General features: G+C 42.5%; 3 protein-coding genes across 8 annotated transcripts in view; all 3 read left to right on the plus strand.

Annotated features, from left to right (window-relative positions):
* Positions 1 to 7,127, plus strand: part of pgghg (protein-glucosylgalactosylhydroxylysine glucosidase) — a 12,028-nt gene extending 4,901 nt beyond the window's left edge. For all 3 annotated transcript variants that reach the window (XM_084334417.1, XM_084334415.1, XM_084334416.1), the window contains 7 exons: positions 2,750 to 2,822; positions 2,923 to 3,059; positions 3,153 to 3,286; positions 4,418 to 4,513; positions 5,263 to 5,360; positions 5,849 to 6,072; positions 6,508 to 7,127. In XM_084334417.1, the coding sequence (XP_084190543.1) occupies positions 2,750 to 2,822; positions 2,923 to 3,059; positions 3,153 to 3,286; positions 4,418 to 4,513; positions 5,263 to 5,360; positions 5,849 to 6,072; positions 6,508 to 6,584 (839 nt within the window). In that variant the 3' untranslated portion in view covers positions 6,585 to 7,127. The remainder of the gene's footprint in view (positions 1 to 2,749; positions 2,823 to 2,922; positions 3,060 to 3,152; positions 3,287 to 4,417; positions 4,514 to 5,262; positions 5,361 to 5,848; positions 6,073 to 6,507) is intronic.
* Positions 7,128 to 14,649: 7,522 nt separating this feature from the next.
* On the plus strand, positions 14,650 to 81,814 carry incenp (inner centromere protein). Of its 4 annotated transcripts, none has more exons than XM_084334541.1 (20): positions 14,650 to 14,733; positions 17,713 to 17,861; positions 22,041 to 22,151; positions 25,204 to 25,757; positions 27,748 to 27,802; positions 33,158 to 33,230; positions 33,362 to 33,476; positions 33,658 to 33,685; positions 33,819 to 33,906; positions 34,449 to 34,586; positions 34,735 to 34,752; positions 57,505 to 57,614; positions 58,350 to 58,470; positions 58,990 to 59,112; positions 60,993 to 61,141; positions 61,312 to 61,402; positions 77,385 to 77,594; positions 77,788 to 77,850; positions 78,002 to 78,155; positions 81,123 to 81,814. In XM_084334541.1, exons 2-20 carry the CDS (start codon positions 17,722 to 17,724, stop codon positions 81,299 to 81,301), a joined length of 2,520 nt encoding a protein of 839 aa, XP_084190667.1. In that variant the 5' UTR covers positions 14,650 to 14,733; positions 17,713 to 17,721; the 3' UTR covers positions 81,302 to 81,814. The 4 variants fall into 4 exon arrangements, with proteins under 4 accessions (XP_084190667.1, XP_084190666.1, XP_084190668.1 ...); XM_084334540.1 differs by having other exon boundaries at positions 14,656 to 14,830; XM_084334542.1 differs by having other exon boundaries at positions 14,656 to 14,830; positions 78,005 to 78,155.
* A 16,184-nt stretch (positions 81,815 to 97,998) lies between these two features.
* gramd2ab (GRAM domain containing 2Ab) overlaps positions 97,999 to 144,179 on the plus strand; it is a 164,273-nt gene continuing 118,092 nt past the window's right edge. Inside the window, exons 1-2 of the mRNA XM_084334767.1 lie at positions 97,999 to 98,187; positions 133,243 to 133,353. Coding sequence (XP_084190893.1) covers positions 133,250 to 133,353 — 104 coding nt within the window. The 5' untranslated portion in view covers positions 97,999 to 98,187; positions 133,243 to 133,249. The remainder of the gene's footprint in view (positions 98,188 to 133,242; positions 133,354 to 144,179) is intronic.

The raw sequence follows: 144,179 nt of genomic DNA on the forward strand, positions 1-144,179 counted from the left end.
CCATTCAATGTCCTATATCCATTGTTCAGGGTGTAGCAACGATATACGTTTTCATTCACATATTCATACTAAAATATGGTCTAAAGTATAAGTATGTTTTTATCGTTTTCTGCAGCTTTCTCCAGAACGTGATTTATAGCTCCAAATGCATTATATTGATGATGAAATACAGTTTGATAGCAATCGGCACGAGATAAAAAATTTCAACTGGACGTGGTTCTAGAAGTTACTACGTATCATCTGATGTTGACCGGATGGGCGAGGGGGCGTTTATAATTCCGTGGGCAACGTTATACCATTCATCTAGTGTGGGTCATATGATCATCAGATCAGTTAGTATAGAAGACGTTAGAAAATAACGTTGAAACTCACCGTATCTTCCTCGCGCCGTTGGACGATCAGCGTGGAGTAGACAGTTTTCGATTATGGGATGTTGATCCTGATGAACCATTTCCAGGTTGTATAATACTATATACGTCCAAATAACGTTGTTTATTGAGTTAGGGCGAGCGATTGATTATCCAGTGTGTTGAGATAGAGTCCTACTAATGATCGCGAGTGCCCGGACGATTTATGGATGAGCACTTCCTGTTTGACGAGTCACTTCCTGTTGGCGATCTGCCGATCGGCCACCAGATGGCGCTCTTGAACCGCTAGAGAGTTGAGTGGAGATCAGCAGCATATCTCAGGACCCCGGAGGAGAAATATGATTTCGATCACAGATTTTTGAAATATTGACATCAAAGACGAGTTACGGCGTCTTCGGCAGAATGAGCATGGCTAGGAATGACGTCTAAACACGTCATCGGCGATTAAAGTGTTAATACAATTTTCAATCAATCAATCAAACCAATAACACATGCTCACTTCACTGTTAGGGGCATGCTTTGAAGCAACCTATTCAAAATATAAATCGAGGGAGATTTAGAGATTATGTCAGTCACTGGCCATAGATGTGAGTCTTCCCTGCAATTCTATTGGACCCCAAATTTTGAAGACAGGCGAAATTATAGCCATGTTCTTGCAGGCTCATCTGCGCAAAAGCACATTGCAGAAGGTGCCGCCCCTGTGCCTCAAATAGATTCGCTATAAGCTCTATCTTCAATCTTTCAAAATGTTCAGTTGCTATCGCTATCAGCTCTATCTTTAATCTTTCAAAAATTTCAGTTGCTATTGCATGCACTCATCTGTGTTTCACTACGCACTTGAGTGCATGCTTACCAACTGTTAGTCTGCAACACTACTATCACAGACATCTAAGAAGGGAGATGCCCCCTTGAATGGCCCTTCTAAGGTTTCTCTCCTCCACACTGCCTGTGGAGCATTTTTCCCTATTGTTAGGTTTTAGTGAGTTTTTCCTTATATTACCTTTGCGTGGGGTATGTCTGGGAGTGCTTGCATTCTTTCATTTATTTGCATTTATTTTAAATTCGTTGGACCTTATGGTGTTCTTGTTCTGTTCTTGACTTATTGTTATGTTTTCTTCTTGACTTGTTTAAAGAAGACATGTACGGCCCATGGGGACATTAACGTGTGTTGTCGGGCCTTATAAATAAATTTGATTTGATTTGATTTGATTTCTGAGAATTCTGTTCCAGCTAAGAGGCAAAATAACGACACTGTTTTGTATTGTACCCATTCTGCAATCTGGTAATACAATTTTCAATCAATCAATCAATCAATCATTCCAATAACAACCGCTAACTTCACTGTTAGATGCCATGCTTTGAAAGTTTGAAGCAACCTATGTATAGATGTAGCACTGTCTCTGTAATAAAATTTCAATCAATCAATCATTCCAATAACAACCGCTAACTTCACTGTTAGATGCCATGCTTTGAAGCAACCCTATAGCCACTTATACTATTCTGAGAAGATAATTCATCTGTATCGCAACCGAATCACGGATTTCGTAGAGGCAGGTAGCATTATTAAATTGTTTGAAAAGCCTATAGCCAATGACGTATTTTAACGCGACTGGCCGAGGACTGCGAGGAGGGGGAATTGAATTGCAACCGTGTACAAGCAAAACTTTGACTGTAAACGGCGTCTAACCTGACTGCATAAAATAAATCTCCATTATGCTTCAATTAATGTGTGTTTATTGTATAGCAATAAGGTTGGATGAATTCGGCAATTGTATAAAGATGTAAGCACTGTCTATCTGTAATACAATTTTCAATCAATCAATCAATCAATCCCATAACACACGCCTTGAAACAGCGCTGCTTCTACACACGGAGGCAACGTCTCTTCTTTTTTTTTAACTACTTTTTCTCGGATGGTTTTGTCAATAAATCTTCAATTAATGTGTGTTTATTGTATAGCAATAAGGTTGGATGAATGCGCCAATTGTATAAAAGCCATTACACCACGCGCAGTCGTGCGTTATGAGAATTAGAGCATGCCTACTCTAATTCTCATAACGCATGATGTAATGCTTAATCGCTTGACACAACTTGATGCACTAACAAAACAAACGTTTCAAACAGCATCAGTGTTTTTCCAACAGTTTTTATACAGGCCAAATACAATAGTGATCGACAGAAACGGTGTCTGTGTGTTTCCCCCAATATATCTGCGGTACTTTGTGAAAAAAGCTGTCTGATGTATATTTATACTGTCTTGTCACCGTAACCTCTTGGTGAACCCTGTATAATTTCTGCATCATTGTACTGTACCGTAGTCTATGGAAATGTTCATGAGCTATTATCATCCTTCTAAAGCATGTCCCTTCTGTACCATTCAGGAGTCATGCCACCTGATGAGTACTATTACAATATCAACAACTCTGTGTATACAAACACTGTGGCAAAACTCAGGTACTAGTATGGGCATTTTACAGGTCATCCTACACATTTCCTAGATATGAATATATATATATAACTAGTACAAGAAAGCACATCTCCTTCTATCCGTCAGTCTCCAGTTTGCCGTGGAGCTTGCTCACCGCCTCCAATACCCGGCACCTAAGGAGTGGCAAGAAGTGGCTGAAAAAATCAAGATACCCTTTGACCCAGAGCTGAAGTACCACCCTGAGTTTGACGGCTACGTAAAGGGTGAATATGTGCATAATTTCAACATTGTACATACAAATAAATAAATATGTATATATATATATCTCTAATGTCTGTCACCTTGACACCTTGTAGGTAATCCGGTGAAACAGGCAGACACGGTGATGTTGGGTTATCCTCTTGGTTTACCAATGTCCCCAGAGGTCAGGAGGAATGACCTGGAAGCATATGAGCCAATTACAGACCCAGATGGTCCAGCCATGACATGGGTAAACTATAATACCAGGGCCCAGTACGATGCCTTGCTTGCAAATGACTGAATTCCGTTGGAATCTATGTTTGTACATATTACAAATAACATAGTTGTTGGGAAGACTCTCTGCCAATCAGACTGCTTGATCAGAACCAACTGAAAGAGGGTTGTTGAAGCTGTCTTTCTATTGGTCCTCGATTATGGAGGTGGTTCATAGAGGTGCTGCTCCTTCCACTCTTGGATTTGGATCATTCTGCTCTTGGATTTATCACTGGTGACAGATATGATACACACCACTGCAACATCATTACTGGATTGTAACTATGGACCCTATTTGATGCTCAAATGACTGGCTTACACTAGAGCAGGGGTTCCCAATAGGCGGCCCACGGGCCTCATCAGTGATCCCATGGTTTCTGCTTGATCCGAATATTATTATTTTCTTTTTAAAAGAGCATTTTGGTTGTTAGACTTGTTTCGATGTTTTCAAGGGTGTTTGAAATGTATGCAAATTGTTACGTTCGAAGCGGTCCTGCGTATCTAGTTTCCATTCGGTTAATAGCCTGTTGCACTCCTCTACAGAAGCCGAGAATGGACAATTAAATGTTTTATTTCATGAAAGTCTAGGCCTGTGTTAAAGTGTTTCCAGCAGTAGGCTATAATTGCGTAAATATTATGCTCCTTCATATAACAAAAAAACTAAAATGGTTATTGAATGTTACATTTGGACTTGCATTTCATGCAACTGAAATGACACTCTGTTCTTCTCACATAGCCTATTTCTGCATTTTGAATGAGGGAGGGGTGAGGGGGTTGGGGTTGGCCCGCCAAGTCATTTGAATCCTAGAAAGTGGACAGGGCAGAAAATGAATTGGGAACCCCTGCACTAGAGGTTCTCTTATACTAGAGGTTCTCTTACACTAGAGGTTCTTACACTAGATTGCCTTTATATTTGATTGTCTTATGTTTACTGTGTAAACTGATTATTTGATTATATCACTGTTTATTATTGACTTGTTCAATAATATGCATGTCTCGACAACATTGGAAAGGAGGGTGACCTCAATTGTCCTTTTCGAGAATAAATAAAGGTTTGAATTTAATTGAACTGTTATATATCAAATCTGTTTTTTTTTTCTACTGTAAGGGTATGTTTGCAGTCGGCTGGCTGGAGCTAGGAGAGGCAGAAAAAGCTCAACACTTACTTCAGAAGTCCTTCAAAAACATCCAGGGTCCATTCCAGGTCAGAGAGATCAGTGTTTGTGTGTTGTCCACACACACACACACACACACACACACACACACACACACACACACACACACACACACACACACACACACACACACACACACACACACACACACACACACACACACACACACACACACACACACACACACACACACACACACACACACACACACACACACACACACACACACACACACACACACACACACACACACACACACACACACGACGAGAGAGAGAGAGAGAGAGAGAAGGAATCATACCTATCTTGTTTGTGTATAATGCATATATAATAACTAGATTAATCAAGTTTCAATTTTGGCTTCCCACGATTATTGTGCCGCGTTGCTCTCATATTATCTTGTGTCGTAGATGCAGCACACCCTTCCTTCACAGCGGTGCACTCTGCCCCTCCTGCCTCAAGCCCAAACAGTAGTTTCAGCTTGTGTTGCGGAGGAGGGAGCCACAGGGCGTTTCTCCAGTTATTTTGAAACATCTTTAGTACAGTAACTTGTAGAAGATGACAGAAAGGCAGCCTTTGTTTGAGGAGTATATTTTTTCTTATTGATTTATTTTCATTTATTTCTTGTTTTTCAGTTAAATTATATTTAAAGATCAGTTTGCATATGATGTTCTCAAATCAATGAGTAATCGTGTTTAATAATCGGGATTTCAATATCAATCAAAATAATAGATTTTTGGTATAATTGAGCAGCCCTGATAATAACCACCCCTCACAGGTATGGAGTGAAGGATCAGATGGTTCTGGTGCAGTCAACTTTCTCACCGGTATGGGGGGATTTCTGCAAGCTGTGCTGTTTGGTTACACTGGCCTCAGGTCAGTCGTCTATGCCACACCTCCCACTGTAAATAATGGAATAAACCTCCTGAAGGGGCACTGCACCCAAAAACAACGCTGATTTAATTGGCACATAATCTCACACACATCCAAAAACTCTAAACTGTTTTGCACACATTAATTTAGTTTGACAAGTTATTGAGAGTAAATGAGTTTGAATATGGCCACCAATGATGTCATTGGGGACATTGAATCCGTGTGTTGTGTTAATTACAGCTCAATGAAACGATAAGGTAAGACAAGGTGTTCATCTCTACACCATTTCATGGAACGCAATCCCATTTCATGGGATCACTGGTGGCCATATTCAAACTCACTTAATCTCAACAACTGTCAAACTAAATGAATGTGTGCAAAACTGTTAAGAGTTGTTGTATGTGTGTGAGATTATGTGCAACATATCAGAATTCATTGAATCTTTTAATGTATTATTGTCACGGACAGTATATTTTTCCCGTTCCCCTCAGGGTCCAGAAGGAATGCCTTGCCTTTTCCCCACTTCTTCCCAACAACATTCCTAAACTTTGTGTTCGTGGAGTGAGCTACCTGGGTAATAAGATGGACTGGATGCTGAGGGGAGATGAAGTCTGCATCATACTGAGGGAACAAGCAAGTGATGCTGCGACTGCCAAGCCTTGTGATCTGCAGGTTGTCCTAAAAACATCAGGAACTAAAATCCCTCTCATACCAGGTATAACACAATTATATCTCTGATCAGAATAAAATGCTCAACCACTCGCGTGGTAGACACACCCTCATCGCTAAGTTCTTTAGATTGTTCTGTAGATCACCTGTGTGGCATGTTTAAACAAAGTCAGAGTCAGACAAGAAGATAGATACCAATTTACTCTCTGTGCATTCATTAGAAAGCTATCAGGCTGTAAACTAGCCTAGCTTAGCACAAATTAATCCAATACAGGTCCATATCCGCTTCCATTAATTTGTGCTAAGCTAGGCTAGCTTGCAGCCGGATAGCTTTCTACTGAAAGCTAGCTTTCTACTTACACAGAGAGGAAATTGGTATCTATCTTCTTGTCTGACAGGCAGTAAGCATGTTTACTATAATGTTGGTGTGTTCCTTTACTACATTATAGCTCTCATTTCTATTTATTTATCTATTTTTCAGGGCGACCTGTAACTTTTCAACGAGAAGCTGGGCATATCGCTCAACGGGATTCAACAGTTTCCTGTTGGCCTCTCTGATAAGAACTATCACCCTCATATGTGATCCATGTTATTAGTTAAACATTAGTCAATTCTGATTGAGCAATCTGGTTGGCTTAGAGACATTGCATGAGTGCAGTGGGCTATAAAAGCACTTGAACTTTTAGCTGTAAATGGATTATTCTGAATGATTCTGCTTTTGACATTGGATCTGTATGTAGCTATTAGCTGTTTAAAAAAAAATTAACTACTGCTTAGCAAGAGGAGTTTCAAGAACTATATCTGTTGCAGACTGCAGAGCAGAATTTAAAACATCTCAATTTGATTTGCTTGATTAAAAACATAGTAAAACTATTACAGCAATATCACACCCAAGCTTGTGCTTTATACTGTATCAGCAAGTTGTGATGATCCTCAGCCTCATCTACCATCTGTCATCGATATACAGTATAAACTACTGTATTGTATTATTAGAATGTCCTACAGTAGACTGATATGATTACAAAAAAGGTAACTGTATTTTGTTAAGGTATATATGTGATTACAGAAACATTTGAAATAAATGAATAGGTGATACAGACATTGTTTGTAGATATTATTTTGTGAATTGGAGTGAATTGTTTCTTTTTTCTTTTATCTGAATATTCATTTCCAATATATTTCAGAAGTAGACCAGAAATTAACTGAAAGTAATCACATTCACTTTTCCACATAAAACATGTAATTTGTGTGTTGTTGGTTTAACATGGACTCAAAACATGTTGCAAAAACCTTTGGTTGCAGTATTATTAATCTACTTTTGACATGTCTTTTATTATTTACTTGGACAGCCATGATTTACTGGCCAAATCGGGTTCAGAATCAAACCTCTAGCACAGTGTAGTAGTCTCTCCCTCCTCCCCCCTCCAATACACTGTCCCCTTTGTCTACATCCTGTCTACCTAACACCTACCCTTTCCTATCCACCACAGCCGTAAAATAATGTGAATCCCTACCCACCTTCAAAACCGCTCTCAAAGAGGACCTACAGGAGGCTGCAATTCTAAACTGGCCCCAGTAAATGTCCAAACCCCCCCACCCAACCCCCTCCAATGTACAGTTTATTCCCCCTTGAATGTATATATTCTCTTTTAGAAACTGTCTGTAAAGAAACAGTACTGTATATTTGTATATCTTGTATGTCATAAATGTCTGGATGTAACAGTACTGTATCTATGTTGTGTATGTCATAAATGTTATGATGAATTGAAAATGGGGGACCCTGACAAATATTCAACAAGACGAAAGTCTTAAGGCGGTTAGGTGGCCGAGCGGAGATTGCGTTCGTCACCAGCCCCGGAGCTGAGCTGGATTTGCCTGTTCGAATCCAGCTCACAGCTCCGGGGTTGTCACCAGCTTGGCTGGCCGTCTGCACTGATACAATTGGCTGTATCAGAGGGTGGGAGAAGCTGGCGGGGTGGGTCCGGGTCGTTGTAAACAGCGACTCCTACAGTTCGGTCGGGGCGCCTGCTAAGCGCGGATTGGACGTGAGGGGGATAGTGTGGTCCTCCCACACGCTACGCCCTCTCAATGAGAATCCGCGCTGCCAGGTGAAAAGAAGCGGTGATTGGCTGGACGTGTGTCGGAGGAAGCACGTGGTAGCCTCCACTCTCCCAGATGATCTGACTGTGGGGGGTAAGTGCGCAGCGACCAGGAAGGGACTGGGAATTGGCATACGACTAACATTGGGATGGGAGAAAATCGGCGGAAAATGGAGGGGGAAAAAGACAAAAAAAAAAAAAAAAAAACAAGACGAAAGTCTTTCTCTGGTCTGCATCCCCTTAACAATTGTGTGTATTATTGAGCCGTGCTTTATTGTACCCATTCTGCAATCTGTTAATATAAATTTCAATCAATCAATCAATCAATTGTTAAGGGGATGCAGACCAGAGAAAGACTTTCGTCTTTGACAGTGGTTGTAGCTACGGCTGTGGGGGTGCGTCCCGGGAGACATGATCCAATAGACTTGAACACAGAGAGACCAATCCCGATTCCCAAATCGATCGGCACTTTCTCTGCACCTACTCCCGAACTCCGCATGCGCAGCTTGATGAACCTAGATATCTGGACAATCCAGAGACTCCGTGGGCAATCTGCGCATGTGGAGTTCGGGAGTAGGTGCAATAGCATAAAACTGCAGTGCCGCAGCCCCATACATAGGAGGGGCCTGTACTGTGCGTTGGGGGCCTGTACTGTGCGGTGCACTACTACGCATGCGAGAAACAAAGTATAGTAATTCTAATCTAGTCTAAGGGTTCAATTTAGGCCCTCATCCAGAAGAGGTTAAGTTTAGAGTAACAGTCAGGGCTGGTAATCCAATTGATATTCAGTTTAAGATAAAAATTCTAGTCTATAGACAATTGGTTGCATTGAATGCTTTATTTGGTTACTCCTAATCCAATTGATATTCAGTTTAAGACAAAAATATGTTGGACATTAGGTCCTATTTTCTCTATGTTACTTTATGTTCCGTATGTTACTTTATGTTTCTAGTGTCCTATATTATATGTTACTTTGTTTCTCGCATGCGCAGTAGTGCACCACACAGTACAGGCCGCGTCTATTCGAATCCCAACCGGTTCATGCTTCCGCGTTCGCGTTTTGCGCTCTGATTGGCCACTGATGTTTCTGGTCGCACCAATCGTGTGACGGCAAGTTCTTTCGCCGGTTAAGCTTAGGCTGTGAGGATTCGCCTGTCCCTGGACCTTTTTTCCCTGTCTACTCTCCTCAACAGCCCCCACCCTTGCGAGGACTTTTCCCTGTCTCCTACTCTTCACCAGCCCCCACCCTTGCGAGGACTTTTCCCTGTCTCCTACTCTTCACCAGCCCCCACCTTTGGACATTCTTGTTCCTCTACCTTCACGCACCTGTTGGGAGTTTGCGATCAGCTCGGGAGAGTACTTAGGTTGCAGACTCCCCTCCAGTCCTGGCGGGTCGTTCTGTGTTCTGTACGCTGGTTCTGTACGCTGGTTCTGTACGTTACCATCTACTGCCGTTTCCTGGAGTGGGACATCGTCTTCGCTCTCTATACTTCCACGGGAGGATCCCTTTGTTCTCACTCCAGACGTCGTGCCATCTTGTTGCTACCATCACCGCCGCGTCTCCGGTGTGAGACGACGTGCCAGCCATCACCACCTGTCGCCGTGTGCCTGGAGTGGGACATTGCCTTCGCTCTCTAATTCTCTATGGGAGGACTCCAGTGTTCCCACTCCAGACGTCAACCCGGCTCGCCATCGCTCCCTATTCCACGGGGGGGATGGCGTGTTCTCCCTCGGACCCCGGCTCGCCATCGCTCCCTATTCCACGGGGGGATGGCGTGTTCTCCCTCGGACCCCGGCTCGCCATCGCTCCCTATTCCACGGGGGGATGGCGTGTTCTCCCTCGGACCCCGGCTCGCCATCGCTCCCTATTCCACGGGAGGATGGCGTGTTCTCGCCCCGGTCCCCTGGGACCCCCTGCGTTCTGCGCTGCCCGTCTGCAGCATCCGAGGAGGAGGAGGAGGATTCCTTTCAGAGCAGCAGAGCCCTATTCGGGGTAGGGACGAAGAGGTTCCCTGTGCCCGGCCTCCGCCGTTGGATTCCTGTCCCTGTCTCCAGCCTGGCTCTCCGGGCCTCTGTCCCTGTCTCCAGCCCGCCTCTCCGGGCCTCTGTCCCTGTCCCCCTCTCCAGTGCCCCTAGTCCCTTAGTCTGTTCGCCTGTTAAAGGCACAGTGCCGCAGTTTTCAGATTCCATGGACTCTAGTGTTTTTGTGTTCTCCCTTAAAGGGACTGTGCCGCTTTTTGTTATATAATAAATATTGCCCTGTTTTGGGCTACTCTCATACCTGTCTTGTGTTGTGCTATTGGGGTCGGTTTCAAACCATAACAGAGGCACTCTTTCGAAGTTGGTTAAGGTTAGAGTTTGTCTTAGAGCAGGGCGATAGAACGCCAGCCCTGATTCCAAACTCTAACCTTAACCAACTTCGAAAGAGTCGCCTAAGCTTAACCAGTGATAAACTAGGCGTTAGGTAGTTTGCTGCTGGTCGAGGCGGAAATGGGCGCATCACGCAATTGGGCGCACGTGTCACATGACCAGAAACGTCAGTGGCCAATCAGATCGCACCAGAAACGGCAGTGGCCAATCAGATTGGCAAAATGCGAACGCGGAACGCGGAAGCATGAACCGGTTGGGATTTGAATAGACGCGTACAGGCCGAGTAGGGTATATCTGCAGAGCCGCAAGCCCAACGTCTGGGCGGGGCTTCGTGGCTTGTACTCGGTTTGAGGCAGGCCTTCGGGGCTTGTACTGATTGATTGATTGAAAACTTTATTAACAGATTGCAGAATGGGTACAGTACAGTACAGCTCAATACATACAATTGTTAAGGGGATGCAGACCAGAGAAAGACTTTCGTCTTGTTTACATCAGGGTCCCCCATTTTCAATTCATCATAACGTATATGACACACGACATACAGATAGACAGTACTGCTACATCTATACATTTATGACATACCAGATTTGCAAATACAGTACTGTTTGTGATACAAAAAGAGTCCAGAAAAGAGTATATACATTTGACGTAGAAACTGTACATTGGAGGAGGTTGGGTAGGTGGGGTGGGGTTGGGTGGGGGGGGACTGTACCTTGGGGGGGGGGGGGGGGACTGTACACTGTATATTGGAATATTGTCAAAGCCATACTTGGTCATTTACTGTACATTGGAGGGGGTTGGGTTGGGTTAGGACATTTGCAGGGGCGAGTTTCGAATTGCAGTCTCCCGTAGGTGTTCTTTGAGAGTGTTTTACAGCTTTGGGTAGGGTGTTCCACATTGATGTGGCATAATTGCGAAACGTGTTTAGTCCCTTGTTTGAGCCGAATCTGGGTTTAACATGATTTGTGGAGCTCCCTCTGGTGTTGTGATCGTGGTATTCACTGACCTTTGGGAAGTATTTTGACATGTACATGGGTACCTTGGTCGTGTAGTGTATCTTGTAGACCAGGCCCATTGCAAGTTGCTGTACTCTGTCGTCTACTCTAAGCCATCCTAGGTTGTCAAAGTGGGCAGGGGTGAGGTGGGTTCTAGGAGTCAGGTCAAGCAGTAGTCTGACCAGTTTGTTTTGAGATGTTTGTCATTTTGTTTTTAGTGCCTTTGAGGTGCTTTGGTACCATGAGGTGCAAGCATAGTCGTAGTACCCTTGAATGAGTGGTTACTGTGCATGGGCGGGGCGTCTGGGCTTGTACCTTGTCTTGTTTCCTGTAAAACCCGGAAGTAGTCAGTTTGTGCTGTTTATTTGTAACCCTAACCTAACCTGCAACACGGAACACAGAAATGCAAATGCGTCGAGTCCTCACTGCTTGTAAAAATAAACAGCACAAACTGACTACTGCACAGTCAAACCGAGTACAAGCCCGAATGCACAGTCAAACCGAGTACAAGCCCCGAAGTCCCGCCTCAAACCGAGTACAAGCCACGAAGCCACGCCCAGACGTAGGGTATATCTGCAGAGCCACAGAGCCCAATGTCTGGGCGGGGCTTCGTGGCGTGGACGGGTTTGAGGCGGGGCTTCGTGGCGTGTACAAGTATTGTGGCCTGGACAAGTCTTTGCACTACTGCGCATGCGGATGAGGGGGGGGGCTCTCTCGCTCGCGCAACTTTCGTCTTGTTTACATCAGGGTCCCCCATTTTCAATTCATCATAACATGACATACAGATAGACACACAGTAATGTTACATCTAGACATTTATGACATACCAGATCTACAAATATACAAATATACAGCACTGTTTGTGATACAAAAATAGTAGAGTAAATATAGAGTATATACATTTGAGGGGGAATAAACTGTACATTGGAAGAGGTTGGGTAGGTGGGGAAAACTGTACATTGGAGGGGGTTGTCAATACTTTTATTTCATTTCTAGCACATGTTCATTCCACGACAAACAAATGGAATTGACTGTGGGATTTTTATGCTTATGGTAAGATTGTTTCATATTGGTATACATTGGTTTTACCCTTGATATATATATATATTAAGTCTTCTATTGAAGACGCAGAACATTACATATAACTGCTGCTGGATGCACCACGTTTTAGTGGAGTTAGGAAATTAAAAGCTCTCTTCCCCCACCCCTTTTTTCAGTACACCCTTTGCATTGTAAACGAGAGAGAGAGCGAGCGAGAGAGCCCCCCCCCCTCATCCGCATGCGCAGTAGTGCAAAGACTTGTCCATGCCACAATACTTGTCCACGCCACGAAGCCCCGCCTCAAACCCGTCCACGCCACGAAGCCCCGCCCAGACGTTGGGCTCTGTGGCTCTGCAGATATACCCTATTGTGCGGCTCTGCAGATATCCCCTATTGTACAGGCCCCTCCTCGTCTAGTTTTTTACCAACAAACTTGCATTTTTCCGCGATCTGATTGGCCACTGACGTTTCTGGTCATGTGACATCTGCGCCAATCGCGGGACGCCTGTTTCTGCGCCTATTTCCGCCCTCTAACAGCCTGCAAACTACCTAACGCCTAGTTCTATCACTGGTTAAGCTTAGGCGACTCTTTCGAAGTTGGTTAAGGTTAGAGTTTGGAATCAGGGCTGGTGTTATATCGCCCTGCTCTAAGACAAACTCCAACCTTAACCAACTTCGAAAGTGTGCCGCGATTGGCGCAGATGTCACATGACCAGAAACATCAGTGGCCAATCAGATCGCGGAAGAATGCAAGTTTGTTGGTAAAAGACTACACAAGCCCTGCTGGTCTCTGACAAGAACAAGTTACAGGTTGAAAAAAACCTCAGCTCGGAACTAGGCAAAATCTGCACATGGCTCGCTGATAACAAACTATCATTACACATGGTCAAAACAGAGTCCATTCTCTTCGGTTCAAATAACAAACTCAGCAAGACCGACGGCTTCTCAGTTACAGTGGGTGACAATATTGTCACAAGGAAAGATGAAATTACCTACCTGGGCTCCATCCTAGAGGCTAATCTTTCCTGTGACAAAATGGCATCCAATGTAATAAAAAAAAGTCAACAGCAACTTGCAATGGGCCTGGTCTACAAGATACACTATACACGACCAAGGTACCCATGTACATGTCAAAATACTTCCCAAAGGTCAGTGAATACCACGATCACAACACCAGAGGGAGCTCCACAAATCATGTTAAACCCAGATTCGGCTCAAACAAGGGACTAAACACGTTTCGCAATTATGCCACATCAATGTGGAATGCCCTACCCAAAGCTGTAAAGGAATGTGAATCACTACCCACTTTCAAAAACACTCTCAAAGAACACCTACGGCCACGGGAGACTGCAATTCGAAACTGGCCCATCTAAATGTCCTAACCCAACCCCCTCCTATGTACAGTAAATGATCAAGTATGGTTGTCAATATTCCAATGTACAGTTTTGCTTGTACAGTTGTACAGTGTTCCCCCCCACCCCTCCTGCCTAACGCCCCCCCCCCCCACCCCACCCACCGAACCACCTCCAATGTACAGCCCCCACCCACCCCACCTACCCAACCTCCCCCAATGTACAGTTTTTACGTCAAATGTATACTCTTTTTGTATCACAAACAGTACTGTATTTGCAAATCTGGTATGTCATAAATGTATAGATGTAGCAGTACTGTATATCTGTATGTCATGTATGTCATATATGTCCTGATTAATTGAAAATGGGGGACCCTGATGTAAACAAGACGAAAGTCTTTCTCTGGTCTGCATCCCCTTAACAATTATGTGTATTGAGCTGTACTGTATTGTACCCATTCTGCAATCTGTTAATAAAGTTTTCAATCAATCAATCAATCAATCAATCAATCAATCAATCAATCAATCAATCCTATGTATGGGACTGCGGCACTGCAGATATACCCTACTCAGTAGGTGCGGAAAAGTAACCGGCCGAGAAAGTGCCCATCAGTTAGGCCAGCTCCCGATTGGTTTGTTTAAATGTATGACTAGCTGTAATCCCGCCTACTCGCCTTTCTCTTCAATAGTATTGGTCCAAATAGAAAAGCCAACCCCCATCCCGAGTCAACGCTTCGCAATTGGCAGAGTAACATTTAAACGGTTGAGCGGGTCGTTGCTGTGTGACAGGATAGTTTCAGGCAGACTTCATAGATGAGCAGTAAAGGAAACACGATAATTTCTTTATTTTAGTAAGTGTATTGTCTAGTGAATATGCAATAGCATTGGTTCCTAGGTCGGGGACTTACATTGGATTCCTTTTCGTTAATTTGGATATCAACTTTGAAGGTAACTGTTAAAATCAATAGCGAACGTTAAAGCTAACATTAATTAACTCTTGTAGCTAAATCGTGTCAACTAGCTAACGTTATACAGTAAACGTTAACCGTCTTTAGCTTGCTGTGTTAGCGTAATGTCTAATATTAGTGTTGTGCATCGTTAGCGGACGTTAGCCATTTCAGCTTTAGGTTAGCCAACTAACGTTCGTTTGTCAACATTGGCTTGAGAGTTTACGTTAGGTTCGATTTTTGAAAGTGGGGGAAATATATTTTCTTCGCACACAAACGTATGTTCAGTCCAGGCAAGACACGTAACAATACCTACAAAGTAGACTAGCGTTGTTTGTAGCTTAAAGTAAATCAAACTAGCGGGGAGGAAGGTCATCGCAACAGCGCATGTACTACTGGGAGAAACTCTGCAAACGCCAAGTAGTAAACATTAACTTTTACACTCAACACGTGCTTTGTCTACAACATTTAGTCATTGGGACCCGTATTGAATGTATCATGTTTGAGAACCCATCCTAGTGACTTTCATCGTAGTCAATATACGCGTGCCGTGTGGCGCCATGAGCATAGTAAATAAAACCTGGGAGAAAACTAGTTTGTCTGATCGTTACAAAACTCGCAGCAACAGCGTTGAACTACAATGTAAAACCATAGAAGCTAAAATGGCAGCGACACGGCCGAGAGTGAGCGGAGTGTAACTCTTGAAGTGTAAGTAAGTTAGGTAACAAGGCCCACTTGAGTCCATGTACTGTGGCGATGCAACAAACATTAGTCTAAATAAGATGCTATAGTATATACACTATACACCCTTATACGGTTGAGCCATTCTTATTTTGACAATTAAGCCTACTTATATATTATAGGCGATGATGGCTTTCCCGTCAGTATTTTAAACGTCTTCTTGCAGTTGTAAGCTCTGCGTTTCACTCCCAACAGCAGCAAAAGCCATAACGTTTGCAGACACGGGGATCCTTTTGCCACATGTTCTAATCGTAGGCGCCTACTTTTTAAATGAATACAGAAACCCAGCCTATAGTGTTTTCACGGCGCGTCATCAAACCGCAAGTCGGGCATTTGGGATTTATTGATTGATTGATTGAAAAGTTTATTAACAGATTGCAGAATGGGTACAGTACAGCTCAATACATACAATTGTTAAGGGGATGCAGACCAGAGAAAGACTTTCGTCTTGTTTACATCAGGGTCCCCCATTTTCAATTCATCATAACATATATGACATACATGACATACAGATAGACAGTACTGCTACATCTATACATTTATGACATATCAGATTTGCAAATACAGTACTGTTTGTGATACAAAAGTGTCCAGAAAAGGAGTGTATATACATTTGGCGTAGAAACTGTACATTGGAGGAGGTTGGTTGGGTGGGGTTGGGTGGGTTGGGTGAGGGCTGTACATTGGAGGTTGGGGGGGGGGGGGGGGAAACTGAACGTATCCACCGTTTGATTGAAAAGATTGCAGAATGGGTACAATACAGTATGTATGGCTCAATACACACAATTGTTAAGGGGATGCAGACCAGAGAAAGACTTTCGTCTTGTTTACATCAGGGTCCCCCATTTTCAATTCATAATGGAATTTATGACATAGACATACACAAATGCATACATTTACGACATGCATGACATACAGATATACAGTACTGTTACGTTTATGACATACAAGATATACAGTACTGTTTACCAGAGATCCTAACAGAAACTATATACATTCGAGGGGGGGGTTGACATTTACGGGGGCCAGTTTCGAATTGCAGCTTTATGTCACAAATGCATCAGTACTAAATACCTATATGTCCCTATGCCATAAATGTCATGTATGTTGTGTATGTCATAAATGTCTATGAATTGAAAATGGGGGACCCTGATGGAAACAAGACAAACGTCTTTCTCAGGTCTGCATCCCCTTAACAATTGTATGTATTGAGCCGTACTGTATTGTACCCATTCTGCAATCTGTTAAATAAAGTTTTCATTCATTCATTCAGCCTCCTGAAGGTGGGTAGGGCTAGGGATTCACATTCTTTTACGGCTGTGGGTACGGGTAGGGTGTTCCACATTGTTGTGGGATAATTGCTAACCGTGTTTAGTCCCTTGTTTGCGCTGAATCTGGGTTGAACATGATTTGTGGAACTCCCTCTGCTGTTGTGGAATTCACTGACCTTTGGGAAGTAGACATGTACACTTGGGTATCTTTACTTAGTGGTTTAGTGTATCTTGTAGACGAGGCCCATTGTGAGCTGCTCTGTCATCTACTCGGATGTCAAAATGGGCAGGGGTGAGGTGGGTTTTAGCCTAGGAGTATTGGTCAAGCAGGAGTCTGACGGTCTGACCAGTTTATTTTGTGATGTTTGTAGTCTTGTTTTTAGTGCCTTTGAGGTGAAGTACCGATCAGCATTTCGATCCAATAATGTGTATTGAAATCACCTTGAAATCACCACGAATCCCAATGAACAACTTGCAAGTTGTTTGTTAATGTTGCAGTTAAAAAGGAAAATTCACACTAGGTGTAGAGAAATGTCTGTTTCTTTCTATGTGTTGCACAAAACATTCAGCGTTATGTGTGAAGAATATCAGATGTTCTCGGCTAGCACTGTAATTTTGCAACACAATTCTCACATAGAAAGTCATATTCATTCCATGTGTTTCATCAAATCTGTAGGACATCGTCCTCCGCTTTTACTGATTATTTAAGTAGAGTTCTCATTCTCGTGTTTATTTCCTGTTGCAGTCTTATCAATAGCTGACGGGAAATAAACCTGGGTCCAAGCTGCTCCCTAGCAATGCAATTCCACTGATGTGTGCACTGCAGTAAAGTTATTAATTCTGATTCATTCTAACAACCTCTCTCTTGTAGGCTGTCACCATGACGTCTGTATTTGCGACAATACATCAAATGATGCAACTGTTCGAATGCAAAATACAAGAATTCAACAATGACATTGATAATGTCCACATGGTTTGGCTTGAGGAGATCCAACTGGAGGCCAACCGTATGTTCTCAAGGTAGGATAGAGTCGACGATACTTATATATAAAAAAGAATCCCCTTTCTCCTAAGCAGGTCTGGAAAAGTATGGATGATGTTTTTGGAAGATTTCCTGATGTTTTTGGAAGATTTCCTGATCTTAGGAACTTGGTAATTTCTTAAGTGCAGAAAGTATGTAGCAATATTATCTGTACTTTTCAAACATGTATCAAATAACATGTCTGCATGATTCGGGAGATCTCATGATTTGATTTAGATTCTTGGGGTCATGGTTGGGTTATTGGTTCAATACATGCATAGATTTGAATCTAGATGCTGTTTTGAGTTACTTTTACCATTTGAGCGGTAGACACTTTAATGGGTCTCCCAAAGAGCAAAATCGCATTGAATCAAATGTAAACCTTTACTCTTATTAAAACCTTGTACGATTTATTTTCCAGTTTAGTCACTATATGAAACTTAAGTTAAATGCAATCAAACAGAAACATGTTACTGGCAATATAATTTTTTTAATACATATTTGCACCTGACAATTGATCTGTCATGCCATATTTGTTGACCTCAGACATGAGAATACTAGAAATGGTTTAGGGCTGCAACGATTAGTCGACGACGTCGGATCATTAAAAACTCGTCGATGCAGAATTTTTTTCGCCGATTAGTCATTAAAAAAAAACGTTTTAAAACTTTTTTTTGCACTACCTATCTTTGTGAAAGTGGCTTCTCAGCTCTGGTCCAACTGAAGACGAAGCAGAGGAACAGATTGGACATTGAGCATGACCTCAGAGTTGCTTTGTCTACCATCACCCCAGACTTTGAGACTCTTGTCAGGAGCAAACAACATCCCCAGTTATCCAATTAGTTCCCTGGGATGTTAAGCTAAGAAGTCTGCTATATATTTTTTGTTTGTTATTTAAACACTTCCACTTTAATTTGTATTTAATTTATTTATCTTGTTATGAGTGCTTGTTGTATTGTTCAAATACATTTTGATTTAAAGTTGCTTAAGATCCAAATTCAAATGTTTCATGAGTCATTATTTTAATTTGCTATGGGATCATCATGTTATGTTAAGTTAACTGTTAAGGCAGAGGGACTGGACAACAGGGTGACATTCACAGGTGTGCAGACTTGAGCATGTGAGGTAAAACATGCATTGGAGAAGGAGCCATGCCCACAGGAAGCAGAGATTGAGGGTGTGACAAAAATAATCGTTAGATTAGTCGACTAATCGAATGACAAAAATAATCGTTAGATTAGTCGACTAATCGAAAAAATAATCGTTAGTTGCGGCCTTTGAGTCATATTACTCAGCCGCTAAACATAAATCATTTTGAACTAACTAAAATCATCAAAACCAGTAATGATTTGGGTACGGTCGGACCAGGCTGGCACGAAAAAGTGCGCCCATAGTTGAAAGGTCGCCAGTAGAAGACTGGTTGTACTGGGCAGCACCAAGCATAGCTGAAAAAGACATAGATGGCTTTCTTGACTAGACTCCTTTGGGACAAAGGACAAACTTTGCTGAACAGTGTGTAGCAAAGTTATATCTAGTAATTTTCCTTGATTTTCTTCAAGGGCATGTCATGGTTTCTCCAGAGCCCTGTTGTACTTGTTAGCAGCTTAGACCAGCCTGAGGAATGCCTCCTCTCCTGGGTAAATATTAGGGCTGACCCCAACTAGTTGACTAATCGATCGAAAGGAGCCCTAGTCGACTGCCAACCTCTTAGTCGAATGCAAAAAAAAACTAAATTATAATAATGTATACTATATATATATATATATTTTTTTAATCATTCGTTCCAAAAGCAAAGGCCTAGAAGCGTGGCTAACACTGATGGCGTGCACACCAGCGAACCTAACTGCCTAAGAAAACGGGCACAGAGGCACTGAAAGAGGATTTCCCCGGTCTAATAAACGCATGTCCATCAGTGGACCAATTGCATGCTTTCGCAGCTGACAAGAAGCCTTCAGTCGACTCCTTCAGACATTAAAGGAAAACTCCAACATTTTGGGAAATTAGCTTATTTAACATCTTCCCTGGAGTTAGACAAGAAGATACATACCTTTTTTGTCTCTCTGCATGCATTAGGCCAGGGGTGCACAACTTTTTTTGAACCAAGATCTACTTTTTAATTTACCACCTAGCCGAGAGCTACCAGCCAAAATTGTATATTGTAAGCAGTCATTTGAGGCTTTATAAAAGCAGCATAATGAACGCAAATCTGTCAGTGCCGAGTCCGACCTCATCTTAAATACCAAACAGCATTGCTTGTTGTAGTTAACAAGGAGAGGCAGAGTTGATTTTTTTTTAATCAAATTTTATTAATCGAGATCTACCTGTGGGCACCACTGCATTAGGCTTAGGGAACGCCCACACCGTTAGCTTAGCTTCATCACTGGAAGTGGGTCAGACCTTTACCCTGAAGTTCCCTACAGTCACGAAATACACTCCCTAAGCCTAATGCATGCAGAGACAAAAAAGGTATGTATCTTCTTGTCTAACTCCAGGGAAGATGTTAAATAAGCTAATTTCCCAAAATGTTGGGAGTTTTCCTTTTTAATAAACACCCCCACAGCCCAAATGGAATGATTTATAAATATATTTTTTGCATTGGTGGGGTAGTCGACTATCGGCATATTTTGGCCAATCAAAGTCGACTATACAAATCCTTAGTCGGGGACAGGCCTAGTAAATATAGATTACAATGGAATACTGAAGCTTTGGAAGTTGGGAACATGGTCAGGTTTTTATGTTCAAGGTTGAGTGTCTGTTAACATTGTGACAACACTCGCTTCATAAACTGCCACAAGGGATACTGGGTCTCATTCCCGAATGGATTTATGACAAAAAATGTCCTCTCAGACAGGTTTCTGCCAATTTAAGACATATTCGTGCTAGTAGCGCAATTCCCCAAATTTTCCTGAGATCGGATTTGGCCGTGGCTGTGAGCAGAATTTAAGAGTGCTGAGTGATTGAAAATTGTATTAACTTGACGGACTGTGTTCTTCGTTCGTAATGGCTTTATTTGGGAGGAATCATAGTGATTCCTTCATGTCAACGCTACAGGCCTCCTTGGAATTAATGACTTAATCATAATTAAAATAAATATGACAATATTTGTACGATAAGAAATTACGCATTTGATGTCGGAAAGATAAATAATGGATTCATCTGATCACAGGGCAGCTCGATTAACCATATCTGAACCAGCTATTTTGGACAAATGTATAATTACTCAGATATTCAAACACAATCGTGCAATTATTGAAAATAATAATAATTTAATGCCTTCTGTGTGGAATTTGTATTTGTTACATATCTGTTTAATTGGTTAATTATACATTTGAAAGAATGCAGGTTATAGCCAACAACCAACATGATTGGTACAATGGGACAGACATTTGTTAGCTATGTATCTAATCAATAAAACAGATATTGATATACACTATGTAGCCTAGTACACCAACACTGCAAATGACAGTGGATAAATAAATAAGAACTAAAGCTAATCGTGTGGAAGTGGACTGCATTAATATTCCATAATGGGTCTTGTGTGCGCCAGTATGGCCTGTGTCTAATGAATGAACAGTAGGCTTACCGTATATTATTCTAGTTACTTGTTTCATTAGGATTTAGTAGATACTATATATATGCTCTGCCCTACAAACAGTATAAGTAGACTACGTAGGGGAGAGCATATATAGTATCTACTAAATCCTAATGAAACAAGTAACTAGAATAATATAAGCCTACCTTTCATTCATTACTGGCGCACACAAGACTCTGGCGGCCTTAATGTGTACAGTACTGTACATATATTAAGGCCGCCAGAGAGAATTTTGATGGGTCGCAAAGCGCTTCCGCATCCATTTTCACACGGCTGCATCATTAGTTGCCTTATAAGGAGCTCTGGAGGCGTTGTTTTGTATGCAAATGACCTGAACGGGGAGTCGGGGACACACGTTCGCGTTTCACACTGGTGCCATTCCCCAACACTTTAAGCATCTTCCCCGCGCGTTGGGGACTCAGAGTGAACTTGTCATTGATTCTGTCTCAGTCGGTTCCAAGATAAGTCTTCCAAGAGAACCCTTTGGAAAATATTCGAGAATGAGACCCACTATTCTTTGGCAGAGTGTTCTTAGCATAATTTGCCTCCGATACTAACCTAGCCACCCATTTCTCCTTTATCTCAGCGATTTTAGTTGCGAGCCAGAATTGATGCCCAAGACTCCGTCCCAGAAGAAGAGCACTCGCAGGAGGCGTGTGTCTTCAGCACGTCAGGAAGAAACCCGAGCCAAGCGACGGTTGGTTGCTTTGTCTGTCTTGTGTTATTACCAAAGAGGTTAATATGGTTAGGTCATTATTAGCAAGACTGACATAATGCAATAGCAACCACCCGCTTAGATTTCTATTTCAATGATATTTTCTCAATTTATCCTAGTTCACTTGTCTGAATGGTTAAAAAAAAAGTGAAATATTTCATTGATATGAACTAGGGGTGTGACGATTCGATTACGATTCTTCAGGCAACGATTCAATGCATCATGAAATCTCTTCATTTGACCACGATTATCAGTTAATAAAAAAAATATTACACAAATGTGGCTGGGGGAACTGATTCACTCAGCATGAATAGACTAAGTCAATAAAAACAATACACACTTTATTTCGATTAATTTAGATTATAATCGATTCTAACATATTCAAATCGATGCATCGAATCGAACACATTAGAATAGATGCATTTCAATTAATCGATGCATCGTTGCATCCCTAATATGAACCCAAAATTGTACCGATACCAGTATCGGAAATGCCTCCGATACAGCCTAAAATGCTGGTATCGGCGAGTACACGTAAAATCTATGCTCCGATCCCATATTACGTAATTTATCAACTACTACGGTATATGACGGTATGACTTTCATCAGCGGGTGATACTCGTTATCACCATACATAACGATTTTTCTGGAGTAAATATCTTAATCATAACCATAGTTGCAAGACGTTATAATAAAAATTTCTTATCTTTGTTTCTACATAAGCAAGCACACGTTAATTTACATCCACAACATAACTGTGGTATCTTAAGAATGATACAAGACGCTTATATTGAAACGCTTTGACATTAGGGTCGTTCTTTCAACCTAAACGTGCACTTTCTTCAACCTCAAACCTAAATTCCTTAGTGACCCGTGTTACCAACGTAAACAAACTGCACAGCGCGCACATACAAGACACACAGATATGAAACGACATACGGAACAAATAACGTATAACAGAGGCTGAAATGAGACCATGACTCACAAACTCGCGACAGTACACATACAGATGCACAAAATTTTATCTGCATTGATTAACTGATAATCAAAACCCAGCTGATGCCGTTAAACCCCTGTAGCGAATCACCGAAGCCAATATGCACACAGTCGAACTGGAACGGTTTACCAACCATACACTCCCGGCATTCATAACTGGGACTAGGGCTGGGCGATATGGCAAATCATATCGCAATAACGATATGATGATGATATCATATTTCTTGATATTGTTATAAGTAATAAAAATATATATATATATATTTTTTTAAACAACAGATCTATGTTTATTTTGCAGCAATTCTTTGTCGTTGCCGCCATCTTTAGTGTTACATCCCCTCTCGCACCAGTTCTCAGGCTGCAGCTGGTTTAAAAGCGAAAGTAAACCGGCTTCTCTGCTGGCTGTGGCAGGGGAGTTAACCAGTTCTGGCTCTGCTAGTTTATTTTTGATCTTTTGGCGCTTTTTTGGTGGACAAACCACTGCACACGTGACTGGAGTCTAGCTCTGCTAGCACACATAGCCTACTGTGTACATACTGTTTCAAACTGTATTTTAAATTAGAAAGCAAACAAAATAAATGGACAAGAGAAAAATAAATCTCAATTTGGTCAGTATTGTCATTTGGACAAGCAAAGCCATTACTTTAAGTTGTAGGCAAGAAAGACAAGTTTGTCCACTGTCTCTGGTTTTAAAACTGCCCTGTTGCAGGTCACAAAAAAGAAAAAGAGAAAATGTCTTTTTTTTTCTATTCGATATCGATTATTAAAATATATCGTGATATTTATCGTTATATCGCCCAGCCCTAACTGGGACAATTATCCATATGAATGTCCCGCGTTCTAAGAAAAGATATCCGGACCCTCATACGTTCATCTTCCATACGCTTAACCATAACATAACTTACTTACCCAACAACGTGTTCCCGAGTCCACATTCACGCACAAATCCGTACTCTCAAAACGTTAGAAAAACGCTCCGATACCCGAATCCACAATCATTCGTTGTCTGGAAGTGGAGGACCCATTGTCCATTTGACCTTAATAAACGGACAGCCACCAGTCCGCATTCTATAGAAGAATAAGTCTTTATTTCTCATGCAGATTAACACGCATGCGAGATGGGCGACCCACAGGAACACACTATGTCGCGTGGCACACAGTCTGACGTCACGCTCGCTGCGACGATCCCATCTAGAAAGAAACGTATCTGTATTTTTGACTGTTGATTAAAAATCATACCGTCGGGATTTCTAAATAAAATACCCTGGAATACCATCATACTGCCCAAGCCTAGTATATAGTATGAGATGGGTAGTTAAGATTATTATGATTAGAGGGCGGCTGGGTGGCGTAGCGGACATTGCGCTCGTCACCAACGCACGAGACACTGGTATCGAATCCGGCTGTCGGCGTTGCCTCCGACTTGGGCCGGCCGTCATAATAACTCGCTTGGCAGAGTTAGCCGGTGGGAAGTCGATGGGTGGTAATCTGGACGTTGTAAACAGCGACTCCTACAGGTCGGTTGGGGCGCCTGCACAGCAGAGACAGGAAAATGGCGGGGGCAGTGTGAGCCTCCTACACATTACTCCTCGCCAAATGAGAGTCCACGCTGGCAGGTGAAAAGATGCGACTGGCTGCCCACACATGTATCAGAGGGGACATGCGATGGGCTTCTATCCTCTCTACAACTGGCCAGTGGGGGGCACATGTGAGCAACGTTCAAGACGGGGGAGGGGAGAATTGGCACGGCTAAAATTGGGATGGGAGAAATTTAAAAAGGGGAGAAAAAGTGGATGAAAAAAAAAAAGATTACGGTGTAGGGTAGTTATAGACGGTGAAAACAGTAGGTAGGTATAAATTGAGTATAGGTATAAATATACTGTGTATATATAAATCTGTAGCTCAATCGAATAAGCCTCCCCTACGGATAGACGGGGTGTTTCACGTCTTGCTTCCTACTCGGTTATTACTCCACATAGTATTTTGTAATGCCACATAGAATTTTAAGTTTCACAATGTAAATATCCTTTCTATCCAGATTTTCAAAGAACAAGCGCAGCAACCTACGCGGCTCGTCTGTGAAAACACTCAACCTTATCGCTGAAATTGGAGGCATACCTGCGGCCACCACCTCCCAAGACTTCACAGAAGAGCCCAAACACAGTACTCGCAGAGCCAAACAGACCCAGGACCAGAGCCTTGTGCTGGATGAGGAGCCAGAGACGGCACCGGAAAATGTGGCTGAAAAATCGGACTCTGACAGTTCCCCTCAACATCTTTCAGACACATTTATTCCACCTCAGATGCCGCTTACAGACGCGTCCGTGATGATCTCTGCCGCAGACCGCAGGTCAGCTGAAAACGCCAAGCAGCCAGAGCCCTCTCCTGGACGTTCAGCCACTAAGATCGCAATTGCTTGTACGCCAAAGAATTCACGACGGTCGTCCGTGCGGCACTCGCTCTCCCTGCGGCGCTCTCTGGCCGGTCTGCGCACCAGCATAACGCATGACTCCATCCGCCGAGCTTCTAGGCGCTCCTTCCTGAAGAAGAAGGCTCGTTTGGGCAACTCCACCTCCAGCAGTAACGTCAGTGGTGAGTGAAATGGAGCCTTGAGTGAAACATTGTGTGAAATCGACACGGTCATCAGAAAACATAATACTGGGATAAGGATGAACTTTATTAATCCCCTTGGGGAAATTCGGTGACATACACATACAGCCACAGCCTCATTATACAAATATTCCACAATCATTACATTGACAGTAATAATGGCACACATAAATTCACACAAGCATGTACATTTGTTGAAACATGCTGACTACAGTAGATCTCTCGACAGCTGGATCTTATCTTCATTCGGCTCTGGATTTACGTCCTTGAATAGCCTGCTCTCTACAGCGGAATTTGTTATAGGGGTGGGACGATACATCGATCCAGATCGATATATCGATCTATTATCAATGATCCAATAGGATTGATGCAACGTAAAGATCGGTTCATATTGAGATACTCTTATTTTGTAAATCCTGTGGCGAGTTGTATCCGCCCAGCAGCACAGCACTCTCATGTGAAATGCCGTGTAGAGGGCTACAGTGTGCCTATTTTTTGACTAAAAATAAGTCAATGCCGTTTTCCCCCCGCAACGGGTCAAATGCATCTAACATGCATTGCATCCTCGCCATTCCTTTATGCCCAGGTCATGTTAAAGACCGAAATTAACGTTACGTTAGCGTAAGCTAACCCTGATCGGAACCATAGAGAGAACAGCAGAGGTCCATGAATGGGGTGGGCGAGGGGCATTCTCCCTGTGTGCGTTTGGAAAGACCAGATGAAGTCAGGCGTATATTATATTGATAGTAAATTTACTGAGGATGGACAGATGCTAAAAAAAAAAAAAAAAAAAAACAATACATAATAAATGTGTTCATGATCATGCAACATAAAACAATTGTAGGAACGGTTTGCGAGAGGAAGGGGTTTTAGGTAGCATGTTGTGAGTTCCAACAATCTTACTCAAAGTTTTTTTGCCATAAGTAAATGTCTGGGAGAGCTCAAAAAAAATTCATGATATTCCCGTAGCCTTTTTTGAGTTTATCTAAATATTACTTGTGTTAAATGGGCATATAATATCGTCTCATATTGATCGCAGGCACCTGAATTGAATCGTATCGTGGCAGACTTTGATATCGGCAAATATTAGGGATGGGTACCGAATTAGGTACTTTTAAAGGTACCTACCGAATCACGTTGGTACTACAGAGTACCTCACGTGAGATCCGTCTGTGCCAGATTTCGGTACTGTAAAAAGAATTATTTAATAAAAAAAATCCCATGTCAACGTTCACACGCACAATATACGCTTACCTAGGATTTGACTTGATTCAACAACAAAGCAGCCGGGGCAATGGCAAGCCGAAAACGGTAAAAAGTGTGGTAATTTGAAGTTTGGATTATTTTTTTTACAACTGAGGTAGGTAGATAAAAAATTTAGAGACTAAAATACAGAAAAATGGTACCGTTGGGTACCGGTATCGATTCACAGGTACCGGTCCGGTACTGTATTGGTTCAAATGTGAACGGTACCCATCCCTAGCAAATATCGTATCGTGGTGAAACTGGTTATTCCCACCCCTACATAGTACTATAGTAAAGTAAGAGTAAAGTACCGGTACTAATAAATAATTTTTAAAATGTACATTATGTTATAGCCATAAGTAATATAATGTTTCGTACTATGATTATGGTTTGTTTTAACGGTTATGGTTAAGATATAAGGTTTGGACGAGGCTATTGGGAAAAGTGTCTAATCTGTAGTCTTGAGGTAAAGGCATTTGCTTCCCATGCGAATGTCTTGGATTTATTCCCCGGTAGGGGAACTCAAAGGTTTTCTGAAAACATTAAAAGTTCAGTTACATTTTCTTATCTGAAGGCTATAACATACTGTACTATAATGTACCTGGTTAATTAGTACTTTATTTACATATTTTAAGCAAGCTCTGGCTGCTCAAATATGCAATGCATCGGTCTATATTTGGATGTTTTTTTTTCTCCATCGGAGCTTGATTTGCTCTTTCTGTTGCAGAAGATGCTTGTTGCACAGACACTGATGGGGAAGCCGTGGAGGAGGAGGAAGAGCAGTGAGTGATGTAACATTTAATAGAAAGTCGTCTTTGTTTTCTAAGATGCACTTAATCATGTTATGAATTGAGAGGTGGATAGGTCTCTGTGGAAAGTAACCTGGTCATCATAGAACACTACTTAGCTGCGGGACAAAAGTTTCAAAATCATATATTATATATATATATATACACACACACACACACACACACACACAACATATACTAGGTTGTACACCTCCAAGCAGTGCGGCACTTCTCCCAGAGTTGGGAAGCAAATCACCATAGCTGGGAGGAAAAAGTAGCTTGGCTTTTGATGTAACTTGGTTGTTTTGATTACATGCATTGCATGCTCCACAATGTTATCTTAACACTTTAACTGCCAGAAGACGCTTTTAGGCGTCCTTCCCCGCCATGCTAAAGTTGCCGAGGACGCCGTAACTCGTCTTTGATATCAATATTTCAAAAATCTGTGATCGAAATCATATTTTCTTTCCGGAGCCCTGAGATGTACTGGTGAGCTCCCATCAACTGTTTAACGGTTCGAGAGCGCCATCTGGTGGCAGATCGGCCAAGAGGGAGGGGCTCGCCAAACAGGAAGTGCTCATCCTATGTGCTCCGGGCACTCGCGATCGGTAGCCGGACTCCATCTCAACACACTGGATGATCAATCGCTCGCCCTAACTCAATAAACAACGTTATTTGGACTTATATAGTAGTATACAACCTGGAAATGGTTCATCAGGATAAACATCCAATAATCGAAAACGGTCTACACCACGCTGATCGTCCAACGGCGCGAGGAAGATACGGTAAGACTCAGCGTTATTTTTGAACGTGTTCGATATAAACTGCTCTGATGAACATATGACCCACACTAGATGAATGATATAACGCTGCCCACGGAATTATAAACGATCCCCCGCCCATCCGGTCAACATCAGATGATACGTAGAAACTTCTAGAAGTACGTCCAATTGAAATTTTTTATATCGCGCCGATTGCCATCAAACTGTATTTCATCATCAATATAATGCATTTGGGGCTATAGATCACGTTCTGGAGAAAGCTGCAGAAAGAGATGAAAACATACTTATACATTAGACCATATTTTACTATGAATATGTGAATTGCTACACAATGAACAATACATATAGGACTTTGAATGGGCCATAATAATGGCAATTTAGCAATAGAATTTAAAAAGTTATAGCCCTGCAAAGAAGGGGTACTTATCCATAGACAAATAGAGCTGGCAACCTATGGTATATCATGAATTTAGCCTTAGGCAATCAAAGTGTTAAGTGGTCTGTTGCTAGAGCCATATGAAATCCATAAATTTTTTTCCCAAATTCAGTTTTTTCTGTTTTTTATATTTCAGAATTCTGTATTTTGCTTTTTATGCTCATTTTACCATCAGAAATGGTGTCTAATAAGTGGGGATGAATAAATGTCCACAATTTAATAGGATAACAGTGTTTTTAAGTGCTGCAACTAAATACAGTTCAATTTTACACTGTTTCAAAATAATATTGTGACGAAATAAAAATGTACACAAAATAAAAATACACTTCAAGTTAAACAATAGATACAGCTAGCTACTACTCACATTACCACAATGTCAGTACTCGGTTGCCTAGCTATATCTATTCTATTGTGATGAAATATAGTAATGCATAATTTAGGCACCTTTAGATTATAAAGGAGTTAGACAGTGTTTACTGACAATCATTTGCATTAAACAAATAGATGGGTGCACCAGAAGAAGCTATCATTTTCATCTATAGTACTGTAACGTTGCATAGCTATTTAATCACAATAGTGTCAGTGATTAGCCTTGCCCTCTAGCTGTATCTATTGTGATCACCAGGGATCATTGTTAGAGATCTGGTGTGTTTTTGGAAGCAGTGTTTTTCAGTGTTCCTTACATGGCTTTTGGAGAATGATCTTTGCATGCGTTTTTGCGGGTCCAGTCCACGGTATGTTTTTTTTTTTGGATCCACTTCTCATTTTTCAAAGAAATTTCTCCCATCCCAATTTCGTGATTCAAATTCTTCCCTCCCCTGTCTTGAACGTTGCTAGACTATGCCTCCCACTGGTCGGCTGTAGTGAGGATAGAAGCCTTGCATCATGTGTCCCCTCCGGTACACGAGGAGGCAGCCTGTCGCATCTTTTCACCAGACAGCTCGAACTCTCAGTGGCGAGGAGTAACGAGTGGGAGGCTCACGCTGCCCCCGATACTTCCTGTTTCTGCTGTACAGGCGTCACCCAACCGACCTGTAGGAGTCTCTGTCCACAACGTCCAATCCCCACCCACCGGCTTTCCCACCCTCTATAGTGGTCCGCACACGGCGGGCGATTTGTCAGGCGACCGATTTTATTTTAAGATTTATTTTTTAGCGTTTATCGCTTTTTACTACTGGGCAGTCCAGTAGAGAGAGCGAGGAGGAACGGGAGACAGAGTGGGGGGAAGACATTCGGCAAATAACGACGGGTCCGTGAATTTAACCCGGGTCGGCCGTGCCGCGACTCAGCGCATTATGTGGTTCGCCTGGCAAAAAACGCCTCGATCCTATTTTTTGAGGTGACTGCAGGCGACACAGCAAGGACAATGAGGAAATAACATGACTTCTACAGTAGAAGTAGTACAGAAGTTCTACTGGTGTATCATTTGTACACCATTAATGTAGCAATACATTCATTTATCAATGACCTACGTATTATTACCATGCTACTTATGTTAATTATTATTAACGGGAACAATTTAAATAACGTTAGTTGGAGAAGCTATAGTGGCCGCTTGTCATTAACTAATAAATGAACAATGCGCCACGATGCACCTACTAGTGTTTTTATATTACTCTGGTAATAAAATAAGTTGTGGATGTTGACAGTTTAATGTCCAGGCTGCAGCTGATGTAGTTTGTAAGGTTTATTGTCCAAAGAAAATTATGGTTGAGAACAGAACAGTTTGCGTCTTCAGTGAAAAAACATTCTCTCTCAGCAGGTGCATAACAATACTTGTCCAATCGGTGGTAATGAACGTATTGTAGCTAGGGCTGTCTTAAATACTTCGAAGCTTCGAAGCTTCGTTCGATGGCACAAGCTTCAAACATTAAAAAAAAAAACCGAAGTAAAAAAATATATATATATATATATATATATTTTTTTTTTCATTTTTTTTTTACTTAGATTTGTGTGTGTGAACTACCCATCCCAGTTAGGACAGCCGAATCCCGTCCAATCTTTCGCCGTCGACTAAAGACTCACTTCTTCAACCGTTATCTGAAATGATAAAAAAAAATAAAAAATCTAACCGTGACTAACCTTACTGTCATGCACTTGTCCTAATAAACTAACCTACACTGTAACACGCAACACTTTGATGAACATTGTTACTCAGCTGATAGAGTTGTACCCTTCTTGCTGTCTTGTCGTACAGAACTTGTAAGTCGCTTTGGATAAAAGCGTCAGCTAAATGACTAAATGTAAGTGTGTGTGTGTGTGTGCGCGCGCCTTGTAGAATTCCACACATAAGAAAGAAAGATACTGGGATGAATAAACAAAATAGGAAATAAAATGTAGAAATGCATGCAATACATAAATAAATATGAATCTCTATATATGAAATATAACATTTAGATAAGGTGCTACTGAGATGTTTTGGTGAGTTCTTTGTTTTTTTGTGGAAGTTGCCCTTCTTAAAAATGCATGAACATTCACTGATAATTGGTCTGTAGTGGAGTCTACATTGCCGGACCATGTAGAATCCGGACCTTGTAGACTGACATAATTCTGTGCATAGTTTAGTCTACACAGGCCATATTTCAAATCAAAATCTTACTTCATTCATCTTAAACTTTCTTGATTTGGGGGATTGGTAGTTCCCATGAAATCTGAAGTTGTTCAAACGACAACAGCGATCCACCTTGAATTAAATCACACAGCCGAGTGAAACCTTGTTGGATGCGTCACAGTCACGAAAGGGGCTACTTAATTAATTAATCCAACCCACTTTATTTATAGAGCACATTTAAAAACAACAAAGTTTACGAAAGTGCTGTACAAGTCCCACAACATAAGATAAAAAAATATAAAAAAAAAAAAAAAAAAAAAATCGAAGCTTCGAATTAAAATCGAAGCTCGGCCCCGAAGCTTCGATTGCCAAAAAAAGCTTCGAAGGTCAGCCCTAATTGTAGCGATCAGTGACTCATGCAGTAATGTCAGGAAGAATGAGGAGAGGTTGTATTCGTATAGGTTTAATTCCAGCTCAATATGGGTTTAGTTCCCTCGTAATGCACAACACAGTGCAATTGACACCGAAGCATCCAGACGCTTGGACACTGCTGCGTGTTGTGTGTAACATGCTGTAGTGTTCCCGGTCATGTTTGCTTTGCACCAAACGTTTCATCTTCTCCCAAAAATGGAATTTCAGTCCAGATTAGGACAAATTCTGCAATATTCCACGTTTGACAGTTTATTCCATCTTTATTGGTCAATTATGCGATTCCGTGAATGCGGATTTCATATGGCTCTCTGTTGCACATTTTATGCTCTTGAGTTGAAAGATCATATTCAGAAATAATTAGTGACGTGGAACACCAGAGCTATTTTTAATGATGACAAACTTTTAAACATGTTTTATGCTGTTCTTTGAACAGCTTTCAGATGAAGGCTGTGACATACAAGCAGTGAGTTTTGTATCCTAAGTCCGTTCAATTGGATGACACAATATATAGAAGTAGCTGTGGGCTAGATGAGTTCTGAAATAACACCCCACATAATGTATGGTGACATGAGAAGCAGCTCAGTAGCCAAAAAATAAGCGCCCCTTTTGTTAGTCGAGAAGAAGCCGAAAAATGTGTAGCCTAACGTCACCAGCACTCGTCTGACTGACGAGCACATACAGTCAGTTTAGCTTTAGTTTTAGTTAGACCATGTACTTTATATTCTACTCATTTGGATGCAAGCGTCCTTAGTCAGGAAGGCGACTGGCAATGTTCCATTCTGCACATCTCTGTATTGTTTTATTTTAATCAAAATCTCAACTTGTTGGGTTCATATTGTCATGGAAAACCGGGAATAGTCAAGGATTTTTTAAAGCGGTTATTTCCCGGACTTGGAAAAGTTATGGAAAATTACATAATGCTCAAAGAATTTGAATCTCGTTTTTTCAGGCAGTAATGTTAGGTTTGGCTGCATATAGACCAATTCCCTTTGACGGCGCAACAACCCAAGTAACGTGTTCCAACAAAGGTGTCTCCACAAAACCTTTTTGAGCACTAATGGAGACTTGTCTGCCATTTGTACAATATTTCATGAGAAAAGTCGATGGAATTTCACTGGGGAAATTGTTGTGCTATTTGTTTACTACAGGGTGTTCTTGGAGGCGCCTGCGGAGGCTGAGACTGAAGAACCTGAGACTGAAGAACCTGAGTCTTCTCCAGAGGTATGGATGTTAAATTATATTTTTTTTTTATTGCGTGGAAGAATTTCCTATTTTACAAATTACATGGTTTTATTGTCTTTTTGTTTATGATTGGCTGAAATGGTTTCATGATTTTATCCCCGAAAAATAAGATGATAAAGCAGAGCGTAGAAGCTCCTGCTGGCCGTGTGACCCGCGCCAAGACCCAGAACACTATGGCCCGCACCAGCCAGGAAAAGGTTTGCACACGAGACAGTGGATCATCAGGTACTAGGGAATCTCTACTTTTGACTCCATTGCGTCATTCTCGGCTCTCGCTGAACAGTATTTGTGTACTGTAGCTCCAGTGATTGATGTACCGGTACTATTATATATATACACCAGTATTTAATGGATTTCATCTCATGTTAAATGCACTTATGCATTTTCTATGCATTTCTGTCCATAGGTAGCCATGAGAAAGAGTCAAGTCTCAGGTGGGTTTCTTTTACTGCTGGCCAACTATTCCGCTATGCTCAAGCCCTAGTTTCCTTCTGACTGGAAAGGTAAAAACCTTGTGTGAAGTGTTGTGGTGTTCCTGGTTTTAAGGCAACCTGTCCGTCTCCGCAGGTCCTCCCAGAGGGGCAAGCGCAGCGCAGCGGAAGCTCCAGAGGGAACCCCGAGAAAGAGGATGTCTCCCCCCAAAAAAACCCAGAGCGTAAGATCAATGTTGCAAAAAGTGCAGGTCTGGAAACTGGTTTTCAGGTCACAAAGTCGAAGAATCGCAAACTCAAATAAGTTTGACTCTACACAGGGCTGCACAGTGTTTGCCTCTCGATACATAGGGCTCCATAGTGTTTGTCATAGTTAACCCACTGTAAATGTGACATCTTCTGATGTTTGCTCTTTAATAATATTCAGCTGTGGAGTGATGGGGTCTTATTTCTATTCATCCTTTCATTTAACCAGAAGTCTCATTGAGATTGCACACCCATTGATGGTTATATTGCCGTCTCTCGGCATATTCATTCTGACAAAGTTTTGAAATCCAGTCAAGAAATTAAGATCTGGAAAAAGTACTGAATTCTTAAATGGAAAATATAGACTGGATTGCAGTTTGTTTAAGATGGAAATATGGGTGCATTTTATGGAAGATGTTGGGAGTAAAAAAAAAAAATATATATATATATATATTGGCCAAATAACTAATACTGCCAAAGTGATGAAAGATTAACCATCCGTCTGTATTTCTTTGTGTAGGTAATCAGGCCCAACATGAAATCCTTCCTCCAGACTGTGCAGAAGAACCAGCTGCTGATGACTCCGGTTTCTCTGGGACGGAGCTACGTCATCAAATCCTTCATTAAACCAAACACCCCTCTGAGGGTCGACCTCAAGGTTAGTCTCACCACTCACAGCCTCCAAATGACCTTGCCCTCTGTTTGACTTCTTTAAGTTTGTCCGGAATAACATTTCAAGTGATCTTGTTCAGGAGTCAAACCGTGTAGCTAGTGTTCTTACTTGGGCTTCTCTCTCCCCTCCCCAGTTGGCCACTGGCCTTGTGGTAAGTTGTAAGGTGGTGGCACCGTTTCGTCGTCTTGTGGATTATACAACTTCACTGTACTAAACGTCTACTGTTGGTTCACCTCACCTCACTCACTTGACCAAACTACCTCATCTGGGACATGACTCATCTCAAACCCCCCTGCCCTCTTTTCTTGATCCTCCAATCACAACAGTCACTTATGGGTCACCTGGAAGGTGCCTTTATTTTCATTGGTCACTGGGTCTTTGCTGTGTCTGTAACTTTAAGATCACGTGTGTTTTTAACAACACTTGAGTGAAAATTGTGTTTTGAATAACAAATAGTTTGGTGACGGTCTGGTCTTTCCACCAAAAATGTTCAATAAACGACAAATGTCTTGGCAGCGTCTCTACACCCTTACCCTCCTTGATATTGCCCACCCCCCTCGCATCTTCCCCCAAGCAGGTTACATTTTTCTTTTTCCATCAAGGATTCGTGAAAGGTTTGTTTAGCCAAAACGCATCACTTCTTATTGCTAACACTTTTTTTATAACTGAGATTCGCTGAAGGAAATAATTGATTTCGTGCATAGATCACTAGATACACCGGTATGAACTTATTAGTTTCATGTTGGCAGTTAGCATTTCCTGGATCACAGTGTAGTCAGCTGGGCAATGGTGACCAGGATAGATTCTCAGGATAAGTTTCATTACACACCTTAGATTTTGAGGAAGTACAGATGACCCCCCCCCATGTTTTTGAGTGGAGACCTTTTTAACTTCTTCAGTAGGGTTGGGCATCGTTTGGATTTGAACGATTCCGATTCTCCATTTCGATTCCTGTTCTAAACTATTCTCGATTCCGATTCTTTGAGGTGCAGTTCAAAACAGGTCACGGCTTATTTCGCAGGAGATATATATATTTTTTTTAATCTTTAATTTTTTTTCATTGTCAGTTGACTTGATACAGTTTAATTTGGTTGCTGAACTGTAACTAGGGTATTTTAACAAATATTATTATTATTTAATTTTTTTTAAGAATCGAAATGCAAATATGTTACTTCCGGTTCTCTGTGCCCAACCCTACTCTTAACACTAGTGCCAGCCATGCGGAGCGCTAAAAGGCTCCGTATGCCAGCGTCCACTTCAATGATAGTTTATGCGTTTGCAAATATGAGAGCTCTATGTCTTAAATTATGGCTATGCGTCTAATCTGGCCGTCGCTTATCAATGACTTGTTTGCAGTCAACATTGTCGAACGGATTGTTTTTTAATCTGTTCATTTCCGTTTTATACCATTTTGAAAAACGCTTGTTTTAAGTTTCAGGAAAATATAAAGATTCTGTGATAATGGCCCTTTACTGTAATATTCTGGAATACACAAACATTGTCATTTTTCGGCCTATTTATGATCGTTTTCAAATAAACGGTAGATTATCGATAGTATATGTGTACTTATGCACGCTATAGAAGCGAGCTGAAAAATCGATTCTCTCATTTCCTGATCAGCACACGCACACATAGGGCACACGTTGATATCTCTGTGAAAAAAGTTCTGATTATCCTAAGACTGGTAAAATAGATTCCTTACCTCGGATCAGATGTTCTCTAAAAAGATTATTCCAATTCCTGATCGCCATTCCAAATATCGATCGTGTTTATTGATCCAACGCTGGGTACTGGAAATATGTATTCCACGCTGTTTTGGGGCTCGGCAATGAATCCGATCCTCTCGGGTGACTTGTCTGAGAAGTAAAATGAGGAAGCTGGAACCATGTGTTTCAGTCTAATCCAATGGGGTGCAGTACAACAGGGAGAGACGATAGGGCACTGTATTTTCCCAATGGAGCTCAGAGTTTGCAGCACTAACGTGAGACTAGATTGATGAAATATGAATTCAAATCGCTAATATAAAAAAACGATTTATCGTCGCTGGCACTCAACGGTCGGCATGAACTAACGTTAAATCTCGTCGCTGGCACTCAAGTGTTAAGCCCTATAGTCTACTCTAGAATATGGAAACATAGGTCCACCTGCATAGGGTGCATTTTTGTTTTTCACCACCTGTTTTAACAGGTTGGAATAATGTCCCATGGGGTTTATTTTTAACCCTTTATTACACCTATCCTGAACCAAAACCTGAAAAAGAAAACGGCATAACTTTTGAAGTTAATAACATATAGAGACAAATTAAAACATTTTCCCAAACAAGTTTGACTCAAGGAATTCAGTTATTTTTAAACGTATATCACATCTTGATTTTCCCTTTTTACTAAAATGTAGTGCATTGGGCGAGATCGATTTAGGTTAATATTGGAAATAATATTGTAATTGTCTCCTAGACAAATTAACACTTTCCCATGCAATTTTGATCAGTGATTTATTTATTGTTAAGGTTCAAACTATATTTACTGTAGTAGTTTTCATATGCACTGGATATCATGGACTGGATATCTTCTTGTTGACACAACATTCAAGTCTTTTTTTATATTTGTATTTTGTGCCCTAAACTACTAATCATCATCATCAGCACTAAAACAATTGTCAAAGTTTATCTCTTCGATCTCCATCTCTTCCTCTGCCTCATCACACTTGTACTCTCCATCCTCCATGTTATTTTTTGCGTAATCTGCCTCCTTATCAAGAGCTTCTTGCTCTTCTGACTCCACTTTCTGGGCCAGTACCTCAACAAGAGAAGGACGGGGGATGGGTCCAACCGTCCAGACAGGTTCTAACACCTCCTCATCTATTGTTTTTCCCAGTCCATACTTTGATCATAGGCTTTGGGCCTCTTGAATATTGGCTTTGGCTGTTCTGCTCTTTTGTAGCAGGCGACTCTGAAGTTCACTTGCTGTACATGTGAGATGAGACAAACTTTGGGGGGAGGCAGGCGTTCAATGTCTACTTTGGAGTTTGCATCCAGGACTTTATCAGCACCCATCATTTTCTGCAGCATCTTGGCTCACACAGCATCAATTCTCCCTTCTCTGTGTGTGTGCGCGTTTGGAAAGATCAGATGAAGTCAGACGAGTATATTATATTGATAGTAAATGTACTGAGGGTGGACAGATATTTAAACATAAAAAATACAATACATAATAAATGTATTCATGATCATGCAACATAAAACGGTTGCGTGTTGTGAGTTCCAAAACATTTAACTTAAAGTTTAAAGCTCAATATATCAAAACATGGCACTTTACAGTGAACAGGAGGTCTATGTGTATTAAAAAAACAATAGATTGTTTTTCCTTAAAGTCTGGAAGAGGTCAAAAATAAAAATGTCAAATGATATTTCTGTTGCCTTTTTTTGAGTTGATCTAAATGTTACTGATTGTTAAATGGGCTTATGTTATGATGTCTCATATCGATTGCAGGCACCTGTATCATATCGTGGCATATATCAGCAAATATCGTATTGTTGTTCAAAGAATCTATATATCGTGATGAAACTGGTGATTCCCACCCCTAGTAGAGTCCATACACCCAACACCAAATCCCATAATTCCTTACACGTAACGTGTCTGGCTGTGTGACGTCAACTTGTCAGCATGAAAATAACAGCCAAACATGGCACTGCAACTAAATAACACAAATGCAATAGGCACATTTGTGACTGTTAAAAATATAACACGTTTTATACTTGTGCTACAAGATTTTGGCCTGTGCTACAAAACTATCAACCTCTGTAGCACCAGTGCTATGTGCAAAAAAAGTTAACGTACAGCCCTGCTTCATCCAACCACGGCCATCCATAATGCATGTGAAGGACTCCATCTCCTGTTGGAGCTCATCTGTTACCAGCGACAATGCACCAAGCTGACTAAAAGCCTTCTGGAATCTAGGGTTCTTCTGCAGATTATTCAACGGATTCACCTGTCTCTTTCCTTTGAAAGCGCTGGCAGTCATCCCCAGAAAAGTCAATTGTATCCCAGCAGAGTACTGCAGTACTCGGGATTCCAGAGACTCAGCCAGTTTGGACACATGTATTAGCTTGCAGTGCCGTGGTCAAGGTGCCAGTGCCGTGGTCCAGGTATCTGGAGATGTTGGTCATGCTGACATGGTAGAGGAGGATCATCAGTATATGGAGAGGTTGGTCATGCTGACATGGTAGACGAGGATCATCAGTATATAGAGGTTGGTCATACTGACATGGTAGAGGAGGATCATCAGTAGGGATGCACCGAATGGGAAATTCTTGGCCGAAACCGATACCGAAAATAGGAAACAGTTGGCCGAATGCCGAAAGGCCGAAAATGATTAATAATAAATGTATAATGTTTCTTTTTTTTTCAGCTACCCGATTATGGCAAAAGACATGATTATGGCAACTTTACTTAAATAATATTATTAATTACTATTATTGGCCCATAAAACATTTATTTAGCACTTTTGAATGCATACATTAATTCCAGACTGACTGCCGAAAGATTGTACAATTTAAACATTTTCTCTTTGCATACAACAAAATGTGCATTAAAGTCAAGTGCATTTTCTTTTCTCTGTAGGATAACTACAACAAATTGCATTCAGAACAAAGCCAAGGTGCTTTAAAACTGCATAAAGACATACACACAAGAGGGATAATAGCTTATAGCAGACTTGATTATGTTACTGTAGTGGCTACTATCATAAAATCTATGTATTTATTTATTGGTCTGACGGATCAACAATGTAGGGATCCCATTCTGGCAATGTCATGTCTTTTATGCTTTGAAGTGTCATGTATGTCTCTTGTCCCTGTTTTGTCCTGTTCTGTCTTGAATGTATAGGAATGCAGCTGTTTGTGATATCATGCCTTAAATTTCCCCTTGCGGGACTAATAAAGTTTCTAATTGAATTGAATAATTCATGGAATTATGGAAGGACTGCTGTATTTACTACATCTCCCGTGACCCTTTAGCGGGGGATGACGTAGTTTACGAGTGAAAGCGGACCGGAAGCGTTGTTAGTTTAAAAAGTTTTAACCGCGACGGGCATATAGTAATGACGAGGATATAAAGCATGTTAAAGACTCATTTTACATAGAAACTAACTGCGAGGATATAAAGCATGTTAAAGACTGAGTTTACATAGAAACAGCGCGACTCCCAAGAGGAGTTGGTTATGAACGAACGCAGGAAGAGCTGCTCACGTTATACGTTGCGCAAAGTCTGTAGCCGCGTTTTTGATTACATCATCACAACACTTTAGGTTACGAACGTTACGTAACCCTGTTTGACATTCGGTGATATATTTTCCGTGCTAGAACTAGGGATGCTCGATATTGGCTTTTTTTTACCGATATACCGATATTGTCCAACTCTTAATTTCCGATACCGATATCAACCGATACCGATATATGCAGGGTTTCCCCCCCAATAAATGCAATAATTTCAGGTAATTAACATTACATATCTCTTGTTGTGGAATTAACACAACATTATGCATACTTTTGACAATAAATAAAATCAGAATTTGTTCTTACTTGCTTGCCTGTGTAAATAAAGGTTATAGAAATGTATATATATATATATATATTTTTTTTTAACCGATACCGATATTTTCCGATATCACATTTTAATGCCGATATCGGTAGGCCGATAATATCGGACATCCCTATTTTCCTTTCGGCCGAAAATTCATTTTTAACCATTTTCTGCCGATAATTTTCGGTGGCAGAATATTCGGTGCATCCCTATATATAAAGGTTGGTCATGCTGACATGGTAGAGGAGGATCATCAGTATATGGAGAGGTTGGTCATGCTGGTAGAGGAGAATCGCCAGTAGAGAGGTTGGTCATGCTGACATGGTGGAGGAGGATCATCAGTATATATTATAGAGGTTGGTCATGCTGACATGGTAGAGGAGGATCATCAGTATATGGAGAGGTTGGTCATGCTGGTAGAGGAGGATCATCATTGTTTGTCTTGGCAAAAAAGCCATCGGGAGAGCCAAGTGCATGAGGCGAGAGGGGGTAACGCATGAGTTCTTGGAGGTTGATGGGCATATCTAGATCCAAAGTAGACATTGAACGCCTGCCTCCTCCCAAGGTCTGTCTCATCCCACATGTACAGCGAGTCAACTTCAGAGTTGCCTGCTACAAAAGAGCAGACCAGCCAATATTTGAGAGGCCCAACCCCTATGATCAGGATATGGGCTGGGAGAAGATGATGGATGAGGGGGTGTTGGAGCCTGTCTGGACGGTTGGACCCATCCTCCCTCCTTCTCTTGTTGTGGTACTGGCCCAGAAAGCGGAGTCAGAAGAGCAAGAAGCTCTTAATAAGGAGGCAGATTATGCAAAACGTAACGTGGATGAGGAGGATGGAGAATACAAGTGATGAGGAGGAAGAGATGGAGATTGGAGAGACAGACTTTGGCGATGATGATCATGATGATGATTAGTAGTTTAGGTTTGAATGTTGTGCCAACAGAGAAGATGTACTGTAATAATACTTTGTTTGAACCTTAACAAAACATATTTTACTGGATTTCAAATTGTAAAAATGTGTTAATTTGTCTATGTAGAACAAATTAGTCTTTTCACATTCGTCTTCCACTTTTGGCCATGTTTACACAAAATCTACAATATTTAGGGCATAACGGCATGGAGACACAAAGCTACAATATTTGGGGCATAACGGCATGGAGACACAAAGCTACAATATTTGGGGCATAACGGCATGGAGACTATCTTTATTACAATATTATTTCCAATATTAACCTAAATCGATCTCGTCCAATGCACTACATTTTAGTAGACATGTGATATACGTTTGTTCAGCGTTTCTTTGCTTTTTCTGTCCTGATTTAACCAATATGTGTTTGAATCTTAAAAATAACAATTGTACTGAATTCCTTGGGTCAAACTTGTTTGGGAAAATGTTTTAATTTGTCTATATGTTGTGTGGAAATTCCAGGTGTAGGTGGCAGAATAAAAGACAAACGGACAGGTTGCAGTTCCCAAAATTATACTCTTTATTTTCTAACAAACGAACGTTTCTCACTTCTCACTCTCTCTGACTTTATATTAATTATTCTGTCTTATTCCGTCTGCTGGGCGGCGTCTCCGCTCCGCGGCCTGTCTCCTTCCACTGCTACGAGAGAGTGAGAGGGTGCTCTTGGGCTCAGTTCCCCCTCAACAGGCGCACCGCGCCGTGATTTGCTAATCGATCTTGATGGCCTGTTAGTGACATGTGCGTCCGGAAGCGGACGCCCAAATATGTGTAGCGCCCAGCCATTGGGTCGCTACGTAGCGTCCTTCAATCACCAATCCCAGTGGTGGCTTGGGGTTGCCACAGTACCCCCCCCCCCAGCTCCGACCGTCAGGGAAGAGCGTCCGACACCCAACAGGCATCCTTCCTGGAGAGAGCGTCTGCATTGCCATGAGCCACCCCGGACCTGTGGATGACAGAAAAGTTATGACTGCAATTCAAGAAACCATCGAGTCACCCTGGCATTGGTTCCCTTTGCCTTGGCCATCCAGACGAGCGTGATCTGTCACTAGCATAAAGCGTCTCCCTAGCAAATAATAACGGAGCGTCTCCAGTGCCCATTTAATTGCCAGACCTTCGCGCTCCACCACAGAATAGTTGCGCTTGTGTGGTAGTAGCTTCCTGCTCACGTATAAAATTGGATGTTCCTCACCCTCCAGCTGCTGGGAGAGGACCGCCCCCAGGCCCGCCTCTGATGCATCAGTTTGTACAGTCATCTCCTTGTCGAAGTTCAGGGAGACCAGCACCGGTCCCGAACAGAGTGCCATTTTGAGGTCCTCAAAACGCTGCCTCCGCCTCCGGTGTCCACTTCACGGTGAACGGCCGCCGCGCCTGGGTCGAATCTATAAGGGGAGCAGCAAAGTTGGGGATAAACCTCCTATAATAGCTCGCTAGCCCATGGAATGTTCTGACCTGCTTCTTCGTTAAAGGGCGAGGCCACTCCCTGATCGCATCAATTTTCCTCTTCTGCGGTTTTACAGTGCCCCAGCCTATTGTGAATTCCAGGTACTCTGCCTCTTCTAATCCCATGGATTTTTTTTGGGTTGGCGGTGAGACCCGCCTCCCCGAGTGCACCTAACATCGCTCTCACCTTTTGGAGGTGGGAGTCCCAATCTGACGAATGTATGATTATGTCGTCGAGATATGCGGCTGCATAGTCTCGATGGGTCGTAGCACTCTGTCCATCAGCCTCTGGAACGTAGATGGCGCCCCATGCAGGCCAAACGTGAGGACTTTGTAATGAAACAGCCCGTCTGCGGGCTGGGGACAGAGGAACTTGCCAATAGCCTTTCGTTAAATCTAGTGTTGTGATGAGCCTGGCCCAGTCTATCAATGAGCTCATCCACTCTAGGCATGGGATATGCGTCAAACTTTGAAATGTCATTAAGCTCCCTGAAATCATTGCAGAACCTGGTTGTTGAGTCGGGCTTCGGCACTAAAACAATAGGACTAGACCACCCGCTATGAGACACTTCAATCACTCCCATCTCCAGCATGACCCGTACTTCTCTTCTCTTTTAGCCTCTAGGATACGATAGGGCTTCAGTTTTACCTTGTCTCCCGGGCTAGAGAGCTCAAACACTCAGTGGTGAGAGTAACACGTGGGAGGCTCACGCTGCCCCCGCTACTTCCTGCTTCCGCCGCACCGGCGTCACCAAACCGACCTGTAGGAGTCGCTGTCCACAACGTCCAATCCCCACCCACCGGCTTTCCCACCCTCTTAACACTTGCCAATTGTGTTAGTATGAACGACCGGCCAGACGGTAGCAACGCCGAGAGCTGGGCTCGAACCCAGCGTCTCCTGCGTTAGTGGCGAGCGCCTTGCCACATCAGCAGCCCCACATAAATGCGCTTCTGTGCGTCTTGGGCCTGTTGCATATGTTCTCTTACCACCGGCCAGAGCGCTTTCATTCCGACTCATCACCTGCACATGCTCTATGAGAGACAGGTGGGCCGACGGCTGTTCCTCCCTTTTGCGATGTCCAGGAGACCCCGCGGCTTACGTGCGTAGAGCAGCTACGGCGAGAAGCCAGTGGAAGCCTGTGGGACCTCACGCACAGAACATCAGAAAAGGCAACAACTGATCCCAATTCTTCCCATCACTTTTCTCAGCATGCTTTTTAGCGTTTTGTTAAAATGTTCGCACAACCCATCCGTCTGTGGATTGTATATGGAGGTTCTCAACTGTTCCACTTTCATGAGTTTACATATTTCCTTTATGACTCGCGACATAAAGCACAAGCCCTGATCAGTGAGAATGGAATCGGCAATCCCCACTCGACTAAACAAATGAAATGGCTCTCGTGCTACAATTTTGTCTGTCACTCACCGTACGTAATGGGATGGCTTCAGGGTAACGTGTTGCATAGTCTATGATTACCAGTATATACTGGTGGCCTCGGGATGATTTGACTAGTGGGCCAACAACGCCAAGGGCAATTCTTAAACGGTGTCTCAATGATGGGTAATGGAATTAGAGGATTTTTATAGGGTACCTTTGGCGCTGCGCGTCGACACTCTGGGCAGCTCCTACAGTAGTCCTCTACCGCTCTCTTCATGCCCGGCCAATCGAAACGCTCCTTTATGCGTTCCATGGTTTTGTCCACGCCCAGGTGCGCTCCAAGGATATGGGAATGCGCCAGCTGGAGTACAGTGGGGATGAAGAATTTTGGCACCAGCAAGAGTTCTTAACCTCATTTCTTTTTACGACATGGTATAGCAGTTGTCTTATTATCGCAAAGTGAGGATATGACGGGTTACTCACCCCCTCCACTGGATTTCCATCCACGGTCTTGACATGCGCATGGGCTTGCGTTAGGTTTGGGTCCTCCAGCTGGGCCGTTCCGAACTCACCCGCCAGGTCCCTTCCCACCTTGTCCGCCTTGGGGAACTCCGCAAAGGGGTCCTCCTCGCCGCTATCCGTTTCGGGGTCCGCTTGGGGCTCCAGCGCGTCTTCACCCATATCTGACGCAGTATCAGTCTCGCTCCCCGTCACATTCAGGGCACACACCTTCGACTGGCGTAGTCCTTTCCTTTTCCTTGGTTTACCCGTAGAGGGTGGTGCGTGGGGAGATGACCGCTGAGCACAGCTGCTGATATAGGGGGCAGTCTCGTCCAATCAGCAGCGCTAAAGGCAGGTTGGGTATCACGCCGGCCGTCATCGAGCACACACCCTTGGTGGTTGTCAGGGTGATCTGCGCTGTGGGATACAATTTTGTGTCTCAGTCAACACAGGACACGGACACTTGCGGAGCATCGGCGTCGCAGTGTGCCAAATGGGGCTGAACCAGCGTTATGACCCTACCTGAGTCCAGGAGCGCTACGGGTCTTTGTCGTTGACTCGCACTGGTAAAAGTGTCTCTGATGTTTTCTTGTGGGCCCAACAGGCTGCCATAATTACATGTTTTACCGCGGGGGTCTGAAGCTGCCGCAGATGGCATGGACACATCCCTGCCTGGACAGGCCCACAGGAGATGCCCTGGCTTGCCACAGTCATAGAAGAGTCTTTGGTCCCGGTCAAACAGTGGCCTTCTTTGGGGTAGTTCGGGATCACCTGCGTTCTCTACCCGGCCCCTTGGGCTGGGCTCGTCGGGACCCCTCCTCGTTCTGTCTCTCCGGCTTTTCCCCTCGCCCCCCTTTGAGTAGCTCCCGTGTAACTTGGTGAGCCTCCTCAATGTTCACTAGCTGCTCCACGGAGCGGGGGTCCGCCTGACTCGCCTGTTTCTTCGTGTCATAAGGGAGGGCTCTAACGAAGCGGTCCATAACGATTCATTCCAAGACAGTGGGCCCTGTGGGGTCTGTTATTAACCAGGCTCGGCTAAGTCGTGAATCTGAGCGTGGGGAGGCCTGCGGATCATACGCCCAGTCATGGAAACGCTGAGACTGTAGACTATGGCCATAGCGGCTCAAAATCTCCTGTTTTAGCCGGGTGTAGTTCTCGGCTTGCTCCGGTGGCAGTTCCTGGTAGGCCTTTTGCGCATTACCCGACAGCAGTCCCCCCCCCCCCCCCCCCAGTTATCCTCTGGCCAGCCCTCTCAGTTGGCGGTGCGCTCAAACGCTAGGAGATGGGCTTCTATGTCCTCATGCTCCGTCAGCTTGGGGATGAACCGACCGGGGTTAGGCCGTGTCTCTGCGCGTCCTTCCTCCTGCCTGTTAGAGGCCATCCGATGGAGCTCCGCTTGGATCGTCTTGTTTCCTCTGTTCTTGTATGGCCTCCTCATATCGGGCCTGTTGCTCCAGATTCGCTTGTACCAGCTGCTGCACCAGCGCGTCCATGCTTCTTCTCCACAGGCTTCTTAATTTGTTTATTCTGCTCCCCTTATTGCCAGTTAGATATTGCCCGCATCTCCACCACTGTGGCAATTCCAGGTGTAGGGGTGGCAGAATAAACGATAAACGGACAGGTTGCAGTTGCCAAAATGATACTCTTTATTTTCTAATAAACAAACAAACGTTTCACACTTCTCACTCTCTCTGACTTTATATTAATTATTCTCCAAGTTCCCCCTCAACAGGCGCACCGCGCTGTGATTTGCTAATCGATCTTGATGGCATGCTAGTGACGGGTGCGTCCGTAACCGGACGCCCAAATATGGGTAGCGCCCAGCCATTGGGTCGCTACGTAGCGTCCTTCAATCACCAAGCCCAGTGGTGGCTTGGGGTTGCCACAGTTGTTAACTTAAAGTTTTCTTATTTTTTAGGTTTTGGTTCAGGATAGGTGTAATAAAGGGTTAAAAATAAACCCCATGGGACATTATTTCAACCTGTTACCTGGCAGAATCTTAAAATAGACACTTCAAGGTGGTGAGAAAAAATCCACTCTATGCAGGTGGACCTATGGTTCCATCTAGACTACTAGCCCTATTTTCTGAAAATCTGCCTAAAAATACATAAGAAGTAATTGGAAGATTGCTCCACTTCTACAAGGTCCATTAGCATGCTCTTGGTATCTAGGGACATCTATGGATCTCGGGGAATGTATTACTAGGCTTGAGTAAATTGTAATGAACCAAAGGAGAATATAATTCTTTTTTAATGATTCTTATCTTTGATGGTGAATAACGTCATGCTAAAAATGAAAAACTGCCACTGAGCTCGTTCAGCACCTTCTTGAGATCACGTGTACAAAAATCTAAGCAAATTAATAAAGATTATTAATGTTTTGTAGATACAGTACTGAATTCTGCCATCCGGACCATGCAATTTGAAATATTATTATAGAATATCGGACATCTATGGATCGGGCCAAATCTCCTCTTTCCAATGGCAGAGTTCAATCTGGATTTAGTATCACCAGGCGTGATCCACAAACCGTGAATGAAATCTACTGTAAGTACAGTTACTTTTTATAATGGAAATTGCTCTGCCATTTTTCATCAGATTGCAATGCAGATTTTTGCTAAACGTTCTAATTTATGCCTAGATAATGCCTAGTTTGTGGTAGATAATCCCAACAAATAAGGTTATTCCACAAATCGTATGATTGGGAGCTGGCTTGAGCTTGGTAGTGTCGTTTTTTTTAATTCTAATGCCATTCGAAAACTCTGTCTCATCTCCTCATATGTGACCCAGCACAGACCATTGGTCCTTTAGAGGCATCTTAAATCTTTTTTTTTACATTATATGAAAATACAGGTTGATACCTTCTAAATAAGCCATCACTTGTACAAATCGGGCGGATACTTTTCAATCTGTTTTATGAACCATGACACTAACACAATTCCTATTTGAGAGCAATGGGGCCTTAAAAGAACTGCCATTATCTTACCTATGCATAATAGACTATTCTACCCAGAAATCAGTGCTATTATACTTGTAACTGAGGGGTACAATTCCCTGACTGTATTGAATAAGTATGGTATCATTAAACCACTACTGAGTTATGTACATTACTACTGGCCATACAGTACACATGTATATGTGATGAACACCCACACAATAACACGGCTTAACAAAGAAAGTCCTGTTTGGAATATTTATTAGAAGAGCATCAATATTATCTTACAGTATTGAGAATTAGAGGCGCGCTTGTAAGGCGAAGAATGTGCATGAATAGGTCAAGAGCGTAAGTCCATGAGCATATTACGAAGGGGATAATTAATACCACCTGTAGCATAAGAATTATATAAGGTACACTCGTAGGTCAGCTGGAGATACTAGGGGGGTTCCCTCCGGTTGTAAGCCAGCAGGGGAGAGGATTTGTCGGTAGCAAAAGTCTGGATCAACAAGGAATAAAGAGACTCCAGGTACAGCAGACGGTGCAATAATCCCTTGGTCCGTAGACAAAGCAACAGCTATTCTCCGGTATGCACTGCAGCATGGATGAAAGCTAGCCAGCCTCAGAGTCCTAGAGGCGGGCTCGACGGGGCTCCTCACAGGGTAAATCCCACACGGTAGTGGGGGTAGACGATTCTCTGCTCCAGCAGCCACAGGACCAAAGCAATATAATCCAGCCGAAAAGGGCTCTGCATTCGTCGGTGTAGGTTATCCAGTGTACATATCCACACGGTTCTCGTCTAGGGCTCCTCGGATGGCGGCACAAGGTTAGGCCGCCCAGCCTGGATAAGCACACTAGCTCGGTACGATGAAACGTTGGTAATGCTGGTCACTGTAGAACGGTTGCCGCACGATACACTATACATAATAGACTATTACTTAATAAGGGGTGGGTGGGGGACACTGTACAACTGTACAAACAAAACTGTACATTGGATTATTGACAAGACCATACTTGGTAATTTACTGTACATTGGAGGGGCTTGTGTTCGGACATTTACAGGGGCCAGTTTCGAGTTGCAGTCTCCCTTAGGTGTTTTGAGTTTTTGAAAGTGGGTAGTGATTCACATTCCTTTACAGCTTTGGGTAGGGCGTTCCACATTGATGTGGCATAATTGCGAAACGTGTTTAGTCCCTTGTTTGAGCCGAATCTGGGTTTAACATGATTTGTGGAGCTCCCTCTGGTGTTGTGATCGTGGTATTCACTGACCTTTGGGAAGTATTTTGACATGTACATGGATACCTTGGTCGTGTAGTGTATCTTGTAGACCAGGCCCATTGCAAGTTGCTGTACTCTGTCGTCTACTCTAAGCCATCCTAGGTTGTCAAAGTGGGCAGGGGTGAGGTGGGTTCTAGGAGTAAGGTCAAGCAGTAGTCTGACCAGTTTGTTTTGAGATGTTTGTAATTTTGTTTTTAGCGCCTTTGAGGTGCTTTGGTACCATGAGGTGCAAGCATAGTCGTAGTACCCTTGAATGAGTGCTCCTGCTAGAGTCTTCAGGGTATTCTTGTTTACCAGTGAGGAGATCCGGTACAAGAATCGAGTTCGTTGGTTGACTTTTTTTATTACATTGGATGCCATTTTGTCACAGGAAAGATTTGCCTCTAGGATGGAACCCAGGTAGGTAATATCTTCTTTCCTTGTGACAATATTGTCACCCACTGTAACTGAGAAGCCGTCGGTCTTGCTGAGTTTGTTATTTGAACCGAAGAGAATGGACTCTGTTTTGCCCATGTGTAATGATAGTTTATCAGCGAGCCATATGCAGATTTTGCCTAGTTCTGAGCTGAGGGTTTTTTCAACCTGTAACTTGTTCTTGTCAGAGACCAGCAGGGCTGAGTCGTCCGCAAACAGGAACAAGTTGCAGTCACAAGCTGACGACATGTCATTTGTATAAATTAGGAACAGTAGCGGACCTAGTATGCTTCCTTGTGGAACACCACAGCTTACTGTGAGGGGGGGGGGATAGGGTACCGTTTACCTCCACCATCTGCTCTCTCCCCTCCAGGTAGGATTGCATCCAGCTCACTGATAGACTATCAAAACCAATTGCCAATCAGAATGGTGTGATTGACAGTGTTGAAGGCCTTTTGTAGGTCCAGCATGACCATGCCGCAGTATTTGCCAGCGTGTCCACCTCTTGTTTGATGTGGTCGTTTAAATAGAGAAGGCATGTGTCAGTGGAGTGGGATGTTCTGAAGCCAGATTGGAATTCGTAGATTCGATTTTTTCCGCAAGGTATTTTTTGACCTGTTCGTATAAAAAATGTTCCATGACTTTCGAGATGGAGGTAAGGATAGAAACAGGGCGGTAGTTGCCTGGGTCTAATTTACTGCCTTTTTTGTGCAGAGGGGTCACTCTCGCAATTTTGAAGTCCTTGGGGACGTGTCCCTGTTTTATGGAGAGGTTTATTATGTGTGATGACTGGGGTGATGGCGGCTGCTGAGTCTCTGAGGAATTTGGAGGGGATGTTGTCATGGCCAGTGGCCTTGTTGGGTTGGAGGGCGCTCAGTTTTTTGAGTACCTAATCTGTTGTTACCATTTCCAGTTTGAAGTCGTCTTTGTGGACCCCTAGGTTCTTGTAGTATGCTACTATGTGTTCTACCCCATAATGCCCTGAGTGGGAGGGTAGTTTGTTTACCAGTGTTGTGGCTATGTTTGTGAAGAAACTATTTAAGTAATTGGCTACATCCAGCTTTTCTGTGATGAGCGTGTTGTCCGTCTTTATGTTTATGTTTGAGAATCTGGTTTTAAGTTTTTTACTGCAGCCTAGTTGTAACCCCCCTCCCCTCCCCATTTAACCCCTTAACACATTCTGGGCCATTGGGATCAGTCTAATCTCACTCTTTTGGCCAGTTTATCATAACAACCTTTCATTGTGCATGAGGCTGTTTGTAGAGCTAAATCTATACTTTATATTATTGCTATCCCTCCATTGTCATTGTCAATTGACACTATAAACAGTCCCTTCAATATGCCTTAAATAAAAAAAAAATCATCAATACGTTCCCATTTTATAGCCTCGTGAATATGAACGTTATAGCAGAATGTTCTGGGGTATTTCCTGGAAGGCGAGTTACAAGGCGCTAAGCTAATAACGTTAAATCGAATGGCGTTTCGGCTATAAACAAGCTAGAGCTAAAACTCAAAATGCATATTGTCGGTATCATGGTCCACCATTAGTGATGCACCGATGTGAATTGTGGCCGATACCAATAACCGATATTAATATTGCTCTTCTGGCCGATGTCGATATCTGTATAGAAAACACTTTTTTATGATAAACAAATAAAGAGCTATTTTCCAAAACTCATAACATTTTAACTTTTTTAACTTATTTTCAGAAATGACTATTTTGAAACTATTTAAGGCCAAAACATGTCAAAAGAAGAAAAAAAGGATTTCCCAGTTATCGATCGCCATCTGGTAGATCCATATGTCCATTGGCTGATGCTATATTCCTTTACTGAATACTGAATTCAGCGTCTCAAAAATTATTCCAGGCGATCGGCTACACGCATAGCTTTAGGCTAACCGAAAAGTCCATTCATGATAATTTTTTTTTTATAAAACTGTCCATAACAGGGAACACTGCATTATCGAGACAGCGCCCCTACGAGGATCTGGCCGGTAATGCACTTTTCCGAATTCCAAGAGTAGGGTAAATCTGCAGTGCCGCTCTGTGACATTGAGTAGGTTATTACAATGGAATAAAAGCCAAAACAACCTTACCACGTACGTGGTTGGCCCTCAAGCGTTGGATCCGAAACACGTATATATACGTGGTTGGCCCCGAATGTGTTAAAGTGACTTGCCTTTGTTAGTCTAATGCAGTGGTTCCCAAACCTCTCCTCGAGGCACCCCAGCCGTTCCATGTATTTGTCAAATTCCACCACCAGCACACCTGATTCAACTAATAAAGGACTTAAGTTGAATCGGGTGTGCTGGTGGTGGAATTTAACAAATGCATGGAACGGCTGGGGTGCTTCGATGAGAGGATTGGGAAGCACTAGTCTAATGGCTGTGACACCAATAGACCAGCAGCATCTATTGTCTACTGCACACACCGAAAGGCATGGCAAGGCTGCCGTTGTACAAAAAACATGATTATGATCATGTCTCTAAAAACATGAGTCTCCTGAACAATTTTAAACCAAGCGTGAATCGATCTGAGCTTCCTACGCTGAGATAATGGTCACTTTTCCGCACCTACCCTTACCAGTAAATGCGTCATGCCTCACACACACATTTACGCTTATAGCACACTTAATGATTTTTGAATATTTCAGTTAAAGGGGAACTATCTTATAAATTGCCTTTTTGAGTGTTTAGCATTGTTTCCTAGCTATGTGAACTTATATTAATATGATCTATGTCTCAAAATTCTCATATTGGCGCATTCTTCCAATTCTCCTCTCACAATATTCACCCTCACTGAACTGAGTCGTTTGAAAATGTGCCTATATGTGATGTCATATAGTCACTGCTGCATGTTAATGTGGCTCCTCAGGCACCAGCACCTGCACCCCAGTCCACATCAGCTCAAAACGGCTCGAGATCTTGAGTTAGAAAAATGCTGTTTTTGAGGACTTGATTAGAAATACAAAACGATGAATAAAAAAAATATATATATTACAGAGGTGTTCCATAGACTCACAGGAATTGTGTAAAAGTGCCCAAATAGTGAAAGAAATAGTAAAATAGTTCCCCTTTAAGTTAAATCAACTACCCAGTTTTCATAATGTAACGTTTGGCTACTTGAGGGAGAGACGTTATGAGCCATTCAGTCTGAGGAGCACATGCTGGACTTAATATATATTGGGCACTGCTGCCAGTCAGGCTTGTATAGTTGTATCCCTGATTCAGATAAAATTGAACACAAACTGTTCCAAAGATATTAATGTTTCACATCGCCAACAAAGTAGCCTATTGAGTCCGTTGTCTCGGAATGGAAATTAGCTGTAATATCTGCGTGTCTCCCGGAGTATTTGGCCACACCGTCCGAGCCTCCGAGGCAATGTAGTTATTTCCAGTGCATCAGAATACATACTGTTGGACAATCTAACAATAATTAACACATTTACAAGTCGTATTAAATTCTGCAAATAAGGAAACTGATGGAGAACATTTCAAAGCACAAAAAAAATGCCAATAGGTCTATTTTGACCTATTTCTGAATCGCGCATCGTTTTCGTCTTTTGTGAGGAATGTTCATTGACTGCACAATCCGACCTAGACTGTGGCGGGTCACATATGACTACAAACAAAATGGCGGCATTTTTTTTTTTTTTTTTTTTTACTATATTCGCCTGTTTCCAAATACATTTCCAATACTCATATTTCACTAAACACTTAAACCTATTGGTAAACAAACGTATTGCTGAAAATATACACTGACTGCTGTTTTGACAGGGTTAGGGTCTTTTCTCGTGGCTACATAAAAAAAATACATTAGTTCATACAGTCTGTAGAGATGGATTTAAGGCGTGATGTAATTTGCGGTCCGCTGACTGACTGCTCGGGCTAAAGAGGTTAAAGGAGCACTTACCCCAAACATTATAATTTGTATATCAATTTGCCTTGAATTCATGAAGATCTTTTTTTTCCCCCTCGTGCCTCCACAGTGAACATGGAATCCAAAAAAAACAGTTACTGGAGATCTACGTTTTAACGGCACAACTACATCAAAGCATCTGTTTACATTTAGCAGTATAATGCATGTCTCCTTTATCCAGTCATACTCAATACTTCAAACTAGGGATGCTCGATATTGGCTTTTTTACCTATACCGATATTGTCCAACTCTTAATTTCCGATACCGATTTCAACCGATACCGATATACCGTAATTCCTCTAATAGTAACCGGGTCTCAAATACAAGCCGGGTCTCTATTAATGGCCGGGTGCGCTCTTGAGCTAAGCAATTATAAGCCGGCCTCCTAATACAAGCCGGGTTACTAATATACTGAGCTGCATACTGAGCTAGTTACTTGATTTCACTTTGAAAACGTTGAAATGACCAGTGACTACCTGTAATTGCACTGTTTACTATTTCATACAGTACTTTGTTTCAATAAATGAACCCAGTACATTTTACTGGGTTCAAACTGACACAAAATGTTGATATTCATTATGATCCGTTTGAAAATTTGAAATATAGGCCTCCCTCTTATACAGGCCTCCTCCTAATACAAGCCTGGTACCCGCTACAGTTGAAACAAATACAAGCCGGGGTTACTATTAGAGGAATTACGGTATGCAGGGTTTCTCCCCCCCCCCCCCCCCCCCCCCAAAACGGAATAATTTCAGGTAATTAACATTACATATCTCTTGTTGTGGAATTAACACAACATTATGCATACTTTTGACAATAAATAAAATCAGAATTTGTTCTTACTTGCTTTTCCTAGGTAAATAAAGGGTATAGAAATGTAAAAACAAATATATATATATTGAAAACCAATATCGGACATCCCTACTTCAAACGGATGCTTTTCCGCTAAAAACCTGCTACCTAAAACATGTACATTTAAACGATCTCATGCACATGCATATAGTGCGCCTGAGCATTCGCTTGCCCCCTGCAGTTCAATTGTAATCCTGTCTCCCTGCTTGCTCAGGCGAGCTATTCGTACGTGTTTGAGACTGTTTGTTTAACCAGAAATGTTTTAAGTAGCACGTTTTTAGCTAATATGCATGTGTTTGCAGTTTGAGGATACAACAAGACTTGGATTATACTGCAAGCTGTGTTTGAGTGTTTGGAAACTAAAGTTGCTATAGTTTTGCTGCTGTTAAACTTAATCTCTTAATTTAAATTCATCAAGTATGGCTACTGTTTTTTTTGGATTCTACATTCACAATGGAGAGAATCTATTCAAGGCATCACAGGGTGAGTAATTGATATACAAAGTAGTGCTCCTTTTAATACAATGTCTAGAATGGCTGTCATATCACCACTAGAATATTGTGTTGGAGGATAATACCCGTGTAATCTAGACTTTTCTCCATTACCGGAGAGTGTCCCTGTCTTTTTTTTTAAACTTACATTTTTATTAACAGTTTTTAGACAGACAGCACTTACAAAAAATAAATAATCAAAAATAAAGAAACTAGCATCACAATAAAAACAAAAAGAAAAAACAGTGCACATAAATATTTACATGGGTATCATGGTTAGTTGTCTGGTTCCCCTACAGTTGTTTTCTAGGTATTTGATACAAAGGCTGATTGTGTATCTCCCTTAAACAGGCATAAACAGGTAATTCCTACTCACTAAGGCTTGTATGTGTGATCTGGGTCCAGAGACCCTCCTTGAGCTTCTTTCTTCCCTTATCCTTCGTCCTTTTTTTTTTTTTCTCTTGTTTATTAACTTTCACTTTGCCTTTTGGTTCACCCATACACAAACCACATCATCCCTGAATATTTAATATCACACCGTTAAACAGACATAAATAATAAGGTATAAAAACATTCAGCAATTGTAATATCCCAAAAAACAAAATAGAAAATACTAACTAAAGCACAGGTGTGTGACATGGGTTCATAGACCCTCCTTGAACATCTTTCCTCCTTTACCCTTCGCCCTCTTGTGTTGCATTTGGTTCTTCCTCTGTGATGTCGTTCTCGTTCCTTTTATAATCCTCCCACTTTCCCCATCTTTCCCCAAATTTCTCTTCCTGTAACCTCAGCATGTGTGTTATCCTTTCCATATCCTGTATTTCTTCCACTATTCCTACCCATTGTGCTATTGTCAGTGGGTCTTCCTTGTACCACAGTCTCGTTATTGCTTTTCTGGCCGCTATCAACATTATCTTTATTAAATATTTGTCCCCCCCTTGTATTCCCTCGTGTGTCAGGTCTCCTAAGTAAAGCACCAGTCCTGTTTGTGGTAGCCCGTATCCTAATATTCTGATCATTGCTTCCCCTATCTCCTCCCAATACCCCTTCAGCTTCTGACATCCCCAGAATATGTGCGTGTGATTTGCCCCCTCCTTCCCACACATCCTCCAGCATGCTCTTTGTGTTGGTGCATATTTTCCCTTCAGCTCTGGGGTTATAAAGAATCTGATTATGTTTTTCCATCCAAATTCTTTCCATATTCTCGATCCTGTTGTTGAATGTTGTACCTCGCATATGTTCCCCCATTCCTTCCCTGTTATTCCTATCTCTAGTTCTCTCTCCCATTTCTCCCTTATATAATCGGTCGTGTGTCCCTTGCTGGTCATTATAGCCCGGTATATTGCTGATATTACTCTTCCTTGCCCCCCTTCGTATGCCCATACTATCATCTTTATTATTCCATTCTGTTCCTCGTCTTTGGCCCCCCTTATTTCTTTGTTGTAGTAGTCTCTAACCTGGAGTGTCCCTGTCTTATCATATTTAGTGTTCATAGGTGAACTGCATTTATATAGTGCTTTTATACCAAAGTGCTTTACAACTTATGCCTCACATTTACACATCAATGGCGGAGGCGACCATGCAAGGTGCCAACTTGCTCATTGGGAGCAGTTGTGGGTAAGTGTCTTGCTCAAGGACACTTTGACGCACTGCTGGGCCGCATCGAACCAGGAACTTTCAGATTACCAGACAACCGCTCTACATCCTGAGCCACTGTTGTCCCTACAACACACATTACTTCTTAATATATCTCAGCCTACCTTACTAATTCTGAAAAGGAGTGCGTGAAAATACCCCATTGACAATATACAGCAGCCATTTTGTTTGTCATACTCTGGTTGGGATTCCTTTCCACCAAGGAAACTATAAAAGAAGGAAGGGTCATCAAGTCACTGTCGCTTGTGAGCGCACATTGGTGCTGCCAAGTGAGAAATGTCATTTCAGCCAACATTTGAGTTATTGAGACAGGTTATTGCCTCAGATGTTAGAATCACCAGCAATTTGTTCCATTGTTAACCAGCTAACATATATATATATATGATAATTGGTTGATGTGTATTTCCTCAGATGGCTGTATATTATGAATTTCAATATAGGCTTTAATGGAACTGGCAAAGCATAAAACGCTGGTATTCTGATGTGGTGACCCTTCCTCCTTTTATAGGTTCCTTGCTTTGTTGTTGTTGTTTGACAGTTGCTAGGCAGAGGTAATTCACTCTTGTGAATACCACAGCACTGTTTACATTAGCTAAACTACAAGCCCCACACGCCATACTTTCGCAGTTCAGTTGGGTATGCTTGTTTATTCCTGAGTGCTCCTGATATGACGCTTCAATTTGAATGGCTTGTAAAAGGTGTTGTACTTTTCACCACAGTGAATTACCCAATGCCCAGTGACTTTCACCAGGATGAATTCATGTTTTTTTTACCCACCCTTTTCGACCTTCAACGGCAGTGTGAACGTTGGGCTGAAATCAAAACATACACTTTATACACCTATGAACACAACGTTTGTTAGACAGGGACAATCTCTGGTAATGGCAACAAGTCAAAATCACATCCGTACCTTCGATCATGAACTACCTTCGATCTGGATATTTAAAGGGAAAATCCACCTAAAATGAGTAGCCACATTGTAATACTGGACAGTAATATAATTAATCAAATGTAAATTGTCTTGAGAGTGAGACAGAACATTGATTTAAATATATAATCGTTTTCAAAATCCATGTTGGGGTGGGATGATGCATCGATCCAGATAGATATATCGATTTAATTATCAATGATCCAATAGGATCGATGCAGCATAACAAGATCGGTTCATATAGATACTCTTATTTTGAAAATCCTGTGGCAAGTCTCATTTACGCACAAGTGCAGCGCCGGCAGCTGGATTCATGCAAGATGTGATAATGTCCGCCGTGTGAATACAGTCAATGGTCCACAAAGTTTGTTTTTTGCTTAACCTTAAAACACTCTCAATGTCATGGTCTATTATTCTAGGAAATCAAGTTTCCTCATTAATATCACTCACCCGCCGCCTTGGAACCACTTATGGCCTTTTTGCTGCCTTATTGCCTTGATGCATGTTGTTGTCTTCCACCAAAGTCAGTCAAAACACTGTTGCGACCTGTATTGTCTAACCAGGAGAGGGAGCGTCAGAAACTGGAGACTCTCAAAAAGAAACGGGAGCAAGAAGAGGAGAGAAAAAAGAAAATGGAGGACGAAAAGAGGAGGAAACAGGAGGAGATGAAAAGGTAAAAGCCTCTCGTTCTGAATTCAGATGCTGTTATCTACCATAGATGTGTTACGTCTTGTTGGCTTGGTTTTGAAATGAATAAAAAACGACAAACTAAAATTGGTAAAATGATATTAACTTAACATATCCAAAAAGGTTTAGGAAGAAGTATAAAATTACATGCATACACCTACACTTAAATGCACTATTCGTTATACATTTCTTTTTTTTGGTGCGGTTTTGTTATATTTTTTATTTTTATCTTTTTCCCCCTCCTTTTTTCCGATTTTTCTCCCATCCCACTGTTAGTCGTTATGCCAATTCCCAACCCCCTTCCTGGTTGTTGCGCACCCCCCCCCCCTGTTGGTCCGGGAGGCCGGAGACTGTCATGTTTTCTTCCGACACGTGCAGCCAGCCGGCCTGGCAGTGCAGATTCTCACCGGGAGAGTGTAACGTGTGGAAGGTCGCACTACCTCTCTCCTGATCCTACCCTCACTGTGCAGGCCCCCCGACCGAACTGTAGGGGTCGCTGTCCACAACGCCCAGGACCCACCCACGGCTTCCCTCCCCCTAACTCAGCCAAACGAGTTAGTATAGCGATCAGCCCAAGCCAAGGCAATGCTGACTCTCCGGGAGTCGAGACCGCAGCCTCTCGCATTGGTGACGAGCACAATCTCCGCTACGCCACCTGACCGCCCCGTCGTTTTGTTATATTTAAAAAATATTAAAACGATTATTTATATATATTTTTTAGGAAGAGAGACGAGAGGCTGAGGAGAGTGGTTGAGGCCAGGGTGAAGGAGGAGCTGAAGGAGGAGGAGAAGAAGAAGAAGATAGAGCAGAGGATTGCTCAGATGGACGAGAAGAACGACAAGGTTGGATTCCTTCTCTGCTTCTGCAACACTGAAAGGCCCAGTCTGTAATCCACATGCAAACAAATGGGCAGCCATACCACATACAAAGACAAACTGGAATGAAGATGTGTTTTCATTCTTTAGTTGATTGAGCTCTTGATAAAAGTACGAACACTAAATGGGTACATTTCTTTGCCATATTTATTTATTTTTACTGTTAAATTAGTTTATTCTGTAAACATTGAGTAAACACTACTCTCAAGATGCCTAGTTGCCATGCAACCAGTAGCCTGGCAAGTTTTCAACAAGCCGTCACTTCCTAAAAGCAAAGTACTGTTGTAGGTTGATTTAAAACCGGTTTACACCTTAAAGGGGTAGTTTGGATTTTTGGACTTAAGTTGTATGAAATACTTGCCAGTAGTGGAAGAAAAGCTACCGACTCCTCTATTGTATCCTGTTTATTGTGTATTTTAGCCATAAGGTTATATATTGTGCAGAGGTCATACTTACTTAGGAACTTTGTACCTTCCTTGTCCCTAGTTGCGCGTGGAGCGCTTGGCAGAGGAGAAGGCAAAGAAGAAGGTGGCCACCAAACGCCAGGAGGAGTTGGAGCAGAGAAGGAAACTGGAAGAGGACGCTAGGAGGAAGAAGATTCAGCAAGCGGTAAGGCTCCGATTCAGAGTTGAGGACTAGGGATGATCCGATCACGTGATCAGGATCGGGGGCCGATCACATGATTTTCAGAAGATCGGGATCGGGGGGGGGGGGGGGGGGTAAATCTGAGTACAAAAAAACAAATGTTTGTTTTTTTTATTATTATTATTCAACAAACATGACTATGATCATGTCTTAAACTCATACTGAGGTCTTAGTTTTGGTTTAAAATTACATATCATCATTTATTTATTGTCGCACAGGGCAGAAGAATTTGCCAAAACAAACTCATTTCCTTTGATTTACACCGTCGTACGACAGTGACGTATGCCGAAAATAGCAGACCTACAAGCTCCCAACACGTCGCTCCCGCAACACCGGCAGGTTATGTCCACCTGATGACTCGGAGCAGCTAGACAAAATGTCAGAAGTTTGGAAGCATTTTAAAATTTAAACCGAAGCCAGTCCAATAGCCAGTTGCAATGTTTGCAAGGCGGACGTTCCGCGTGGAGGAAAGAACAGAGCTGCGTTACACGACCAATCTAATACGCCACCTGAGAAACGGCCACAAACGAGCGCGAGCAAAGGAATGGGGGAGAGGCGGCTGGTGCTCTGCCAAACAGCTGTATTGATTGCAATGCCTCACTTGAATGAAGTTAACGTTCACCTGGATAACGTCAACTTTCGCTTAGTGAGGATTATCGTCTGCGTTTCAGACCAAAATGGAGCAAATCATTACGTAAGTCGAACACTGAATGTATACTAATGTGCAAACAGATTGAAAGTTTGAATATTTCTCGTATGAAGCACATTCTCAGGGGCTCAGGGTGAATGTAATGTGAGATGAGAGGGTAGGCTGGCCATCTCTCTCGTTGCGACGTAGTTATCATGGGTATCTTTTTATCTACAAAGCAATTATTGGCAAACTTCCACCTTATATTACATCTTTGTTGGTCTGGAGTGCTGTCTCCTACCAAACTCGTTCGAATGATCGGCTTGTGCTCAGGGTGCCTCGAGTTCGGTCTGAGCTTGGAAAGTCTGCCTTCTCCTACGATGCTCCATACACATGGAATACCCTGCAAAAGACTCTAAAGCTCGGAACATTCCCGTCATTCATGGAGTTTAAAGGCATTGCACTTGACCTATGTACTGAATCATATAATTGTTTTTAATCCATCATTGTAGTAATTGTAATTATTAACTGTTTTTGTGTCCTTTGTTAACTCGTCATCACTGTAAATGAGGGAAACCTCAGTGCTTTCACAAGTATAAATAAAGGTTTGAAATGAAAATGAAATGTGAGCCGACAAGCTCGAGGGGCTATTGAGGCAACAGAGGGGCTTTTCTTGCTTCGCCAATGCGTAGAATGGGTTACTAATGTGAAAGATTGGATCGGGAAAGATCGGTATCGCCAGATACTAAAAAATGCAATCGGGACATCCCACTTAAGCAAGTGGTAAGGCTCTGATTCAGAGTTGAGGACTTAAAGGAACACTCCAACATTTTGGGAAATTAGGGGGGGGGGGGGTCTTGGTGATGCGTTGGGCTATTTTCACTACCCTCTGCAGTGATTTCCTGTCCTTAACAGTGCAGTTGCCGTACCAGACTGAGATGCAGGTGGTGATGATGCTCTCAATCGTACACCGATAAAAGTTGTGGGCCTTCTTGACCAGGGTCGAGGTGTTTGTGGTCCAGGACAGGTCCTCAGAAATGTGGACTCCCAGGAATTTAAAACTACAGACACGCTCAACCTCCTGTACTTACCTACTTCCCATTTCCCCACGTGAAATGTACCTGATCGGATAAATTACAAGCTGGCGCTCTAGTCTGACATCTAGTGGCCAAATGTTATCTATAGCACCTTAATGTTGCCCGTTTCTGTTCCAAAGGAGGAGGAAGAGGTCCGGCAACAGAAGCTCCTGGCCAAGCGGAGGGCGGAGGAGGAGGAGCAGCGAGCCCGTAAACTGGCTGAAGCTCGCAGAGCCCAGGAGTTGAAAGAACAGGAGTTTGAGAAAGAGAGACAGGCTGCGACTGAAAGGTTTGATTTTCTTTTTCTTTTGTGCTGGTAGGACGGCAATGACTACTCAATTACCTAGTTGACTTGATGCATGATGAGTTAATTGAATTGTCACAGGGAAGACTGTAATGCCTTAATATAATTTCTTTGTTTTGTTATTTTTCCTTCCTAACTTGTATCCTGGTCTGCAGGCAACGAGTAGAGAAGGAAAATGTCCTTTCTTTTCAGCGGGAGAAGGAGAGGTGGGAGGAGAAAAGAAAGGCACTTGAGGAGAAGAGGAGGGTAAGTGCCTGTAGATTTGTCCCATATGGTCCGTCCAGCCAACTGATCTCATAGCTATATAATTCATATCTTTCTTTAAGAAAAAATTAATAAAGTTTAAAACAAATTATAGCTGTCCCCTGAAAGTCAGAGACCCCTCAGTCGATTGTATATTTTTAAATGTATATATATAATACTGGATATTTGAACTTTATACTTCATTATAAAGTGAACATGTTTATAATGTTTACACTTTTTATAACAAACTTCACAGTACAGGGCAGCTTAAGTTTCACTTCTAGTGTAGATTTAACTTCATGTGAAGGAGGGAAAGGAGCTCTAGAGCAGGGGTTTCCAAGCCATATGATGGTGTAAATTGTTTTACTCTTGACAGACCACCTTATAACTAAGACATACATTTGTGGCAGAGGCAGACAATGGATAAAGAGCTGCATAGGTGGCATAATAAACTGTAAACAAGCAGTTTTTTTCTACTTTCCATTATTATATTATAATACATGTTTGCACTGAACATTATACCATTTCTATTATAAAACCAGAGACGAGTGCCTCTATCCTACATTACGCACTGTATCTGACTGCCTGTTCTGTGGAACGGACTGGACTATTGAGAAACAATAGGAATTTTCCATTGGTTCTCCCAGTCTACGTGACCATTTCCATTGGCTATAGTGACAGACATGGATATATGATAAATAGATGGATACAGCGGATTAGATGCAGTCCAGAGAAAACAACCAATCTAGATATTTCAAGATTCTATGCTTTACTTCCGCAAACTGACGAAGAGATGCACTAAATGGAGTGGAGTCACTCTGCTGTGAGCGTTTCCAGGGTTGGCGGCTAACGCTAGTTACCTTAGCTAGCGGTTAATGTGGACATGGCAAGGATGCAAAGCATGTTAGACACATTGGACATACTACCGATACTCTGTAGTACCAGCGTAATTCGGTCGATGCCCTTAAAAGTACAGAGTTCGGTACCCACAAATACGCAGCACAAGACAACAGCAGTACTCCCATGGTCCTAAACCTAGTCACCTATTAGCCATGCGATTAAGAATTAATGCAAAATTTGCAGATATAACTACCATTAGAGCACAACAAGTACTTGAAACAGACCCTGTAAAAATAAACGATACATTCAAAGAATTCTACTCCGACTTATATAAATCAGAAACGACCTTCGATCAAAACAAAATGGACACATATCTTAATCAAATTATTCTCCCTAAACTTTCAGAGGATGACGCTAAACAGTTAGAAACACAGATCACACTAGAGGAACTCAAGAAGGCCATAACCGCAATGCAAAGTGGTAAGGCTCCTGGAAGAGACTGTATCTCATCAGAAATGTACCTTTCTTGTTGGGACATAATTGGACCCTTATTACTAAATATGATCTTATACTCAGTCAAGGAGGGGAACTTCCATAAGAATGACAATATTGCACTCATAACAGTCCTCCTTAAAGGGCGGCTAGGTGGTGTAGTGGGCAAGGCACTCGCCACCAGTGTGGAGACGCTAGGATTCGCGTGTTCGAATCCAGCTCTCCACATTGTTTTCAGTTTAGCTGGTCGTCCGCAGTAATACACATTGGCCGTATTACGGGGAGGGAAAACTGAAGGGTGGGGATCGAACGTTGTGAACAAGCGACTCCTACAAGTCGGTTGGTGCGCCTGCGCAGTAGAATCAGGAAGTGTCGGGGGCAGCGTGAGCCTCCCACGCGTTACTCCTCGACACTGAGAGATCGAGCTGCGCAGGTGAAAAGATGCGACTGCTGTTACCTCAAGTACCGGAGGGGACTTGTGCTATGTATGACTTAGTCCACATTGCAGCCGGCTTGTGGGAGGCAAGAAACGGCGTTCGTGACAGGGGAGGGTTGAATTGGATGATACGAAATTGGGATGGGAGAAAATATAGAAAAATGGGAGAAAAAGTGGATAAAAAAAAAAACAGTCCTCCTTAAAAAAGACAAAGAACCCAACGAGTGCGGTAGTTATAGACCTTTAAGCCTCCTCGGAACCGATATCAAACTGTACTCTAAGGTATTAGCCATCAGATTACAAAAGCATATGACGTCTTTAGTTCACCCGGACCAAACTGGCTTCATAAGAGGCCGCCTGATCACTGATAACATAAGACGAATACTGCACATACTAGATGCCGACAAGGATGACACCATACCTAAGGCGATGCTGTCCCTGGATGCTATGAAAGCCTTTGACAGGCTGGAATGGTCGTATCTATAGGCAGTATTAGAAAGGATGGGGTTAGGAAAAGGATTCATTGATATGATTAAGTATTATACAAAGACCCATCGGCCATGATTACAACAGGCACAATCATCTCCAAAATCTTTCCGGTATCACGCTCTGCCAGACAGGGTTGCCCTCTTAGTCCCGGACTATTCAATCTATCATTAGAGCCTTTAGCACAATATATAAGACGATCCCAATCCATAGAACCAATCGTAATCAAGGGCACACAACAAAAAATTTGTTTATATGCGGACGACGTAATATTGTTCATGCAAAACCCCAACACCACATTGCCTCATCTGCTCAAGTTGATTGAGAACTTTGGTGATTTATCGGGATTTAAGATAAATTGGCCGAAGTCGGCTTTCCTTCCACTTAACACCCCTGCAAAAAAAGATATAACCCTTCCAGGAGAGATACCGATGGTAAAACATTTTAGATGCTTGGGAGTGGAAATATTCCGCACCATAAGACAAACGGTGAAGCACAATTACACAAAAATCCAAAACAAAATCAAAGACGACCTTGATAGATGGGCAAAACTTAAAAACACAGTACAAGCACGGATATCAATAGTTAAGATGGATGTACTACCTAGAATCAACTTCTTCAGTTCAATGCTACCGTTACCCCCTCCAGAGGGTTACTGGAAAAGATTACACTCCTCCACATACAAATTTATTTGGAATAACAAACCACCACGTATAAAAAGATCCACCGCACAGAGAAATAAAGCAGATGGTGGCATGGCATTTCCAGATTTTTTTCCAATATTTTAAGGCGTACACATTAAGACCATTGACAACATGGTTTGACCCCCAAGCATTAGTATCCTGGAGAAAATTAGAAGAAAACATAGTAGCCCCACATAGACTGAAGGACATAGCATACACTAAACTACCAATCAAGCACTGTGAACGGAAATTTGGCCCCATAATTACTCATGCGATCCGGATATGGCGTGAATCACAAAAAAAAAATCCTAACCCACATAAATGGCACAATCATACTCCCTTATTCAATAACAATGCACTCTTAATTGAAAAACGACCTATAAGATTCCCTATATGGGAAGAGCAAGGCATACACTCATTAGGGGATGTTTTTAACAAACAGGGTTTTTGTAGTGATAAAGAAATACGCAAATTTTTTTATCTCACCAAGTCCACATGGCTTTTTTACATACAGTTACAGCTATGTTTGAAGTCTCACGGTGTTCCATTAGACATACCAATTGAACACCACAGATACCACAAATTCTTCTACGAAAGAGAGACATCGAGAGGTTTTGTTTCAGATTTTTATCATCAATTACTAACGTCCTCGTATGAAACCCTCCAACTAGACTCTGTCTGGAGGAGGGATATACCAGACCTGGAAAATGACTTTGATTGGCAAGGAGCCTGGGCAAATGTCCGACTTACATCAAGGAACCCGGATCATCAACAAATCAATCTTAACTATATTCACAGGACATACTTGACTCCTATAAGACTGTGCAGAATGGGGCTTAAACAAGACTCCAAATGCTCCCAATGTACAAATGGGGACGAAGGGACATTTATGCACATGTATTGGGACTGCCCACCAGTTAAGGCATTCTGGAAAGATGTGACCCAACAATTATCAAAACTCGTATCTTGGAGGCGGTTAGGTGGTCGAGCGGAGATTGCGTTCGTCACCAGCCCCGGAGCTGTGAGCTTGGTTCGCCTGTTCGAATCCAGCTCACAGCTCCGGGGTTGTCACCAGCTTGGCTGGCCGTCTGCACTGATACAATTGGCTGTATCAGAGGGTGGGAGAAGCTGGCGGGGTGGGTCTGGGTCGTTGTAAACAGCGACTCCTACAGTTCGGTCGGGGCGCCTGCTAAGCGCGGATTGGACGTGAGGGGGATAGTGTGGTCCTCCCACACGCTACGCCCTCTCAATGAGAATCCGCGCTGCCAGGTGAAAAGAAGCGGTGATTGGCTGGACGTGTGTCGGAGGAAGCACGTGGTAGCCTCCACTCTCCCAAATGATCTGACTGTGGGGGGTAAAGCGCAGCGACCAGGAAGGGACTGGGAATTGGCATACGACTAACATTGGGATGGGAGAAAATCGGAGGAAAAATGGAGGGGGAAAAAGACCAAAAAAAAAAAGAAAAAAAACTCGTATCTTGGAATATACCTGTACACCCCTCGGTATTACTATTGAATGATGTTTTTGAGTTTGCAGTGAATCCACAGCTAAAGAGATTGGTTTTATCGGGTATCACAGTAGCTAAAAAGCTGATCGCATCACGCTGGTTTCAACCGGAAAAAATGTGCCAGAAAGTTTGGTTTCTTACATATCTCGATGTGATTTATCAAGAAATATCTACAGCAAGAATTCTGGGTCTCAATGAATCCAAAATGTCAATGTGGTTAGAAGTGGTGGAGAGAATAAAAGCTAGCTTATAATGGTAGTGTCTGGTTAGGTGCGAGGGATAGTGGAGGTACTTCCCAAGGTGGGGTCCAGCGTGTACCGGTTCCGCAACAGTAAGTGACTTCCGGGTAGGCCTGATTGGCCCCGACAGGCACGTGACGCGGCAAACTCAGGACGCTCAACGAGGCTGCTGAGAGCTGTCGCGCGGAAATAGGCTGTCTATTGCCATTCTCTAACACAAACTCTAACCTTAACCAGCTCCTTAACAGCGCCTAAACTTAACCGTTCTAACCTTAACCAACTCCGAAACAATGCCTAACCTTAACCTTAACCTTAACCATGCCTAACCTTAACCATAGAAAGAATATTGCCATTCTCTAACACAAACTCTAACCTTAACCAGCTCCTTAACAGCGCCTAAACTTAACCGTTCTAACCTTAACCAACTCCGAAACAATGCCTAACCTTAACCTTAACCATGCCTAACCTTAACCGGCGAAAGAATACACGTTAAAAAAAAAATCACGTTAAAAAAAAAAAATTCGATGGGATTCGAACTCGTCAACAACGGACCGCAGGATCGCAGGACCGCTGCTCTGCGAGGTGAGCTAAAGCGCTGAATGAAAGTCATAGCGGATTTGGACGGTTACATCATTCCGCAAGCTCTGCCGCGCGGCAGAGAAAGTTGCGCGTCACGTGCCTGTCGGGGCCAATCAGGCCTACCCCGGAAGTCACTTACTGTTGCGGAACAGTTACACGCGTCCGGGAGGGGGGGGTTCGAGCTGGAGCATATGTGTGTAGGTTTTTAGATAACAGGTATTAGGGGTATATCTTATATAAGACAATTAACTAAAATGTGATCTCATTGGATGTGCTCTGACAATTAATGCTTGTATATCTTATCGTGTGTTGTCATGTTTGTTTATGTGTTTGTTTAAAAAATAATAAAAAAATAAAATGCTAAAAAAAAGAGTTCGGTACCCACCCATATATCGGGTCTGATAAATTATCATATTCTCAAAATAATCTGACAGGCCAGATATTATTGCTGGTGGTCCAATTTCGGCCCGCGAGCCGCCTGTTGCCGACCACTGCTCTAGAGGCAACATGACAATGTTACACAACAATGGAGGATGATTTAGCAATCTTGCAGATCTAAGCAGCTAAAGCTCGACTGGAGAGGTTCAGAGGATCAGTCTAGACCAGGGGTCAGCAACCTTTTTGACATGGAGTGCCTGTTTTACATTATTACATCATTATTGTTATTATTAACTATTATTATGATGGTTGTATCAACCCTAAATCTGAGTTGGGGGGATGCAATGCAGACAAACAGCTGCATACAGTGTGACCATTTCACTCACATTTGCCCTTCATTTTTGGACACATCACACACCATCAGTGTGTGTACTGTACGTGTGCTGTCATAGCTCCACCTACAGGCCTAATGGAGAACACTAGGAGAACACCAGGATGTGAATGTGAGGTATATCGTGTAAATAAGTTTTGATTGATCGCAAGACTACACTGTAAAAAAATTAAAAATAATAAGTTACCAGGTTTTCAGTTTTCAATCCATAATAAGTTAACAGAAAAATAAGTACACAACCACATTATTTCAACCTAATAAAACTATGTTTATTGTCATTGTTTTAACACAAGATGACTTGGTAATACTCACATTTTGAGTAAAAAAATGGCTTTTAACATGTGCAATGTTCAATGAAATAGAAAAATAAATAATCAAATTTGTTGATTAATCCCACTGGTCACAATGGTGACCGTAATAATGTTTTTGTTATAAAACTCTGCAAATGTTACTGAATGATGTAGCAATGTATTTCCAGCTAAATTGAAATAATAAACAAATAAAGGGTCTCAATTAAATATGTGGTAGTAAAAAGAACCTGTGGGAGGATTTCAACAAGATAAATGCGACAACAGTGCAAAATATTTCACTATAGTAGTTCAAAGCAAAAAAAAAAAAAAACATATCTTTTTTTTATGCTGCCCCCTGTGCCTATGAAAATGCCCCCGCGAGGGCTTCCGGTATGAGAGCGGAAGAGTAGCACGCATGCGGTGAGGCTCCTGGTCAAAAGAGCGAAAAACGGAGAAATAAGGACCCGAAAAGTGACAAAGTGATCAAAAATCAAGATGCAAACGAGAAGGAAGGAGAAGAAAACAAATATGAAGGAAAGGGAAATGGAGAACTCACAGGAAGAGGAGAGTTCGATGGAGCAGAACCCCAGAGGCGAGAAGGAGCAGGCGTAGGAAGGGGGAGTCTCGGCTGAGACGGACAAGGAAATGCCAGGATGGGCCGACCGTGCTCATGCAGGCCGGGATATTGGCGACCATAAAATTGAACTCGGACACGATGCAGGCGACCATGAAACTGAACTCGGACACGATAAGAAATGATATTGGGAAGTTACGGGAGGAATTGAAGGAACAGGAGGACTTCAGAGGTGAAATGAATACAGAAATCAAAAGGGTGGATGAGAAGATGGCGGAACAGGACAGAAACGTAACAGAGGTACAGACTAGAACGGCGCAAATGGAGGAATGGAACACAGAGATACACGAGATGTTAACGTGTGCGATTCAAAAACAAGAACAGATGGAGACAAAGATATCCGACATGGAGGGGAGGTCACGGAGAAATAACATCAGAATATGGGGATTGAAAGAAGGGAGTCGAAGGGGAATCTGTGATCCAATATGTGGAAGAGCTTATCAAGGAACAACTGAAGGAGACGGGACTGGAAAAAATGGAGATACAGAGGGCCCACAGGGCGTTGGCTCCGAGACCGAAACCGGACAGACCTCCGAGGGCGGTGATTATTAACTTTCTGAGATTTGAGATTAAGGAATTGATACTCAGAACCGCGTGGACCAAGAAGATAGAAATCGAGGGGAAAAGACTGTCGTTTGATCAAGATTACTCGACAGCGGTGGCAATAACACGCAGGTCCTACGCGGGACTGAAGAGAATTCTGAAAGAAAACGGAATGAAATTCCAATCACCCATGACCTCGCTAAGGATTCACTGGAAGGAAGGGACGGTGACATACGCGACGGCGCGGGAGGCGGCGGAGGAGATGAGGCGACGGGGGATGCAGATGGCGGAGGACGGAGAGGGAAGGAGACAGGAGGGCCAGACGCGGAGCCTGCAGCAGAGATTGGAGGGGGCACGCAGATGGACCAGAGTGGGAGATCGAGGCCCGGGAGAGGAGGGAGGAGAGAGGAGAAGGCCGAGGTGAGAAGTGACAGACCGAAGGCGGAGACGGACGAGGAGGCCAGAGACGGAGAAGGAGAGGAGAGGAGGCGGGAGGAGACGAACGGATGAGTACACGCACAAGAGATTGAAAAACTATCAAATAGAGACAAAATATAGAAACTGAAATAACATATACATAAACACACATTCCCAGGTAGAGGCAGGATATAGGAACGAACATAACGTATACATGGACACATAATACACAGGCTGACGGAGGAAATAAATGGAAATATAATTAGGTATGATAGACGGAACACAGAACATATTGAAACAAGTACATAGACACACGCTGAGAGTAACACAGTTGGAAGGGATTAAGGGGATAAATGGACATCACATAGAAAATAGAGAGGAGGAAAATAAAATAAAAAGGGGTACACAGAAGACACCACACGGGTTTGGGAGGAAAGAGGGACATTGGAACATATGAGCCGATTGAGAGGGACCTAGGAAATGGGGGTCTTTGATCAGAATGAAGGACGGAGCGCTTTTGACCAGGAGCACGACAGCAATAAAAACAGTAAGAAAGCTGGACAAATATGACGAGCGGTTGGGGGTAAAGGTTTCAAACCCCCAGGCCGTCAGGAGGAGGCCTCTCACTAGGAGAGCAATTACTCCCCACCCACCAGCAGGGGACAGGGGGGGACACAGGGACCCCCCGAACGCCTTGGGAGCACTTTATGTAAAGTTTATGTTTTTTATTTATGTTAATCATTATATGTATTCGGTGAAGAGAGCGGAGGCTACAACCGGAGGGGGGAATGAATGTGACATGGGGGGGACTGACAGACGAAAGAAGAAGAAAGATGACAATGGTTAAAGGTATAAAAATGATGTCGTTAAACGTTAATGGAATGAATAATGCGATAAAAAGGGGCAAAGTGATGTTGAAATGTAAAAAAAGTGAGATGGAAGTGATTTTTCTGCAGGAGACACATTTGGTAGCACAGGATCATGAGAAACTGAAGAGGTTCGGATATGAAAATGCATACTATAGTTCCTTTAAACGGAACCTGAGGAGAGGAGTAATCACGTTAATCAAAAACAGTCAAATTTGAATTCATCAAGGAAGTAAGAGACAAGGAGGGAAGGTTTGTTCTGGTGAAGGGAAAAATGGAGGGTCAAATGATTACGTTAGTGAATGTTTATGCACCCCCAGAGAGTGAGAGGGATTTATGAGACAATTTTTTGATATGATAGTGATGGAACTAGAAGGGATATTGATATGCGCGGGAGATTTTAATGTAGTACTGAATCACGACCTAGACACCACGAGTACTAGAAAAGGACGGGCACCAATCAGTAGATATATGAATATTCAGATGACGGAAATGGGAATTACAGATGTTTGGAGGGGGATGCACGCCATGGACGGGGAATACACGCATTACTCGCACCCGCACGTGACATATGCGAGAATAGACTACTTTTTGATGACGACGGGGGACAGTTACAGGGTACGGGAGAGCAGAATAGGAGTAGCGGACATATCGGATCACAGTGCCATATATCTGACAGTAGATCTAGAAGGGAGACTGAGGAACACGATCTGGAGACTAAATGTAGGAATATTAAATAACAAGGGGGTGGTGAGTCAGATCAAGGAGTAGATAGCCAGGTATAAGGAAGAAAATGACAACGGGCGGTAGATCCGAACATTCTATGGGACACACTGAAGGTGGTGATAAGGGGGAAATTGATGGAGAAGACAGCAATGCTGAAGAAGGCCAGAACGGAGACATATCACAATCTGATAGGGAAGCTGAAGAAGCTAGAAGGGAAACACCAGATATCAAAAGAACAGGAAACGCTCGGAGAAATCCAAGAAGTAAAGGCCAGGATAAATAGGGAATTATTGACGGAAATAGAAAAGAAAGCGAGGTTCATGAAACAAACGTACTATGAAGGGGGACCAAAAGCGACCATACTGTTGGCTAGGAGAATTAGGACGCAACAGAAGTTGAACACGATACACACAATAAGGGATATAAAGACTAATGAAATATTGAGAGACCCAGCTGAAATAGAGAGGACATTTAGAGCAGTGGTTCCCAAAGTCGGATGGGCCGTGAGATGATTTAAAAAAAAAAAAAAAAAAATTATTTTTGTCAGGCCACTGAACTTAGAAGCAGGCCAGGACAGTGTTTCTAATTGTATTCTAAAATTCTATTCTATTGTATTCTAAAATGTGACTATATGGTTTTATATTAACTTAATAAATAAACAAAAACGAAAAATCTACTTATTTCAACGAACATTTCAAACTAAATAACAGATTATGCACATAAAACGCTGAAAACAGTATTTTAATGAGGCTATTATTATTATCATTATTATTTTGCAACAAGTTAGCCCTCTCATAAATAGCACATATAAATGAATAACTAACTTGAACTAACTTAATAGGATTGAAGTGATATTTGGCTTAAAAAATCGGTCGCCTGGCAAAAAAAAAAAAAGCCAGACGATGTGCATTGGGCCGCGGCTCTCTGACGCCTTATTTTCTGGGCCCCGGCCTGAAAAGTTTGGGAACCCCTGATTTAGAGAATACTATGAGAAACTATACACACAGCCAAAAGCAACGGGAGAAGAGGAAATAGAAGCATATCTGGAGAAGCTAGAGTTACCATCGATAGGGAAAGAACAGAATGAAGAATTAAATATAATTACGGAACGAGAACTGGAAGAGGCAATTAGTAGAGCTAAAAACAACAAGTCTCCGGGGAGCGACGGATTCCCATCGGAATTCTACAAGACATTGTTGTGGCTGATGGTTGTTAACACAGCAGGAGACGATATTTCCAATTTCAACAGGCAATTTGTTTAATGAAAGAAAGTTTTAACAGCAGAGCTATGGATCGAGCAGACGGTCACCACGGCTTGAACAAAAACACTCTAACTCCTCAACCCCTGTGCTTGTCAGATAAACCCCTTCTCAGCCCTGCCCCCATATGACAGATATGATGACGTGACATATTATATCAGATATGACATGACGTACATTAAGATGACACGTAGATTTAACATCGAAGAGAGATAAAGACATTAAGAAGAACATAGATTTAACATCGAAGAGAGATGCGATTGAGTGAGATGTGTGTGTGTGTATATGTGTGCGTGTGAAAGAGAGTCAAGATTAAAATGAGTGTGTGTGTATGATTGAGTGAGATGTGTGTGAAAGAGAGTCAAGATTAAAATGAGTGTGTGTGTATGATTGAGTGAGATGTGTGTGTGTGTGAAAGAGAGAACGAGATGTTACAAGATTAAAAGGACAAGATGTGATGTACAAGATTAAAAGCACACGATGTGATGTACTGAAATGTCTATCTGTCTATCTCAAAGTTGTTTTAAGAACATCAGCCGGACCGTCTTTCAGTACTGCTAGTTGACCTATATTAAACTAGTTCACTCCATATACACATTTTCCACAACATTCCCCCATTTGGGGCTATCCCTAGTCCCACCCAAATCATATAACCAAGAAAATGTGAACGTCTAACTAAACGAGACGCTTTGACCTTTTAACCTCCTTCCAGTTAAGAGTACCCTCCTCCCGTTCGGATGCACTCCTTCCCCTACTTAGATGCACCTCTCCCCGTAAGGTTTAGGCAGTCCGCTACGACGCAACAACCAGCTCCTTTCTTAGGACTGCCTTGTCCGACGTCGGCCCCTCTCCCCCAACAGAGATGCAGGTCTCCACTTCCGGCGGTAAGGTCTCCTCTCATGAACGGAAGCAGTCCCCTTATTTTACCTTCAGGTGCAGTTTAAGGCTGGGTCCCTTTCCAACCTTAGGAGAGACAATCCAGATTCCTCTGAATTGACACCCCTTACCCTTCTGCTTCCCAGTGGTTCTTTTCAAACCTGCTGATCACAGAAGCACAACTCGCCTACTAACCCTGTATCGGTTAGTAAGGTTACTGTGGCCTGACTGTACATTGAGCCAGGTGCATTCATGCCACTGTTGTCCAGTCACTCACGGTCCCACATCCCGCGTGTCTGTGACTATAAACAGGGTCATAACGCTCTCCCAACCGGCTGGCGACCCAGTCGATAGCGACCTCATAGTCCGTCATCAAGTCAGGACCCCAAGCGGCTGACTGTCCGTATGACTGTCCGTAGTACCTATCAGCCACTCAGTTTAGAAACCGACGGTCTTGTCCCCACCCCGCTTGCTCCGGGCATGGAAATATTGACAGTTTTCGCCAGCCTTGCCTGTTCACGGCAGGAGCTGTGCCCCCTACGGTGCACCGCCCTGCTCCTAGGTGTGGACTGTCGCCCACGTACCACCCAGTGCCCACACCAACTTACGTGCGACGTTTCCTGGGCCGACTAGACGGTACCACAGTGGTATGTTATTTCATACCTCGTTACGCACGAGGGCCTTCAGTCACTCCCCAGCACTATATATATGTGTTTAACGTGCTCCCAGACTCTTGCGAGCCCACTGCCGCCTGTTATGGTCTAGAGGTTCGGGGTGCCTACCCCCTCCCTAAACCATATTTATATAATAAAAGTTTAAATGCCTAATCTAAACAAGAAACCTAATACATTTTAAATGTCTAACTAAACAAGAACGCTTACTTCATTCACTGGACCCCTAACGGACCAACAAAGGCTGACTACCGTTCTCACAATAAACACAAAACCGCTCAAAACAAGAGTAATAATAAAACATCAAAAAAATACCCCAATTTATAATCCTAACCTGACAGACAAATCCCCCCAACCTCCACCGCTTACCAAATGAGCCACAGTTCCGGCCGGAAACCGCGACTCATCAGGGAAAGGAGAAGTTGACCGTCAGAACTAAACATAGAACATCCCTCCCCAAAAAAAATTACATTGTCTCTTCCATAACATTGAGTCCTAGTGTCCATCGCTCAGCCCCTCTTCCATGCCCACGCCATAGTCTCTTCACCGTATCGCCAAAAGTCACATTTTGCCAATACAGCAACCACCACGCCACACCTCCAGTCCCCGTAGAAGCATGTCCCCATGCCTGGACGGGAGGCGCTGGTCCCGACCTCACCACGTGTCCCCCCATCTTCGACGGGAGGTGCCCATCTTGCCCACTGCGTCAGCCCCCCCCTTTGTCCCTTCAGTCCCCAGAACCGATCCCCAGAACACTTCTTCTCAATGCTTCCTCAGGCCTCTAATCAGATTACAAGATGTATACATCGATAATATCAAAGAGAGTTGAGACGTTTATGCCAGACATTATAGATGAAGATCAAACTGGATTTATTAAAGGGAGACAGACACAGGACAACGTGAGAAAGACATTACACATAGTAGAGGAGATACAAAAACAAGGGGGTAGCGCGGTACTGATTAGCCTAGATGCAGAAAAAGCATTCGACAGTGTGAGCTGGACATTTTTAATATAAAACATTGATGAGGTTCGGACTGAACGGGAGGGCGATGAAGATGATCAAGGCGCTATATCAAGAACAGACAGCGAGGGTTAAGGTGAATGGCAGCTTGACGGATAGAATCAGATTAGAGAGGGCTACCAGACAGGGATGCTGTCTCTCACCGACGCTCTTCGCCGTTTTCATAGAACCACTGGCACAACTGATCAGACAGACCGAGGACATTAAGGGAGTAAGGATAAAGGGAACGGAATATAAACTAGGCCTATTTGCAGACGACGTGATAGTATACATGAGGCAACCAGGCAAGAGCTTCCCGGCACTGATGGATCTACTGAAGGAATATGGCCACTACTCAGGATACAAACTAAACGTGACAAAGACACAGACCTTAGCATGGAACTATACCCCAACGACGGAAATTAGAGAACAGTACGGGATAAGATGGGACATGGACAAGATTAAATACTTAGGGGTGAACATCACGAGAGGGGTGGAGAAACTGTTTGAGGCGAACTATACACAGATAAATCGGAACATCAAGAGAGACTTAGAGAGATGGACAGTAATGCCCTTGGACTTCAATTCAAGAATAGAGGTCATTAAAATGAACATACTATCAAGGTTACTGTACCTATTCCAGTCACTACCGATACAAATACCACAGAATCAATTTAGGGAGTGGGACAGACTGATATCGAGGTTCATATGGGCGGGGAGAAGACCACGGGTCAGATATAAAACACTACAACTACCAAAGGAAGAGGGAGGGATGGCAGTACCCAGCCTACAAGATTATTACTATGCAGCACAACTGAGAGCAGTGACGTACTGGTGTAACGACAGATATGAGGCAAGATGGAAAGACATTGAAAAAGAAGGGGAGGGATACAAGGTACAAGCTCTGGTGGGAGATGGGGAACTATTTAAAGAAAAAGAGGGACTATTAGATCCAATCACCAAATGCACCTTGACCATATGGAACAGAGTAGTAAAAACACACAAATTGGAGAAGCAGTCAGGGGTTCTGAGATGGGTAGCACATGACAAGAGATTCAAACCAGGGAGGTTAGACCATGGATTCAGAAGGTGGGAGAGGGGGGGAGCAACAGCGATATGCAAAATGATAGAGAAGGGGGAAATGCAGACGCTACAAAAATTAAAGGAGAAATTTGGACTAGAAAACAGGGACCACTTCAGATATCTACAGGTTAGAGACTACTACAACAAAGAAATAAGGGGGGCCAAAGACGAAGAACAGAATGGAATAATAAAGATGATAGTATGGGCATACGAAGGGGGGCAAGGAAGAGTAATATCAGCAATATACCGGGCTATAATGAACAGCAAGGGACACACGACCGATTACATAAGGGAGAAATGGGAGAGAGAGCTAGAGATAGAAATAACAGGGAAGGAATGGGGGAACATATGCGAGGTGCAACATTCAACAACAGGATCGAGGATATGGAAAGAGTTTGGATGGAAAAACATAATCAGATTCTTTATAACCCCAGAACTGAAGGGAAAATATGCACCAACACAAAGAGCATGCTGGAGGATGTGTGGGAAGGAGGGGGCAAATCACACACGCATATTCTGGGGATGTCAGAAGCTGAAGGGGTATTGGGAGGAGATAGGGGAGGCAATGATCAGAATATTAGGATACGGATTACCACAAACAGGACTGGTGCTTTACTTAGGAGACCTGACACACTAGGGAATACAAGGGGGGGACAAATATTTAATAAAGATAATGTTGATAGCGGCCAGAAAAGCAATAACGAGACTGTGGTACAAGGAAGACCCACCGACAATAGCACAATGGGTAGGAATAGTGGAAGAGATACAGGATATGGAGAGGATAACACACATGCTGAGGTTACAGGAAGAGAAATTTGGAGAAAGATGGGGTAAGTGGGAGGATTACAAGGGGAACGAAAACGACATCACAGAGGAAGAACCAAATACACCACAAGAGGGCGAAGGGTAAAGGAGGAAAGAGGTTCAAAGAGGGTCTCTGAACCCATGTCACACACTTAATGTTTTCTAATTTTATTTTGGTTTAAGGTATGACAACTGTTTTATGTTTTATTTGCTTAAGTCAGTATTTTTTATTTTTCGTCTTTTGGGTATTAAATTTTTTCTTTATTATTTATGTCTGTTTAATAGTGTTGTTGAGGTTATTGTATATGTCGTGTTGTTTGTCTATAAATGTTTAATAAAAATATTTAAGTTTAAAAAAAAGATAATGCCCCCACGTGCCTGCATAGGGTTGCCTACCCCTGGTCTAGACCAACAACAGTGTTTGCCGGATGCGCTAAATAACTACATAGCTACATTGATCCGTCGGATAGAAAATGTATGTAAGCTTTGTTGGTTTATTTTTAAGTTGGAACCTAAAGTCAACTCTGTCCAACAAATGGATACTAGAATCCTAAAAATGTATTGTGTAATGAATGTGAGCATTGTAGTTTTTCCCATAATTACTGTATGAAGTGACTGCAATTGCCCCAAGTCTGCCTGAACCAAACTACTTCACAGGCAATTGCTGTCACTCTGTAACACTTGTTTTATATAGATTCTATGACTTCCTATGTGAGCTATAATGTTAATGCTATGCTTGTTTTTAATTACTGATATAATGAATAAACATGGTTTGTTGTACCAGGAGGAGCAGCAGAGACTGGAAGAGGAGAGAGCTGCTAAACAGGAGCAGCAGAGACTGGAAGAGGAGAGAGCTGCTAAACAGAAGCAGCAGAGACTGGAAGAGGAGAGAGCTGCTAGACAGGCACAGCAGAGATTGGAAGAGGAGAGAGCTGCTAAACAAAGGGAGGCTGCTACTGCCGCCACTGCTGCCAAGAACGTTTTAAACACGGAGGTGAGCAGGCAGATGTGTCATTAAGGGCTAGTTGAAACGGACAGGGATTTTATATTCGTTGTATATTCATGTCAACAGATCAAGGGGTTCTCCTCAAGAATCCCCTCATGTTCATTAACAAACTGCTGTTCAGCCGGTATTATTTCTGGTCAGAAAGGAGCGAAGACTCATCAACACTCTGCTTTTTTCTCAGAACACGTTAATGAAGACACCTGTAAGCAAGAAAGCCGGCCTAAATGTCACCATTGATATTGAGGTATTGTGCAACTGAATATAACCTGATGAAGATGTCGGACAATGTTTATTTATTCAATCCATTAATGTGTAGATGGATATAAACTAACGAATGCTGTTTCTCCTCGACATGTTTTGAATCGTTTTTTAACGTAATGTTCTGACCTCCCCAGCAGCCATCACCGCAGTCATATGACCTCACACCACAGCAGAAGAAACCGGTGGTTATTGATCCCAATCCTGAAACATATGGGATGGACCAGAACAGTGATGACTCTACTGATGATGAGTCTGAACCAAGGAAACCCATCCCGGCGTGGGCTGAGGGTATGCTGCATCAATTCTGATGAATCTTGTTATTGCTGTGAATAATTCAATTCGAATTGTTTATTTAAAAAAAAAATTATCTACTTTTTCCTACCATTTTCTATTTTTCTCCCATCCCCAATTTCGTATCGTCCAATTCAACCCTCCCCTGTCTCGAACGCTGTTTCTTGCCTCCCACAAGCCGGCTGCAATGTGGACGAAGCCATACATGGCACGAGTCCCCTCCGATACTCGAGGTAGCAGCCGTCGCATCTTTTCACCTGCGCGGCGCGATCTTTCAGCATCAGGGGTCTGCGCTTTGGAGGGGCGCCGCCCCCATCGCTTCTTGATTCTACTGCGCAGGCGCACCAACCGACCTGTAGGAGTCGCTGTCCACAACGTCCGATCCCCACCCCTCAGTTTTCCCTCCCCCTAATACTGCCAATTGTATTAGTACGGACGACCAGCCAAACTGAAAACAATGTGGAGAGCTGGGCTCGAACCCAGCATCTCCAGCATTGGTGGTGAGTGCCTTGCCCACTGCACCACCTAGCCGCCCTATATTTTTTTCTTTTTATAATTGGTTTTTATAGTCTTATATCAATTATTGAGACCCTTTTGACCAATTGTCACTCAAATTGCAAATGATTTAAACTAGTGCTGTCAGGCGATTAAAAAAATGCATCTAATTAATTACAGGATTTGTAATTAATTAATCGCATAACTATTTTATGCCTGATATTCTATATTCTATAATCATATTTCAAATTGCATGTGTCCGGATGGCAGAATTCAGTACTGTATCTACAAAATCTTCTGTTTAATCATCTTCCATCTATTAATTTGCTTAGATTTTTCAGGTCTGGTCAATTTGAGCATGGTGTTATTCAGTCAAAGATAAAAAAAAATGTATTGATATTCTCATTTGGTTCATTACAATTTACTCAAGCCTAGTAACAGACACAGTATTTCTGACACTGGGAATACATTCCCTGAGATCCATAGATGTCCCTAGAATCAGATACCAAGAACATGCAAATGGACCATATTAAAAAAATAAATCTGTAAATGTGTATTCTACGTTCACGTGTCCCCTCCGGTACATGAGGAGGCAGCCTGTCACATCTTTTCACCTGCCAGCGCGGACTCTCATTGGCGAGGTGTAACGTGTGGGAGGCTCACACTACCCCCGCCATTTCCGGTCTCTGCTGTGCAGGCGTCCCCAACCGACCTGTAGGAGTCGCTGTCACGTCCAGATTACCACCCATCGACTTCCACCCTCTAACTCTGCCAATTGAGTTAGTATGACGGCCGGCCCAAAACGCAGAGCCGGATTTGAACCCGGTGTCTCTTGCGTTGGTGACAAGCGCAATGTCCGCTGCGCCACCCAGCCGCCCATAGGCCTGATATTCTCTATTCATAATTCAAAATGCATGTGTCCCGATTACAAAATTCACTACTGTCATCTGCCCTTTATTCATTTGCTTAGAGTTTTTTGTACACTTGATCTCAAGAAGGTGCTGAATGAGCTTTTCATGTCTGGTCAATGGGTCTCATTCCTGAACGGATTTACGACAATAAATTTGCTCTCAGGCAAATTTCTGGCGATTTAAGACATATTAGGGCTGGTAGCGAGATTCCCCACATTTTCCTGACATCGGATTTGGCCGTGGCTGAGGAGCACACTTATGATTGATTGAAAATTGTATTAACTTGACAGACTGTGTTCTTAATGGCTTTATTTGGGAGGAATCATAGTGATTCCTTCATGTCAACCATACAGGCCTCCTTGGAATTAATTACTTGATAAATATGACTATATTTGTACGATAAGAAATTACGCATTTGATGTCGGAAAAATAAATAATATGGATTCATCTGATCACAGGGCAGCTGGATTAACCATATCTGAACCAGCTATTTTGGACAAATGTATAATTACTTTAATTACTCAGATATTCAAACACAATTATGCAATTATTGTGAAATGATTGAAAATATTATTTGTTATCTGTTTTAATGATTAATTATACATTTGAAAGAATGCAGGTCAACATGCAATATATCCCATTGATTGGTATACAATGGGACAGACCTTTATTTGATATAGCTATAAACCTGCATTCCTTTGAATATATCATTAATCAATTAAACTGATATTGAAATACACTATGTACCCTACTACACCAACACTGAAATGACAGTGGATGAATAAATAAGAACTAAAGCTAATCGTGTGGAAATGGACTGCATTAATATTCCATAAGTCTTGTTGTGTGCGCCACACACATGCACACAGTATAGCCTACGTGTCTAATGAATGATTGAACAGTAGGCTTATATTATTCTAATTACTTGTTTCATTAGGATTTAGTAGATACTATATATATGCTCTTCGCTACGTACAGTAAGTACAGTACACGTATTAAGGCCGCCAGAGTCGGGCGTACCATGAGCAGACTGCATGGTGGAATGTACTACGGTCTACGGGGCGGGCAGCGCAGTGTCTTTGCTGCTCTCCTAACAAGTCATTAGAATAATATAAGCCTATACTGCGTTCATTCATTACGCGCATAGTCTATACAGTACTGCGCTGCCGCAGGTGCACCACCAGCTGTACTATATACGATGACGATACATTCATCTAATCTCATTTTGATCGGTCGCAAAGCGCTTCCGCATATCGGCCACCATTTTCACACGGTTGCATTCTAATGAGCTGGACAGGTATACATTCTTTTGTATACTTTTTTTCTCCAGACTTCTGTGACAGCCAGACAAAAACTGCACTGTACATAAATGTTATCTATAGCACCTTTAGAGTATTTATAATTAAAAAAAAAAAAAAGTCATCTATAGCACCTTATCTAGTCGAGTGTTCAATCTTGTGATTGAAGATCTAATTTACTGTAAAAGGCTCAGATGTTGTTCATATTCTGGCACTATGTTTTAAATGTGACTCAAAATGTTTGTTTCTTTTTCTCCTAGGTCTGGCTCTGAAGCAGGTTTTGATGAGGCAGTACTACCACCCCATCGATTTAGACTCATTTTATGGGGAAGTAGAACCGCCGAAACTGGAGGCCATCTTCTTTAAGAAGAAGCCGCGCTACTACAAACGCACTAGCTCAGCCGTTTGGCACTCACCCCCTCAAAAGCCAATGTCTTAAACCTGCTCGTTCAAACCTTTTATATTACAAACCAGTTTGATCTTGTTGGGTGTAAGGAGCAGCATGACCTCTTGGGGCTGCTAATGGGCCTTTTATACTTTTAGTCTCGTGTTTATGGGATTTCATTGGAATAAAATAATTTCATTGGAATAAAATAATTTCTTTTAATAAAACAAATTGTACATCTGTGTTTTTATATGCTCTGACCAGTGATGCCACTAACTCACGGTTACACATCTGTGTAATAAGTAAAGTCATCTATGTCCTAGGGTTGTTTTGAGGCACAGTATCACCCTGATAAGTGTATTGTTTATTTTCCATCCAATAAAGCTTACTTTACATCCGTCATCAGTGGAGTGGTTCAAGAGTTTGATTACACATGTTGGCCTCAACTTTTACAATGTAAGTTCCCATTGTCATTACATGAATAACTCACTGTGTATGCTAAGGATGCAAAAGGATAACTTTGAAACCATGTCAAAGTGAGGGTCTCGGGGTGGGGTTGGGGGCCCTTGGTTCGGGGCCTCGGCGAGTCGTGTTAAAGAGGCATGATGCTTTGACTTGCTGGGGTGCCGGACTCGGGGCCCTCGAGGGTTGGGGATCGTGGCTGCGGTGGGTGGTGATGGAGGGCGCTTGGGATGTTAACTGTACGGTCTGTCATTTATTGTCTAGTCATGGTTGTGTTAAGTTAATGTCTTGGGATGTCTTATGTATTATTATTGTGTTATGTTATATGTTTTGTTTCATGTTTGAAAAATTAAATAAAAAGATTTGATAAAAGAAACCATGTCAAAGTAAAGAGATGTATACATTTAAGCAAATATATTGGCAAGCTTGGAGCACCACAAATCCAATGCCATTCAGCTTCATTGTATGCAGTGACTGTAAAAAAGAGTTGTATATATCCAGCACTCTGCAAGTCGCACCAAAAACTGGATTGATGAATAGCACTCCATCTGGTGCAGTTCTTCTAAACCTACATGAATTGAAGCCAATGATAATAGTAGCATGTATGGTGCTTTACTAATATTTGTACATAAACCTTTCATTAACTGATTGCATTATATAAATTGTTATATTTGTAGCTACCGTAGGTGTCTTAAAGGAACACGCCAACTTTTTGGGAAATTAGCTTATTTGCCATCTACCCTGGAGTTAGACAAGCAGATACCCTTTCACTCCTCTCACCTCTTCTCTGCATGCATTAGGCTTAGGGAACAGCCACACCGTTAGCCTAGCTTAGCGCCATTCACTGGAAGTAGGTGTACTGTAGCCTAGACTGGGTTGCAATTCTTTTAGAAAAATCAGTATTAGTCGGCACAATCTACAGAGTGGCTTTTATGATGCACTGGATTGGTGTTTAGCTGGAGTTGAGGATGTGGAAACTATTCTTATTGGAGACTGGAACACGAAAAGATGCACCCATCTTCAAGTCCTTCAGTAGGTTTTGTGATCTGCACGGCTTCAGCCAGCTAATCACCCAACCCACCCGGGTATGTCAATCAACACTCATTCTGACCTCTGACAAGTCCAATATCTCCAGTAAAGCATGCAGGTTAAGCGATCATTATAATATGATATTCTGTACCCGCAAAAAGCTAAAACAAAAGGCTGCCTGTCACAAAACAGTCACATCTAGAGACCTCAAAACCTACTCTAGTGAGGCTAACCTAGAACTGGAGAGCTTGGACTGGTCAGAAGAGCTCAGTGGTACACAAGTTGAAGAAACATGCCTTGGTTTCAAAACCAAATTCTCAACAATACTAAACATGGTAAAAAAAATCGTGCTGAGCCGTAGATCTGTCCGTCTGCAACACTACTATCACCAACATCTAAGAAGGGAGATCCCCCCCTTGAATGGCCCTTCTAAGGTTTCTCTCCTCCACACTGCCTGTGGAGCTTTTTTCCCTATTGTTAGGTTTTAGTGAGTTTTTCCTTACCTTCGCGTGGGGTATGTCTGGGAGTGCTTGCATTCTTTCATTTATTTGCGTTCATCTAAAAAATGTTTGGACCTTATGGTGTTCTTGTTCTGTTCTTGACTTATTGTTATGTTGTCTTCTTGACTTGTTTAAAGAAGACCTGTACGGCCCATGGGGACATTAACGTGTGTTGTCGGGCCCTATAAATAAATTTGATTTGATTTGATTTAGATGCACTCCAAAATATTGACCACTATGAAAACCAGAGACAAAAAATTCTCAGTTTTGTAAAAGTCAAAGCTTATTGATTGATTGAAAGTGTTATTAACAGATTGCAGAATGGGTACAATTCAGACTTTCGTCTTGTTTACATCAGGGTCCCCCATTTTCAATTCATTGTAAGATTTGTAACATATGACATACAGATAGACCGTACTAGACATTTATGACATACCAGATCTACAAATACATGTACTGTTTGTGATAGAAAAAAATAGTATACATTTGAGGGGGAAGAAACTGTACATTGGAGGAGGGGGGGTTTGGGTAGGTGGGGTGGGGAGTGGAAACTACATTGGAGGTGGTTGGGGGGGAACTGTACATTGGAGGGGGTTGGGTTTAGACATTTACAGGGGACAGTTTCGAATTGCAGTCTCCCGTAGGTGCTCTTTGAGAGTGGTTTTAAAAGTGGGTAGTGATTCACATTCCTTTACAGCTGTGGGTAGTGCGTTCCACATTGATGTGGACCAAAAGCTTGAGCAGTGAACTCCAAGCCCACGTGACTGAACTCAAACTGCAAAGAAACAGACTAAGAAATGACGTAAACTCCATGATCAAAACTGCAAAAAATTATTTCATCAATGACAAAACTGAGGAAAACAAAAATAAACCCTGTGAACTTTGGAAATTACTCTATAATCAACTAGACTGCAGTAAAAAACTTAAAACCAGATTTATAAACAAAGACGGATAACTTGCTCATCACAGACGAGCTGGATGTGGCCAATTACTTAAAAATTTTCTTCACAAACATAGCCACAACACTGGTAAATAAACTACCCTGGCTCCCACTCAGGGCATTTTGGGGTAGAACACATCCTAGCCTACTACAATAACCTAGGGGTCCGCAAAGACGATTTCAAACTAGAAATGGTAACAACAGCTGAGGTACACAAAAAACTGAGCGCCCTCCAACCTAACAAGGCCACTGGCCATGAATGAATGAATGAATGAAAACTTTATTAACAGATTGCAGAATGGGTACAGTGCAGTACAGCTCAATACATACAATTGTTAAGGGGATGCAGACCAGAGAAAGACTTTCGTCTTGTTTCCACCAGGGTCCCCCATTTCCAATTCATGACAATATCCTCTCCAAATTCCTCAGAGACTCAGCAGCCGCCATCACCCCAGTCATCACACACATAATAAACCTCTCCATAAAACAGGGACACGTACCCAAAGACTTCAAAATTGTGAGAGTAACCCCCCTGCACAAAAAGGGCAGCAAATTGGACCCAGGCAACTACCGCCCTGTTTCTATTCTTACCTCCATCTCGAAAGTAATGGAAAATGTTTTATACGAACAGGTCGAAAAGTACCTTGCGGAAAAAAATCTAATCTACGAATTCCAATCTGGCTTCAGAACATCCCACTCCACTCACACATGCCTTCTCTATTTGAACGACCACATCAAACAAGAGGTGGACGCGGGCAAATACTGCGGCATGGTCATGCTGGACCTACAAAAGGCCTTCGACACTGTCAATCACTCCATTCTGATAGACTATCAAAACCAATTGCTTTTAGCTTGTCAATCAGTGAGCTGGATGCAATCCTACCTGGAGGGGAGAGAACAGATGGTGGAGGTAAACGGTATCCCCCCCCCCTCCCAGTGAGCTGTGGTGTTCCACAAGGAAGCATACTAGGACCGTTACTGTTCCTAATTTATGCAAATGACATGTCGTTAGCTTGTGACTGCAACTTGTTCCTGTTCGCGGACGACTCAGCCCTGCTGGTCTCTTGACAGGAACAAGTTACAAGTTGAAAAAACCCTCAGCTCGGAACTTGACAGAAACTGCACCTGGCTCGCTGATGACAAACTATCATTACACCTGGGTAAAACAGAGTCCATTCTCTTCGGTTCAAAAAACAAACTCAGCAAGACCGATGGCTTCTCAGTTACAGTGGGTGACAATATTGTCACAAGGAAAGATGAAATTACATACCTGGGTTCCATCCTAGAGGCAAATCTTTCTTGTGACAAAATGGCATCCAATGTAATCAAAAAAGTCAACCAACGAACTAGTTTCTTGTACCGGATCTCCTCTCTGGTAAACAAGAATACCCTGAAGACTCTGGCAGGAGCACTCATTCAAGGGTACTACGACTGCTTGCACCTCATGGTACCAAAGCACCTCAAAGGCGCTAAAAACTAAATTACAAACATCACAAAACAAACTGGTTGACTACTGCTTGACCTTACTCCTAGAACCCACCTCACCCCTGCCCACTTTGACAACCTAGGATGGCTTAGAGTAGACAACAGAGTACAGCAAATTGCAATGGGCCTGGTCTACAAGATACACTACACCACTAAGGTACCCATATACATGTCAAAATACTTCCCAAGGGTCAGTGAATACCACGACTGCAACACCAGAGGGAGCTCCACAAATCATGTTAAACCCAGATTCGGCTCAAACAAGGGACTAAACACCTTTTGCAATTATGCCACATCAATGTGGAACGCCCTACCCACAGCTGTAAAGGAATGTGAATCACTACCCACCTTCAAAACCACTCTAAAAGAGCACCTACAGGAGACTGCAATTCGAAACTGGCCCCTGTAAATGTCCAAACCCAACCACCCCCCTCCAATGTACAGTTTCCCCCACCCCGCCTACCCACCTCCAATGTACAGTTCCCCCCGCCACCCCACCTACCCAACCTCCTCCAATGTACAGTTTCTTCCCCCTCAAATATACTCTCTTTTTAGAAAAAATTTGTACAAACAGTACTGTATATTTGTAGATCTGGTATGTCATAAATGTCTAGATGTAACAGTACTGTATCTGTATGTCATATATGTTATGATGAATTGAAAATTGGGGACCCTGATGTAAACAAGACGAAAGTCTTTCTCTGGTCTGCATCCCCTTAACAATTGTGTGTATTGGCGTCTGGGTGGCGCAGTGGGCAAGGCGCTCACCACTAACGCAGGAGATGCTGGTATCGAGCCCAGCTCTCGGCGTTGCTTCCGGCTTGGCCCGTCGTCATACTAACACAATTGGCAGTGTTAGATGGGTGGGAAAGCCGGTGGGTGGGGATTGGACGTTGTGGACAGCGACTCCTACAGGTCGGTTGGAAGACGCCTGAGGTAGTGGGATGCATAGTCTAGCAACGTTCAAGACAGGGGAGGGGAGAATTGGAATTGGAAATTGGGATGGGAGAAAAATAGAAAAATAAGGAGAAAATGTGGATAAAAAAATAAAACAATTGTGTGTATTAAGCTGTACTGTATTGTACTCATTCTGCAATCTGTTAATACAATTTTCAATCAATCAATCAATAGCCTAGTTCCCAACAGTCACAAATTAGAAATTACACTCCAAATACAACTCCAGTAAACATGTTGTGACCTGTGTATTTACCACGTGGAGAATCTTTTCATTTTCTAAGCATATTATACTCAATTTATTTTTGCCGAACCACTGCTGCCTGGGGGCAGTGATTTCATCACCTCAAAAGCCCTGTTTAAAATTAAAAAAAAAAAACTAGTATATCTGCTTAGAAAACGAAAATATAAAAAAGAAATCTCCACGTGGTAAATTGTAGGCTACTACTATGGCTATTTGAAAAGGATCAGGACGGAGATGGACAACCCCTTGAGCTACAGGCCTATCTGTCCTCCCTCCAGAATTGGCTGAAGGCATTCCATGATGATGTGCCTGTCTGTGAGCTATATGAGATTATGTCCACTCTCAGGATCAAGCTCCAGCAGCGACAGGTGGATGCATTCTTTGCAGTGGAGACCAGTGCCATCCTCCAAAGATTTCCGACCAAAAAGGCAGCAGCAATCAAGCAGGATTTTTTTTTAAAGTTCTACAAGTCTGCACTCGCCTACCTCGAAAAGTGGTACGACTTCTCAGACGACAACTACCAAAAGCATGTGGCAAGTATGGCACTGAAGAGGGAGGTCACAATCTCCCATCTGTGTGATGCTGCTGAGGCCCTCCAGATAAAAAAAAACAACTTGAACGAGTATTGTCTGACGCTGCCGCGACAGCGAGAAATTGTGAAGAGAAGAGACAGTGCTCAACCATGCTTAACACTTTGAGTGCCAGCTATTAGCCACAGCCGTCTGTAGCAAAGCCACCACTAGATAGATAGGGAACGGTCACCTTGTTTGTAGAGCTATATATTATAGCTATGGATACAATACTATGGCCCATTTGACATCGAGTATCTATCGTTCAATATGTGAAAAAAAAAATCTTTCATCCATACATTCCCGTTTTATACCGTGGTGAATATAAGTATGGTTTTAGAGCGGTCTAGGGTAATTCCTGGGAGGCTGGTTATAGCCTGCAACGTGTATTATACTAAATCCATTGGCATTTCATCCCTACACACGCTACAATTGAAAAGTCAAATGCATATGATAGGTATTATGTTCCATCATATGAAAGGGGGGGGGGGTATTTTTTTGATGCTTTGATCGTCACCAACGAAATACGTTGTGGACTAACGTTACACACAGATGTGATCGGGTTGAAGGCATGCTTTGATCAACGCAAGATTGATATCATATAGCCCTTACCTTGATTAGGATGTACCCCAAAAAGAATATTCCAATTATCTGATTGCGAGTCCCAGTATTGGTGTCAATCGTGTCACCAACATAATCCGCCACACATAATCCATCTAGAGGATTTGACGCTTCTCAATCCGATCGTTATAACCGCTTCCCTTGCCCGACAAGGAAAAATCAGACCGGACACATTAGAACGACGCACAGCCCAGTATACAAGGTTTCAAATGGCGCTTTTCCACTGCATGGTACCTACTCTACTCTACCCTACTCTACTCTACTCGCTTTAGGTACCTGGTACTTCGTTCCTTTTCCACTGCAGGTACTAAAATAAAGTACTCAGTTTGTCTCCGTGTGGGGAGGCGGGGCTGCTGGTGTACAGCTGAGAGCTCCATAGCTCTGTGAGAGCTCCAGCATAGCTATGTCCGTGAGCTAGGCTCAAGCCAGAGTAAAACACAGTTTTCAATCAATCAATCAATAACAACATTAACGAGACTCTCGTTGTGTCTATTCTGCTAACGCTAACTGTAACTGAGGGGTACAATTCCCTGACTGTATTAATCAAGTATTAGTATCATTAAACTACTACCGTCTTATGTACATTACTGGCCGTACCGTACACAGGTATATCAGATGAGAACTTCTCCACAATAACACGGTTTCCACACAAATACTTGTTTAGAATATTTATTACATCAAAAGGGTACAGAATATACTTTATATTGAATGCGCTTATAAGGCAAATCAAATGTGCATAGGCAAATCAATAGTGAATATTAGGAATTAGATCTAGGGATATTCTGGGAAGGGGGGTGTACTACCGGTTGTAAGCCAGCAGGGGGAGGCAATGCTCTATGCAAGTCAATGGTTCCCAAGGGAGCTTCAATAGGCACCTGGAGACGGTATATTGCTCCCTGAGTCAGCGGGGAAAGGCAGTGGTAATCCCAGGGTGCGCGCCGCGCAGATGAAGCCGTGGAGTCTCTGCTCCGACAGAGACGGGCTCGAGTGATGTCCTCACGGGCAGGTGTAGATCCCACAGTAGCAGTGGGGTAGGCGGTTCTCTGCTCCAGCAGCCACAGTCAAAAGCAATAATCCTGCCGGAAGGTGGCTCTGCTGGCGCCGATGTAGATATCCTCCGTGGTGCGCGGTAGTTCACAGTTGAACTTGACGTTACTATCCTATTAGCACGCGGCAATAAGTGCTCTATGTAGACACACAATTACCCACTTCACGTGGTCTTTGACTCGTAATGAAGGCCTTTACTAGTAAGGAGCGAACGATACGTTAAACAAACGTAGTAGGCTAAACACGACTCTATTTGGGGCAATACGAGCCCTACTCTGCACCACACGTTGCGTAGTGGGTGAGGCTTTACTTGGTAGCTGAACCAGACTGAACTGAAGGCGAACTGAAAAGGAAGTTCTGTATTCGCCGCGCCATATTTATATGTACGGGGGACAAATAGTGCCGCTCTGCTTTCGGTAGCCGTATCCTTGGGCAGAAGCGGGCATGCACAGACATGTTATGTCGGTAGCTTTCAAGTCAGCTCTGGGGGGTAAGTCACTGGCGCCTAGGGGATCGCTTCCAATAGGAGAACGAATATTATGGTCTGTCCTGTACCAGGTAAAGGGATATTCCGTGTATATGTACAAAGAATATACAAGGGATATCAAACGATATACAAATATTATACATGGGATCTCAGGCAATAAATATATATATTCGGTTTAATCTGACCCTTTGTAACAGCCGCCCCCTAATTAGTCCCACCTAATTAGCTAAGCAGAGACAGATTAACCGCACTGTCCACTACTCAATGTCCGTTGTGAGGGGTTGGTCAGTTCACAAAGTCAGGGGTCATGGTCGTCATTAAGCGAGTCGGGGAGCCTTGGCGACTCTATCAGCTTCGCCACGGGTCGGTTGTAGGTCCGCCATTGGCCGAGCACTTCTGCCACTCTGACCTTTCCGTCGGCACCAGTGGTCACTTTGCTTACGCGGCCGGCCGGCCACGCAGCTCGGGGTAGTGACTGGGCTATGGTCATGACAACTGGACGGGATGAAGGGGGGCTTAGGAGGAAGCGGGCCTGAGACTGCTTTGATCTGTGCTTGGCTGTGCTTTCTCCTCCTCCGTCTGTTTCTCTTGTTTGCTCTGTACCCCATCTGAGGAGGGGCCGGTCCCGGCCGCCCCGTCAAGGAGTCGCTTGGGGTGCTGGGTTCGAGGTCAGCTACGTCTGGAGCGCAGCTGAGGGGGGTGGAGTTCCGAACTCCCTCTGGTGCCCACGGTTCTCTCACGGGCCTCTCGCTTAATGTCAATAGCCTCTGCTGTACGGGGGAGAGGTCGGTGTCGCTCGCCTCTGTGTGTAGGCAGCGTGTAAACGTGGGTTGACTGTCAAGTCCGTAGAGGGGGCCCTGGAGCGTCCATCCCAGTCGGGTCTGAACCGCGACTGGGCATCCTTTAGGTCCGACGTGGGCCGCCTCAATTGGGAGAATGAGGTCCGCGTGGTCGGAGCCGATGAGCAGGGTCGGTGTGGCGCCGTCGATAAGCGGTATAGGTAGTTGACGTAGGTGCACATACTTAGCCATCAGCTGTGGGATGGGGTAGGTGTACTGAGACAGGCCTATGTCGTGGCTAGTGAAGACGTTGCTTATACTATACTGCTTCTCGGGCTGGTCCACCGCTGCTATCTCGAAGGAGACCTTTTCACCCTTTATGGTCTTCTGGTCCCTTCTGATGGTGCGTATGGTCATCGTATCTTTGACACCTCGCAGGCCCAACTGGGCTGCTGCGGAAGCGAGGAGGAGAGTCTTTTCAGACCCATCGTCCAGGACGGCGTAAGTGTCCAGGACCTTGTCCTCGTAGCTCAGGAGCACTCTGACCACTTTGAGGAGCACACGGGGGGTCCCTTTATGCTGGTCAATGTGGAGCACTCCTGTGGGTGGTGACGTAGAATCTATATGGTGCGAGTCGCACCGTGGCTCCCAGTGTCTGCCGTAGCAGTCGGGACACCAGGGAGCGGTCTGGTGGAACTTTGGTGCTGGTGCCACCGCCTCGGCATGGTACATCACCGCGACGGGCCCACTCTGTTGTCCTGGCTGACGCCTGTTGATGTCATGCAGGACCTCCAAGTGGGTGCCACCGCACCTGCTGCACTTCTTTTTCAAGCGGCACTCAGCTGCTAGGTGGCTGCGCGTGCAGCGGAAGCAGCGGCGGTGGTCCTTGACCCACTGACTCACATCATCCGTGGTCAGCTTCTTGAAATCTTTGCACTGATACAGCCGATGTTCTCCCTCACAGTACTGGCACTCAATCTTCCACTGGTCCTCTTTCGTCGAGGGGGTGTTGTGGTTCTTGTGTGGTACTGATTCGGCTTGGTGCATAACGGTCACCAACCGGCGGTTATCCGTTTGTCCCCGAGGTCCGAGTCTTGGGCTTGGTCCACTCCATACGAACGTGTCGAGTCGTAGGCTACTGACCTCCCTGGCGAGGAACTCAGATAGGTCTAGGAGGGATGCCTCTGGACCGTTGGGGTCGCGGTAGTCTCTCTGCCGCCTGAAGCGCTCTTGTCGGGCGGGAGGGAGCTTCTCTAATATCCTCTCTACGTTAGAGTTAGCGTACAGTTCGTAGATACCCTTTTCCTTTTGGGACCCCAGCATCCCTACCAGGGACTGTACCTTGATAGACAGGTCATCTAGCGCTCTGTTGTCTCTGGCTGGGGGGAGACGGTCAATGTCTCTTATCTCCTGTATCACGTAGTCCCATACGCGTCCATACCGTTGGTCGAGTGCTGCTAGAGCCGCTGTGTATGGGGTAGTAGAGTTGGCATAGGCCAGCGCTATATTGTGCGCTCGGGGCACCTTGAGGTGCTTCAATAGGGTAGCATACTTGTGGCGTTCATCAGCTACATCAACCATCATTGTCTCTAAGCACATCCGTAGTTCCGTGTACTGTGCTCGGTTCTCATGGGTGAAGTCTGGAAACGTCGGTGCGCCAAGGTACGATGCCATGGATGACTGGCACATCGGTGAGCGTTGGGGAAGAGGCCTCCTAGGCGAGTCTCCCCGTGCGTGTCGTCTTGGGCTGGTACTTGGTGGGTACCGAAGGTCGGGTACCCAGGTGCTGTCCCTCGGGGCTGGCGGTGCGTCAAACTCACCCGTGAGTTGAGTCTGGGGTTTGTAGCGCAGGGCCTCGGGGCTGACTTCTGGGCTGTACTGGACCTCCTGGTCCAGAGTACGTTGCTGCTGGTCGGGGCTGTACTGGGCCTCCTGGGCCAGAGTACGTTGCTGCTGGTCGGCTTGACATTCCTCCTCTTCCTCCTCCTCTTCCTCTGCTAGGACCTGGAGTCTTCTGTTCAGTCTCTCGGCGTGGTCCGGTTCTTCCCGGTTGCTGGGTCTCGTATGGACCGGCCGGGGAGTGGGTTCGGAGACGTGGACAGGATCCTCCTGTTGGCGGGGTCCCGGGTCGCTTCGTCGGGTAGGGGAATGTGTCCTAGACCCATGTCTTGACGATCTCTGAGAGCTCCGTGTGGAGTGAGGGGGTGTCGCCATGGCAACCAGTTTGTCCATCAGCTCCGCCTGCAGCCGGTCGCGCTCTGCCTCGCGCTGGGCATGGGCTGCGTCGCGCGCTGCTTCGCGCTGGGCATTGGCGACGTCGCGCTGCGCATTGGCGCTGGCCTGGGCAGCGTCGCGCTGTGCGTTGGCGGCGTCGCGCTGGGCATTTGCGACGTCGCGCTGTGCATTGGCGGCGGCGTGCTGTGCATTGGCGGCGGCGTGCTGTGCATCGGCGCGGCTTCTCTCAATGTTCTCTTCTGTCTGGAGGCGTCTGGTCTCCAGTCTTATGCGGTCGTCTTCACTCCTTTGTTGCGCCTGGAAGCGCTCTCGCTCGCCTGCAAACTGTTCGCGCTCGCGCGTCTGTTGCGCTTGAAGTCAATCGCGTTCGGTGGAGGCTGCCAGGGTGGCGATGAGTGCTTGCGCCAGCATCTTGTCCGCCGCGCTGGGGGAAGACGCCGTTCGGGGCGATCGGCTCCCGGCAGTACTTGTTGGAGACCCGTTCTCCTGTTGCGTACCGAGGAGATCCATCTCCTGGGTGCGCGTCTCTTCTTGTGGTGGGTCGGGTTCCATCCCGGGAGGGCTTTCTTTATCCTGGAGCGCTCCGGGGACTACCTCGTCGGCGTTGTCGGGGGATAAAGTCGTGTCAGTTCCCTCCTGGTCCCCACCGTGAGCTTGGTCAGTTACATTAGAACCCACTAGGGCCTCTGTTGGCGGGGTAGCCTGGTTGGTAGGGTCGGACATAATTTTACTATCCGCTTTAGTTATTTTATCCGTATCTAATTTCCCTTTAAAGCTAGGTATTGGACTGACAGAGTATGCCTCTAGATAGGGAGGTGGCTGCCGTCTGCGCTGCGGGCGATCTAGCTTAGGAGAACCGTTTGTGGAGTGTTCGTCATCGGCCATGTCAATATTAATATTATATTAATATTACGCTAATTATTATCTCCGGCTCGAAGGACCAATTGTAACTGAGGGGTACAATTCCCTGACTGTATTAATCAAGTATTAGTATCATTAAACTACTACCGTCTTATGTACATTACTGGCCGTACCGTACACAGGTATATCAGATGAGAACTTCTCCACAATAACACGGTTTCCACACAAATACTCGTTTAGAATATTTATTACATCAAAAGGGTACAGAATATACTTTATATTGAATGCGCTTATAAGGCAAATCGAATGTGCATAGGCAAATCAATAGTGAATATTAGGAATTAGATCTAGGGATATTCTGGGAAGGGGGGTGTACTACCGGTTGTAAGCCAGCAGGGGGAGGCAATGCTCTATGCAAGTCAATGGTTCCAAAGGGAGCTTCAATAGGCACCTGGAGACGGTATATTGCTCCCTGAGTCAGCGGGGAAAGGCAGTGGTAATCCCAGGGTGCGCGCCGCGCAGATGAAGCCGTGGAGTCTCTGCTCCGACAGAGACGGGCTCGAGTGATGTCCTCACGGGCAGGTGTAGATCCCACAGTAGCAGCGGGGTAGGCGGTTCTCTGCTCCAGCAGCCACAGTCAAAAGCAATAAACCTCCCGGAAGGTGGCTCTGCTGGCGCCGATGTAGATATCCTCCGTGGTGCGCGGTAGTTCACAGTTGAACTTGACGTTACTATCCTATTAGCACGCGGCAATAAGTGCTCTATGTAGACACACAATTACCCACTTCACGTGGTCTTTGACTCGTAATGAAGGCCTTTACTAGTAAGGAGCGAACGATACGTTAAACAAACGTAGTAGGCTAAACACGACTCTATTTGGGGCAATACGAGCCCTACTCTGCACCACACGTTGCGTAGTGGGTGAGGCTTTACTTGGTAGCTGAACCAGACTGAACTGAAGGCGAACTGAAAAGGAAGTTCTGTATTCGCCGCGCCATATTTATATGTACGGGGGACAAATAGTGCCGCTCTGCTTTCGGTAGCCGTATCCTTGGGCAGAAGCGGGCATGCACAGACATGTTATGTCGGTAGCTTTCAAGTCAGCTCTGGGGGGTAAGTCACTGGCGCCTAGGGGATCGCTTCCAATAGGAGAACGAATATTATGGTCTGTCCTGTACCAGGTAAAGGGATATTCCGTGTATATGTACGAAGAATATACAAGGGATATCAAACGATATACAAATATTATACATGGGATCTCAGGCAATAAATATATATATTCGGTTTAATCTGACCCTTTGTAACACTAACGTTACCTCTCATTGTGTCTATTCTACAAGCGTTAACGTTAGCTAGGCTGTCTATTTGCTAACGTTAGCATTAGGTAATAACCGGTTTAAAATGGATGGTGATTACCTCACGTTGTGTCTATTCTACTAGCATTAACGTTACTCATACAAACAATCAATAGCGAGTTATATTGATCACGCTATGTACGATAGCCATGCTAAAACGCTAGCACAACATTAGCACAACATAAGCTTAAGCCTTAACAAGTCAGCGATCTTTTTGCGAGACTAAACTCTCCGCTCGGTGGCAAATTGTGTTGATGTCGGTTTTGTTTAATCAATAAATGAGGCAGAATACACAGTGACTGTATCGTTTGTTTATTGAACTTGTGCCTGCTGCAACCATAATGAAATCCTATGCGAGACATTAAAGATGGTGGCTTTCTGTTTTCGTTCAGACCAGGTTCAGACTCTCCAATGAGTGACGCGTCTCTCTTCTGACCAATCAGTGGTCTGCAGTGTTTCACGTGACTTTTCTAGTACCAGTTCTACCGGCTTGGCACGCGTTTGGAACCACGACAGAGCAGGGACTAAAAAAGTACCCAAAAAGTACCGAAAAAGTACCTGGTACCAGGTACTTTGGTAATGGAAAACCGAAAATACCGAGTAGAGTAGAGTAGAGTAGAGTAGGTACCATGCAGTGGAAAAGCGCCAAAAGGGTGCTCGATACCGCCGTCTAGCGGGATGCGGCCGGTATTGCACCTTGGGGACCTCAGACTCATTCCATATGGTACAACAGGCTCCCTGGGTGGATAATGAATAAAAATATTGAAAAAAGGAAGAAACTACTTTTCTCGTCTTTGGCACCCAAAGAGTTAAAGGCACAAAGACGCCAAATATGACTGCTCTTGCATCCTTTCTCCTCAGCATCCCCGTTACTAACGCTTTCGTTGATAGGGTGTTTTCCCTGATGGCAATGGCGTGGACCGACCAACGAAACCGGTGCAGTGTTTGATTGATTGATTGAAAACTTTATTAACAGATTGCAGAATGGGTACACCGTACAATACTGTAACGTTCCCCCCGGTCCTGCTTCACAACTCCCATTTGTCCATGGACATTTCCCACTCCTGAACTATCCCAGGTGGCCAAAAGGTTCTGGCCCATTAATGGCCTGTATCCGGCAGGCCGGAAGAAATTAATCGGCCCAAGTCCGGTTGCCAGAGTCGGCCAAGTAGGCGGCAATGACTGACTGGCCGATTCCAGCCCGAGTACACTGGGCCAGGTCCGGGGTTGCCGGAAGCGGTGAACGTCCGGAATTGGCGGAATCGGCCCAGTAGGCGGCAATGACTGACTGGCCGATTGCGGCCCGAGTACACTGGGCCAGGTCCGGGGTTGCCGGAAGCGGTGAACGTCCGGAATTGGCGGAATCGGCCCAGTAGGCGGCAATGACTGACTGGCCGATTGCGGCCCGAGTACACTGGGCCAGGTCCGGGGTTGCCGGAAGCGGTGAACGTCCGGTTGCCTAAAGCAGCCCAGATGCGGCCCAAACACACTGGGCCAGGTCTGGTTGCCCGAAGCCTAGCCGACACTGCCAATGCAATACTGGTACTACACAGTAAATTCCGCAGAGTACATTTGACTCAAACTGAGTAAAGAAATTTTACTCAGTTTGAGTGAAATGTACTCAGTTTGAGTCAGCGGAATTTACTCTGTACCCAGTATTCTGCCAGAGCTACTCCACTATCTGCCTATGACCGTACATTACCGGAAATACAGTAGGAAATGGTTGATTAGTAATACAATGCCACATATTTAAGGACCCTTCCCTTTACCAATTCAGTATTGGCATGTCCCTCATTGAAAAATTCAGAAGTTTACATGCTGTCTCCTACTGTACCTCACTGAAATATATTCTCAGTGTATGTGCACATTGTACACAATATACATCATTCTGCAGTGAAGCTCAAATATCAAGTAAAGTTGCTCTTGTTACCTGTCGACCTGGGTTAAGGGATCAACCTCCTCTCTTGGAGTGTTTGTCTCCCCGGTATGCCAGCTGACCCCACAGGATTATGGGGGAGAGCCTCCTCAGAGAACTTCAGAGCCTCCTCCTTAGGGAGTTTTTCAGAGCCTCCTCAGGGAGTTCTTCGAAGCCTCCCCTTTCAGCGGGGCCTCCTTACAGAGCCTCCTCCTCCGGGAGTTTTCAGAGCCTCTTCCTCAAGGGGTCCTCGCGGCGTGCCAGGCGGAGAAGGGCCTTTACCTGTTGTGCCCTCTCGGATGCGCTGGCGGTGTAAAGGGTGGTGTCACGAGTAAACGCCTGGAGAGGTCTCGATGCCATGGCCTCGTTGACCTCACCAGGTCCCTTTTGTCGGGTCCTGGCCCCTAGACTCGGCAGTAAGCCTGCCTTGAGTGGTCCATGGGGCTGGGACCTCCTTCGCGCCCCGCTGCTACGGCTTCGCCCGCAGGGACGCCTTGCGGGCAGCGTCAGGGTTTAATGACCCCGACCCCACAAGGGGTGGAAGCGGTAACACGGGCTTATGTTTCACGTACGTTCCCTGGTAGCGAGCGGGGGCGCACGGTCGGGTAGTCGTGGCCCCTTCTGTCCCGCGGTCTGCTCACCCTGTGTGTTTGTTGGGTGCTGTCCCCTCTTTCGCACAGCCAGTGTTCTGTTCTTCCCCAGGTCCCTCCCCAATGTTCTGATGGTTGTAGGGGACCTCAGCGGGTGCCTGTGTCCCATAGAGCAGAGCGAGAAGCTAGTTACGAAGTATAATGAAGGTTATCCTATAACCCTAGTTATACGAGTACTAGCGAGCGCTCTGCTCTCACTCACTGAGGACCCCTAATTGTCTTCCGAATAACGGTCAAGACTAGGGAAGAGCGGAAGTACGGTCACACCCCTCACTTAAGTGCATGGGCGAGAGTGGGCGTGGCCGGACAGGTGCAGGTGCATTGTAGCAAAATTCTTTCAGGTTGCCCTAAGCAACAAGGGATCTCCCATAGAGCAGAGCGCTCGCTAGTACTCGTATAACTAGGGTTATAGGATAACCTTCGTTTTTGTTCTTCAAGACGCTTCAAGATCTGATTGACTGTGATTTGGGAACTTTTATTTTGAAAGATGCTGACCGGAAGTCGCGAAGATTATGCTGCTCTCTTGACGCAGGCTGCAGGCTGCAGAACAGACAGGTTGTCGTCGCTGGTATCACACGTCCGACTACCCGTTTCTCCTCATGCGGTCTGGAGGACTCAGCATCATGCCCGTCGGTGGCTTCGGATTTGTGTTCTCGGGGACGATGATGCGGACATATACTTATACATACTGTTGTACAACCGACCTGCTTATGTGAAACCTGGGAAATGACGATGCAGGAATAACGCGTAGCACCGAGGAAGGGAGGCTGAGCTTTTCTAGTCGGAGTGAAGCATCGGCGCCAAACGGTAAATATATTATTGCTCGTTCTCATCCAAGCGGTTGTGTCAATAACTTTGACATTCATTAGTTATTACGATTTTTGGGGAAGAGTACCTTTTTTAAATTATGCTCCCAGTCCCAATGGCTACAGTGTAAATATGATTTAAAGCTACTGTAACCTACACTACAGTGTAAATATGATTTAAAGCTACTGTAACCTACACTACAGTGTAAATGATTTAAACCTGCTGTAACCGACAGTGTAAATATGATTTAAACCTGCTGTAACCTACAGTGTAAATATGATTTAAACCTGCTGTAACCGACAGTGTAAATATGATTTAAACATGCTGTAACCGACAGTGTAAATATGATTTAAACATGCTGTAACCGACAGTGTAAATATGATTTAAACATGCTGTAACCGACAGTGTAAATATGATTTAAACCTGCTGTAACCGACAGTGTAAATATAATTTAAACCTGCTGTAACCTACAGTGTAAATATGATTTAAACCTGCTGTAACCGACAGTGTAAATATGATTTAAACCTGCTGTAACCGACAGTGTAAATATAATTTAAACATGCTGTAACCGACAGTGTAAATATGATTTAAACATGCTGTAACCGACAGTGTAAATATGATTTAAACATGCTGTAACCGACAGTGTAAATATGATTTAAACCTGCTGTAACCGACAGTGTAAATATAATTTAAACCTGCTGTAACCTACAGTGTAAATATGATTTAAACCTGCTGTAACCGACAGTGTAAATATGATTTAAACCTGCTGTAACCGACAGTGTAAATATAATTTAAACATGCTGTAACCGACAGTGTAAATATGATTTAAACATGCTGTAACCGACAGTGTAAATATAATTTAAACATGCTGTAACCGACAGTGTAAATATGATTTAAACCTGCTGTAACCGACAGTGTAAATATAATTTAAACATGCTGTAACCGACAGTGTAAATATGACCAAGGACAAGGAGTGTGAAAAGCGTAATTGATTGATAACCTGCTCATCTTAGCTTTAAAGAAAGAAAGTAGCCTACATGGACTTTATTATTTCATTGCTATGTTGGCTTATAGCACATTATGTAAAACAGTAGGCTATTAGAACAGTCTACCATCACATGGAAGCTATTGTCACCTGGAGCATGGTAATGGTCATTATCTGTAAATTACATAATGTCCCAAGCCCCACTACACTCAATATCTTCATAATTTGAATAGGTGAAATTCAAAACCATTTATAACATATTCATTATGTTAACATACAGAACATATTAACAGACAGAACATATTAGCAGACAGAAAATATTAACAGTACATATTAACAGACGGAACATATTGTAAAATAATTATAAAACAGCAGAACAACACCGAAAGGCAATAATGTCTAAAGGCCTGTCACAAACAGGTTGACTCAAGGACTAGATTAATACCAGACCTATGTCTCTGTGCCTGCACATGAGAAACACAGCCACAATCTGCTGTGTTACGTGTGCAAATCATTCTGCAATATATCTACTGTCTTAAAGAAATTTAAAACCACGATAGCTGGATGAGCTGTCGAGTTTCAATAGAAACAAAGAACATTCTGTGGCTATCAGAAGACGATGGGGGAGTCAGAAGAACCAACAAACTGTATAAAGTATATGCACACTGGCTTTTAGGCCGAATGGTTGACAGCTAAGTTGAGCTAACTGGATCCACCAGTCTTTGGGGCACGAAGCTTAGCAGCTCCGGACTCGAGAGTATACTCTGTTGTTACCTGCTCTGTTAATTTTTACTACTTTTGCATGAATAAACTACAAGGAAATCCACGATTGACAAGAACTATATTATTTGTCGCAGCGGATCCTCCTCTTTTACAGACGGAACATATTACAGAACATATTAACAAACACTTCTGGCGCCAACAGCAGAGGGCGCTGATGGCCCTTCAGCGCCAGTGCTTTATCCAATGTATAGGACTTATTTGCGAGTGCTTAAAATATATCAAATATAATAGCAATAGGGGGCGACTGGGTGGCGGTCCCGGTCTCGACTCCCCGAGTCAGCGTTGCCTGCGGCTTGGGCAAGTCATACTATCTCAATTGGCAGAGGTAGCGGGTGGAAAGTCGATGGGTGGGGATTGGACGTTGTGGACAGCGACTCCTACAGGTCGGTTGGGTGAAGCCTGTACAGCAGAGACAGGAAGTATCGGGGGCAGCGTGAGCCTCCCACGGCGTCCCACGCGTTACTTCGCGACAGGCTGCCTCGTGTACCGGAGGGGACGCGTGATGCAAGGCTTCTATCCTCACTACAGCCGACCAGTGGGAGGCATAGTCTAGCAACGTTCAAGACAGGGGAGGGGAGAATTGAAGGGGAGAATTGGCGATACGAAATTGGGATGGGAGAAAAATAGAAAAGGAGAAAAAGTGGATAAAAAAAAATTATATATAATAGCAATATATCTAAATAACACAGTGATCGTCAATGGGTTGCTTCCAGTCAACATGCACAAAACAGATAATTATTTCATACATAAATTTCCGTTTTATACTGTGATGAATATGAATATATTTCTAGAGCGTTCTGTCTCATCTCAATAAACTCCAGCAAATCGAGCTTCAATGTATTTAGTTAGAAATCGTGCCATTTGTCGCTTGATTTATTGCAGACCCTTCAGACCCTGTCTGAGCTGGCAGACGGTCAACACCGCCCTCTACTGCCTTGCGGAGCTATTGCACTCCATTGGAAATGGGCTGGTGTGTTTTCTGAGCCGCGCTACCAGGGCCATTTCATGTATGCACGAGAAGGTATAATAATGATAAGCTAGCGTTGATTTCAGGATGATTAGATAATCAGCCGAAAAATTACAACGTGATGACTAGGGCTGTCTTAAATACTTCGAAGCTTCGAAGCTTCGTTCGATGGCACGAGCTTCGAACATAAAAAAAAATCGAAGTTAATTTTTTTTTCTTTTTGTCTTTTTTTTTTCTCAAATCTTGCGCCTCCATTCCAATGAAACGAAAGTAAGCTGCGCCTTCCCGCCTCCATTCCAATGAAACGAAAGTAAGCGGCGCCTCGACTCCACCTCTCTACAACAAGCATGTGGAGATTATCTGTGTTGAAAACAACAAGGACATGTGCAGCAGACATGTCGACGAAGAAGTCATCAGACGTGTGGTTACACTTTAAAATATGCAAAGACAATGCCCAAAAAGCCAAGTGCCAGATATGCCAGAAGAAAATGGCATATCACCACTCTACAACAACTTTGTCAAATCACCTAAAAAACGTAAGTATCGTTGTACACGACGGCGACGCCACACAAAACATTAATAAGGCTATGCCTATGCTGCTATGACTAATGTGTTACCAAGTTGGCTAATTTAATTGTAATCATCTGCTTTTGTAGGTGCATTGTCTGATATAATTATAAATTATAAATTAAATATAATATAATTGTTTGTTTGATAGATGAAGGTTGCAACATAATTATGTAATGTCATGTCGTTGGCTGTGAGAGCAGCCCCACTGCACCCAGGCAGCACAGCCGAGTGAAACCTTGTTGGCTGCGTCACAGTCACGAAAGGGGCTACTTAATTAATTAATTAATCCAATCCACTTTATTTATAGAGCACATTTAAAAACAACAAAGTTTACCAAAGTGCTGTACAAGTCCCACAACATAAGATACAAATTAAAATTAAAAATTAAAAGAAATTATAATTCATATTTTTTTTCTTTTTCTCAAAGCTTCGAATTAAAATCGAAGCTCGGCCCGAAGCTTCGATTGCCAAAAAAAGCTTCGAAGGTCAGCCCTAGTGATGACTGGATTACACTAAAATGCCTTTTTCTCGTCTTTTCCTGGAATGACTCAGAATCACCCAATACTCGTATTCAAAACGGTATAAAACGGAAATGTACGGATGAAAAAACAATCTGTTTTGTGCATGCTGGGGCTTATCAAAATAAATGGTTTTTTATGAGTTAAAAAAATAAAGGTTTTTATTTTATTTATTTTTTACAATAAAGTTTCATAAAAATCTTAGTCAAACCTTTAGTATTATGGATATTAAACATGCTGGCAGAGTACATGCATCCATGTTGTTGTGAACATTTTAATTAAATAAAGCAATTCCCTATCCATAGTTGCTGTGAAAAAAGAATAAAAATAAAAAATTTAATAAATTCCCTACCTACCCATGGCCTTAACTGACAACCAATAGGAACCAAACTATTTATTTTGTTAGGCCTGACTGGAAGCAACTCACTGACAATCGACGGGTGTATTAGACCCATAGCTATAATTGTTACGACGAGGTAAGGTGGAGGTAGAACCCAAGGCAGCAGGACGAGAGTGAGCAGGGATATGAGGCAGGAGATGACGGTCACGATTTAAAGAGCCTTTACTTAGCAACGTGACAAATGTACATACAAGCACAAACAATAGGCACAGCCGTGCTGGCTCTAAATACAAAACAAAACCTAACCAGAAGATGGACTGAACACACGGAATAAAAGAGCAATAAAACAGAAAACGAATATACACTTACTTTAGACAGAACACAACTACAGGGCAAGGACGACGTTTTGACAAAGACATCACAGGAACAGGTAACAAGGAGGAATGACTCCACAACCAGGTGAGGACAACCCACACTTAAATAGCAAGACTAATTACCAATTGACCACAGCTGGCAAGCCAGTCTAAAACAATACATCAACCACAAGGACACAAGAGCATAAACCAAAACATAACCAGACAGGGGACCCACATCAAACAAGGGGAGGGAAACACACCATGACACCACATTAATCATACTATTAATTATATTCAATACATTAGTCAACAACATGGTTACTGTGCTGGGCTGCACCATCTGCGGTTGACCACTAGAGGGTGGTATGAGACCATTGTTCACATCATTCCTACTGTCTGTTCCTTGTCTGGGACAGTGCGACCCATTGTTCACACTGTGTCTGTGGTGTTGACTCTCCCAGACTTGGGCTGGTCTGGGAGTGTAACAATAATATAAGATATATTTTAAGCACTCGCAAATGTCGCAGTCTAAAACTACCGTATATCCATTGAATAAAGACCTGGCGCTGAAGGGGGATCAGCGCCCCCTGCTGCTGGCGGTCAATGTGTTAAGCAAAAAAGCCCTGTACGGTAAAGTACTTTGTTAAGTTTGTTTACATATTTAGTTTTGGTCTGATGTGTAGGTTGGAGTTGAGTAGGGACAGCAGGACGGGTTGCTACTGCTGGCCACACCCCAGGCTCTACCAAGAGACGTTTGGAGAAATTCACAGAATAATATGTAAATAATAATTACTAGGTGTCTAACGGTACACGTATCCGTACCGAACTGTTTCAGTACTGGACCTTTGGTTTAGTATGCGCTGTGTATCGAACGAATGCAATGGTACGTTAACTCATTGACTGCCACGCTGTTTTTCCATCTGTACTCTCTGGTGCCAGCGTTTTTGACCATTTTCACGATGTCTTGCTGACCCATCGTATATTCTATATTATAGCTATGGAGACAATAGTATAGCTCATTTGAAAGGTAATATTTATACTCCAACAGGGAACAAACCGTTTATTTCTACATACCTTCGTTCCTGCGCAATCCCAGGCTAAAACCTGTCCCGTTTCAAAATAATCCAGTTTCATTTCCTGGATATGACGTGTTTTCTGTGCAGCATGCGCATTTCGTGCGGGTTGCTTGCCTGACCTATATTATTTCCAGGTCAAAGGTAAACATGACCATAGTAGAATGATTCTATTCACAAAGCCACCATGGGGGGGGGGGGGGGGGGGGGGGGGAATGTAACGTTAACTTTACATTCAAACAGCCTGTTTGAAAATACTAGAATCCAACATAGTCTGGTGAAAACGCACCTTATGTTATGGATGGATCATCATCGTTTGTCCTCTTCATAATAATCTCCAATAGTTCGCTCTCTATCGCCATTGCCAAACGATATAGTTGGCTCTAGTCTGGGGTGCTCTCAACTCTGTTGTCGGCGACAGATAATGTTATATGCTTGGCCGGTTTGACTATAGTATTTTTATGATTTACCAGAAGTGCTAAGTCCAATGTAGTCTGGTGAAAACGCACCTTATCATCCATAAGTGTGATCGTTTTGTCCTCTTCATTATAATCTCCAATAGTTCGCTCGCCATTGCATAGGCAGTTGAATGAATGAATGAATGAAAACTTTATTTAACAGATTGCAGAATGGGTACAATACAGTACGGCTCAATACATACAATTGTTAAGGGGATGCAGACCTGAGAAAGACGTTTGTCTTGTTTCCATCAGGGTCCCCCATTTTCAATTCATATAGAGAGTTCCGAGGCTAGTGGCTACTAATATGGCCAGCAGTGAGTGAGCAACCCCCCCCCCCACAGTAAACTAGCCCAGTTCAAAAGGTAGGCGATACTGCCACCTATCGGGATTCGATCATCATTTCAATTCCAATTCACTCAGAGCTACCAGGATCACACAAGAAGGTCCGGCTGACTGTAGTATAATAATAATTAAAAAAGAATAAAAAAACTAGTATACCGGTACTCGTTTTTGGTGGCGAAAGCATGGCAGCCAAAAACTAGTCAATCAATGAGTTAACAACTAACGGAACGCACGTGGAGAACTTTTTTTTGCGTGCAGAATTTTATTCAAAACTCCCAAGTTCACTCCTTCCCAAAATATAACTTGCGCAAACGGCCGGATGTTGTTTGTTCAGCCCACGCACAACACTGAGAGATTACCTGTAATTTAGCATAGCCTCAAACACACACACACACCCTCTCTCTCTCAGTGCGTGAGGTGGAATTTGTGCTAGATTGAGAAGGGGCTGTCTCTCGGAGATCAAATTAATGATAGTTTACGGCATTTAGAACGGACATTCATATATACAGCAACGCGCCTCTGAACAAGGTGTGATAAACATGAATTGATATCTTTTCCTTGGCATGAAATGGGAAATAGTAATCAAACCATTAGGGACAGCTTCTTTCTCTATTCAATAACGTTTTACCCTGAGGGATGATTTACAATAAAGTGCTAAGAACTGAAAAGTTGGCTACTTACATTCTTGATGCTAGAACTCCCAAAATAGCGTTAGCATAAAAATAGTTAGGCCAGCTATAGTTTACATAGCTTGCATAAAACTGTCTCGAGGTTCCACAATATTTTTTCTCCGCCTGATTTTCTATGCTTTTCTCCCCATCCCAATTTAGTCGTAATGCCAATTCCCCCCCTCCCCTACCTGGCCGTTGTGCGCATGTTCCCCCTACTGGTCGGTACAAGGGAACCCTGAAGTCTACCACATGCTTCCTCCGACACATGCGGAGACAGCCAGCGGCTCTCTTTTCACCTGGCAGCAAGGACTCATTGGTGAAGTGTAACGCATGGGAGGTCACGCTGCCTTCACCATTTCCTGCCTTTCGCTGAGCAGGCGCCCAGACCTGACCTGTAGGCGTCGCTGTCCACAACGCCAGATTACCACCCACGACTTCCCTCCCGCTAACTCAGCCAAACGAGTTAGTATGACGATCGGCCCAAGCCGCAGGCAATGCTGACTCCGGGATTCGAGACCGCAGCCTCTTGCATTGGTGACGAGCGCAATCTTCGCTATGCCACCCGACCGCCCGAGGTTCCACAAGTTAATCAAAATCCGAAGTATTTCCAACCGGGGCTTGAAATGCTCAGAGTGCCAATCACTGTTTTCGCAACCGATGGTCGCGTTGTTGTTGTTGTTCATTACTACACATTCTTCAGCTCAATGACGTTGCGCGTCTCCTATCTGTCATGCAGCGCATTCATTTCTTAACGTTTTCTTCATTTTCTTAACAATAAAAAAAAAGTCGATTATTCATTTGATTGACCGTTTTTATAGCCAATGAGATTCTGGAGCTAATGGTATCTTACATGAGGGCCGATTCCTACGGTAAAGAGAGAGAAGAAGACAAAGAAGTTGTTGGAGAATTATTACAAATACAAGGATTACAAAAACATCTGTAAAGACTTCAGGCTATGGAACCATTATGTTTTCCAGCTCCTACCTCTCTCAGCTGGAACTCAAAAACAGGCATCTGGCAACAAGTAAACAAAACGTGAGTAAGCAAAACCTTTATTTCAGTGTGTTCAAACCTCTAACTCTATTACATTAGCACTAGTGATTCTTCTCCTGTTGTGGAAGAAAGTTCATAATGTTTCCTTTCAAAAGAGACCAGACTCATGCTTGTGCTATAAGTGGTTCAAGTAATAAATAGCAAATTACTTTGGGTATGCAATCGTCAGGCGTTTTATGCAAAATGTGCCCTCAGCATAAGAGCATTAAGAGGCGTGATTTTTTTCCGTAGCCGTAATTTGCGAAGACGCTCTCTGATTGGCTAGCCTGTGTACAGCGAAGACCCTCTCTGATTCATTTAGCTCCGACGGGCTCTGGGATCGAAATGTCCACCTTGTACACACAAGATTGTTCGCACATTCCTAACCCTAACTATAACCCTGTAATGTGCGAACAATTGTACTGTACAAGGCGGACATTTCTATCCCCCAGAGCCCGTCGGAGCTAAACCAATCAGAGAGGGTCTTCGCTGTACACGGGCTAGCCAATCAGAGAGCGTCTTCGCAAACTACGGCTACGGAAAAAAATCACGCGGTTAAGAGAGTGGCAAATTTAATTGGCCTGTTATCTATCCATCGTTTGGACTTGAAATTTAACAACAATGGTCCTCATTCTCGAACGGACATACGTAAAACTTATCAAGGATTCCCTTCGTAACTCGATTTACGTACTTATTCGGCATTCTCGAACGGCTTGGTATTGTAAATTCTTTGTAGGATTTCAACTAGAAACTGTGATCGTGTTTGTCGAGCATGTTTTACGTCCGGTAAAACACAAAACTGTAGGGATGTAACGGTACACAGAAGCCACGGTTCGGTACGTACCTCGGTATTGGGGTCACGGTTCGGTACAACAGAAAAAAAATATTTATAATAATTATTATTAATATAATTTATTATTATTATTTTTTTTAATCTTTTTAAATGTATATATTATATTTATGATAATAATAATAATAATAATAATAATAATAATAATTATTATTATTATTATTATTATTATTATTATTATTATTATTATTATTATTATTATTATTATTATTATTATTATTATTATTATTATTATTATTATTATTATTATTAAATAGAATAATTTTCTATAGGAAAAGTATGTTTATTTTTTTTATTTGATCAGCTGTGCCTGTGAGTCCGGCAATGTATGGGGCTGCAGATTTACCCTACTCCGGTGGGGGAGAATGTTGGTGTGTTTGTTGGTGTGTTTCTTTCCATTGGTTTCATTTGGTTAACATTATTGGGCGAACAAGAAAACGAAAGAAAACTGTAAAATTGTAATGACCCTGCAGCTGTTCCAATGTAAATGTGCCTCGGTGTGACCGACCACGCGCGCTGTTCTCGCATGGACCTCGCGAGTGCCTGCATGTGCGACTAGTCTGTTTGCGCTGTGAGGCGGATTCTTCGTATGGCTGCACGTACCGCACCGTGACGGCCGTACCGTAAATTCGCTGGACGAATACATGTACCGTTACACCCCTACAAAACTGTGATCGTTACAAAAACATGTTTCAGGTTCGGTAAAATAGACATAGAATATAGCTTACCTTAGCCAGAAGGTATTCCAAAAATTCATACTCCCTTATTCAATAACAATGCACTCCTGATTGGAAAACGACCTATAAGATTCCCTAGATGGGAAAAGCAGGGCATACACACAGGGTTTTCAACAAACAGGGTTTTTGTAGTTATGAGGAAATACACAAAAAATGTAATCTCACCAGTTCCACATATAATTTTTACGCACAGTTATTGTTATGTTTGAAGGCTCATGGTGTCCCATTAAGGATACCAATTGAACACCACAGATACCACAAATTCTTCTATGAAAGAGAGACATCGAGAGGTTTTGTATCAGATTTTTATCATCAATTACTAACGTCCTCGTATGAAATCCTCCACCTAGACTCAGTCTGGAGGAGGGATATACCAGACCTGGAAATAAATTTTGATTGGCAAGAAGCCTGGGCAAATGTTCGACTTGCGTCACGTAACCCGGACCATCAACAAATCAATCTTAACTATATTCATAGGACATACCTGACTCCTATAAGACTGAACAGAATGGGTCTTAAACAAGACTCCAGATGCTCCTTATGTACAAATGGGGATGAGGGTACATTTATGCACATGTACTGGGATTGCCCACCAGTTAAGATATTCTGGAAAGAAGTGACCCAGCAATTATCAAATCTCTTAACTCTGAATATACCTGTACACCCCGCTGTATTACTGTTGAATGATGTTTTCGAGTTTGCAGTCCCTATACAGCTAAAGAGATTGGTTTTATCTGGTATCACAGTGGCTAAAAAGCTGATAGCATCACGATGGTTTCAACCGGAAAAAATTTGCCGGAAGGTCTGGATTCTTACATATCTCGAAGTGATTTATCTAGAAATATCTACAGCAAGAATTTTGGGTCTCAGTGAATCCAAAATTACAAGGTGGTTAGAAGTGGTGGAGAGAATAAAAACTAGCATTTGAATGGTAGTGCCTGGTTAGGAGCGAATGATGATGGATGGATTATCCAAGGGGGGGGCCCGGGGGGGGGGAGCGAGCGAGAGCATATGTGTATAGGGTATTAGATAGCAAGTATTAGGTGTATACCTTGTATATTACATTTATTTAAATGGTAATTTCATTGGATGTGCACTGTTAATTAATGCTTGTATATCTAATTTTATGTTGTTATGTTTATGTTTATGTGTTTGTTTAAAAAATAATAAAAAAAATATATATAAAAAAGAAAAACTGTGATCGTTACAAAAACATGTTTCAGGTTCCGTAAAATAGACATAGAATATACCTTACCTTAGCCAGAAGGTATTCCAAAAAGAATAATTCCAAGTGATCGCATCGCCATCGCGATTACCCGTGTATATGTCTATACTCGTTTATATGGTAAATAGGCTTTAGGCAACAAAATCTTGAGGCGATTGCTGTCTCTCTGTCCAGGCAGGAGGAGGAGCCATTGCACAAAAAAAAGGAAAAAGTGTATCCACACCAAGCCATTCCAGTTCAAAGGTAGGCGATACTGCCACCTGGTGAGATTCGATCGTCATTGCAATTCCAACGTAGGTAAATGAATCATAGACACCTAGAATCATAGACCGGCTGACCATATAGAACGGGGATCAAAGGAAAATATCAAAAGATCAAAACCCGAGTATACTCGGGTTTTGGCGCTCAACGCATGGCGAGATAACCCGACTAGGGCCTGTACACTGCGATGATATGATCGCAAATTGCCCCCTAATTTGGTCCGTGCGAGTTTAAAATAATATCTGGGGGCAAGCTTGCGAGTGGTGATTTCAACCCTTCAATCGCATTTCACTCCTAAATTAATCCATACAAATTGTAGTAAAACATTAGCCTACAACCAGGGCTGTACAGTGCAATATAATGTTGCGGTTGTAATTTCATTAGACAGACCAGCGCGGACCTTTAATAACATGCAATTTAATTGACACAAGCAATGAGCTAACGGTAGCTGCTAACCAAGGTATCCATTAGGATTATGCTAAGCTAACTAGCGATCTCTGCTAACCAAGGTATCCATTAGGATTATGCTAAGCTAACTAGCGATCTCTGCTAACCCTGGAAAACGGTCAAACGTTCCATTCGTGAGGAAAGGGGTGGGTTATATTGACAACGCTTGACAACAGAAGTTTAAACATAACTTCATATTTATTGGTTATTCATTTCTGTATATCATTGAATTTCCATCTCCGTGTGTCTCCATCTCCATCTCTTCCTGTTTACATTCGAGTGTGACGTCATCACCTACGGCAGCTTAGACGATCAAAACGCGAACCTAGAACAAAACCCGAAGGGGGGGGCTGGCTCTCTTGTTCGTTCTCGCCCCCTCTCGCTCTCTCTCTCTCTCTCTCTCTCTCTCTCTCTCTCTCTCTCTCTCTCTCTCTCTCTCTCTCTCTCTCTCTCTCTCTCTCTCTCTCTCTCTCTCTCTCTCTCTCTCTCTCTCTCGCTCTCTCTCTACATTCAATGATTTAAAGTAGCCAAATGTTACACACAGTATAAATACTAACTGGATAGTTGATGATATAAACATTTAATTTCATTATCTGAAATATTCTAAAATCATTAAGTCTGTGTGATTATTATTTTCTCACAGTAGTGTGTGTGTATATATATATATATATATATATATATATATATATATATATATATATATATATATATATATATATATATATATATATATATATATATGTGTGTGTGTGTTTGGCTAAAGTGGATAGAAAACACAGTACTGTGTAAAAGGCACCCAAGAGTTTTTATATAAATTGTCTTAGATGTAAATAATTTTTTTTATTAGTGTGTCAGTAGACTACTCTTACATTTTCATTAAATTATTTTTTAAAGCATCTTCATGGTTTAATAATGCAAACATATGTTGCAGGGACTTATTATAATCATCATATTGGCGTGACTGTATGCATCAAAGGGTTAAATCAAGCATTTTTAAGTGCTTTAGAGGAAATGTCAAAATATCGCGATATCATTTAGAGGCCATATCGCCCAGCCCTACTATAATGGTAAAATAGTTATTTAAAAATTTGCCCCTAAAAAATATTCTTTGCCCCTAAATTTCTCATTTAGGGGCAAGTGTGCCCCTAGTGAAAAAGCTTAGCGTACAGCCCCTCGGGTATGGCCGTGGCAGGTGGCTTAGTGAAGATACTGTACACACTTGTCAAGAGCCAATCACACAGTGGAAGCATTTTTGAGTTTGGTAAATAAATGCTTTGCTTTTTTCAAGTGACATGAGAAGTTTTTTTCTTTGGCAATCAAAAACATGCTTTTTTATTAATATATCACAGAATAAGTTTGCCCCCTATTCCCACCGTTCTGCCTATTCAGCCCAACCGAACCAATGCATTCAATACATGATTCGGCTCCATCAACAGGGTTCTGGGGCGGCTCACCATTCGCCCAATTTCCCGCAGTATTCCCTTTAAAATCCCCTCTGTTTCCCTTCGTCATTGTTACTCAATAGGCAGCACGTTCTGAAATAGGTTTCCAAACTTTATTCATGAGGGTTGTTAAATTGCTCTGTTCTCTGCTTGATATACAGATGTAGCCCTTAGGACGGTCTACCCCTGCCAAGTGGTTACCGGTGGTTGCCGTATTAACCTCTTAACGTTCGGTGTACCGTATAGTATGCCACGCCTGTGCACGGGACGCACGCATGTCGCGGCACTTTGCCCTTGTCTGCCGGCTCCGGACTGCATTTTTTGCCATGCAACCAATACATTGTTGGAAACTTGAATTTGCCGCCTTCCACACTCAACCTATTGCGCGCTTCGGGTCTCGAGTTACAAGACGAAATATCCGGCGAGCATCATTTGACGACCCACTCCGACGAGTGACCACGTCCGGTTGTAAACAGTCCTGAACTGACCAGTCACCGCTGATGGCGAAAATGATTGACCACCGTTGTAGCCAAGGAGTGTCTGCTCCGAAAGCTATCCCAGACGAGCGCTGATTGCAACTAGAAGGGGGCAGAAGAAGACAAACAAGCTCTTTGTTTTGACTCGCGCGTCTGAATGAATGGAAGTGGATGGCAATTTTGGATAATCACGGTGAATTATTGCGGTACACACATTACAAAAACCTTTGTAAAACACAAAGTTTACGTGGGATTTTTATAAATTTTGGACCTGTATGACTAAGACTTCAGGCTATGGAACCGTTATGTTTTCCAGCTCCTACCTCTCAGCTGGAACCCAAAAACAGGCATCTGGCAACAAGTCAACACAAAAGTAAGGAGCAAAATTCTTTTTTAGTGTGTTCAAACCTCTGTTTCTCTATTACATTAGCATTCAAAGTGATTTATCTTTATTGTGTAAGAAACTTCAGAATGTTACCTTTCAAAAGAGACCAGACTCATGCATGTGCTATAAGAATAAAGTATAATAAATCACAAATTATGTTTTGTTTTATGGTTTGTTATTTCCGTTGTCGTTATTGTTGTTGTTACTATGTCCTCTGGGCCCCGTTCCTCGTACCTGGATAACTGAGTTAGCCGGATAACTTTAACTGGATAACTGAGTTAGCCGGACTTTCCGGTTCCCCGTACCTGGATTTTCCAAATCACCATGACAACAGATCCAAAAGTTTGAGCCTGGTCGAAAGCAGAGTTTAAGTTCAAGTTAGCCTGAACCATCGCCACGCCCCCGCAAAGAAGTGACAGCCCGTTTCCTGAAATTATTCCCACAGTCTACGATCTGCATTATACCATTCTGAATTACGTTTTTGTGCTCCATTCTTCCAGAGGGGGCTTTTGAAATGTAAAATAGACCCAAAATGCTGATACTAAATTCACTTTGTCCTAAATAATGCACGTTATATATACCGTGGCGCTCGCTCGTGCGATGTACACATTATGTGGTTATTTTAATTGTAACTGGGATTAAGATGTCTGATGAGATGCGCTGTTTGACGGATTTGAGAAATTGAATGAGCCGTTGACGTCACATTAATGAATGAGGATAAAGAGATAAACTTCATTCAAAACAAAGAATATTCTAAACACGGGTCTCTCGTTCATTAATGTATAAACAATGGATTTATCCCATCTGGCACAGTGGTGCAGCGGTAGTGCTCAAGCCTGCCAACCCAGCGACCGGGGTTCAAATCCCCGTGTTTCCAATATAATTTTTTTGAATATAATATTAATGATTATACGCCAAAGTAGCCTGGTTTTAAGTTAAAATATTATAAATCTACATGCATTGAGGATGTCATTCTTTATATAGCTCTCAACGTGCACCAAATTGAATTATTCCTATATTGCAAAAAGAAGGAAAAGACTAGGGTCTCGAACCCCGGTCGTCTGCGTGATAGTCAAAACAACAACCCGTTAGACCACATTGGAGATAAGTTAAAGATCGACTATACATCGATCAATGGGTAAGAGAGCCGTATCGTAATTCTGTATAACAGTTTAACTAATTATTTTCGCTAGCAAGATCTCATTTGATTATTCAATCCAGCAGGCAAGTTTAAAGAAATATAATCTGATTGATTGAGGTAATGAGGGACTTAAAATTTGCCTATAGATAACGCATTTAACTTGTCGGCGAGGCGATTGAGCCGTATTGCAATCTGTCAATAAAGTTTTAAATCAATTAATCAATCAATGCCGTTAGAGAATCAGGATCTCTGCCATCGATACGTGCTGGCTTTTCACCTGAAGCGGCCGCGCGCATTTAGCCTGAGTCGCAAGTCTGGCTTGAGTTAACGAGACTGAATCCACCTTCGAGGAACAGGAAAATCCCGGCTTCAATCATCTCGTTAACTGAATCTGGATAATGACATCTTGATCGACTTAGTTGAACCACGTACGAGGAATGGGGCCCTGAAGTCCTGTTTATTGTTGTTATTACTGTATTGTGTTGTCTTGTTTCATGTAAAATAAAAGAAATAAAAAAAAAAATGTGATCACAAAAGAAAGATTTCGCAAATTACTTTGGGTATGGAATTGTCAAAAACGAAAAAAGATTTTTGCCCGATCCTTAACACTTTCAGTGCCCATCACGTCATATGACGTTTTATCAGCCCAATGCCTGAATGCCCACGACGTGTATTAGCGTTTTATTTTTTTATTAGCGATCTGATTTCATATTTCATCAACCGAGTCTCCCGTTGGTACAGCAGCTCCTTCAGCAGCTCAGAATGGAAAAAAGCACCCCCTATCCTCTATCCCTGAGTAACTGCACGTCAGTCGCTTAGACTGACCTGGGATCAGTCGATATGTAGAGGCGGAGCCAGCTGGCTCCCTGAGCTGGCAAGCTGTCTGCTCAACATGGAAGTCATCGCGGGACGGGAATCAGCCTGGAATATATATTCACAGTAGCCAATCGATAGTAATAATAATAATAATAATAATGGATTGGATTTATATAGCGCTCTTCGTGACACCCCAGTGACCCCAGAGCGCTTACAGAGTCCATTATTCGTTCATACACAGTCATACCGGTGGTGGTAAGCTACAATTGCAGTCAGAGCTGCCCTGAGGCAGACTCACGGAAGCGTGGCGAATAATCATCGCCTAAGGCCCCTCCGACCACCACCAACATTCATTCACATGCATACACATTCATACGAGGCAAGTGGGTTAAGTGTCTTGCCCAAGGACACAACGGCAGTGGGATGGACATGGGCTTGAGCGGGATTCGAACCACCAACCCTTCGATCATTGGACGTCCTGCTCTACCCATGAGCCACTAGTAGACAGTACTAGTGATCGATTTTTGGAATGGCGATCAGGAATTGGAATGATCTTTTTGGAGAACATCTGATCTGAGGTAAGGAATCTATTTTACCAGTCTTGGGATAATCAGAGTTGTATTCGCTGAGATATCAACGTGTCCCCTATGTGTGTGTGTGTGTGTGCACGATCGCTGATGAGGAACTCAGATAATCAGATCATTTTTAGCCCCAGCGTGCATACGTACACATATACTATCCATAATCTAGCGTTTATTTGAAAACGATTCATAAATAGGCCGACAAATGACAATGTTTTTGTGTATTCTAGAATATTCCAGTAAACGTCTTTTATCATGGAATCTTTTTTATTTTCCTTGAAAACGAGGGCTTTTCAAAATGCTATAAAACGAAAATGAACCGATAAAAAAACAATCCGCTTCGACAATGTTGACTGGAAAACGAGTCATTGATAAGCGACGGGCAGATTAGACACATAGCCATAATTTAAAACATAGATTAGGCGTTATTAACGCTAACATTGAAGTGGATGGTGGGCATTCAACCGGTAAATCAAGGTTAAGCTTGGGCTCTGAAAGTGTTTACCCTTATCCTTTTTTTTTTATCCACTTTTTCTCCTATTTTTCTATTTTTTCTCCCATCCCAATTTCACTGTGCCAATTCTCCCCTCCCCTGTCTTCAACGTTGCTCGCATATGCCCCCCACTGGCCGGTTGTAGGGAGGATAGAAGCCTTGCATCACGTGTCCCCTCCGATACACGAGGAGGCAGCCTGTCACATCTTTTCACCTGCCAGCGAGGACTCTCATTGGCGAGGTGTAACGTATGGGAGGCTCACACTACCCCCGCCATTTCCTGTCTCTGCTGTGCAGGCGTCCCCCAACCGACCTGTAGGAGTCGCTGTCCACAACGTCCAGATTACCACCCATCGACTTCCACCGGCTAACTGCCAATTGAGTTAGTATGACGGCCGGCCCAAGCCGGAGGCAACGCCGACAGCCGGATTCGAACCCGGTGTCTCTTGCCTTGGTGACGAGTGCAATGTCCGCTGCGCCACCCAGCCGCGCCATTACCCTTATCCTTGTAGCTAACGCGCCAGGTTTCCATAGCCTACTTTCACTGTGTGTCACTATATTTGGAGAGCTATATCTATATTCTATATTATAGCTATGGAGACAATACTATGGTCATTTGACAGTGACTTTCTCCCGCCGAACATGCAAAAAAGAGATAATTTTCTCATGTATACGTTTGCGCGTTATCCCGCGGTGAATATTGTATAGTTTAGGAGTGATCCTGGCTAATTCCTGAAAAGCTGAGTTATAGGGCGCTACGCGAATTCTGCTATAAGCGTTGGCGTTTCTTGCCTGGACATGCTACTATTTCCAAATCAAATGTATATAATAGGTATTATGTTTCATCATGAGTGCATGAAAGGGGGGGGGGGTAGTTTTTTGATGCTTTGATAGACAGTAACAGCATTCGTTTTGAACACCACACACGCTGATCAGCTGGATCGATATGAAATCATTGTAGGATCAAGGTGAAATTGACGTCAGATAGCTTTAACAAGCTAACATTACATCATGACAAAACCCGGAAATTATTATATTCAACCAGAGCAAATGAGACAAGTGACAAGAGAAGAGAAGACAGCACTGTGTGTCGAGTGAGAGGAGGAGGCGGGGCTATGTGGGCAAGAGGGAAGAGAGAGTGAGAGGTATCCATATTGTGGACAATGAGTATTGAAACCTTTTAAAATATCCAGAATGCATATGTATTGAAAAATCCAAAGCATTTTTACAACACTAACGTGTACTGAAAAGGTTTCTGAATATCTGCCACATTTTCCTATGTTTATGTCTATTGTTTATGTATTTGTTGTAGTGTATGTGGATAGATATCTTTCATGTTTTGTGTTTATTATATTTATTCTCTTTGTCCTATTTACTCAGAATTACACATGAACTCATGCATGTCCATTCTTAATTAAAGGAACACACCAACATTATGAGAAATACTATCTAAGAAGATAGATACCAATTTCCTCTATGTGCATGCAGTAAAAAAGCTATTTGGCTGCAAGCTAGCCTAGCTTAGGAAATTGGTATCTATCTTCTTGTCTGACTCTGGAGAAGACTATAAGCGCATTTCCCATAATGTTGTTGTGTTCCTTTAAAAACAATTCATTGTAATAATACTACTGTTTATCAGAGAAACTAAAGTGTTTGTTCAGTCACAGTAGATGGTGGATGAGTTCATGTGTCACTTCATCAATTTCCAACTCTATATCATTAAGAGCAGGGATGAAGGAATGATGGAGAAAATGGAGGGAGAAGGAGATTTCTGGCTGAACCGGCAGGGCCAGTGCTAATCTGGTCTAGATCATAGCATCCTCACCTGGCCAGACATTAGACGTCTAACTGGCCAAACATTAGACGTTTAACTGGCCAAACATTAGACGTCTAACTGGCCAAACATTAGACGTTTAACTGGCCAAACATTAGACGTCTAACTGGCCAAACATTAGATGTCTAACTGGCCAAACATTAGATGTCTAACTGGCCAAACATTAGATGTCTAACTGGCCAAACATTAGACGTCTAACTGGCCAAACATTAGACATCTAACTGGCCAAACATTCTCCGAGTTTCACTCTTATAACTATTAGGAGTAGGTATAGCATATACCTATATAAATATATACAGGTGTATAGATCTGTGGAGGGTTAAACTGCAGACCATCACAACACATCTCGGGAACTAGGCTATACAGTTCAGCAGTAAACAATGTAAACAGACAGGAGCAGTGGAAGGAACTCATTCTCTGCTCAGTGCCAAAGGCTAACTCACTATTCTCCATCTTGCTGCCCTGCAATCTACTCTGACAGTTAACCATGGCTTTGGTTTAATTTGTAAACCCCCAAAACTAATTACCTGGTGTATGTTAGCAATGTACTGTCAATTCTGTATCACATGTAAAGTAATGCCTGTGAGAAACACCATGTTACAGGGACATAGAGCAGTGTCTTCTCTCACACACCACAACACCGAGCACTATTTTCAACTCAGGACAAATCCAGTTCTGGGAGAAAAGTGTGACAGTGTTTTCTTACTCAACAAAGAGAAGAGCTAGAAACTCCATGAATGGAGCTTGTCCACTTGGTTTGCAGCTTTGTGTTGCACAGATGTAGAGATTGTGTGAAGGCTCTTGGTGAGTTGGATCGATAGTTTTAACACGGCTTCAAAAGGTCCACTCTAGCACACTGTCACGCATGGCTGCTATGCATGCGGATCTCTCTCTCTCGGTCACTATGGAAACAGCCTGAGAGCAGGCTGCTTGAATCAGGCATTTGCTTTTCTCCCCGCTTCCTTTGAGAGTGGACACACCTTGTGTGACGCTCAACATCATGCCAATTTATACACAACCTACATGGACCAAGGCAGGATATGAAGCACATTGTTTTCAAACCATTGTGGCCAGAGCCGTCTGGGAGAAATGCGAGGCCAGCGATTTAAAAAAAATCATTAATACTTATTTTTGCCTTAAATTTCCTAAAAATATTAAATCAGGTTGTCGTCTCCAATCAGTAAGAAATATAAACACATTTTACACATAACACGTTTGATTATTATAATGAAGCCTTGACATGATATGAGTTTTTATAGTAATGCTTGTTTATAACTGAAATCCTACTAGTCGGTCCTATAACAAAAAGAGAAACGTTACAGAGCAATATGGGGCAACTTACTCCTTGGATCAAACCCGAAGTTACAAGTCTTGGTGTTATAATATACTCAGACCTAAGCTTTAAATCACACATCAACAAGGTGACAAAAACATAATTTTTCCACCTTAGAAACATAGCTAAGGTACGGCCGTTTATAAATCAAAAAGACGCTGAAAAACTGATCCATGCCTTTATCTCAAGCCGACTTGCAGCATGACTACTGTAATGCACTCCTCACTGGCCTCCCAAAAAAAACACAGAACGACTCCAACTCATTCAAAACTCGGCAGCTAGGCTACTAACTAGAACCAAGAGGAGAGACCACGTCAGTCCTGTATTAGCTAACCTACACTGGCTTCCGGTAACATTTAGAATTGATTTCAAGGCTCCTTATATACAAAGCACTAAATGGAACAGGACCAAGCTACATTGCAAATTCTCTAGTCAACTATGTGCCTCCTAGAACATTGCAATCATCTACTACTGGTCTATTGAAGGTTCCAAGCCACAGTCTAAGGAAAATTGGGGATGCAGCCTTTGCAAACTATGCACCAAAGTTATGGAACACACTACCTATGGACATTAGGGAAGCTAGATCTCTTAATATTTTCAAAAATAAGCTAAAAACGTACCTCTTCACCATAGCCTTCTAATACACCCGCTGTTGATTGTACTGTAGCACTATTTTACTCTGTCCATTCTATTGCATAATTGTACTATCTATTCTATTCTATTATTGCACTGTATTATTTTACTCTGTCTATTGCTTTTTATTACAGGTTCAAAATTGTCAGGTATTAAACTGTGTGGGTATCAAACAAGAGACTGTCTGTCAGGCTTTAAAACTGTGTAGGACCCAGGCCTAGAACTGCACCCTGAGAGAGGGAACTGCACCCTGAGAGGGAGGTTTGCCTTGGGTGGGAGGTTCAAAGGGTCAAAGTGGGTATAAAACAGGAGGGAAGACTGTCATGTTTTAAACTGTGGATACCAAACAGAGAAGGTAAAGACGACTTTGAACTGTTGAACAGTAATCCAGAACAATTTTATTGCACTGTAAAATATTTTTTCTTTTTAATCTATTCTATTCTACAATTTTATTGCACTGCACTGCACTATTGCACTATTTTACTCTGTCTATTTTATCTTACTCTTTTTATTATTGTCTATTTAAAACGGAATCAAACCATAAACAAGGTGGCCTGTTGGGATGTTAGATCCTAATATAAAAAACTGTGCTTTTATATGTCTGCACTTTATGTGCTCATTTTATGCCTATCTTTTTTCTGTTGTGAAGCACTTTGAGCTGCAGTTTCTGTATGAAAGGTGCTATACAAATAAAGTTTATTATTATTATTATTATTATTATTATTATTATTATTATTATTATTATTATTATTATTATTATTATTGTTATTATTATTACAACATCACACAAAAGAAAATCCCCCCCATAACGCATCTCACAACACATTCCCAAAACCCAAATATAGGCTAAATAATAAGAGCCAGGGGCGGGGAACACAATGGGAAAACCCCAGTGACGTAGCCTATATAGGCCTACTACCCACTTCAAAGAATTGACAATCATAACAATAATCACTCAGATGTTACTCACAAACAGCAGAGAATTATGTGAGAATTTTCCTCCTGGCTTTCCTTGCAGCAAATTCTGAAATAATGTCTTGATAATCCAGAGTAGATACAACGTCCTTTTCTATCGCGAGGATGGAAAGTCCACACAGTCTCTAGTTATTATATTGTCCCTAGTTTCTTCCTGTGTGAAAGCTTTGGTAGGGAGTTTAAGAGGCTACCACATCTGTTTATATGCAAAGCAATGGGTCGTGGTCAGTGATAGACAGCTACCACACCTGTTTATATGCCAAGCAGAAAGGGGCTTGGTCCTGGTCAGTGATAGACATCTACAGTACCACACCTGCTTATATGCAAAGCAGAGGGCCATGGTCCTGGACAATGTTCACTCTCTCCTCTCTCACATTCACCAACTCTTTTTCCACAACAAATTTAAGTCAAGCACTAACTTTGATTTCTGCCACCAACTTCAAAGCAGTTCCCTTTAGGGCTGTAAGAAGGAATATTTCATTAGAATTAGAAAAAAATTAATTCATTCCACTACCAAACTCATTCTAATGTAAATAGATAAAAAAAAACACATTATTGATATGAGGTGAACTGAAAACCAGGGGTGTAAAGTACTTGAGTAATTGTACTTCGTTACAATACTTCAGTACTGTTTTGGGGGATTTGTACTTTACTCAAGTATTATTAGGTTTGTATACTTGTACTTTTACTCCATTACATTTCAGAGGGGAAAAAACATACTTTTTACTCCTTACAAAGTACAAATCTCGCAGGTCCAACCATTTTAATTAGTATATTTGTTTCCCTGGCCGAACTAACGTTAACGTTATTAATCCTGCGGCCACACTTTATTTAAAAACAGCCAATCAAATCCCCATCAATGTAAAATGAACCCGCCCATACCCATGCTGATTGGTCCTTGTGCAAGACTAGAAAGCAGGGATCTTTGACCTGCTATCAGAAGAATAGACAGTCAGACATTTATTTTTTTACTTTTACTTTTTAGTACTTAAGTACATTTAAAAGTAGAAACTTTTTGACTTTTTCTCAAGTGTGTTTTTAGCCAGATACTCTTGACTTTTACTTGAGTATGAGACAGTACACATACTTTCACTTAAGTATAATTTCTGGGTACTTTTTACACCCCTGCTGAAAACACATCACTCGTTCTTGGACTCGTCTGTAATGCAAGCCAGTATGTTACAAAGCACAGCCCAGTCCCTAATGATAGTTTCCTATTGGTATCTCCCATAATAGCAAATACAACACACAATGAATGTGTTAATTGTAAGCACTTACACACATCAGTCCATGGAAGAAAGGCACTCGCATACACATGCATTCCCACGTGCACAACCATACTCACATGCACATCAATATACAATTTAAATTAAAAGTTTAACTTGTGCATATACTTTGGTCATGTTTGAGCACATGCTTATGTTATGTTTATTATTATTATGTTAATTCAGATAAAGACGCAACAGAATAGATAAATATACAATATCCAAATAGAGTCAATACCTGTACATTAACCCCTTAAGGCAAGCTTACCTCACATTTAGCATAAAACACCTGACGATTGCATACCCAAAGTAATTTGCGATTTATTATACATTATACTTATAGCACATGCATGAGTCTGGTGTCTTTTGAAAGGTAACATTCTGAAGTTTCTTACACAATAAAGAGAAATAAATAATAAATAAAATATTTGCTCCTTACTTTTGTGTTGACTTGTTGCCAGATTCCTGTTTTTGGGTTCCAGCTGAGCAGTATAGGAGCTGGAAAACATAACGGTTCCATAGCCTGAAGTCTTATGTACCGGTAGTACAGGTCCAAACTTTATAAAAATCCCATGGAAAATGAGTGTTTAACAAAGGTTTTTTTAATGTGTGTACGGCAATAATTTAGCATGATTATCCAAAATGGCCGTCCACTTGCATTCATTCAGACGCGTGAGTCAAAACTAAGAACTTGTTGGTCTTCTTCTGCCCCCTTCTCGTTGCAATCAGCGCTTGTCTGGGATAGCTTTCGGAGCAGACGCTCCTTGGATACAACGGTGGTCAATCATTTTCGCCATCAGCGGTGACTGGTCAGTTCAGGACCGTTTACAACCGGACGTGGTCACTGGTCGGAACGGCTTGTCAAATGACGCTCGCTGGATATTTCGTCTTGTAACTCGAGACCCGAATCACGCAATAGGTTGAGTGTGGTGATGATCGAAAGGCGGCAAATTCAACTTTCAAACATTGTATTGGATGATCAGCGAAAAATGCAGTCCGGAGCCGACAGATGAGAGCAAAGTGCTGCGACGTGAGCACGTCCCGTGCACGGGCGTGACGGCCCATATGAGGGCCGTTGAACGTTAATAGGATTTATTAATTTGAAATGTAAAAACAACCACTCCCTCTGTCTAGTAGTGGGATTAGTTCCCTCCACTTCCTCCATCTAGCAGTGGGATTAGTTCCCTCCACTTCCTCCATCTAGCAGTGGGATAAATTCCCTCCACTTCCTCCATCTAGCAGTGGGATTAGTTTCATCCATCTAGGAGTGGGATTAGTTTCATCCATCTAGCAGTGGGACTAGTTTCAATCCATCTAGCATTGGGACTAGTTCCATCCATCTAGAAGTGGGACTAGTTCCCTCCATCTAGCAGTGGGACTAGTTCCCTCTGGGACACTGATAAACCTCAAGTCCTGCTTTCCCTATCAAAGCATTTATCCTAGACCTAGCTGCTTCAACTCCTTCGTCCTCTACCCGTCAACCTGCTCCAAATGTTGAATGCGTCCGTGAGACTTTGTGTCATCTTGGTTTCTTCTTTAATCACTTGGGTTTGACCATGTCTAATTTCCCATTTCCACTCCAATTTCTTGGTGCAGGATTTCCAAACCTGGAATAGCCTTGGTTCTTTCTTTTCTGGCCACCAGAGCTCTGTGTTTGGGCTAGGTTAAGTAGACGTTGAGTTTTAAGCTGTTTCACCTCAAAGTAGTTTAGGAGTTTAGCTATATTGGTTATAATGTGACATATAAGTGAATACAATATCCTGCTTGGTATTGTACTTTGTTTAAATTTGTTTGTTAGTTCGGCTGAGCGGGATCGCAGTGTTGGTCCTGGGGGGTCTGGGGGTCCTGGGGTGGGGGGCGGGAGTGGCAGAGGAAATGTCTTTTGTGGTGTCTGGTAATATAATTTTTTTTATTTTTAGGTTCTGTATTTATTATTTTTGTGATTCTACTGTCATTATTGTTATTGTTAGTGTTATTATTGTATATATATATTTCATGTAAAAGAAAAAGGGAAAATACAAAGATTTGATCCCCAATTTTTTTTTTTTTTTTGCTTTGTTGTGTGGGTTGGAGTTTAGTCACTTATTTTACTGTGAATAAAATAAGTCAGTGTGGTTCTAATGCTAAATACACTAGTTTGCCAGCCAACCCTCAAAACCAGCAGTCCCCCTACCTCCCAACCCTTTCTTCTTACTTATCCCCAAGCTCCCAGAGCTCCATCTTTAGTGTCCCTGGGCTACACTGTTGTCCCAATGTGTGGGTAGATGCTGGTAAGGTTGTCTGCTCTCTGCACAATACAGGCTCAGCAACTCAAAATGCTGTTACAAGGAGGAGAGAGCATTATCCTATCTCCATGGAGGAGAGAGCATTACCCTATCTCCATGGAGGAGAGACCATTACCCTATCTCCATGGAGGAGAGACCATTACCCTATCTCCATGGAGGAGAGACCATTACCCCGTCTCCATGGAGGAGAGATCATTACCCTATCTCCATGGAGGAGAGAGCATTACCCTATCTCCATGGAGGAGAGACCATTACCCCGTCTCCATGGAGGAGAGATCATTACCCTATCTCCATGGAGGAGAGACCATTACCCTGTCTCCATGGAGGAGAGATCATTACCCTATCTCCATGGAGGAGAGAACATTACTCCATCCATGGATGAGAGAGGATCTCCAAAGTAACTGTTGAATGGAGAGCAGTGTCAGCATCTTTTCTCACATCCAATGGAAAAGGTGTGCACATCCTCCCAATTTTCTTTCCATGTCTTGCAGATTCAGATTCAGATTCAGATTACTTTATTCGCCATTTTATACAGGTACAAAATGGAACGTGATTTGACATTACAGTGCATACTTTTTTCACAATTAAGAACAATACAACAGTAAATAAATAATTTTAAGTAAAGTGCAAGACAGGACAGAACAGTGAGACAACAATAAGACTGTGAAAGTGCGGTGGTTGGGGACATGGATACAGTGCAACACAAAGTTCAAGTCCAGAAGTCCAGCCCTAGCAGCTCGCCATCGAGGGGGGTGGGGGGAGCAGGGGGACAGATTGCAGTGTCTAATATAGTTATCTGGGTAGTAGTGACCGAGTTTTCCAATGCAGTTTTCCATGCAGATATTTAGAGAGCAGGGCAGTCGATTGCTGATATAATGATAAAAAGAAATCTGCATTTGATAAAATACAACAATTTAGTAATAACTAATAAGACACAAAATTGCTAAATGTCACTAATGTTAGCTATATTAGCTAGCTGGTTGATGACCGCTAGGTTTTCACTTGCTTAGTGGTCGACTGATATGGGTTTTCAATGGCTGATGCCGATATTTAGAAAGCAGGGTGGCCGATGGCGATGGGTGGCCAATTGAAAATGGGGGACCCTGATGTAAACAAGACGGAAGTCTTTTTTTGGTCTGCATCCCCTTAAAGGGGAACTATTTTACTATTTCTTTCACTATTTGGGCACTTTTACACAATTCCTGTGAGTCTATGGAACACCTCTGTAATATATATATTTTTTTTTATTCATTGTTTTGTATTTCTAATCAAGTCCTCAAAAACAGCATTTTTCTACCTCAAGATCTCGAGCTGTTTTGAGCCTGGGCTCCTAAACCACTGCGCAGCGTCGTGTTCGCCTGAACATTAACATGCAGCGGTGTCTTTATGACATCACATATAGGGCACATTTTCAAATGACTCAGTTCAGTGAGGGTGAATATTGTGAGAGGAGAATTGGAAGAATGCGCCAATATGAGAATTTTGAGACATAGATCATATTAATATAAGTTCACATAGCTAGGAAACAATGCTAAACACTCAAAAAGGCCATTTATAAGATAGTTCCCCTTTAACAATTGTTTGTATTGAGCCGTACTGTATTGTATACCATTCTGCAATCTGTTAATCAAGTTTTCAATCAATCAATCAATCAATGGGCCATATATACCGCTGATGTCTTTTTTAATTTACTTTGGGTTATGCTGCAGATTTCAGAACGTATTCAACTGCATTATAACACAATATATATTTAACACTAGCCAGTAACGGTTTAGATTAGATTTGCTGTCATTTAGGATTAGTCAACATTTAGAAAAGGTGACTGAGGACATGTAGCCAGGTAGATGTTTTCAGCAGGGTGCAGGAGAGTTATAGTACAGAGCTCCAAACAAACCTTTTCACCACCTTCCCAAAACTGTCAAAAGATACTATATTATTTGTAGCTAATGTAATGGCTGAAATAGTGCTGTGATTAGCTCCAAATACTATTGGTGCAGACTTAAAACAGAGTGACTAGGGGACTTCCGGTATGCCGTTAGAGGGCACAGACGCATAGAAGACCGCTCTCCCGGGCAAAATATAATTCTTCCACTTCAAGAATTCAATGAACACAAATATCTAAATCAAAAGGTAGATGAGTGGAAGAAGGAAATGGAAGGACCGAAAAAGAAGGGAAAAAACTTTTAAAAACTCGAAAACGAGACCACAGAGGAGTTCGACATCGAAGCTAACGTGGTCGCTAGCTTAAATAAAATGTGGCAAGATGACAACGTGCTGACAAGTCACGAGAAGAGCACAGAACACGAATATACAACCAAGGAGCTGGTGCCGAGGGAAGCATGCATTAAAAAAGCACTGAAGATAAAAGGAACCCGCTTCCAGACTCCACACTCCAACATGAAGATTCAAAGAAGTACTGGAAGGAGGCGAGGAGGGAATCGGGGCCTCAGGCGCCTCAGAATGCGAGAGACGGGACGAGCCGACGGCACCAGCACCAGGCAGACAGAGGGGCCGCTGCACTGAGAGCGAGAGAGAGGCTCAGCGAGTACACACATCCTTAAAAAACAATGAGAAAGAAGCCATAGGACTCCTCTTGTTTCTGTGGTCATGGCAATGTTTACTAAGTGCCCGGGAGGGGTAAGGTCATTTTATTAGCGTAGGTTTTCTTTAGCAGCCAACGTTGGACCAAGGGACGGATTTCCAGGGTTTCGGATAGACGCCTCGTCACACACACCCTTAGCGCAGGGCCCCCCCCTAACGAGGGGCTCTCCCTCGCACACCAACGGGGTTTATGCCAAGAGGAGTGGGTGTTTCCCCCCTCGCTTGGAGGTCGAATTCAATAACGTGTTAAATGTTATATGTTAAATGTTGGGAAGAATGTAGGGTATGGTATGGGAGGCAGCTAACATATGCAATAACTGGGAAATGAATGTCGGGACCATAAACGGACCAGACCAAATAAGAACGAAAACGGCTATCCCTCATATACCAATGCCCTGTCCTGTGAGTCTTGTTTGTCTTGTGGTGGTGGTTGTCTTATTCTAGAAAAATGAGTAGATTGGCTATGCAAAAACCGAACATCATACTGTAAAGAAAAGAAAAGGTTGTTGTAAAATGTGAAGAGGTGATTTTGGAAAAGAAAAGGAAAATGTTTAAAATGTTTATGCAAATTTTCATAACCACTGAAACAAAATTGTAAATTGTCTATGAAAAAGCGGAATTCATACTGTAAAGAAAAATTGTATATGTGAAAAAGTGACTTTGGAAAAGAAAAGGAAAATGTCCATGCAAAAATGTAAAAAAAGTGACTTTGGTGTGTGAAGATGTGAAAAATTCAGAGAAAAAAACAACAGAGTGACTAGAAAGAAATGCCTTGAGTTGGTTATTTACCAGAGATCTTTGCTAGACTGTTATAATAACTAACGGTAACAAAAACGTTGCAAACTTGAACAAACCATGGTTCACTATTGAACTTAGGAAATCTGCTCTAAAGAAAAAATAATTATATAAAAAATATCTACAAAGTCCTACTCCCTTAATGTATGCTTCATACAAGACACACAGGAATAAACATAACCATCTTCTTAGAAATGCCAAACAGGGGTGCCCCAGTGGCGAACCACATAACGCGCTGAGTCGCGGCACGGCCGACCCGGGTTCGATTCCCGAACCCGTCGTTATTTGTCAAATGTCTTCCCCCCACTCTGTCTCCCGTTTCACCTCTCTCTCTCTCTCTACTGGACTGCCCAGTAGAATAAAGTGATAAACGCTAAAAAATAAATCTTTAAAAAAAAAGAAATGCCAAACAGGATTATTATAGTGACCAATTTATTAGCTCTACAAACAACATTAAATCGACATGAGACACTCTGAAAACATTACTCAATATGAGACACTCTTCTCCATCCCCAGCTGAATTTCAGGATGGTGCGGATAAGATAACAGAGCCATCCGAAATTGCGAATAGTTTCAACAACTTCTTCATGAATGTGGGACCATGTCTTGCAAAACATGTTGGCAATGCTGTTGATTCTCCCACTGATTTTATAAGTAAAGAGTATGCTTCTCTAAATGCTTTTGAGCCTGTGTAAAGACCTCAGAAGTTCTTGATATTATTATGAGCCTCAAAAACTCTTCTCCTGGCCATGATGAAATTCCAGCCTCTTTGATAAAAAAATTTGCATTTTCAATTATTGATCCTTTATACATTTTTCTTCCATGTCCCTTGAATCAGGCACTATCCCTCAAGCCTTCAAAGTTGCCAAGGTTATACCGCTGTTTAAAGCTGATGATCCCCCTGTATTCTCAAACTATCATTCTATATCGATACTACCTTGTTTTTAAAAAATTCTTGAAAAGCTGGTATACAGTAGAATCATGAAACATCTAGACGCCAACACTATCTTGTTTGAACATCAGTACGGCTTTAGAAAAAAATACTCTACATATATGGCTCTTTTGCACCTCATTATCGACCCATTTTACAATGGGTTGATAATTACTTAAATCACAGAGAAATTTGTAGTTTTCAATGGTAATCGATCACAGCTGGCTGTACTAAAATGTGGTGTTCCACAAGGGTCCATTCTAGGACCCTTGTTGTTTTTGATGTATGTGAATGATCTTGCAAATGCATCAAGTTTATTGTCACCTATATTATTCATTGATGACACAAATCTCTGTCACTGACAAGAATATTTATTCCCTTATTGATAAAGCACATTCTGGACTCATTCATTTTTCCTATTGTTTTCAGTTAAACAAGTTATCACTCAATGTTTACATTTCAATTACATTTCAGACAGAACCAAGATTTGTATCGATAACAATGAACTTGCACAAGTTTCATCTGTGAAGTTCTTAGGTGTCAATAGCGATGAGAAACTCTGCTTTAAGAATCATTGTGGGGGAGCTCCAGTAGCTCACCGCGTATCTCGGCGCTATTTCGGTGTCGGGGACAACCGTGCGCGTCACGGATCTGGGGTACACGAGTTCGACTCCCGGACTCGCCGTATTTTCTCACCCTGATCTATATCCCATTCAACCTGTTTCTGTCGGTCATGCTTGACCAGAAAAAGCGATAAACGCTAAAAAAATGAAGTTTAAAAAAAAAAAAAAAAATCATTGTGAAATTGTTTGCAAGAAGGTTTCAAAATCATTGGGCATTATAAAAAGGGTTAAAAACTATTTAAAAAAGAGCACATTACTAACTTTATATTACAGTTACATTTTTCCTCACATCTCTTACTGCAATGTAATTTGGGCCAACACTTACCCTTCTTACTTACAAGCAATTCATAGATCTCAGAAATCCTTTGTAAGAATTGCAACCAACTCTTCTTATTTAGCCCCAACCAAACCAGTATTTAAATAACTGCAACTACTCACAACAAGTACCAAACAGGGGTTCTTATGTATAAATTAATTGGTCTTCCTTAATCTTTACCTATTTTCTTTCAATGTTATTTTGAGTTTAATTCTCATTATCATGCACATCTCGCAAGAAGAAATAATGAGTTGCACATTCCTTTCTGTAGGACCTCTGTTGCCAAATTCTCAGTTGTCTATCAAGGTGCAGTGATGTGGAATGATGTAAAAAAAAATCGAACCGAAACATGTTCATCTTAAATACATTTAAAAGCAAGCTTAAAAAAGAACTACAGATCCTGTAGTCTTTAGTATCCTTTGTATTTGTGAGTAGTCCTTTTTTCTTCTTTTTATTCTATGTTTTCAACATTGTAATTGTTGTATAATGTGTGTTTGCGCATAATGTGTGTGGGGGAGGGGGGGATTTCGGTGTAGTTATTCTATATAGGTTTAAGAGGGGGGGGGGGTCACTTATAAGCCCTATGACCTTTCCTGCACATTTTAACTGTTCTTCTTTTTATTCCAGAATGTATGTTTGTAAGTGCAAATGACAATGAACAATAAATAAACAATAAACGTGATAACTGGGAGATTGGTCTGTCATTATTTTGATCATTTCTATCACCTCCTTTACATTTAGTAATTTAGCTGACGCTTTTATCCAAAGTGAAATACAAATTGTGAACAACAACAACAGAATGGAAATATGTACAGTATGCAGATTTCCAAATAGTAGGGAATATGCCTGTTGAGTTAAAAATAAATATGTGTGTTAACTGCTCTGTGATTAATGGAGCAGACAGTTTTAGCCTCTCCATGGAGCTCCTGGCTTGCAAAGTGTTTATTGAAAGCCAGGCTAACTTCTTTCTGATCAGAAAGGTGAGATTAAATTAGTTCTGTGTCCTCGACTTTGGAGAACGTGAATCCCATGCACTTGCGTGTATTTGAATGAATGCAAAAGTTAATTTTTTAACATGTATTCTCCATATTCCTCCAAACAAATCACAATATCAAGCTCCATCATACAGAACAATCATAATGAAAAAGAAATTATAAACAAAAAGTCAAGAGCAATGTAGTTAGTTAGTTGTTAAAAAAAGGAGTAGAGGGAAGCTAAGCGTATTGATCCCTACCCCCTTACAGTACATTACATTTAAATGTTTTATTTTACTTGAAAACGTTTTTTTAGTCTGGAGCCCTGTTAAATGACTTACCTTTCTCTAACTGGGAAATCCTCGAACAGAACCAGCACACTGACCTGTTAGCACTTGTAGTGTTACGTACGTTTCGCAATTATGCCACAACAATGTGGAACACCCTACCCACAGCCGTAAAATAATGTGAATCCCTACCCACCTTCAAAACCGCTCTAAAAGAGCACCTACGGGAGGCTGCAATTCGAAACTGGCCCCGGTAAATGTCCAAACAACCCCCCCCACCCAACTCCCTCGAATGTATATATTCTCTTTTAGAAACTCTGTCTGTAAATAAACAGTACTGTATATTTGTATATCTTATGTCATAAATGTCTGGATGTATGTCGTGTATGTCATAAATGTTATAATGAATTGAAAATGGGAGACCCTGATGTAAACAAGACGAAAGTCTTTCTCTGGTCTGCAACCCCTTAACAATTGTGTGTATTGAGCCCCCCTCACAGTGAGCTGTGGTATTCCACAAGGAAGCATACTAGGACCGCTACTCTTCCTAATTTATGCAAATGACATGTCGTCAGCCTGTGACTGCAACTTGTTCCTGTTTGCGGACGACTCAGCCCTGCTGGTCTCTGACAAGAACAAGTTGCAGGTTGAAAAAACCCTCAGCTCGGAACTAGGCAAAATCTGCATATGGCTCGCTGATAACAAACTATCATTACACATGGGAAAAACAGAGTCCATTCTCTTCGGCTCAAATAACAAACTCAGCAAGACCGACGGCTTCTCAGTTACAGTGGGTGACAATATTGTCACAAGGAAAGACGAAATTAATTACCTACCTGGGTTCCATCCTAGAGGCAAATCTTTCCTGTGACAAAATGGCATCCAATGTAATAAAAAAAGTCAACCAACGAACTAGATTCTTGTACCGGATCTCCTCTCTGGTAAACAAGAATACCCTGAAGACTCTGGCAGGAGCACTCATTCAAGGGTACTATGACTATGCATGCACCTCATGGTACCAAAGCACCTCAAAGGCGCTTAAAACAAGATTACAAACATCACAAAACAAACTTGTCAGACTACTACTTGACCTTACCCCCAGAACCCACCTCACCCCTGCCCACTTTGACAACCTAGGATGGCTTAGAGTAGACGACAGAGTACAGCAACTTGCAATGGGCCTGGTCTACAAGATACACTATATGACTAAGGTACCCATGTACATGTCAAAATACTTCCCAAAGGTCAGTGAATACCACAACCACTACACCAGAGGAAGCTCAACAAATCATGTTAAACCCAGATTCGGCTCAAACATCATATGTATATACTCTGTCAGGATCTAGGGGTAACAGTACTGTATATTTGAATACCGTTTATGTCACAAATGTATCAGTACTAAATACCTATATGTCCCTATGCCATAAATGTCATGTATGTTGTGAGTGTATGTCATAAATGTCTATATGAATTGAAAATGGGGGACCCTGATGTAAACAAGACAAACGTCTTTCTCAGGTCTGCATCCCCTTAACAATTGTGTGTATTGAGCCGTACTCTGGCGGCTGGTCAATAGGGGCGCTAGAGCGCCGCCCTCCCTGGTTAAAAGAGAGAAGAAGAAGAATTTTTAATTTAAATTTTTTAAAGAGCCCTAGAAATCAAATAAACATGTTTAAAATGAATAATATTTACTCATTTTAAGTATGTTTGTGTTTCCAATGCACAATATAACGTTAATATATCAAATATAAATAATTGTTTTCATGAACAGGAAGTGACTGTCTGCTAGAGAATAATACCGCCTCTATACTTTCCATAGCCGCATTTCTCCTGGGCTAGACGCATAGCGCTCACAGTGGGCGTGCACTGGTTTCATCGCTGTACTGTCGCAGCCAATCAGTGCGTAATTCACTGTGCGTTGAAATATGATGTATTATGATGGAAACCGGGCGCGTTTCCAAGCGATCTATTATCATCTAAGCAAGCAGCGTCAATAATTTCCGTAGCCGCATTTCTCGGAGACGCTCTCTGATTGGCCGACGTCAGTTTCTACACTGGGAAAGCCTAGCCACGAAGTAGGTTAAGGTAACGTTAGAGTTTGTCTTAGAGCGTGACGGCAAGTTCTTTCGACGGTTAAGCTTAGGCACTCTTTCAAAGTTGGTTAAGGTTAGAGTTTGTCTTAGAGCAGGGCGATAGGAACGCCAAGTAGTTTGCAGGCTGTTCGACGCGGAAATGGGCAAAGACACAGCTCGTCACTCACAGTACTTGTTGCCTAACTTTGCTAACAAGAAGCTATATATGGATGCAGTGGACATGGATGGACATCAACACAGTCTGGACAGTGGATATACTTTATCAAGCCCTTCTGCCTGCTGGACAGTGGTGCGTTTCAACTTAACAAGTGAGAGTTGCGATATCTCTCTCTCTCTCGCTCTCTCTCTCTCTCTCTCTCTCTCTCTCTCTCTCTCTCTCTCTCTCTCTCTCTCTTTCTCTCTCTCTCGATGCTGTGTTGTTGTTGAACTAATTAATTTCGCTGCAGGGGGGCCATAATGACCCGGACAATGAATGGTAACTTGTTAAAAAGGACAAGATATACATAAGTGATTATTTTTGCATGGATCAGAGAGAGAGTGAGAGAGAGAGGGGGGGGATAGGGAATAGAGAGAGAGAGAGCGAGAGAGAGAGAGAGAGAGAGAGAGAGAGATGTGCGCGTGTGCATATTGGAAGCGTGGCTGCATTTGACTGACTGATCATATTGATTGATGGCAATGGTGATAGTTGTACCTACTTAAATATTCGCCAATGCGTGGTACATGTTTGCAAAATGTTTGGTATAGCGCCCCTCATGGAGAAGAATGCACCGGCCGCCACTGGCCGTACTGTATTGTACCCATTCTGCAATCTGTTAAATAAAGTTTTCATTCATTCATTCATACTGTATTGTTCTGCAATCTGTTAATAACATTTTCAATCAATCAATCAATCAAGTTGGGCACAAAGCCCAGACCAGCTGACAGAATTACGGATAAATGGCGCAAGATATGGGACCTCTCAGACATAGTGGCCTATTCATATCTAGAGCATAGCCATCCGTTTTTCATCCTTAGAAGTGAATTAGTGGCCAGCTCTGAGAGATACAGAGGTACATTAACTGAGAAAATCAGTTAAGTGATTTTAAAATCAAACACTAGACACTGTCCAGGCGTGTCTGCTTGGGGTATGTTTGAATTGGTTGTGTCATGTTGTCACAGGCTGAAGATGATGACTGAGCACCAGGACCAGAGTGATGACGTCAGCTTCTTGTCCCAGGACCAGGCTGAACCGTCTAAGGAGGAGGATGGCCACTGCCTCCCACAGTTCAGGCAAGGAACTGCATGTTAGCTGTATTTAACTACATACTGTAGGGTAGGGTTGTCATAATGGACTGTATAGAATAATCAATCATCATTACATAGGTATTCTAATCTTGAATTGACATTCAAAAATGACACGTGACGATCACATATTTTTAGATGTGAATTTCATAGGCAATAGGCAATGTCACCAACTCACTCACTCACTCACTCACTCACTCATTCATTCATTCATTCATTCATGCATCCATTCATTCATTCATTCATTCATTTAGTATTTCACTCACGGTTACCCATTCTGCACCTAGTGGTGGCTCACAGGCATGACTATTTGTGTACGACCAGTTCAGCTTGACATCACAACAATAACAAACATACCCCAGTGTAGGTTAGCCATATCAAGACCAACAGCTAGAGAAACATAACTATTGACTAACATTGTTTAATAAGAGAATGTGATTACAGTGATTTATAGGTTTTGCTTGTATTGATTAGGGGCTAATGTTAATTCATGTGCACGCTTCAGGTTGTAACCTGAATGGTTATTCGTTGCTGATTTTGGCTAACTTGGAGCTGTGCTGGCTATGTAGTTTGGTTTATAGGTGAAGTATTTATACAAATCACTATTGCCTATTAAACGAGGGAAGTGCAGCACTCGCTGTATATCGTCTCAACTGGGTGAAAATCTTATTGTTGTTAGCCTACATCTATGAATGTTAAAATTATTTATTTCAGCAATTGTCTTAGTTACAACACCATTGTGTTGGCAATGTAGCTTTGTGTTTATAGCTGAAGTATTCATAAGCCTATGTAGCCGGTGTGATCTTGTCTGCGTTGTGTTTAAAGTCGATTCGACCCCTGTTAAGGGATCGCCCTGAGTGGGAGTTGAACCCCGGACGCCGGCGTCGCGGGCGGCATCACAGACCACTAAGCAAGAAGTGAATTCACTGCTTGCTTCCGGGTCTGGATGCCTCTGGGGAGTGAGTTTACTTGCAGTACCGCTTACCATCCACAGCCACGTCACTACTTGTACCCGTGACTGTGGATATACTGCGGTACCTCCGTTACACCTAGATAGTTTTCTATGGCTGTGTAGTGAAACAAGAGAGGAGAGAAATATCTCTCACTCGCTGCCACGTGTGCTCTGTGTGTTTTTATTATGTTAAGTATTTAATTTCACTATGAGAGGAGAGGGCTCTCTGCTGTGAGATGTCAGGAACTGTGTGTGTTGCTTCAAAGCCTCCTTCAGTATTGTTTTCTGCTCTTTCTGCATATAGTTGTGGTAGAATAGTGACTTCATGAGCCTGTTCTTAGACACATTAACATCCAATGGCCACTGCATTGGTATCAGGTAGATTTTAGAAGACGATTTTAAAAGAAGGTGAAGTGGAACATGGGCATAAACAGTAGTTCTGTCAAAATTGGCCAAAAATGACATTTGATTATTCCTTCTAAAAAAACACATAGGCTTAAACCAATTGAATGTCTTATTATTGTGCATTATGTCCACAAGAGGGCAAACCAGTACAATGAGAGACAAATCTCAAGTCTGAGTATTTCTACATTCTCTCTTTATCCATCGCCAGCTGATTTTGATGTGCAATTGGCCACTTACAATTCTCTCTCTCTCTCTCTCTCTCTCTCTCTCTCTCTCTCTCTCTCTCTCTCTCTCTCTCTCTCTCTCTCTCTCTCTCTCTCTCTCTCTCTCTCTCTCTCTCTCTCTCACGCCCACAATACAAAACCAATCCATTTAGTGGAGGTAATCTAGTTATTACAAATGGTAACTGCAGCTGCCATGCTTTTTAAGATGCATTCTAAAAATAGATTTCCCTCCATGAGTAATCAATCACTACTCTAGTATTTCACGTGATCAATTGATCTGGGAAAAGATGACTCACGCCCAATCCTTTACTGCCCAAACTGGAGTCTGGAGCCAGACTAATAGCATCTACGAGAGAGAGAGAGAGAGAGAGAGAGAGAGAGAGAGAGAGAGAGAGAGAGAGAGAGAGAGAGAGAGAGAGAGAGAGAGAGAGAGAGAGAGAGAGACAGACAGACAGACAGACAGACAGACAGACAGACAGACAGACAGACAGACAGACAGACAGACAGACAGACAGACAGACAGACAGACAGACAGACAGACAGACAGACAGACACAGACAGACAGACAGACAGACAGACAGACACATTTTACTGTGACATTTGCAATCTTAATGTTCTCAATACTACCTGGACCCAACTGGTTCCAACATAGTCAATACTACCTGGACCCAGAAGACACTTACTTATTGTATACTATTATATGTTTTTGTATCGCGATATTGTGAATGTCCATTTATTTTCCCAAGCTCCTGCTGCTTGTAGGCTGAGAGTGAAAGTGGGCACCAGAGCGTAACACCTCCCTACAACACACGTGCGTGCGTGCACATGCACACACACTACTGTGTCATTCCTCTCACGTACAGAGCGGATTGCAGGAGGAGAGAGAGAGAGAGAGAGAGAGAGAGAGAGAGAGAGAGAGAGAGTGAGAGTGAGTGAGTAGAGAGCAGAGACCTCATTATGTAACAGGCTATCTGAGAGAGGTTGGCGACCATGTATTTTGCAAGGGGGGCAGGGGTTTGGGATGGTGAGGGTTAAAATTAGAAGGTGGGAAATATCTTGGCGGAGGAGGGTGAAGAGAGAGAGGCAGAGTGGAAGTGACAGAGTGGAAGGTTGAATTTTCAGAGACATGCAGGGCTTGTAGCAGAGGCCTGTGTCAAGCCAGCAGCATGGTTGTTTGAACTTCCTGAATCTTTCAGAATAAAAGCTGCAACGTCTTTTTAGCTTTTTTAGTTTTTTTGGTAATATCTTATATATTTTTTCTTAAAGCAATATCGTCAGTAGGGGGATTTCAATATCGCCCAAGCCTAGATCAGATGACCTCAGATAGATGAGTCAAGCTGAATTTAGCTGCACATTTAGCTGCATGTCCTCATGTAGTCAGGGCCGGCCCTAGCATTTCAGCAGCTCTAGGCGAGATTCTGAAAAGCGCCCCTTGCGCGCGGCTGCTGAAACAGTCTTAAGCGTGGGCACACAGCAATAAGTACAGTATTGTATATTTAGTTCAGCATAAAGCAGGGTTTTTGTGGTCTTTCATTACAGGATCGTACATTGCCATCAGCTGCACCTGTTTAAGGTAGTTGCCATTGTCTGATTTGTTGAGCATATCAGATGTTCCCCTAAGGCTCAAGTTTCTCTCAGCGAATGACTGAATGATGGTGACCAACCTGGTTAACACCTCACGCCATCTCTTCCTTTCTGTGTCGATCAGTCTCATCTCAATCCTATCGATAGTTTGACCCTTTTCTAAGCGAGACTCTAACTCTTTCCATGATTTCATGTGTTTAGTATGTTCTGGATTCCTCTCGTGTGCTCTCAGTAATTGGTGGCAATTTTTCCAATCATTTAGTCCTGCATTGATTAAGTTGTACCCTTTCTGGGAGAACAGCTTGCAGCAAAAACAGTAAAGGCTGTTGTTTTTCTGTGAGTACATTAGCCAACTTCTCTCCATTATTTCACCATTTGCCAATTTGTCTGTAAAAGTGGTGGTGGTTGCAGCTTTTGCCATCCTAATTTTTCACCAGATAGGGTCCCCTGCTTACAAACTCTATTATCAGACATGGATGGCCAGTCGGCTGGGTCAATAAATGCTGCCTTTGTGGGCTCACGTGCTGCAGACTGTGCTGTCGTAAGGTCTCTCCATCTGTACATTGTTTAGGTACACTTGAGACACACATCTTCTTGATGAGTTTTCACCTGCAGGCACAGTCAAACATGCATGGAATGGATACAGTTAGACACCCACTATGAGTGCATGCGTGTGTGTGTGTGTGTGTGTGTGTGTGTGCGCTTGAGTGTGTTGTACATACATTATTAGTAATATTATTAGTAATAAAAGTGCTATTGTAATAATGTGCTATAATAAACTGGACTCACTTGATGCAGACTGTGCTACAATACGTGAGGTCGATGTCTCTCCTGCAGACTGTGTAGCAGGTACACTTGGGGCAGGTGATGTAGATGACAAGTGTTCATCTGCAGGCACAGTACAGGAAAAACACCCTGGGTCCATAGCTATTAGTGATTAGGAGTGGTTTTGGTCAAAAGTGAGGGGGAAAAAAGAGCTCAGAAAACCATTTTGTCATTGACTCCAATGCATTCGACAGAGAATTCTCTTCCTGTTTTCACTCATGACTTTTCACCTAGATCCCTGATTCGCACATTCCCACGTGGGGTACCATTGGAAATCCACACTCATTCGTTACAACCCTGTCCAATAATTTTCGAGATCGCCAAATGATTGACGGAGGTAGAAGCTCAGGAGTCGGGAGTGGTATTTGAAAAGATTTAAAGTCTGCCGTCTACTTCGGCGCACGCCTCACATATCGGCATGTAACTCGAGAACCGCTGAACGGATTTTGTCACCTGAAACGGCAATCGACAGGTCGTCAAAGTGGAGTGTTGCGCCGGTGGCACCTTATTTTTTTTGAGGTGTCAAGCGCCCCTTGGCCATTTGAAGGCGCCCTAGGCCCTGCCTATTTTGCCTATGCCTGGGGCCGGCCCTGCATGTAGTCACTGACTTTCAAGCAGAAAGTCACATTTAGCTGTGTCTGTTTCATCTGGGATGTATTTCCAATCACCTGTGGCCGAACAACAGATATGGAAGTGACCAACAATGTACAGACACACATAAGCAAATAAACAAACAAACAAACAAACATATGCACAGCCTATGTACAAAAGAAATAAACAGTTCATCTCTAGTCTTTACAGTTTTTTTCAATTGCATAAACACTCAAATCAAAAGTATTACACAATTATCAAAACCTTACACTCAAGGAGCAAAACATAGGCCCAGATTTGCACCCCTATAAGCACAATGTCAGCCTCACACTTTTTGCAAAACAATACACACAGTGATTTGCAAAACACTAAACACACTTGCATTACATTAGACACAGAATGTCAAATTACCACACATATGAGCCAATTGGTTAAACACAGCCATCAGATGCACAAACACACCATTGCTTAATTGTAGATACGCCAATCAGGTTTAAGCACTATAAAAATGCAGCAGGTGAGTTCACCTGTCTTCAACCAAAATGGAAGGAGAGTGAAGTACTGTACACAGAGAATAGAGCCATATGAAATCCGTTTTATTATTTTCCAAATTCCATTAAATTTTTTCCCAAATTCCGTTTTTTCCGTTTTAATATTTCAGAATTCTGTATTTAGCTTTTTATGCTCATTTTAGACTCAGAAATAGTGTCTAATAAGTGGGAATGAATAAATGTCCACAATTGGATAAGATATAACAGTCCATTTAATGTTTTTAAGTACTGTAACTCAGAAATACAGTTCAATTTTACACAATATTTTTCAAATAATATTGTGACAAAATAAAAATGCACACAAAATAAAAATACACATTTCAAGTGTAAACAATAGATACAGCTACTACTGACATTATCACAATGACAATGTCAGTAGCCTAGCTATATCTATTATATTTTGATGAAATATAGTAGTAATGCATAATTTAGGCACCTTTAGTTTATTTCGTTTATAAAGGACAGTGTGTACTGACAATCATTTGCATTAAACAAATGGATGGGTGCACTAGATTTAGCTAGAAGCTATCATTTCCATCTATAGTCCTATGTACTGTAACGTTACATAGCTATTTAAGTTTATTTAGTTTATAAAGGACAGTGTGTAATGACAATCGTTTGCATTAAACAAATAGATGGGTGCACTAGATTTAGCTAGAAGCTATCATTTCCATCTATAGTCCTATGTACTGTAACGTTACATAGCCATTTAATCACAATAGTGTCGCACGTGTTTTTGCGGGTCCAGTCCACGGAACGTTGACAGAATTAGCAAAACACCTTATCGCCGGAGGCATAAAAGTCATTAGGATACTGCTCTGCTCTGAATTTAGGGCTTATTGCGGAATTTCTTAGCTTCTTGACGGCGTTAACACCGAAGCAGCGAGACGCTTGGACACTGCTGTGTTGTGTATAACATGCAGCGGTCCCACGCCTCCCGTCCCCGGTCATGTTTGCTTTGCAACAAATGCTCCACCCAAAAACGGAATTTCAGTCCAGATTAGGCCAAATTCTGCAATATTCCACGTTTTGCAGTTGATTCCATTTTTATTGGTAAATTCCGTGATTCCGTCCGCGATTCCGTGAACGCGGATTTCATATGACTCTAACAGAGAATGTGAAAATATACAATACATTTACACTACACAAGACAACCAATGATGCAGACTGATGAAAATATACATTTTCTCCCATTTTCCCAAATCAGTCAACAGGTCAACATGGAGAATCACAACAAAAAATTCTCTTGCCAGATCCAGCTAGGCAAAGAGATAATGTCTAGTATTTTCTGTACTCTATTTAAATTGTTTCAAAATTGTTTTTGTTTTACTGTAATTTTAACCTGTACTGGATACAGTATTTTATGTTTGTCTGATATTTGCTGAGCTTACAGTGTTATGCACATAGTAGCATGAAAACTGGGACATGTTTTGTTGTGATTCTCCATGTTGAAATGTTGACTGATTTGGTTATATGGAGAGAAAATTTATATTTTCATCAGTCTGCATCATTGATTTGGGTATATGGAGAGAACATTTTTATTTTTTTCGTCAGTCTGCATCATTGCTTTGGGTATATATGTAGATAAATAAATTATATTTTCATCAGTCTACAGCATTGGTCTTGTGTAGTGTTTAGTGAATTTATTGTATATTTGCATATTCTCTGCGTACTTCACTTACAGTACTCTAATCACTGAGAAGTAGAATTGCTAAATGTGTTTTAGGTTAAGCACAGCAGTGTGTGTAACTGGTTCAAACAGAATTAAGTCATATGAAACGTGTGTTTCATATGGTAACAAAATGTAGTTTTTATAAATTAGTGTATGGTTTTGACAAGTGTTTAATTTAGCAAAGGATCTGAGGTGTTCTGATAATTGTGTGCGTGGTTGTGCTAATTGTGTGTAGTGTTTTGAAACACCGGGCCCTGTTTTCAAAATCGTGCTTAAGCAATCGAAGAAAAACTGTATTGTGTGTTTCATTATATACATATGTTTCAGTCTTCTCATAAAAAAAATATTCGATTTTTGCGTCTTTTCCTGCCTTTGGTCCACTTTGCATTCACATCTCAAATGAACCGCAGCAGGGTTCACTTGCAAGATTGAATGAGCTTTCACACCACCCCAAACCAACCGGACTATCCGAGGAAATGAACCAGGGTTCGATTAAAGCTTATTATAGTTTATCACAGTATCATGAGCATGTCTTTGTCAGTGGACACTGGACATGGGTATGGATGGCTCCAGGTGCTGCTGCGTTAAAGTGCACATCTTCAATACCTATCTGTACTATTTAAAAGCACAGTGCAGGACACACTCAAAGGTTATCGCACCTCAGAGATGGCAGTGGACATGTATGACAGGACAAAGGCCATATGTAATGGCCTTTGGATTGAGGAACATACTACCAGCCAAAGGAGGAAGCAGAAAAGGATGGACGAGTATGTAGTTGAGTCATCTTTCTTGTGGCACAAGCTCAGACCTCAGCTCAGGAGATCAGCTGAGACAGAGACTGTTCTATCCAGTCCTCGACAGAATGCTGCAAGAGCTTGAGAGCAGGTTCTCATGAGTTGGAGAACAACTTATGAGAGGCATACAGGCATGTTATCTAGCCTCAGACCAGTTTCTCTCAGTGGAATTGCTGCAACCCCTCGCCACACATTACAATATCCAACTATTGCCAGAGGAGATCACAGTTGCAAAGTGTTTCCTGGTCAGGACAGGCAGAGATGCAGTCCCTACTATCCAAAGTGTCTTTTCTCTCCTGGATGATAATAATAATAATAATAATAATAATAATAATAATAGGGGGCGGCTACGTGGCGTAGTGGGCAAGGCGCTCGCCACGAATGCGGAGACGCTGGGCGCTCCACATTGCTTTCAGTTTAGCTGGTCGTTCATACTAATACACATTGGCCGTATTAGGGGGTGGGAAACTGATGGGTGGGGATCGGGCGTTGTGGACAGCGACTCCTACAGGTCGGTTGGTGCGCCTGCGCAGTAGAATCAGGAAGTGTCGGGGGCAGCGTGAGCCTCCCACTCGTTACTCCTCGCCACTGAGAGATCGAGCTGCGCAGGTGAAAAGATACGACTGCTGTTACCTCAAGTACCCGAGGGGACTTGTGCTATGTATGACTTAGTCCACATTGCAGCCGGCTTGTGGGAGGCAAGAAACAGCGTTCGTGACAGGGGAGGGTTGAATTGGATGATACGAAATTGCGATGGGAGAAAATATAGAAAATGGGAGAAAAAGTGGATAAAAAAAAAAAATAATAATAATAATGCATTTGCATATTCTTGGTATCTAGGCACATCTATGGACCTCAGGGAATGTATTCCCAGTGTCAGATATATTGTCTGTTACTATGCTTGAGTAAATTGTAATGAACCAAAGGAGAATATCAATTATTATTATAGTTTTTTTTCCATATTTGACAGTGAATAATAATAATAATAATAATAATAATAATAATAATAATAATAATAATAATAATAATAATAATAATAATAATAATAATAATAATAATAATAATAATAATAATAATAATAATAATAATAATAATAATAATAATAATAATAATAAACGTTATTTGTATAGCACCTTTCATACAGAAACTGCAGCTCAAAGTGCTTCACAACAGATAAAATGAGCACATAAAGTGCAGACATATAAAATCACAGTTTCTAACATCCCAACAGGCCACCTTGTTTATGGATTGATTCAGTTTTAAATAAAAAGAGTAAGATAAAATAGTAGAAAAATAGTGCAATAGTGCAGTGCAATAAAATAGCACATAATAAAGTGCAGAGTGTTGGGAAAGTTCACTTTCTACATGAACTACCGTAATTCCTCTAATAGTAACCGGTATTCAATTAAAACCCGGGTCTCTATTAATGACCGGGTGCGCTGTTGAGCTAAGCAATTATAAGCCGGCCTCCTAATACAAGCCGGGTTTCATGTATATGCTGGCCTGGCTGTGCAGTAAATACCATATAATGGTATGGTGTTAATGTTTACCAAGAGAGTAAGCCTACCTCAGAATTGTATAAAATGAAGTTATTATTATTATTATACCAGTATTGTGATTGCACTATTTTACTTTATTTTACTTTTTTCATACAGTACTTGGTTTCAATAAATGAACCCAGTACATTTTACTGGGTTCAAACTGACACAAAATGTTGATTTATTCATTGTGATCTGTTTGAAAATTAGAAATATAGGCCTCTCTCTTATACATGCCTCCTCCTAATACAAGCCTGGTATCAGCTACAGTTGAAACAAATACAAGCCGGGGTTACTATTAGAGGAATTACGGTAGTTCAGTTCACAGTTCATACATTTTAAAATGAACTAGTTCAGTTCATAGTTCATAATTCAAAATTTTGAACTAAAGTTCATGGTTTCAAAAAAGTATAGTTCTTTTTTCAATACGTTGCTGCAAGCTATTATTTGTCAAATGTATTGTCACAACCCATATAGAACCACAGACAGCAATCATAATACTGGCATTTCCATAACGCTTTGCTGCCGCCCATTCAGTCCACACTAGTAGCAGCTGCAGCTTTCATCTCTCCACTATATTTTCAAAAACATGAGGAAAAACGTGCTGCTTGAATGGTCTTTATTAAGTATAATAATCTAAATATGCTTAAAGTACCAAAAGTGAAAGTAATAATTTTGCAAACATATAAACATGTGCCGACATAACTCTGTACTAACACAACACGAGGTAGGAACCAGTCTGAGGTATGAAACTAAGGTTGTACCTCAAAGTTCAACATTCAAAGTGCAAAACATTTACTTACTTTAACTAAAACTCTTTTAAATGCTCATACGCCGACGCCGTGGAGTCTGACTCTGAGCGAGTGCTGCTGCTATACTACCCGGTTCCGCGGTTCCACATTGTTCTTGTTGTGAGTCTGATGACGTATATTTTTGTGCAACAGCCAGGGGTGACAGGCAGCGTACGCGTCACAGGCAGCTTGCGGTTGCCAGATTGGGTGGTTTTCCGCATGGCACATACAGTGCTGAGAATGAACGCACTTTTGAACGCCGTTATACAGCACTGCGAATGAGAAATACAGTACGTTCAGTTCACGTTCGCCCAAAATACGAACGCGTTCATGAACGATCGTTCATTGAACGCGTTCAGGTATATCACTGTAAAATCTGTTTTTTACAGAGTGCAATAAAACATTTCTGGATTACTGTTTAACAGAAAGTGGTCTTTACTCTTTACCTTCTCTGTTTGGTATCCACAGTTTAAAACTTGACAGTCTTCCCTCCTGTTTGATATCCACTTTGACCCTTTGAACCTCCCACTCGGGGAAAACCTCCCTCTCAGGGCGCAGTTCCCTCTCTCAGGGTGCAGTTAACGTTGCGTACGCACAGATATGTGCGTAACCCGTGCGTACGATAATTTTTTTTTTTTAAACTCAATTTTTATTTGCATACTGAATCACAGACATACAAACAACAACATCCTTGAATGTTAATCTCACATCGGTTGGTCTACCAGGTACATAATACAGAGACGTAATGTACATCGCCCTTATACAGGCCTAAACAATAAAGAAAAAAGTACAATACCTGCAGAAAAATAAATAAATAAAAATACTGACTAAGGCAATAATGTGCGTCCAGTGACCCTCCTTGAACCTCTTTCCTCCCTTATCCTTCG

The sequence above is a fragment of the Notolepis coatsorum genome (assembly GCF_963971535.1).
Source record: "Notolepis coatsorum genome assembly, chromosome: 18".
NCBI lineage: Eukaryota > Metazoa > Chordata > Actinopteri > Aulopiformes > Paralepididae > Notolepis > Notolepis coatsorum.

What these genes read in the sequence shown, in the direction of transcription:
- incenp (XM_084334541.1), top strand. Translation starts at nt 17,722, where the DNA reads ATGACGTCTGTATTTGCGACAATACATCAAATGATGCAACTGTTCGAA. An exon ending in GAAACCCGAGCCAAGCGACG is followed by an intron (nt 22,152 to 25,203) that starts GTTGGTTGCTTT and finishes CTTTCTATCCAG; the next exon opens with ATTTTCAAAGAACAAGCGCA. An exon ending in CTCCAGCAGTAACGTCAGTG is followed by an intron (nt 25,758 to 27,747) that starts GTGAGTGAAATG and finishes TTTCTGTTGCAG; the next exon opens with AAGATGCTTGTTGCACAGAC.